The sequence below is a fragment of the Cucumis sativus genome, chromosome 2, assembly GCF_000004075.3.
Source record: "Cucumis sativus cultivar 9930 chromosome 2, Cucumber_9930_V3, whole genome shotgun sequence".
In the NCBI taxonomy this organism is placed as follows: domain Eukaryota; kingdom Viridiplantae; phylum Streptophyta; class Magnoliopsida; order Cucurbitales; family Cucurbitaceae; genus Cucumis; species Cucumis sativus.
This window is the reverse complement of record NC_026656.2, coordinates 10161166-10302668: the sequence shown is the minus strand read 5'-3', so window position 1 is coordinate 10302668 and position 141503 is coordinate 10161166. Positions and strand designations below refer to the sequence as shown.

At 31.9% G+C, this 141503-nt stretch overlaps 15 protein-coding genes and 2 long non-coding RNA genes across 34 annotated transcripts; 9 read left to right on the top strand and 8 right to left on the bottom strand.

The window, feature by feature from the left end:
• The first annotated feature begins 7091 nt into the window (after positions 1–7091).
• LOC101204148 (transcription factor MYB14) lies at positions 7092–9187 on the top strand. Its single transcript, XM_004147097.3, has 3 exons — positions 7092–7522; positions 7754–7883; positions 8248–9187. The coding sequence occupies exons 1-3, from the start codon at positions 7390–7392 to the stop codon at positions 8843–8845; spliced, it is 861 nt and encodes a 286-aa protein (XP_004147145.1). The 5' UTR covers positions 7092–7389; the 3' UTR covers positions 8846–9187.
• Positions 9188–13570: 4383 nt separating this feature from the next.
• Positions 13571–14730, bottom strand: LOC116402082. The gene is made up of 2 exons (XR_004214469.1): positions 13910–14730; positions 13571–13807 (listed from the first exon to the last, which is right to left on the bottom strand). It is a non-coding gene; the product is annotated as an uncharacterized LOC116402082 (long non-coding RNA).
• Positions 14731–15846: 1116 nt separating this feature from the next.
• LOC101204387 (malate dehydrogenase, cytoplasmic) lies at positions 15847–18895 on the bottom strand. The gene is made up of 7 exons (XM_004147098.3): positions 18697–18895; positions 17860–18018; positions 17584–17759; positions 17145–17425; positions 16926–17061; positions 16730–16841; positions 15847–16240 (listed from the first exon to the last, which is right to left on the bottom strand). The coding sequence occupies exons 1-7, from the start codon at positions 18737–18739 to the stop codon at positions 16146–16148; spliced, it is 1002 nt and encodes a 333-aa protein (XP_004147146.1). The 5' UTR covers positions 18740–18895; the 3' UTR covers positions 15847–16145.
• Positions 18896–20526: 1631 nt separating this feature from the next.
• On the bottom strand, positions 20527–25178 carry LOC101204634 (putative E3 ubiquitin-protein ligase XBAT34). The gene is made up of 10 exons (XM_004147099.3): positions 24841–25178; positions 24634–24748; positions 24370–24450; positions 24152–24240; positions 23629–23720; positions 23329–23410; positions 22424–22526; positions 22256–22339; positions 21924–22015; positions 20527–21491 (listed from the first exon to the last, which is right to left on the bottom strand). The coding sequence occupies exons 1-10, from the start codon at positions 24940–24942 to the stop codon at positions 20868–20870; spliced, it is 1464 nt and encodes a 487-aa protein (XP_004147147.1). The 5' UTR covers positions 24943–25178; the 3' UTR covers positions 20527–20867.
• Positions 25179–33415: 8237 nt separating this feature from the next.
• LOC105434731 lies at positions 33416–33760 on the bottom strand. Its single transcript, XM_011651842.1, has one exon. It carries the CDS (start codon positions 33758–33760, stop codon positions 33416–33418), a length of 345 nt encoding a protein of 114 aa, XP_011650144.1.
• Positions 33761–34952: 1192 nt separating this feature from the next.
• Positions 34953–35949, top strand: LOC116402021 (11S globulin subunit beta-like). The gene has a single exon (XM_031880699.1). It carries the CDS (start codon positions 35263–35265, stop codon positions 35929–35931), a length of 669 nt encoding a protein of 222 aa, XP_031736559.1. The 5' UTR covers positions 34953–35262; the 3' UTR covers positions 35932–35949.
• Positions 35950–35961: 12 nt separating this feature from the next.
• Positions 35962–37257, top strand: LOC101212657 (11S globulin subunit beta). The gene is made up of 2 exons (XM_031880700.1): positions 35962–36411; positions 36558–37257. The coding sequence occupies exons 1-2, from the start codon at positions 35983–35985 to the stop codon at positions 36933–36935; spliced, it is 807 nt and encodes a 268-aa protein (XP_031736560.1). The 5' UTR covers positions 35962–35982; the 3' UTR covers positions 36936–37257.
• Positions 37258–45409: 8152 nt separating this feature from the next.
• Positions 45410–50165, top strand: LOC101204871 (probable methyltransferase PMT3). Its single transcript, XM_011650849.2, has 8 exons — positions 45410–45793; positions 46774–47124; positions 47314–47478; positions 47594–47776; positions 47980–48574; positions 48958–49070; positions 49151–49371; positions 49491–50165. The coding sequence occupies exons 2-8, from the start codon at positions 46879–46881 to the stop codon at positions 49810–49812; spliced, it is 1845 nt and encodes a 614-aa protein (XP_011649151.1). The 5' UTR covers positions 45410–45793; positions 46774–46878; the 3' UTR covers positions 49813–50165.
• Positions 50166–58897: 8732 nt separating this feature from the next.
• Positions 58898–66548, top strand: LOC101205120 (serine/threonine-protein kinase tricorner). 2 transcript variants are annotated; one of them, XM_031881026.1, is made up of 14 exons: positions 58898–59133; positions 60257–60635; positions 61350–61524; positions 62196–62279; positions 62358–62599; positions 62712–62931; positions 63158–63237; positions 63317–63401; positions 64049–64180; positions 64279–64392; positions 64490–64537; positions 65146–65230; positions 65813–65869; positions 66035–66548. In XM_031881026.1, the coding sequence occupies exons 2-14, from the start codon at positions 60415–60417 to the stop codon at positions 66145–66147; spliced, it is 1656 nt and encodes a 551-aa protein (XP_031736886.1). In that variant the 5' UTR covers positions 58898–59133; positions 60257–60414; the 3' UTR covers positions 66148–66548. The 2 variants fall into 2 exon arrangements, with proteins under 2 accessions (XP_031736886.1, XP_004147149.1); XM_004147101.3 differs by having other exon boundaries at positions 58899–59128.
• A 7176-nt stretch (positions 66549–73724) lies between these two features.
• On the top strand, positions 73725–79136 carry LOC101205364 (casein kinase 1-like protein 11). Of its 2 annotated transcripts, none has more exons than XM_011650847.2 (14): positions 73725–74636; positions 74790–74830; positions 75123–75192; positions 75301–75449; positions 75526–75621; positions 76143–76213; positions 76372–76433; positions 76525–76588; positions 76679–76763; positions 77086–77212; positions 77397–77470; positions 77603–77663; positions 77987–78120; positions 78232–78446. In XM_011650847.2, exons 1-14 carry the CDS (start codon positions 74561–74563, stop codon positions 78310–78312), a joined length of 1191 nt encoding a protein of 396 aa, XP_011649149.1. In that variant the 5' UTR covers positions 73725–74560; the 3' UTR covers positions 78313–78446. The 2 variants fall into 2 exon arrangements, with proteins under 2 accessions (XP_011649149.1, XP_004147150.1); XM_004147102.3 differs by having other exon boundaries at positions 73726–74636; positions 78260–79136.
• A 1791-nt stretch (positions 79137–80927) lies between these two features.
• Positions 80928–87160, top strand: LOC101205600 (probable serine/threonine protein phosphatase 2A regulatory subunit B''delta). Of its 2 annotated transcripts, none has more exons than XM_031881290.1 (13): positions 80928–81646; positions 81746–81988; positions 82123–82228; positions 82312–82411; positions 82613–82718; positions 82800–82890; positions 83691–83832; positions 84169–84316; positions 84415–84524; positions 84970–85126; positions 85228–85353; positions 85458–85596; positions 86716–87160. In XM_031881290.1, exons 1-12 carry the CDS (start codon positions 81518–81520, stop codon positions 85593–85595), a joined length of 1596 nt encoding a protein of 531 aa, XP_031737150.1. In that variant the 5' UTR covers positions 80928–81517; the 3' UTR covers position 85596; positions 86716–87160. The 2 variants fall into 2 exon arrangements, with proteins under 2 accessions (XP_031737150.1, XP_004147151.1); XM_004147103.3 differs by having other exon boundaries at positions 80930–81573.
• An 11366-nt stretch (positions 87161–98526) lies between these two features.
• On the top strand, positions 98527–107129 carry LOC101205835 (COP1-interacting protein 7). 7 transcript variants are annotated; one of them, XR_968685.2, is made up of 15 exons: positions 98534–98751; positions 98904–98964; positions 99351–99530; positions 100038–100158; positions 100233–100302; positions 100425–100477; positions 100562–100617; positions 101225–101377; positions 101485–101714; positions 102015–103585; positions 103774–104652; positions 105147–105558; positions 106007–106069; positions 106176–106343; positions 106536–107129. XR_968685.2 is itself a non-coding variant. In XM_004147104.3 (14 exons), exons 2-14 carry the CDS (start codon positions 98906–98908, stop codon positions 106238–106240), a joined length of 3912 nt encoding a protein of 1303 aa, XP_004147152.2. In that variant the 5' UTR covers positions 98534–98751; positions 98904–98905; the 3' UTR covers positions 106241–107076. The 7 variants fall into 7 exon arrangements, 5 of the variants coding, with proteins under 5 accessions (XP_011649147.1, XP_031736948.1, XP_004147152.2 ...); XR_968684.2 differs by having other exon boundaries at positions 106526–107129; XM_004147104.3 differs by having other exon boundaries at positions 106176–107076.
• Positions 107130–108072: 943 nt separating this feature from the next.
• On the bottom strand, positions 108073–110909 carry LOC101212891 (putative protein phosphatase 2C-like protein 44). Its single transcript, XM_004147132.3, has 5 exons — positions 110470–110909; positions 110070–110369; positions 109235–109493; positions 109000–109097; positions 108073–108582 (listed from the first exon to the last, which is right to left on the bottom strand). Exons 1-5 carry the CDS (start codon positions 110500–110502, stop codon positions 108445–108447), a joined length of 828 nt encoding a protein of 275 aa, XP_004147180.1. The 5' UTR covers positions 110503–110909; the 3' UTR covers positions 108073–108444.
• A 2253-nt stretch (positions 110910–113162) lies between these two features.
• LOC101206069 (60S ribosomal protein L14-2) lies at positions 113163–114733 on the bottom strand. The gene is made up of 5 exons (XM_004147105.3): positions 114598–114733; positions 114390–114491; positions 113751–113880; positions 113562–113674; positions 113163–113465 (listed from the first exon to the last, which is right to left on the bottom strand). The coding sequence occupies exons 1-5, from the start codon at positions 114598–114600 to the stop codon at positions 113412–113414; spliced, it is 402 nt and encodes a 133-aa protein (XP_004147153.1). The 5' UTR covers positions 114601–114733; the 3' UTR covers positions 113163–113411.
• Positions 114734–115452: 719 nt separating this feature from the next.
• Positions 115453–119186, bottom strand: LOC101206310 (kinesin-like protein KIN-10A). The gene is made up of 6 exons (XM_004147106.3): positions 118364–119186; positions 117778–117933; positions 117586–117693; positions 117402–117512; positions 116013–117278; positions 115453–115914 (listed from the first exon to the last, which is right to left on the bottom strand). The coding sequence occupies exons 1-6, from the start codon at positions 119018–119020 to the stop codon at positions 115681–115683; spliced, it is 2532 nt and encodes an 843-aa protein (XP_004147154.1). The 5' UTR covers positions 119021–119186; the 3' UTR covers positions 115453–115680.
• A 5250-nt stretch (positions 119187–124436) lies between these two features.
• LOC101206548 (peroxisomal membrane protein PMP22) lies at positions 124437–127718 on the top strand. Its single transcript, XM_004147107.3, has 7 exons — positions 124437–124780; positions 124852–124950; positions 125028–125129; positions 125267–125342; positions 126040–126110; positions 126264–126349; positions 127485–127718. Exons 1-7 carry the CDS (start codon positions 124709–124711, stop codon positions 127528–127530), a joined length of 552 nt encoding a protein of 183 aa, XP_004147155.1. The 5' UTR covers positions 124437–124708; the 3' UTR covers positions 127531–127718.
• A 1056-nt stretch (positions 127719–128774) lies between these two features.
• On the bottom strand, positions 128775–132892 carry LOC101206793. 9 transcript variants are annotated; one of them, XR_004214459.1, is made up of 4 exons: positions 132481–132892; positions 132226–132278; positions 132075–132088; positions 128775–129486 (listed from the first exon to the last, which is right to left on the bottom strand). It is a non-coding gene; the product is annotated as a hypothetical protein (long non-coding RNA). The 9 variants fall into 9 exon arrangements; XR_968681.2 differs by having other exon boundaries at positions 132075–132132; positions 132481–132891; XR_968682.2 differs by having other exon boundaries at positions 132075–132132; positions 132471–132867.
• Positions 132893–141503: the final 8611 nt, after the last annotated feature.

Here is a 141503-nt window from a genome sequence, read left to right as displayed (position 1 = left end):
AAAAGAATATAGAGAAAACTACCCTTTTAGTCTCTAGGTTTTGATGAATATGTATGTTTGGTTTCTAAGTTTTGAAAATAGATCTTTTTAGTCCTTAGATTTATAGAATACACATTTGGTCCCCAAATTGTGAGGCTCAGATCAGAAAAAATGAGTTATGTTGAAGAAAAAAGGCGTCGGGATGATCCTTTTAAAATAAAAAGATTGATCATTCTAAAGATAAAATTGAGAACGAAGGAAGGAAGTCGTGTTTTATAGAATGTGATGGAGAAAGAGTTGTTGCAGCGAAGAAGTTTTATCGTAAGAAGAGTTAGGCGATCTGATGAAGGAACACAAAGCGCAGTGAGAAAAGAATTGGACAGTTGTGGTATGTCACAAAAAAGAGAAGGCAAGGAAGAGTTTAGCTTCTCAAGAAGATAAGATTGACATCTCAAGGGAATGTCTAATCTTGAGTTGACCTATGACTTATGTGTCGAGCTTGAATTTGGCTGCATAGTGCAACAAGGCGGTAAGGCGACACGTGTAAAGTTGTAATTCTGTCGGGTAAAGAAAGTAACTAGTTCAGAGGATTAGTATAAATAGAGGTGAAGACCCTAAGAGAAGTACTGTTATTTGGAGGTTTTGTCAAGAGAGTGCAAGAAGTTGAATTGTCGTTGAGGGAGTACTAGGTAGGGAGAAGCGTTCGGGAAAGAAGAGGATTAGACATTTTCATGAGTAACTTTCTTAAACTAAACACTCTTGCGTGAGTAATTTGTAAACTAAATGTTTTCTTAATAGATTCTTTTTTAGTCTGAATTATGTATAATGAGTTTTGTATCTCTCTGTGTTATTATTGTTGTTGTCATTTGAAAAGAGAAAACTACTGCTTTCTAGGTGCTAATTGTGATGAATTTGTGGAAATCATTAACTTTATTCCTATAAAGTGAATAGTGATTATGTGGTGTGCATATAATGTAAGTGGCGTCATGTGGACGATCGGTGCAACAATAAATAAATTAGAAAACTTTTTAGACATTGTGGATGGAATGAACATATCATAGTAATGCAATCGCAAGATATTGGTGAGAGTGAACCGCAGTAGGTTTGATGAGGGGAAGGATTCATGTTCTTGGTGGAAAGGAATAAGCGAAGCTAATGTGAGATTTCTGTGATTATGAAATGAGGTGTTGGAAGATGCGTTTGAGAAATGAAAATGAATTTGTGCTTGACTTGTATTCCTAAAAAGGATTTCTGAAATCTTCACTCACTAAGTATTTGACTTACGTGTTTAAGTTTCTATTTCCCAAGTGATCAAGCATTGAGACCAAGTAAGGAAAGGTAAGACGGGTTATGGGGCGGGATAGGTGACCAAGTTATTTGTCTTCGGATTGCTTAAAGTTATTGTGTTTAGAGAGGGTTGCATGCATCCTAGTTCTGCGTGTGGGATAAAGTCTTGTCTTTGAGATGGGTTACTAGGCGATCAAGAAGAAAAATAAGAAAGGGAGTCTTATATTGCTAAACACCTTGACGAGAAGAGTAGCATCCCAGTGGATGAAGAGAAAGCGGTGAGCCTAAAGTTTTTTTTTTTTTTGTGCCTTGCGAGAAAAGAAATGTAATTGTAAAGGATTGGATCAAGTAATAAAAGTAGGGTTGTTTTTTCTATTTCTTTCTGTTCTATTGTGTTTATGTATCCATGTTGTGCTTATCACTTAGTATAGCTAATAAGTTTAAGTGTTTAAGGCTAGGCAATCAAGCTAAGTTGGTTGTATAAGTGGTTTCCGCTAAGTTGAGTTGTAAAGATATCCCCTTAAGTTCAAAGTTGAAGCTCTGTGTCGGAGATTGGTTTGAGAAGAGTTTTGCTTACTAGGTGTTCGACTCATTATCTTGCAAAGAGGTACAAGTTGGAAGTCTAGGTGACACGCCTCTTTCTGGTTGCATGAAGTGGCTAGCAGGGCGGGGCATGACACGCAAGTTTTCAAAATGTACCTTTTTTAGTCCCTAAGTTCTTAAAAATAGGTTTAAAAGGCCCCTCAAATAACTTTATATTTAATTTTATTTTAAATAATTATATGACATTTTAAATTAGAAGAATAACTTCTAAAAATCATATCCTCTTTAAAATAATGAAGTAAAATTTATAATACAAGAAAATGTAAAAATCGCCATAAAGATATATGTGGTTCAATAACAATGTGTTACTACGTCCATAAACAAAAAGAAGAACAAGTATTATTAGAGAGAATGTTTCAGAATGCAATATGCTGCCATTAGGTTAGCGAGACCTCCCTAGTTGGTTGTTCGTAGCACCACATAACCAATTCAAGACATTTCTACATCCTACATCAAATTTAAGAGAGTTTCTTTTAAGTACAGTAATTATGAAGTGAAGAAGAACTTCCAACTTTTAAGAACGAACGTTATGTCAACATCATTTCACCAAACTCGATCATTTTGGCATAATTATAAATTCTTACCGTAAATCAAATACCATATATGCTCTCTAAAACCCGTTAATATTTAATAATGATGCTTTTGTATTTTTTTTATATAGAAAATGCTTCGTAAATTAAATTAACTAGAAAAAGAAACAATGAGGAACAAGATCACTAACAAACAAGACACCACATGACATGTATAAATTATACTATTGTAGAGTTAAATCACTATATATATATATCTATATAAGAATAATTTAATTATAGATTGTTAGATTCTCGTATGAGTATTAATTTATATCTAAAGCTTATCTTCCACGGCTATACAATACATTATTCATACCCACATTAAAATAAATATTATTTTGAAACAGTACTTTATAATTGTAGATTAAAAATATTTAGAACTCTTCTATTAAATCAAATGTTTCAATCATAAATTATCACGTAATAATAAATTGAAAAATAAAAAAAATGACAAAATTGCAATCCAATTACCCACCACAAATTGTTTTCTAAATAGATTTTCTAAAAAGTTTTCAAATTTAGAGAAAATAAATTAGTTCAAAAAAGTACAATTAAACCGACAATGTTTTTATTTTATGATAAATTATTATAACTGATAAAAAGTTTAAAATTATTTATAAAATGTAATAAAAATATTTATTCTATCGATGAACTAATGCCTACTGTTAATAAATGATAGAAAATTTTGTTAAATCTTTTTAAGTGTATAGATTATATTGAATTGTTGTCAAATAAGTGTAATAAATGATCATTTGAAGAATAATAATTAAAAATATAAAAGTATAAAAATATTTAAAATTAATATAGTAAAACTATAGTCGATAGACTTGTATCGTTGAAAAACTCGTATGCTTTATCGCTGATAAACCAATATTTATAACATGGTTTATCAATGATAGACTTTTATCATAGATAGAATTTGACAAATTTTTTTATATTTATAAATTTTTTAAAATATTACTATATATTTAATTACTTTGAATCTAATTATTAAATTTGCAACTATTTCAATATTGTTTTTATTTATAATGACCCAACTTGTTAAAATACGTTAGCCATCCAAAACAAAACAAAATAAGTACTTAGCTAGCCTCCTTAGAAGAATTAAATCATATACTTTATTCCAAATAACTTTTGTTCAATATTTATTATTTGAATATTGTTTATTGATCTACTTTAATTTTGCTTCATTATTATTTGTCATGTCTTTTTATCAGTCTACTCTTCAGATTTTAAAATACTTATTTTGGTTACTATACTTTTAAAATAATTTTATTTTTTTCTACTTTATTTTACTTTTTAACACGTAACTTGTCACTCGATAAATATGTTGAAATATAACACGCTAATCAGTAACCACTATTCTATCTCTTAGATTGTATGGGCTAATAGCATAGTTTAAAATTCCTTAAAATTATTAGCAATTCATGATTATATCGAGAATGATCTTACAAAAGGTTATTTTCAAAAGTAGAAGGTTCTATGGACGACGGGGAAATATATATTTTCAAGAAATAAAAAAGAACATTTTTCAAAGTAAAAAAAAATATTAAGATTATTTATAAAATAGAGTAAAAATCATCTAACTCTCCAAACTATCTTTTATTTTTTATTTTTCTAACTGTTTGTTATTATCAATTCCACTTAGCAATTAGTATATTCATTTTGTTACATAGTTTTAAAAATCTTTCTATAATTACTGAACCGAACTTTAAAAACTACAAAAACAAACAAGAATATTTGAGTACTCATTTTCTTTTATTAAAAGTTCAATTTAGACTTTAAAATGTATATTAAAAAGATAACGTTTACTTACAAATTTTAACCAACCCAAACGCGAATTTACAAGAAGGAAATTCAAAGTGAAATTTGATTATTTTGACAAAAAAAAAAAACTAAACATAAACATTCATATTGGAGATGTGAAAATAGTTTCATGATTTTTTGTTTTGAAAATGAGAAGGAGTTAGAAATTAATAATGTAAATAAAGAAAAAGTTTGGCATCATAGCAAGGCACCATTACACCAAACAAAAGTTGAACACATTGTAGTACCGAAAAGGACTGATGGTTTATGTTATTTAGTATATAAAAAGTTTGATTAATTGGAATTTTATTATTAACAATGTTAGGTTTTGAGGCAAGTTGTGATGACGTCACATTATTATTAAAAGTTTAAGTTCACATCAAATTTTTAATAAGGTTTAAATATTTGACTAATAACCCAAGATGTGTCCTTATGCAATTAACCCTACCGTTGTCAATTTCAAGAATAGTAATAACAAATAAATAAACAGAGTTAATGAGTTAATAACTAAATAAACCTCACGTGCCATGCACGAAGCAACTTGGAAATGTCCTACTGAAGTAGCAGCCAATTGCCTGGATCCTTCCTAAAACGACGACGTTTCACACATATATATATATATATTTGGTTTTTTTAGGCTGCTTTTATTTACCAGTAAAAGGTCATAGTGGGAAATTGATTATTATTTTTCGGACCAATTCGCTTACTCTCTCGTGGGCTTTTACCAGTCACAATAAAATAAAAAGACAAATATATATTGGAAGTTTTAGCTAAAATTCGAAGTGACTTCATTTAATGTATTATTTATATATTTGTCAAAAAAGATATTATTATTTTTATACGTAACCGCGTATTTTTTCATATGATATATAGTAGAGTCAAATAGTTTCATTTTTAATAAAGATGATAAATTTGATAATGATAAATAATTGTAAGTCTCCTAAATGAACACTCACAAGGGATTAATGATATCCCATTGCTAAAATCTAGTTCTTTTTCTTTTTCTTCTTTTTGTTGTACTATTTCATGGATTTTATAACTCTCTATAGATTGAATTTTTAAGTGTTCATATTGGTTGTTTTGAGTATGAGGAATAAATTTGTGCATTTGGACTTAGAAGAAAAATAAATATGTGTCATATTCACATCATGTTTGATCATTTATTATATACTTAAGTTTTCTTTCTACATGATATGACTAGTGGGGTACGAAAACAATAAGAAAGAGTTTCGAGTTATATCTTCTTTGGTTGATAAACAAGAATTTGTAGCATGGTATGAAAATGAAAGTCGTGTATTTGATATTTTAGAGTGTCTTTGTTTGAACCTTCTTTTTTCGTTTGAAAAATAGAAATTGAGAAGAGTCACACAAATGATTCTATAAGTAAGTTCAATTACATATTCAATAAATTTCTTTATATTTTAATATTTTAAAGTTGGTTGAGTAATGATTTGGTTCTTATTTTCTTATATTGTTCTAAAATAATTAAAAATATTTAGAAAGAAAACCTCTCCGTCTTGTAAATCCATTTACACCAGTGTTATGCAAAAATAGTTTGCGTGAGCTTTTAAAGTTTTAAAATTCTACATATCCATTAGACATGAACATCGAAAGTTTAGTGTTATAGGTGTTTTTTCTTTCCTAAATAGTAGAACCGACGTAACAAAGAAGCCAAATATATTGGACCAAGAAAATGATAATATATAGACAATTAAACATACTAATAGAATGAATTGGAATTAAGAAAAATGGTTAATTGAGTTTTGAGCCAAAGAAGCCCAATCTCGACGAATTATGGTGAGACTAACCCAGCTCCTGATCATTTGATGAAAATGGAATATAGACTATGACCTATTAAGGACTTCACGAAATGATGGTTTGGGTCAAAAGCCTAAACCAACCTCCTCAACCTCGACCTTGGCAAAAGATGAGATCCTGGTCGAGTCTCAAATTTTGACGAATAGGACATGTTAAAGCATGATTTGACTCAATTAGCTCAATAGATAACCTAATATATGACTAGGAAACTCATACAAGGATGTCACATGTCAGGATTCTACTATAAATACATCATTATGACCTCTAAGGAAGTAAATCCATTCTAAGGCTCAAATTTTCTATTGATATATACTTATATGTTTTTCATGTATGATGCTCACCACATTAGTGTGTAAACATCTTATAAGTATAACATTTTTTCTTAAATAACAAATTTATCGTTGCTTTTACGTGAAGGTTAGGTATGTTTTTTGTCGACTAAAATTGTGACATCAATCATTTTTTAGAATTTTATTAGACACCAAAACTTAAATTAGAGAACTTTTAAAATCAATGGGAAGTTCAAAAATTAAACTTGGTAATATAGTTATATATATAAAAAAAGGAAATAGTAGATGAAAAATTCAAACCCATGTAATATATTTATTATTATTATTATCCACTTCTCAACCAATCCTTCATCTTACGTCAAACCTCAAGCCATTAATTAACAACATCCAAAATTCTCCCATCAATTATAATAAGATATTTTTAACTACTCTCCTAAAAGCAGAGAATTAGTAAATAAAAGATAAGAGATTTAAAAAGTAAAATAAAATGAGGAGAATACCAAAGAAACCAAAACCCCACTATTTCTACTTTTTATTAAACTAATAACAATAACAACAAAGAATAAAGAAATCCTTAATTTTGGTGGCTAGGATTGGCCCATTTTCTATATCTAAAACTCTCCTTCCTGGAAATTACCCCAATCCTCCATTTGAACGTAGCTGTTTTTGTCGACTTAGACTATTACTATTATTCTATATATTTATTCAAAGCACAAACTTTTGAATTTATATGAAGATCCAATTTCCTCTATAAATACCAATCTGAATTCATTTTCTTTGAATCTCCTTGAGTCATTCTCAGTTCAGACTCCATTTCAGAGCCTAAAAAGGGAAAGGAAAAACAAAAAGAGAGAGAAATTTTAGTATACTTGAACAAGAACCATAAACAAGAAGAAGAAGAAGAAGAAGAAGAAGAAGAAGAAAAAGAAGAAGAAGAAGAAGAAAAAGAAGAAGAAGAAGAAGAAGAAGAAGAAGAAGAAGATTTTAGTGATTATTAATTATTATTGAATTGAAAATCAATAATAACAATAATAATGGGGAGAGCTCCTTGCTGTGAGAAAATGGGGTTGAAGAAAGGTCCTTGGTCTCCTGAAGAAGACAGAATTTTAACCAATTTTATTCAAAATCATGGCCATAGCAATTGGCGAGCTCTTCCTAAACAAGCTGGTGAGTTTTTCTTATTATTACAACTCATTTGTCATTAAAAAGGTTCCATTTTTATTTGATTTTCTTTTATTTAATTTATTTTTAAATATCTACACAGAAAAACTTAAACCCAGAAAAACCGATTTACTAATTTCATCCAATTTTGGAAAAGAATAAAGTTCGGATTTTTTAAACTTAATTTGCATCTTTTTCTCTTCCTAACCTTTTGCTTTTGTAATTTATCGTGTTTAGGTCTTTTAAGATGTGGAAAAAGCTGCAGACTTCGTTGGACAAATTATTTGAGACCTGATATTAAGAGAGGCAACTTCACCAAAGAAGAAGAAGATGCCATTATTAACCTACACGAATTGCTTGGCAATAGGTAAATCTTTCTCTCGATCTTCATTTTTTTCTTTTAGGTTCTTCTCCTTGCATCGAATGACTTTCAAATCTTCGTACTATAAATTCTCTTATCTATAAAAATTAGGTTAGAAAATAAAATTTACTATAAATCTCATCAACTTTTAGATTTTCAATTATTTTAAATAGTATAACTTCCATAATATAAAGCATACCAACTAAGAAGTACTAAATTCAATTATTCCTCTCCATGTTACGAAAAGGATATATTCTCGACCAAAACAATGTTATTCATTTCTAGCTAGATATTATATGTTTGAATTTTTTTTGTTTTCGTTATGAATAAATTGGGTTTAACTTTTTATTTCCCTTTTTGTTACTATTAGATGGTCAGCAATAGCAGCCAAGTTGCCGGGTCGAACTGACAATGAAATCAAGAATGTTTGGCACACACACTTGAAGAAAAGGCTGGAAAAAAATGTAATTAAAAAAGCAACAGCTGCAAAATTATCTGAAAACAAAAGAAAAAAACAAATAAAACCATCAAATTCTTCTTCATCCATTATTATTGATAGTACAAATCAAACCCAAGTTCCCAATTATTCCTCAACAACAATGTCCCCTTCTTCACAACAATCTTCAAGTTGTGAGATCTCTTCATCACTCACAGATCATACTTACATAACTGAAAATGAGTACTACAGCTACACGGCCGAGGACGCCATGCCGCCAATTGACGAGAGCTTTTGGTCCGAGGTGGTCGATAATTCGATGACGAATTCCAATTCCAATTCAGATTCGAGTTCAAATTCGAATTATGATAGTGAAGAGAAAATGGAGGAATTCCCACCGGTGTCCATGGATATGATGGAAACAGATTCGGATAAGAGATTACACGGTCAATGTGTTGTTGATGATGACATGGAATTTTGGTACAATGTTTTTGTCAAAGCTGGAGAAATTTCTGAATTGCCAGAATTTTGAAGATCTTTGGAACTATTCCCATATCAATGGAAATTCAAATGTTTTCCTCATTTTAGTTGATAAAATCAACGCCTCTAATTATTCAGAGAATAATTCACTAAAGGATGAAGATTATTTGGATATCTGGATTGTGGAGAGAATTATTGAGGGGAAAATTATGAAAAAATCGAAAGAAAAATTGAGAGAAATTTGGAGATTATTGTGTGAATCTGAAAGAGGTAGTCGTAAATGAGTGATGAAGAGAGAAAAAAGAATGAATTTGAGATTTATTTGCGGCTTTGGATTGGAATTTGTATATTCTTTTTCAAGTGAAAGAAATTATAAAAAAACAAAAATTCTTTATATTTTTTCCCCCTTTTCTAATTATACCTTTGGCAAAAATATATGAATTAGATCATGAATCTAATGATGTTTTTTCAATGTTTTTTTTTTTCTCACATATAATTATGTCTAGTTCCTTTTTTTTTTAAATCAAGTTTATATGTATACAGAAATCTATTTTTTGAAAAGTTTCATACTAAACAACCATTAAACTTTAAAATTATTTTAAAGGACATTCAAAATACCTATTTCCTTTATAAGTGGTTATATGAATTTGAAAAGGCTAACACTAATACACATTATATTGTTGGCATCATAATTATTTACAACACCATTTCACAAAATTAGTTCATTTTTACACATCCAACTATCTATGCATGTATTTATGTCCATTATGTTGTAAATGATGCTAGGCATTTGTTTACCTATTACTTTTTGTGCCACTTATCATTCATTGTTTTTTTAAATGAAAAAAATATATATATTCTTTTCCAAGTGGAAAAAAAAAAGAAGAAGAAGAAATTTCTTTGTATTTCTTTTTCTTTTTCTAATTCCACCTTTAGCAAAACTATTTTAATCGGGTCATGAATCTAATGATGACATGCAATAGTTTTTTTCTCCTTTGGTAGATAATGATAACTGATATTATGATTAATTAATAGTATTAATGGTAAAATCGAGACATGTGCACTCATTTCATCTTCATGTTCCTTCGATGGTAAATTATTTCTAATCTTTAGAGAAGAAAGACGAGCTGCAAAAAAACAAAAAAAAAAAAAAAAACACTAATGTGGTGCTTGTCACATAACCTCCCATACTTTAGTCAGTCTCTGGCATAAGAGGTAGAGCAAGTTTACCTTTTCTCTTAGTCTATTTATATTGGAGTTTTAGAAGTTTTCTTCATCCCTTTTAGATTCAAAATCTATTTTCATTTTTTATTTGAAAAACCAAATACTTTTGAATATATTTGGGCCAAGTGTGAGGATGTTCTAGTATTGTACACATCAACCATCATACGAGATTACTAGGCTCGGTCTAAACTTTTAAGGTGTGTTTGGGCCTCATATAATCACTGTCGGCTTGAGTTATAATAACCCTAACACTTGTTTGGGACCCAAGTTATGGAAACTTAGTTTTAAGGTTTCCATAACTCCCGATTTACATCATGACACCCTCACAGTTTCTTCCTTAACCCGTGTAATCCTCTCCATACTCCTTCCCGTAATTCCCTCTCTCCTTCCCTCTCCCTTTGTTTTCGTTCCTCTCTTCTTCCTTCTCCCATGGCTAACCCACTCCGCCAAAGTAACACGACACCAAGATCTCTGCAAGCACCGCCGTGCCCTCTCCCTTCATTTTCGTTCCCCTCTTCTTCCTTCTCCCATGGCTAAGCTGCTTCGTCCAAGGAACATAGCACCAAGATCTCTGAAAGCACCGCCAAGCTCAACCCCACAAAATGGGCTCAAGCAGGGATGTTGGTACGATAGCAGAGGCAAAAAAAGTGGCAGGACTCCTAGGGAGGTTGACGAACAACAGGACAAAATGTGTGGAGGTGTTTGAAGCTGAAATTGATGAACTTTACAGGTAGAGAAATTTTGATGCACAAATAGGGAATCTAACGGCAGGTCAGAGCTGCACTGACGGATGAAGATACTTGCATCGGAGGATTTGAAGGTGAAAGGGAAAAAGTAGTGGATTTGCTATGGAATCAGTGATGAAAGTTGGTTGTATTACAAGTAATGCACTTGCTTTGGTTAATAAATTGGTTGCCTCTCATTTTAAAATTGAACCAAATATGTAAGGAGATTTGGAATTTCTGTTAGAACTTGATGTGAAGATTGGATTTACATGTTATAAGATTGTATAACTTGTAATTGTACTAATTGAAAGAATTAAAATTACATACTATTTTTTAATTGAAAATTAGATTATGATCTCATTCTTTTTCTTTCTTGTGTGTTGAAATAAAATTATGATCATTAATTGGGCTAGCTCTTTTTTTCATATCTTTCCTTGAATTCTGACTACAATGGTGATTGGACAGTTTGTTCTTTGTTGCATAATTCTCGAAGATGTTCCAATGTTGTTTCATGTCCTTCATAAATTGTACAAATATGACAAAGGTTTCATGTCTCTTTTTATGATGCTTTACCCTAGTGGATTTGAGATGATCTCCATGATTTGTTTGTTTGAATGCTTGAAAAAAATTGGAAATTTGAATTTTAGTTTAAGATTTCAATTTGAACCAAACATGATGGATGTAGGTTTTATTTGTTGTAATTAATGGGTACATGTTGTTTTGATTTTTTTTATCTATGCTTTTGAATTCTTTTTCTTAATTTTGCATTTAATAATAATAACGACTTTAGTTAGTTTTTTAAACTAAATAATATGTTTTTATTATTGCATACAATTTATTTTGATATTAAAATAACGGACAACGATTAAAACAAGCTATTACAACATAAAAAGTAATGGAATGGAATATGCAAATGACGGAATGGAATATGCGAATGACTAGTCGAAGACGTCTACAGAGTGGTCGAATTTACAACGTTGTAATTAAGAAAATTAAGGCCAAATGATTTTAAGAAAAGTATGATTATTTAATAAAATAAATTTGTGTATTGAATCTACATTACATATATTAGAAAAAAAATATTGTAACACTACTATCATAACCCTTCCTCCAAACACATTTTATCATAATACTACCCACATAATCCTTCCCCCAAACACATATTATCATCAACATGATAGAACTAAGACATGCACAGCGGAAAAAGAATCGAATTTCTACCCTAATTGCCACCATTAACATGTAACACTAAACTAATCAAATTGAGGTTTTAGGAAATATTACCTTTGAAGCTTTCAAAAATCTTCGGTATCTCCTTACTAATTCAAACCGAGACCACCACTAGTAGTCAACTACTATCCTCTAGACAAAGAACCAGGTTGTGGGACCCAATTTGGTGTAGAAAGTAATGGAGATAAAAGGAGATTGGAAGGTAGAAGTTTTTTCTTTTTCTTGGTTGAGATATTGGAGAATGATAAAAAAGGCAAAAGTTTTCAACCATTTGCATCTAATTAATTTGTCAAATCTCAACACCTAATGTTCCACTAACAATTAGTGGAACTTAGTGAGATAGGTGTCTACATCCCATATAACCACATATCCCACTAAGATTTAGTGGGATTATTCAACAAAATGTTGGATTTTTCCACTTAGTCCAACGGTAAAATGGTCATTAGATATTTAAAGTCAAAAGTCAAACTTTGACTTTTCTAAGTCAAAAGTCAACATTTTGACTTTTTACAAATTTTGACCAATTCCATCAATTCCCAGCTTCTTAGTATGAATCTGCATTCATACTTATAGTATGTAAAACATAAAGCTCTATTTCTAATTAGAATACCGACGACTATATCATTATATTTGTCGGTTTCTCTTTCTTCTCCCAATTCGAACCATTCGACTTATTTCATCACATTGTTCTAAGTTTAATCCATATGAGCTAGTAGAGGAACCTAATGGACCTATAGATCATGGGCTCCAATGATTCAAGATTAACTAGCTAAACACTTTTAGAACGAGTTAATCAACATTCGTTAACTAACGGGTCATTCCACTAAAGTCCCGTAGTTACACTCCTCTCACTATAGATATATTTGTGTCCATTTGATAAAACCATAATTAGTAAGTTAATCCTTCACAGGTTGCTCGTAATCTTGGATGGGTCAATATACCGTTTTACCCCCAAGATTACATCTTGCTCTTTACATCCCACTAATTCACTATTGAACAATTGGTTTAAGGTTCAACCTATAAACCTAATCCCTCTCGGGCCAATGAGAGGATGGGGCCCATTGTTCAAGACTTGGATTCAGTGCTTAAGAGAACAACCTATCTACTAACCCCAAAGCGGGTAGGAGTAAATTCCATCTTGTACCCCAAAGCGGGTACTACAAAGTGGGTCGCATCCATAGTTTCTCTAAATAAGGCGTCACACCATTATTCATATACTATAGACTATTTAGGTTATATACTCGAACTTGATCCACGTTTATGTTTACACATAAAGTTCAAGTTTATTCAAAAATAGCCTTGGAACTTGATTTATTGGATTTAAGATTATAATATTTAATTTCTCAATAACAACTTTATTGAACAAAATATGATTACAAACTACGAGTTTTAGGACAAAAAATTCCAACAACATGTACACATATTTATTTAAAATATTTTGATGTTAAAAATTTGTCGTTATTAAATAATTTTTTGTTTTGAAACATTCTTTTATAGAGTTCTTGTAACGACCCAACTTTTCTAAGTAAGTCGAAATCGTTGATTTCAAACAAATACCAGTTTACACAAAAATCTCAATTTCAATTAATTTCAAAGACTCAAAGAAAGCAAAAATTTATATATGGGTCCTGTTTAAAATAACCAAAACTTCCAAGAAAGGTTAACCAACCATCAATTCGTGAATGCACTTAAACTATAAAATTTTCTAAACAGTTTCAAGTACTAAAACAAAACACGAGAAAGAAAACATTAAGCTGAAGCAAATTAAAATGTCCCCTTTGGCAATCACGCTTCCTTCCTGCCCCTCGTCGGTCTGCCTCCCTTGTTACCTTTGCCTGAAAAATTAAACATAAAGGGGTGAGTATAAACATACTCAGTAAGAGACTCGCTACTGGTCTCGTTAGGGAAAAATAAACTATTAGCTCCCTATGGATTACCCTGCACAGTCACAGTCTTGTGATCCAGTAGAATATACGCAATCAGTCTAACGTCCCGAAGGATGCATAATCAGTCTAGTGTTCTGCAGAAACACATATCAGTCTAGTGCTCCCGAAGGATGCACATATCAGTCTTGTGATCTCGAAGGATGCACATAAAGGTGGTGATCCCATAGGACACCGGCAAGGTAACTACTCAATAGGAAAACTAATAATTTTCTCAGGGCAAACAAGCAAATTGGTCCAAGCCCAAGCCCAACAAGCAAATGGACCCAAGCCCACCTAGCCCACAAATTTTCTCTATAAATAGAGACATTTGTTATTCATTTGAGAGGTCTTTGGTTGAATGAAGAATTGAAGCTCTGAAGTACTGAAGCTCTAAAAAATTGAAGATTCAAACTTCTATAAAGCTCTCAAGACGTACAAGTTCTTATCAACTTCGAGATCATCAACTTCTTAAAGATTGAAGACATGAAAGATCCAATTTTTCTTGAATTCCAGAAGACTGAAGCTCAAATAGACTGGCAACTACAACATCCTAAAGACCGAAGATCAAGAAATTCTAAATTTTTAACTTGTATTCGAGATTTTTAACTTGTATTCGAGAGAAATCATCGAATGAGTAAATACTAGAGATTGTATTCACAATATTCATCAATATAACAAAGTTCAATTTCACGAAATATGTTTCTTCGAAATCTCGTGTGAACAATCACGTATTCATGAATACAAATTTGGAAACAATGTTCAACTTTGTTAAATCTTAACTAAATATGTTATTTTCATGTTGGGAAGATTGCACCAACATCTTCTAAAAATATGACTATAATTTCTACTAGATTTTTGGATTATTGCTATTGAAATCAATTAATTAACAATTTATTTGTATAATTCATAATTGATATTTTTAATAACGATTTGGATTCAAATTTTAGATCATAATCTAAAATAATGACAAAGATAAATTCAACCGTTTCACAATCTTTATATTTTAAACTATTTATGAAAATTTTATTAAATAATACATAATATCAAATATTTATTAATACATAGTTTTGAGATAGAATTTCTTATTATCTAATTTAATATGATTATAAGGAGTAATGATATAGTAAAAAAAGCGAAATTGAGATAAAGAGAGATGAAATCTAGGGTTAATATATAATATTTTTTTATTCGATTTCGATGAATTTACAAGTTCGTGCAATAATAAAATTAAAAAGAAGCAAAAATGAAGAGGATGGATTTTTTATGGAGAGAAATTAGAAGAATGAGAATAATTAAGTTGGTGGTGTATTAGTAGCGGTAGTGAAGAAAGTGGGCATGTGATTTCTAGCGATGATGATGACGACGGTGGCGATTGTTGCGGAAGGCGTATCTATATTCATGATTTTCGAATGTTTCTTCGTAGAGAAAAGAGGAAGAGGAAGTAAATAGGGAACAAGCAAATAAAATCAATCAGGTGAGAATGAGAAGTATTTAAGTTTTTTGGAATAAAATCAAATCAAATCAAATCAAATAATCTTTATGTTTTTTGGAGAAAAAAATTATGTAGAATATGTTATTGTAACTATAGATAAACAATTATATTTTTCAGACTGAGTAGGGACTAAAGAAATTAGTTCATTTATTTATTTTTTAAATTTTTATGTTTGACTATTCTAACAATTTAAGATTATTTTTATGTTTTGTTATTCTAACAATTTAAGATTATTTTTGCTATTTTTCTAGAGTAAAACTAATAATTTGATATTGTTGTTGATAATTTAAACCAATAAGAAACTGTTCCCCATATCAATGACAATGAGAAACAAAACTCCAACAAATAATACATACTGTTTTTATTTCAATTTAAAATTTTAGGTATTACTAAAAAAGATAAATTAACTTTTAAATTTGCAAACAAACAATTTTCGAGAATAAACAAACATATCGCGTAAACAAATTTGAGGAAATTATTGTGGTGAGTTGATAACATACGTGAGAATCCAATCAACAAAGTTTTTCATGTAAAACTCATCACACAGGCAGTTGATGGTTTCATTGCCGGCTGAAGCCGTAAGGGAAAGGAAAAATCCTCAACAAAATAGGAATACATAAAAACACAAAGGAAGCAGAGAAGATGTATTGTCCTGTTTTCACTGCTTCCTATAACCTCTTCTTAACAATGGCATTATTCAATCAAAACTGTAGCCATTCGATTCAACAAAAAGTAAATTAAGAGGCACTTTACTATTTATGAGAGGCACGAGTAAGCCAACGCCTTTTCCTCGGTCAGCTCCTCAGCAGTCAAGTCCAGTTTCTTCCTAGAGAATTCATCAATCGAAAGTCCTGGATCCATAAAGGTAGGTATCACAGAGAAACAGATGAGATCTCGGGAATCGGCATGGAGTATACATTATGTGCATAAAGAAAAATATATAGTGAATCACATGAATATATCCACGCCAATAAAATTTGGCAACATATAAGAATTCCAAAAACTTCCACATAGAGACGATTTTCATCTCCATCTGTTTTCTTTACAATTATCAGATGGAATCTCGGCAGGACGATATCACAAGAATCAGGATGAATGTTATGAGAAAAGCGAATAACATCAAGCCTTATAATTGAGAAAGAGGATTTTCGGGTTTAATGCTTCTACTTGGGTGTTGATGATTTCCAAGGATTTCTTACACTTTAGATTTGAGACCTTTTATTGTAGTTAACTGGTTGGCACCTTTTTTATTTGTGCTGTTTTTTTTTTTTCCAATTTTCATAAGCATGGTTTCCCACATTAATCAATTATCAATCAAACGAAAAAAAGTAAACGAATACCTTGCACAATTGACCATTCACCGTCACGACAGGTAACAGGGAATGAGTAGATCAGTCCAGCTGGTACATTGTATGATCCATCAGAATAAACTCCCATGGAAACCCAGGTGCCCTGGAAGGATATTAAGTTTAAGTGAGCTCCATAATTCAGTATTTCAAAACACGAAATAGAAAAGACTTAAGCAAAATCACCAACCTCAGGAGTTCCAAGCACCCAATCACGGATGTGATCACAAGCTGCACTAGCAGCAGACAATGCACTTGAGAGCTTCCTGGCCTTGATGATTGCAGCACCACGTTGTTGAACGGTGCTAATAAACTCTCCATTCAACCTTCAATGGAGAAACAACATATATTATTATTAAAAATTCTTCTCTTCAAACTTAGAGATAGAGATATACTACAGAAACTCTACCATGCATCATCAGCAACAAGCTCGCGGACAGATTTCTCTTCCCCAGATGATAACTTGACAGTAGCATGGTTGACATCAGGGTACTGTGTTGATGAATGGTTACCCCAAATAATAACATTCTTAACTTCTGATACTTGAACGTTCAATCTCTCTGAAATTTGGCCCAATGCCCTGTTGTGATCCAACCTAGTCAAGCAAGAAATATTTCTCTCCGGGATGGAAGGAGCAAACTCCTTCAAGATCAGTGCATTAGTATTTGCCGGGTTAGCAACAACCAAGACCTGAAAGAGCAAGGATACAAAGAGTCAGTGTCTGATCTTTCGAACATAACGACTCAAAAGAAATAAAAAGCATTACTTTTCGGGATAAAGTCTCTAATATTACATTAGTATGAAAAATTATAAAATGATTTTTATGTAATTAAATTTATGTCAGTTACCTTACAGTTGGCAGCAGCGTGCTTTTCAAGGGCAGAAGCCTGAGCCTTGTAAATTGAGACATTTTTGGACATCACATCTTTTCTTTCCATACCTTCTTTCCTTGGGAATCCACCAACCATGATAGCAATATTGACACCAGTGCAAGCCTCAACCACATCGGTTGTAGCAACAACACCTAAAACATTGTATCAACCATCCACAAATGATAAGGTAATCCCAGAAACCATAGACAGAATTCGTGTTTGATATTAGAAAAGTATTGCTGTGTTATATACCTTTAAGGAGTGGGAAAGCAGCATCCACCAACTCCATCTTTACGCCATTCAAAGACTCAGCAGCAGGTGGGATATCAAGCATGTGCAAGATGACGGGTTGGTTAGGTCCTAGCAATACTCCTCTTGCAATCATGGGCACAAGAGCATATCCGATTTGTCCTGGAAAACCAAGAAGCAAACGCATTATTCATACAAAAATAGTGAGGCTGTCAACAAAATAATCCAATTAACTTTTAGTCACTATAAAGAAACGCCTTCCATCAAAATAAAGTTTGATAAAGGACTATATAACCAAAAAGAAAAAGCTAGTAATTGACTTCTCTAAAAGAACGAACAGTAAACCTAATTTATCAAATTAAAGTATAATAAATAACTGTACAAGCAAGATCACATAAGCTAGAATTTACAAGAACTAATCAACATGCACTGGTGCTACTTGTCAAGTAAAAACACTTCCATAAGCTACGCAGATTCACAGTGCAGATTCACAGTGCAGATCCACATCATTGTCTCAATCTTTGAACACTCACAACTGTAAATCTCACTAAACATAACTAAGAAAACATCCAAGAAGCTATAATTCCGGAGCATAAACTTAAGAAATGAACTACAAACAACAGATCTGATCGTAAACTCAAACTAAACACCAAAAACTAGATGTACTCAGCAACAGTAACAGATCTCGAGCGGAGGAACACAAAAAAAAAAAAAAAAAAAAAAAAAGGAAACAAAACAAGAACGGAAGCAATTGAAAGTCAAACAACGATCTCAGATCAAGTTTTAGCACATGAATAGAACCGAAAAGGAAAGAAATGGAATGTTTTATAGTAGAGTTACCTGCAGCTCCAGTGACAAGGACTCGAACTGGTTCTTGAGCCATGGCTGAGGAAGATCAAGAGAAAGATGAAGAATCGGAAGAGAAAATATGAAAGAGAGTCAATAGAAAAGTGGAGAGAAGATTGAGGGAGATGAAGCGATATTTAATAGCGTGAAGAAACAACGGACACACTGAAACCTAAGGGGCGGATTTTTCTGGTCACCAATCAAACGACGCCGTCACTGCGACGGAGGTGGACTTCACGAACGTTAGTTAACGGCTTTAGAGAAAACGGTCTCTTAGAAACATTAGGCTATAATAAAATTTTGTTTTTTCTTTCTATTTAATTGAAAAAGAATATCATTTTGATTTTTTTTATTGTACTTTGTTATTTGTTTAATTTGATAGTATATAGGGAAATAGTAAGAAAATGATAAAATAAGTAAAATATTTACCCATTATGACAAGATCAATAGTAATGATCTAAGGACTCATATCTTAAAAGAATTTGGTAGAAAGTCTAATAATTACTAAATTTAAAAATATCAATAATTATATTTTAACATTTAAATGCAGTAGGTCTAAAACTTAACAAATCATAATAGATGAACTAAAACCGTATTTACCTAACTAATTCTTCAAAAGGGTTAATAAACTTACAGCATATTTGACATGTTTATGAACTTTTATATTTTACCTCCAATAAATAGATGCACCAATTGATATATTAGTTATAAATTGAACTTTATATCTAATAGAAACATATTAATCAATTTTTAATGATTTAGTAGACTTTTTTGTTGAAATTTAAATTTTAATTAACTTTGAGTTATGAAAGTTGAGAGGCGAAATAAAAAATAGACTATTAGACATAAATGACAAAGCTTGAGTTTTAAATGTTTCTTCTTTCGTAAGTCCTTATTATTTAATCTTTGAAAATGCTTTATATATTAAATTAGATAGTACAGATAACAAGTCCAACTACTATTTATATATACGAAAAACAAAGAAGTTCGAGGTTGAAATAGCTCCCCTCGAAATAATATTTTTCCAATATATATATATATGTTACTTAAATTCCTAAGTCAATAATAATAATAATAATAAATAAATGCATATCATATTCATATTGTGATTGTTTTGCTTTTCTATATTCAAATAATAAAGACAGGTGTGAAGCATATTCCGTTCCAGATGAGGCAACGAGAAAGGAACAGTGAAGGGCGAAGTGTGTAGAGGAGGGGTAAGAAACTACACGTCGTATCGGTGGGGTCACTAAGTTAGATGTCGTATTGAGGACCAATTGGGCACAGGATTATCACGAATCACGAAATTGTCAAACGTCACTTTATGTATTTTTATTTTTCAAAAAGAGAAAAGAAAATTTTGTGGCTGAGGGTTTACTAATGTGTCTATGTGCCAGGAAAACAGATGTTGCAATGCCTTCCAACGTTACTGTTCTTTTTTTTCTTTTGTTAAACTTTACCATATACAACCTATTTTATTTGCACAAATAATACAAAGTTTTTAAATCTGTAGAAGTCCTTATTCACCTCTAATGGTTGACCAGTTTAATAAATTTTATTATATCAAACACTTCACAATTCCTTTTCACTCTTTGTCCAGGAAGACAAGAAGCATTCCTTCTTTAATGATAATTAGTCAACTTTTTCATCTCACATGTTCAGAGAAAAACATTTCCCTAAAATGATGTTACCAGAATTTAAATTTAGGACCTTCTACTTGATGGTACTGATTCCATTTCAATTTCCACCCACATGTCCTCAAAAATAAAACTTTCCTCACTTATTTGAGAAAAAATGATGCTACACAAGTTTAAACATAACATCTTCACCATATTAAAGCACACCTTTAAAAACTAGATGTAAACAACGAATGAACAAACTCGTAATCTGAAATAAACAAATTCATACACAAAATATATTTATACACACATACGCCTAGAGCCTAATTTATGAGTATAATACTCATTTTACTACCGTTTTTTTCTTTTTCTTAGCAGAAGTTGTAACTGTAAAACAATCTGCTTCTTTCCATCCAAATAATTTACATCTGTGACTTCAAAAGTTTATATGATGTAAGTATCATAGGTAAAGATATGTAACGCAAACTATATTGGACCAAGTTCAACGATACTTCATCTGATTGTGCTAATTGATTTGTAGGCTCATCATACCACATACAACTTTATGACTTGATTGATCTTGGTGCGACAAACTGGGCATCCCCAATTCTTGGTTTTGATCTCATTTAGACAAGACATACATCCAGCCATATGGCCGCAGGGAACACAGGCTCCTTCTACTGGAGAATCCAAACATATGACACACGTCGAGTTGCCGTTACTTTGTTTCCCTTCATTCCCAACTGATGAAGATGGTATGACGTTTGCAGAGTCAGAATCAACCAACGGGTAGTCAACTGTGCCTGTGCTAGCCTCAAAAGTATTGGCTACCACAGGTGGAGCTGTGGGAACTGCATTTGGAGGATGCATGATCTGGATGACAGGGACAGGATCATTTGGTGTTTCTGCACAAGCATCGTGGCTTGCTTCGTGCACTGTCCATTTGCTAGAACTTGTTTTAGGAGGAGCAGGTTGAGGTAATGCGCCGCTACTGGAGGCACCTGCTTCAGAACTCGATGAATGAGGATTATGATGAAGCTGTCCTCTTTCCTGCATAGCTGACTGAATAGAGGCATTTATGGCCATCATGAGCTCCGGATCTTCAGCACCGGGAGATATCGTCGCAATGTTGATTGGGCTCTTGTAATCATGCGAAGCTGTAGATTGCACCTGAAATTTCAAAACAGCACTTGATATTATCATCAGCCCCACAAAAGCAACATTCATTTATCTTTAATGGGAATGCAGGCATAGCCAAAAAAATACTTCGAAGACAGGAAAACGTAAGAAATGCAGTTTTTCCCTCCACGGATAAGCATGTATCGTCAAAGACTACAGCATGAAATACCGAGACCTCATTGAAATGATGTTAGAAAACTATTCTCGATTTAAGAAAATACTCGATTATAATATATAAAAAAAAAAAAACCCTTTGGATAATGGATTTGTTAAAGTTTGCCTCCAGTTAAGTTTTCTCAAGATTAGCTTGAAAGTTTAAACCACAACAATATAGATATTCCAAAACTGATAGCCTGAGAACAATATGTGTTAATAAATATGTTTCTGTCACTTTCAAGAAATAAGAAAGAAAAGGCACGGTACCTTTGGCTGAGGAATCCCTTTGCAAGCATCACAAAACCATTGAAGTTGTTGTCTGTCGTGCTCATTAGCAGGTGCGAGTCTAAGGCGTCCAGCTGCAGAAACCACAGAAATTAAACAAAATTACTTACTACATCTCAACTATAATAGCAACAAAATTGATTCCACCTGCTGAATAATTTGTAGGATGAAAAACAGTGGGCATATAAAACATTTGATATTTGAAACATCAAACTCGCAAAATTATAATTTATGTTTTTATAGAATTTTCAAACATGGAGTGTGAATGATTTACTTTTAAATAGAAGTGTATGAGCATTTATCTTCATACGTACTCTTTGATTTTCGAAATCGACATCTGGCTTCCCAGGAGGTGTGGCAACTCCGTCTTCGCCTCCTCCCTCCTCTTGGGGTTAGGTCTGAGAGCAAGAAGCCAAGGTCAATAAATAAAATGGAAGAAGTCAACAACTGTGAAATGGTGTTTTCTAGTAATTAGAAATTACTTGGAGTGTTGTCGACAATGACAACAGACGGATCAGATTCCTGTAACCTATGTTCCTCTAAATATGATTTCCACAATGGAATAACTAGACGAGGCTGGGCATCCTGTCCATTCAATAAAAAAGTCTACACATGAGCAAGATATATAGAATCCCCTAATACTTTTTAGAAAGAGAAACGAATCCCCATTAATATTTTAGAAGATAAACAAATCCCCCAGTATAACTAGTACAATGTATAGATAAAACAGCAGTATCTCATTCACAATAAAATACATTGGTCAGAGCATGATGCTAAGGAAGCTATTGTGTTAGAGCAGGATGCCAAAGAAGCTATCAAATTTGTTTGTTTAGCAGATGACAGATTTGCAGAACAATCCCCAGGAACCAACATTTTTTATTTTATTCCAAATCTCAACAAAGAATATGTTGCATTCACATTTTCAAAACAAATTGAGGCTGACCTATACAGTCCAAGAAAGAAATTCCTTTACGCCCCTATATATGCCATAGTTGATTCAGTTATTAAATAATTATCAATTTGATTCAACCATCAAAAGCAAAACGAGTACATAAAATAAAGCATTTTTGCAGGAAAGCAGAGACTGGTGAAACCTTTCGCAATGATTAGACATAACTAGAAGTTCATGAATCCTTTAAAGGCATAAAATAGAAAAAATGCATATAAGTCATATAAGTTATAAAGATCGCACATAAGCTACTCCTCTCCCTCTCTCTATTTTTTTTCCCTTTATTTCTGTGGTGGGGTTGAGGGTGGGGGTGTATGATCTTCACAGAAATCATATATTCATTTTCTAGAGACGGGATAATGAAATATAACTTGGATCACAACTATCACAATACAGTCAAAGGAAGGAAATGGAAGACTGACATATTATAACCAGTACCTGTAAGCTAGCATATACGGCAAGCTCCAACTTGGTAGGCTTCATAGGATTTCGAGAACCACAAGGTAAAACAACTATCCAGCTGCAGAAATTTTCATGGTTAATGTACAAGCAATATCATATACAAAGTACTGATAAAACAATCCATGGCTTTACAGAAAAACAGGACAAATATCAAAAGATAGTGGAAGAGATTAGCTGGTGCCTTTAACGACTAGCATATAATGCAGGGTATCAATATTATTTGAAAGAGGGGGGAAAAGATAAACATGACCATAATCACATTGAAAAGATACTCACACTTTCCGTGAAAGGAAATGAGGAGCTAGTACTTCAAGAAACTCCGGCCCATAAAATTCCCGCATCCAACCAGAGAAGAGACTAATATGATTCTACAAAACATCATAAAAGACATCCTTTTGAGAACAGAAATAGTATCGAAATGAAGTTGCCAGTTGTATAGTTTAGAGACTGCTTCAACACAATGAAGAAGTATTTTCATTTTTCTTTTGAATTCAACGACATGGTAGGTGACAAGCTCCGAACCTCTGACCTCTTGGTCAAGGGCAAATTTGTAAATCAATTAAGTTATGCTCAACCCGATATATTAAGATGACATTTATGTGTTAAAATGTACATAAACCAATAAGTTTATTTAAGCCTCCAAGCCTAATGATAATTTAACATGTACTAGAATAGAAAATTTCACCCATCTAATGTCATTTTTCTCTCCAATTGATATTAAGAATTTACATGTTGAAACAAATTAATATTTGAGCCTAAATGCAGGGAGCATTGATAGTATATAAGCATATTCTCTAACCTCAATGGCACGAACAACATTCTTGTGCCCTGCTGCTCTGGCAACTTCCAATGCAGTTTGGCAAGCATCATTAATTATCGAAGTATTTGCTGGTAATTTGAACAACAATAAGCATTCTTTATAGCAAAAATAGATGTTAAATCACAACAAACATAAACAATTATCAGATACTGGACGTAGACCAAGTTATTGTATTAAAAATGATAAAGAAAACAAACCTCTGTAAGAAAGAAGTAATTTAACAGTATTTTCCAACCCTCTTTTAGCTGCATGATGCAACGGCGTTCCACCATTACGGCCTAATAGAACATAAAGCCAGATTCAAATCAAAACACATGCGCTAACAAACACTAAAGTACAAAAACAAACTGATCTAAAATAACAAATTCTGATATCCATTAAAATATAATATTCATATCCAATAAATCAATTAATTGACCAAATCTACACATTCATTGAAACCCTAAAAGTTCAAACCAAACCTGGTGCAAACGCATTGACATTGGCGCCAAGTTCTAGTAACGTTTTGGCCACGTTATAAGGCTCTGGTTTCGTACAGGAAACAATCAATGGAGTCTTCCCTTCCCTATCAACCCACTGAAGCAAATAACCAACAACAGATTCACGAAAACAAGATCATCAATGAGGAAACTAGTAAAATAAAGAAAAGAATTTCGAATTCCAATCACCTCAAGGCCGGCTCCTTCTGCTGCAAGGGCTTTAATCCCTTCAACATCGCCGTTGCTAGCCCGTTGATACACAAGCTCATCTTTGGATGGTTGCTGCCCCATACAAGATCCAGACACAAAAAAAGAAAACTAAGAGAAGAACAAAGAATTGAAAGAAATGAGAAGTTTTGCAATCTCTGAGGTAGAATATTGAGCGATTTTAGAATGTGGCAAAAATGATCGTTCTAAAAATAAAACCAAAATATTGATGAAGCAAAAGAAAAGGGAGCGGGGGGGTTGAACTATAAATAAACAAAGAAAAGGTGTTCCGCTTTTTGGGTTTATAAGAAATTGAAGGGCGTAATTATGAATCCACGGAAGAGTTGACAGTTGAGAACTTGAGAGTTGAGAGAGTAGGTTTTGGAAAATAAATAAATAAATTGTAGGGGGTGGGTAGAAATAGAAATGGGGGAGTTGTGTAATTTCAGAGAATATAGAGGCTACCTTCGAATTTCCTAGGAAATATCTTATCAATCCTTTTCTTCCGTTTAATTTTGCATTTAAAGATGTAATTTAATGTAACGCTATGTTCGGTGTCTCACATTGTGGACGCGTTTAACTCTAAACGTCGTCGTCTTTATGTTCTTCTCGGAAAGTCATGCAAAATTATACAATAATAATAAATTTTAAAATAATTATAAACATGAATTTTATAATATAAATGGACATCAATCACAATTTAGACTAAAAACAAAAAGGAAAATGAAAGAAAAAATTCAACATCTAATGTAACAAAATTCTTAAAAGAAATGTACTTATATATAAACCGCGTGTTTATTTAAAAAGTCGAGCAACAACTATTTAATTATGTAGCGTTACATATAAGAGATAAAGATACATTGAAAAACTATGTATTTTTATTATTAATTTTAAGATGTGCCTTTTTCAATTCTAATTTCTTCCCAGACTCTATTTTTTTCTTCTTTTTCTCGACTTTTAAATTCATGTATGATCGTACTTATTGTTTAAAATAACAAAATCATTCCAAAAATTTACCAATATTGTAAAATATCAATCTATTAACAGCCTTTTAATATCACCCTAAATTTTATTGTATTGGTAAATATTTTGATTTTATTTAAAATTAAATTTCAGTTTTAAGTCATTCATGATCCTATTTTTTTCTTTTAGCTAACAAATAAAATGTTGGAGATGAAACTATGTATGTTTTTGGATTACATTTTTAAATGTTTAATTTAAAAATTAAAGTTTTTGAAAGCTACTCAAAATAATTTTTTTAAAAAAATTAGTTTAAACAAAAATAAATTTCTTAAAAAATATTTTTTTGCTTAGATTAATTCAAACAAACCTTTTATCCAAAATTTTCAATTTACCCAAAGATTAAAGATGCAAAACAGAACCACCTCCCATTATAATACATCTTCCATGGATATTCAAAAATAAATAAATAGTGTATTTTCATTCATTATAAAGAAGACAAAATTACCAAGAATAGATAACAACTATTTCAAAAATATTCATACACTACATTTAATCATTTGAATTTTTTTCCACCTCCCATTCTCAATGGGAAAATTTAGACAAATGAAACAAAATCAAAAGTCTCAACTTTTGAATTTAAAAATATATGAAGAAAAAAAGTCAAATTTTAAAATATTTTTTAAGACAAATTTCAATTATTATTATTATTATTATTTTACAAAACTCAAAATATTGTTTTAAAAAGTATAGTGGTTTGAGTATTCCTCAAGCTAAGGCATAGGATGCACTAAGAATGGCCCATTTGAATTCAAATTAATAATTTGAAAGCAAATAAAATAATTCATTAATCAATTTTGTGAGTTCGTCGCTTTGAATTAATCCGCATACACCAATCTCACAACAAACACGTTTCTACCCTAATTAAACATTGTTTGATGCTGTAAGCTTTTATTTTAAAACATTGAGTAATTTAGCCAAACGAATAACGAATATTTACAAAATACACTCAAATTTCATATTCTATCGAAGATAAATGTCGATAGACTTATCAATTTTTATCAATATTGATAGAAATCTATCGATATTTATTATTGACATAATATAAAATTTTGCTAATCTTTGTAAATATGTTCAAAGGGTTTGTCATGTTTAAATTTTATTTTGATTCCTAAACTTTGTATCTTGTTCTATTTTAATTTATAAATTTTTAAAAACGTCTTATTAGTCTTCATCTTTTTTTGGAAAACTTACTTTGCTCTGTATCCTAATGATCTGGTTAACTTTTTAACATATGACTGCTCCAGATTCAATATATTACTTAAATCAATAAATTACCAAGAAATCTTGTTAATTTATTTTATAAATTTTGTATGCCAACACAAAATCCTAATCGAAACATTTATCAAATAAAATCAAAACCTAGTTTGATTCTTTTTTTTTTTCTCCAAAACTCAAATCTCTCACATCCATTCTCCAACTCCTCCATTCTTCTATTTTTTTTTTTTTTTCAAATTGAAATCTTGAAGTAAATCATAAAAACATTTAGTAGAATAAAAAAACTATAAATTAGATATTGTGTTACCATTCATGACTATTAGAAAGGCCACTAAATATAAATGACTTTCTCATCTTTATTAACGAAGTGTAAAAAGGTATTTATACACACATGAGAAAGAATAATTAGTTACAAGAGAAGTTAACCGCTAACAAACTAATTAACAAATTGTCGCTGTTTAATACTCCCCTCAAGATGGAACAAAAATATCTTGTACACTCATCTTGTTTATTAATGAAAAAAGAATATTTGCTTGAAGAGGCTTGGTAAAAATATCTGCAAGCTGATTAGAAGACCATACTGGCAGGAGCTTTATAGAACCATCCACTATTCTATCCCGAACAAAATGGCAGTCCAACTCGATGTGTTTGGTTCGCTCATGAAACATGAGATTATTTGCAATGTAGATGGCAGCTTGATTATCACAAAACATGAGAGTTGGATATGTAATTTTAATCTGTAGCTCATTAAGAAGTCTTCGAAGCCATATAACTTCACAATAGTGACAGCTAAGGCTCGATATTTAGCTTCCGTAGATGATCTTGCGATAGTCTATTACTTTTTAGACTTCTATGAAACAAGAGAATTTCCAATAAAGACACATAAACTGGTTACTAAGTGTCTTGTATCTGGGCAGGAACCCCAATCTACATCAGCAAAAGCGCTAATAGAGAAGACTTTCACTTATGGTAACATGATGTCTTTTCCAGGATATCCTTTTGTTGGGATTGATGCTCTAAATCTTGTGGGAGAGGGAGTTATTCTAAGGGAGATATTATATTATATTATATTATTATAATACTATATAATTTTAAAAATATTATATTATATTATATTATAATTTAAATTTATATTATAAGAGAGTTATTCTACGTAATGGGAAAGGGAGGAAATTATTTTGATAACTTCCCTCTCCATCTCTCTTCACATCTTTTGGTTAAGATATAGAAGGGAGGTGATATACAATTTCACTAACTCTCTCTGCAAATATTTTTTCCTTTTAAACAAAACACAGAAGCCCCACAAACTCTCTGTGTTTTTCTTTTTATCTTGAGGATAACAAGGAAGATTATATTCTATGGTGTTCTGCTCGTAGTGTTCCTTGGGAGGTTCGAGACTTCTTGGGAGGTTCTGCAAAGGTTGGTTTTCTTTTCTTCTTATCCTTCATAGGAGCATGTTTAGATGTTTTCTCTGTGTTTCAAGTTGAATTTCTTTTGCACTGCGTTCACACGCTTTCGCTATGGGAATTCCATTCATTCACCTTTGAGATATCTTACCAAATAATTGACTGCATTCATGTGACTTAAGGTTGGTTTGGCCATAAATTGGCTCAATTTATGAACTACAAAGGTTATATCCGGTCGAGATATAGTTAGATATAGCAGCCTTCCAATGAGTCGTCTGTATGGAGTGGCATCATGAAGAATGTCTTCATCATATATACTTAATTTGGCGGTGGGATCCATCGGTATAGAAGTTGGTTTTGCACCAAGAAGCCATGTATCTTCAATGAGCTAAAGGGTGTAATGTCTCTGCGAGATGAAGAGTCCAGATGAGTTTCTCGCAAATTTAAGGCCAAGAAAGAATCTTAAAGGACCCAAATCTTTGAGCATGAATTCTTATTAAGATCTCTTTTTAATTCTTGTATGTGAAGCACATTTGCATCGGTGATGATAATGTCATCAACATAAACAAGGAGGGCTATAAAAGAGTCATCTTTGTCTTTGATGAATAAATAATAGTCGGCTTTAGACTGTTGAAAACCAAGAGAGATTAAAAAGGTGGAGAACTTTGTAAACCATTGCCTTGAGGCCTGTTTTAATCCATAGATGGATTTGTGTAGTTTACATATAAGTTTCTCCCCTTGAATCTCATGTTGCGGTTTATAGCCTAATGGCAAGTCCATATAAATTTCTTCAAATAAGTCTCCATGTAAGAAGGAGTTATTAAGATCAAGCTGAACTAATGACCATTCTTTTGAGATAGCTATGGTTAACAAAGTTTTAACAGTGACCATCTTGGCATTTGGTGAGAAGATTTCAAAAAAATCAAGACATTCTTGTTGAGTATATCCTTTTGCCACTAAACGGGCTTTGTTATCTCTCGATAGAACCATCAACCGTGTGTTTAATCTTATATAACCAACGACAACCAACTAAATTTTTGCCTTTAGGCAGAGGAACAATACTCCACGTTCGATTCGTCTCCATAACTTCTAGCTCTGTTTCCATGGTTTTGCGCCATTCTTGAGATAAAATTGCTTTATGATAAAAGGAAGGTTCTTTTTGGATAGAAGTTTGGAGGATGGGATGTGTGTATGAAGGAGACAAGGCTTGATAAGTCAAGTATTGGTTTATGGGATATCCGGTGGATTTTTGGGTAGGTGGGCGATGTGTGGTGAGAAGGCTACAATGATATGCTTGTAGGTTGTTGACTTTTTTTGGCTTTAATCTCAAACTAATTAATTAATATTTTGATGATAACAAATCTGATTTTTTTATTGACAATTTTATTATTTTGAATTGTCCATAACGTAGAGCTTAGTACAATGATTCTAACGCCTCTTAAATCACCCAAATCGAAGTTCAAACGAAGAAAATATTGCTCAAAGAAGCTTCGGAAAAATACCCGAGATTGTGACGTGGTGACCAACTATTCAATTTGAACCAAGTAGAGAAAGCCATTTGGAGCAATGGAGGAGTAACAAATGTGGCTTTTGGTTTTGTTTTATTGACTTTTATAAAGAAAATGAATTTAAAAAGAAAATGACCTTAATATTATAATTTATCTTTGTGTCTAACGGCTAGTTTTTTTTTAAAGATGGTGAAAAGACATATTATTATGTTATTATTTGTGTTGTGTCTAACGACTAATTGAGTTTAAATCTCAACCATTCATTTTTCTTTTACTTACATCCAATGACCAAAAATGATTTTGAATTTATCTTTCCCCTCTTTTTATATACTTCATTTTCTCCAAGTTTTCAAGAAAATTATCAAAAACTTTACAATCCTCACAAAGTGAAAAAGTCAATATTGTTATTTTCTCTAAAGCTTCCAATCTTTCTTTTTATCTTATTCTTGAGAGAATTCTTATTGTATTGTGAAGATTAAATTTGTGAGCTTCAAATTGTATACTCACTCTTTTAGAGAGTTTTCTTTTGTGTGATTTAAAACTTCAACATATTGTAGCGATTGGATCCTAACCCGTGAAAAGGATCGGGTTTGCTCTTGAAACCGAACAAAGAGCAAGAATCGGTTCGGCTCAAATTCGTGGAAAGAGTCAAAAGAAGATCTTCAATCAAAATCCCAAGAAGTGCTTGAGAAAGTGGATGTAGGTTGAGTTTAATCGAACCACTATAAAATTACGGTGTTTTCTTCTCTAACTCTTTTCTAATTATTTTTGCATTTAATTTTAGTTACATATTTTTGTTGGTTAAGTTTGATTGCATACTCTCATTTATATCTTTTTATCAATAGTGTTATTTAACAAATTTTACAAAGATTCTTTATTTAATTTAAAAATTATCTAATTAGTTGAATTTACTTTTTATTTGTTAAAAAGTTTAATTAAACCATATTCACCTCTCCCCCCTAGGGTTGCCATACCGATCCAACATAGGTAGGAAGGTGGCTTGGTTATACGAGTAGATCTTCTAATGATGACTTCTTCACTATCATCAGGAATAGTGTCAGGTTGATTATCTTGAGGTGTGGTAAATTCACGGTTGACTGTCATATTATCAGTATCCATCGGCTGTTGACTTTGAGAATCATTAGATTCAAAATTATTGCTCCTGGTATTTTCATCTCTTATAGAACTGGTTTGTATGTTCGAGGTAGGACTCAAGGTAGCATGAGAATGGGAGTTACATTCATGGAAAGATTTGGATATGGAAAAACCAGGTAAAGGATCAACTGGTATTTGGGTTTTGGAAATGTTATGGAAAGGAAAGATGATTTCATGGAATACAACGTCTCTTGAGATAAAGACTCTTTTGTGCTCAATATCATATAATTTGTAGGCTTTCATGCGTTGTGGATAGCCAATAAAGACATGAGATAGCTCGGGGTTGAAACTTATATTGATTATGCGATAATGAAGACACATAACATAAGCAGCCAAATACTTTCAACAATTTATAATTAGGACCGGAGTTGTTTAGCTTTTGAAATGGAGATTTCCATTTCAATAGTTAAGAAGGAGTCCTGTTGATCAGATATACATCAATGAGGATGCAATCTCCCAAAAATTTAGAGGAGCTTGAGACTGAAAGTAGAGAGCACGAGCTGCATTCAAGATGTGCTGATGTTTCCTTTCAACAACAGAGTTCTGCTGCGAGCATTGAACACAAGAATACTGATGTATCACTCCTTTTTGTTCAAAGAAGGTAATGAGCTTGATTTCAGACGCATTATCGGATCTCACTTTCTTGATTGTTTTTCCATATTGAGTCTCTGTAAGTTTAAAAAACTGTGGTATGACAGATATAACATCGAATTTGTGTCTAAGCATGAACACCCAAGTGAAATGAGTGGCATCATCAACAATGGTAAGAAAGAAAGAGTATCCATAATATGTTTCTGTTGGAAAAGGTCTCCAAATATCTATGTGAATTAGATTAAAGGCATTTGAAGATAGAGTGTTAGAAGTAAAAGAAAGTTTCATTTGTTTAGCCAAATGACATATGGTACAATGAGACAAATTACTTGCAATAGAAGACTTTGAAAACAAAAAATTATGTAAAGAATTTAAAGACTCGGCAGAGGGATGACCCATTCGTTAGTGCCATATGGCTGCTTTATTTTTAGAGACAGTGCAGACAAATGAAAGAAGGGTTGGTTGACCAAGGATGTATAGTCCTTGGAAAAGTTTAGCTCTGCCAATCTTTTTTGAAGTATACTTGTCATGAATTATGCAAGTGTCAATAAAGAACTGAATAGAGAATGAAAACCCCTTTGTGATTGCACTTACAAAAAGTAAGTTGAAGGAGAATTCAGGCATATAGAGAACATCTTTCAAAACAAGTGTATCAGATAACTTTACAGTGCCAATGTTTTTTACTTTGATAAGTGTTTTTATTTGGCAAGCTAATAGATGCAGAGTATGGTTGAATATCAGTGAGAAACTCTTGAGAACAACATATATGGGTGGAAGCTCTGGAATCAACAACCCAGTATGAATTAGAGAGAGTACTTGTTATGTGATTGGCGAAACTATTTATGAAGTTGTAAATTGAGATTAAAGCTGGTTTAAGAGGGCTTGGCATTGCAATAAGGCTTCTGTTGGGTTTGAGATGTTGTTATTCAGGTTGGTAGAGGAATCATGAGTTTGAGTGAAAACTGAATTTGTGCTGTTGTTGGGAGAGGAGCCTGAATTATTAATGTTGATTCTCTGTTGCTATCTTGTTTTATATTCAGGGGAATATCCATGTATTTTGTAACATTTATCAACAATATGTCCTAGAATGTAACATTTATCAACAATGTGTCCTAGAATATTACAATGAGTACAAATCGGTTTGTCCTTGCGCTGCTTATTTGTAGAGGTGTTTCTGGAATTATTTGCAGAGACAGCAAGAGCAATGGCTGAAGAATTGACAACAGTAGGGGAAATAGAAGCAATGGCTCTTTATTGTTCTTCTTGAAGAAGAAGGAAAAAGGCACGGGATATGGAAGGGGTAGGTTCCATGAGAAGTAGTTGTGTTCGAGTATGAGCATATATAAGACTCATTGAGTCCCATAAGAAAAACCATAAGATACGATATGTTTGAAGGAAATCGGCTACTTCTTGAATTCCTCCACATCGACAATTTCCACAGGTGCAAGCAGATCGATATGAGTTTAATTCATCAGTTAGAGTTTTAAACTTGGTAAAATACATGCTTACTGATTCTTGATTTTGAGACAGAGTTGTGAGCGATCTTTTCATGTGGAAGATGCGAGGAGCAATCTTCCGTTGGAATCGCTCCTTGAGGTCAAGCCAAATGCTCCTTGTTGAATCTACAAAAAGGATGTTGGCTTAGATAGTCTTGGATACTTAATTCAAGATCCAAGAAATGACAATGTTGTTGTTTCTGATCCAAGAAGGAAGGGAATCATCGTTTGGCCGGGAAAGAGAACCATCACTAAAGCCAAGCTTGTTTTTTATGAATAAACCGATTATCATTCCGCGGCTCCAAGAAACATAATTCTCCTCTGTTAATGGCTCAGTGACTAATATCAAACTGGAGTTATCGTTGTGGTGTATGCAAAAGGGATTAAAGTATCCTTGATTCGGATCAACGGGATTTTGAGGGCCATCGGAAGTGGGAGGAGGATTTTCTTGGGTCTGTGATGTGGTGGAGGAATTCAGATTGATGGTTTGGGAGGTTTGTTCGGCCATGGTAAAATCAGGTGAGAAGAGGTCGTGGGCGAGGATGGGAAGGAAGAAGAAAGTCTGAGGCGGGAAAATTTTTAAAGAAACATTATTCTAATGATACCATATTAGAAAGGCCACCAAATATAAATGACTTTCTCATCTTTATTAATGAACTGCCACGTATTTATATACACGATAAAGAATAATTAGTTACAAGAGAAGTTAACACCTAACAAGCTAACTAACAAATTGTAACTATTTAATAATAACGAACTAAAACAATAAAATAAGTACAAATCATTTATAAAATAATAAACCGTACGAAATTACAAATAAATTTTTTAAAATAAATTTTTAACCCAAAAAATATAATAAAGTAAAGAATTGGGGGAGAAAAAATAAAATATTTTAAAATCCTACATCATTTTACTAATTTAAAATTTTAGATTTCAAACCGTGACTATAAAAAATTTATTAAAATTATATAGAAAGTTTTAAAAATAGCAAATTTTTTTTAAAAAATTACGATAATAAAATTCATGTCACATACATTTTCAAAGTATCAAAGCAGATTACCATTTGATTATTGTTATATTTGTCAAATTTGCAATATACAAAAAAAAGAGGTGTTGTGAACTCTTTTTCTAAATTTTGTTGACATGCAATGCAATTTCCCAAATTATATAAAAATTATCAATTACCCATAGCAAAACATAAGATTTCCACACCTCTAACATGAAATTAATTTTTGAAAAGAAAAAACTAACAGAACATAAATATATTGCCATAAAAACAACTATGAGTTTTCAAGTCTCAACAAATACGATATACAAAAAAAAAAAAAACTAAACTAAACTAAAATTATTGTATTGGATGAAATTAGGCCAACAATTTGAATATGATGAATAATACTACATATAAACTATAAACTATTGGTGGCTGAGTCTAAGTTGGACGAAGACAATATACTAAAAAATTAAAAATAGCTTAATACTAAACCTATTCAAAGGGGAAAAAAGTTTAACAAAGGTAAGTAATAAGCTCAATGTGTTAAAACACCATATCTTCTTTAGATGGAAACCTACTGTTACTGTGTAATTAAAATAATTCAACCATTCAAAACAAAGAAAAAAAGCCTACAAGTTGATTAATTGGTTGCCATAGGAAACATTAATAATTTACAGTTACATTATTATATATAGGCTAATTTGTTCCCAAAAAAATAATCATTGTTTTACATATAATTATCTTAATTAAACGGAAACGTAATTTGAAGAGCATGAGAAAACAAAAACAAATTTCCAAAATAACCAATTTAGAAAATACAAAAAAATGAGGTGGATCTTCTTGCTCCACAACAACGCTCAGAAACGCCATGGCAACTGGTGCGTCTCTTCATCAATCCCTCCACCACGTATTCTCTTACCATCGCCGCCCTCCACTTGTGTCACCACCTATAAATTCTCCGCCACCTTCCTCATCACTCTAACCAACCCAACCACCCTTCTCTTCTCTTCTCCCTCACCATGCCTCACTATTCTCCTCTTGCTTTCTTATGTTTTGCAGTTTTCATCCATGGCTGCCTCTCCCAGACCGACCAATTTCCCTGGAGTTGGGGCTTCCAAGGCAGTGAAGCTAGGCAACAGCACCGTTTCCACTCTCCCAAACCCTGCCATCTCGAGAATCTCAGAGCTCAAGACCCCGTTCGCCGGATTGAGGCGGAGGGTGGTTTCACTGAATTATGGGAGCCCAACAGTGAGGAGCTCCAGTGTGCCGGAGTAAATATGGTCCGCCATACAATCCGACCCAGAGGTCTGCTTTTACCTGGATTCACTAATGCTCCTAAACTTGTTTTCGTCGTCCAAGGTACTGGTATTCGAGGTGTTGCAATGCCTGGCTGTCCTGAGACTTACCAAACCGATTTACGAAGATCACAATCGTCTGGAAACTTCAGAGACCAGCACCAGAAGATCCGCCAGTTCAGAGAGGGAGATCTCCTCGTCGTCCCTGCCGGAGTTTCTCACTGGATGTATAATCGTGGACAGTCTGATCTCATCTTGATTGTGTTCGTTGATACACGCAATGTCGCCAATCAAATTGATCCATTCGCCAGAGTAAGTTGGGGTAAAAAAAAAAAAAGAACAACAACAACAGAGTGTAACTATTTAATTACTGATTTGAACAAGAACCTCTAAGATTATTGGGTGTGTTTGTTACAGAAATTTTACCTCGCCGGAAGACCAGAGATGATGCGAAGAGGGGAATGGGAAGGAAGAAGCTATAGAGGATCTTCTGGAGAGAAATCAGGCAATGTGTTCAGTGGATTTGCAGATGAATTTTTAGAAGAAGCTTTCCAAGTAGATAGTGGATTGGTTAGGAAATTGAAGGGAGAAGACGACGAGAGGGATAGAATCGTGCTTGCCGAAGAAGATTTCGATGTGCTTATGCCGGAGAGAGACGATCAAGAAAGATCAAGAGGAAGATACGTGGAATCAGAAACAGAAAATGGCTTCGAAGAAACCGTATGCACACTCCGATTGAAGCATAGCATTGGCCGATCTGAACACGCCGATGTGTTCAACACACGTGGCGGTCGCATCTCCACCGCCAACTTCAATAACCTCCCCTTCCTCCGCCAAGTCCGCCTCAGCGCCGAACGAGGAGTCCTCTACAACGTAAGTGAAGACTCCAAAATATTTTTGCTCAATTTGAAAACCCTAACAAAAACAGTAACTGAATGATCATATCGCCACTTTCAGAAATCCTAACAAGCCAAAAAATCTTATAACACCTCTAATTTTCTTCAAATTTTCCATTGCAGAAAGCGATATCTGCACCGCACTACACAGTGAACGCTCATACATTGGCGTACGCTACGAGAGGTAGCGCAAGAGTGCAAGTGGTGGACAACTACGGTCAGTCGGTGTTTGACGGGGAGGTCCGGGAAGGACAGGTAGTGATGATTCCTCAGAACTTCGTGGTGATGACAAAAGCAGGCGATAGAGGATTCGAGTGGATTGCATTCAAGACAAACGACAACGCAATCACGAACTTGCTGGCGGGAAGAGTTTCGCAGATGAGATTGCTTCCGTTGGGAGTTGTGTCGAACATGTACAAAATTTCAAGGGAGGAGGCGCAGCGGCTGAAGTACGGGCAACCGGAGATGAGGATTTTCAGTCCAGGAAGGACGCAGAGATGAAGAAGGGAATGGGGCAATGAAATTGAGGGGATTAAAGAGCAAGCTTTCAGGTGATGGCACCGACGAAACAGCTTGTTATCGGCCGGGAAGAAATGGAGAAATCTCTCAGAAAGACACTAAAGTTTTAATAATAATAATAATATTTTCGCTTCTCCAAATTAAAAAAATAATAATAAAAAAATCAAAGTCCGAATAAAAAAAAATGATGTTTCCCTTTCCCGGGCTTTTTTCAGTACAACTATTTAACACGAACAAAAAATAATAATTGAAAAAATAAAAAATCGCTAAAATCATATAATGGAATTGAAGAGAAAAAATAAACATAAACTCCAAAATAAAGAAAAACAAACACAGCATAGTTGTCAAAATAAATAAAATAAATTAATTGATTAATTGTAGGAGTGTGAATTTTAATTAGTTTTTAAATACATCACATTATAACTAAAAAATTTCGACTACAAATTAATAAACATTTAAATTAAAAAAATTAATCTAAAAGAAAAAAAGGGTAAGTATGAGGATGTGTGAAGATTTGTGTACTTCAAACCTAATGTATTCAAGTTGAATGAGTTGGGTAAAATATACAATAATAAAAATATCATAAAAAATGAAATGTTCATATTCATGATCTCAATCATTCAAAAATGATCTTCTAGTTAAATTCATTTCACAAACATTTTCTAGCATGAGTAGGATGAATATAATTGTTAAAATCTCTTGGTGTGCAGTGAAAATCCTTGATAATTTTTTTATCTTTGTCTATCAATCATACAATATAGAATTGGCTAGAAGAAATTGCATAGATGAAGGACAAAAAAATGTCCTTTATCTATCCTTCTTTAAATGAAAAGATGATTTTTTTTAGAGAAATTGAGTTGTGCAAAAGAAACAAAGAGAATAAGTTCTAGACAAATGTAGCAAAGATGGCTCTTTTTACGATAACAAAAATGATATTATAAAAGTATTAAAGTTCCAATTTTTTGTAACGGGATGTAATTATAATTAAAAGTGAAATCATAAATTTTAGAGTGGTTTTCTTTTAGAAATAAATAGATAAGAACATTTTATATTCTACGTGCCTTCTTCACATGTGATTACGTTTAACGATAATTAATAATTAGAAATCATTTTCAAAACTCAAAATCTATTATTTGTGATTATTATTCTCATTGTTTTGTGAAATTTAGTGGTTGTGTATTTTATTTGCTTTGATGTTTCTAAATTTTGAAAATGCATATTTTTAAAATTTGTAAATTTTATAATATTTGTTTAACATTTTTTTTTGTTAATTAATTACAATCTTTATTGTACATCTTAGTTTTCGAAGACAATATTGTTTAATGTATTTTGTCGATTAATTACAATCTTTTACTAGTATATCCTTTTACAATTTGTATATAGTATATCCTTTAGTAATAGTTTTGAAAGACAATAGTAGAATTATTTATAACAAACAAGTTTTTGTTACGATTTTACAACGAGTAAAAGCTTTTTTGAATGGTAGATAATTGAATCTTCCTAGAATTTCGATTATCGTGTTGTTGAAGTATATGTTTCATTTTTTTATTTGTTTCAACAATTTGTAGAATGTATTAAAGTTAGACTTTTCTCGTCTTTAAATCATTCCATGTCTCATTTGAATGTTTATTGGGATGACTGCAACAATTCAAATATTTGGTTGGATATTCAGAGGTCTCATATGTTATGTTGTAAGCATTCTCGAAAACAACCCAAGTATACTTAATCACAAATACAATGTACTTTCTTTTTTGAAAAAATTACAATTGGTCAGCATATAGAAATACATTGTAATTTAAGTAACATGTACTCCAGTCAAATTTTAACTATAACTTATTTCTTATTTCATTGTTTACAGAAATCGCCATACACTTACGTAAGTTCTACTATGTTTCAAATTTTATAGACTTGTACAATAAGGGAACACGTCACTCTTTCCACCACACGTTAAACGTCCAGCTGGGTAGCCATACAATGTTAGAGAAAAAAAGCTACATTGTTCATTGCAACATATGTGATGAAAGAGGGGCACAATAGCAACATTTTGTTCCCAAGGTTTCTTTTCCTTCCTTAAAAGAGTTTAATTTCCTTGTTAAGATTGTTTGATTTATTTTTTAAATATTAATATTATTAATGTGGTTCATATATATTATATCATATTTTAATTTCCTTTGGAGCCTATTATTTTATTAGGTCAGTTAGGTAAAAAGATAATGTCATAATTAAATATGATGGATGGTGTCTATAAATAGAACATTACGGATTAATTCTCTTACTCGCTTTATTAATGACTTTATTAAGTAGCTTATTTTTTCCACCAAGAAAAAAAATCAAGATATAAAGGAAGACAAGTGAGAGAAACACAATTCCTTAAGAAGATTATTCATAGATCAATGTATGTTGTTCTTATCTAATTTTAATTTGTAAAATCTACTAGTTCAAAAATCTTAATTGTTATATATAACGTTATGGTTTTAGTGTATAATCATGAAATTAATAATTTCACAAAAATATCACATCTCTCATTTCTCCTTTTGATTAAGGTATATATATATATAGAAAATATGTTGCTACTCGAACTTGAAGCAATTTATAAATAGAGATGTGGACAGAGTGATTGTTTGAATGCTTTTCTACTTTTTTGTGTTACATCAATGAGCTTAGATGTTTAATAATAACTTTACTGCTTTGTTGTCTTTTTCCCTTTTCAAATTTGTTGCAAAATACACACAAAATTCATACAAATCTGAAAGAAGATCCTTGCAAATTAGAGATTAAGCTTTAGATAAGTCTTATAACAAAAAAACATTAATACTCTTCTTTACGTAAATTTAAAATTTTTATTTAAAAAGCTACTTAATAAATAAAATTAATATTACGCAAATCAAATGTTTTAGTTGAATATCTAAAAATCTACTGTTTTTCTTTAATAGGGAAGATGACCTCTTTCAAAGAAGGAAAAAGAAAATAAAAACCTTCCCTTCAAAATGAAGGTAGACTTTTAAAAAAAATAGGAGAAGAAGAGCAGTAGACAGCCTTATATCCAAGGCTTCTAAAGGAGGAAAATCATATGAAACAAACACGGATCGAAATATTTATAGATATCAAGAAAAATATTTATATAAAACAAATACGGTAATCTAAAGTCGGATGTCTATAATTTTGTATATCTATAATTTCAAGCATTTAAAATTGTGGTATCTATATTCCCAAAAAACAAACGACCTTTTAAAGTTAGATAGTTAAGGATGAAACAACAACCATTTTTTTAATTATTAGAAAATTCAATGGTAATGTAAGTGTAAATGATGATACATTTTTTTTATTAGAAAATAGAAACTAAAAGATATATTAAAATAAAATCGGAGGGATTCTCAAAAATAGAAAAATATTGAAATTATTTACAAAATATAATAAAATTCATTAAATTTTTTATACCAATTCAAATGTTTTGCTATTTTTGTAACTAATTTCATTTTCTTTTATTATTCACGACAATTTTTCTTAAATTTAAGTAAAAAAAAGTACATTTAATTTTCAATTAAAAAAGAAAAATGAATAAGTATTAGATTTTCTTTTTAATAGAGAAAAAATTGGTTGGATCAAATATTACCATTTGTAAAAATTAAACTTATGATGATTAATGAAAACGCAATAACATGAGTTTAGCTTAACTAACATCTATATGTTTTTGATGAAAAGAGATCTTAAGTTCAAATTCTCCCACTACTTCCAAGTTGTACTTAATAAGATCGTTTAAAAAAAAAAAAATCCAACACAATCAACAAAAACTACTACATTTCACCAATAATTTAAAAACGACAATATTTTAATAAATATTTTTTAGAATTCCTATTAATTTACATAAATGTAACAGAATAAAAAATATTTATGACTCATGTAACAAAAAATTAAAGCCCACGAAGTCACCATTATTTTTTTTTCATAAATTCCAAATTTGCCCTTTGTTGGTTTTGAATATTGCGGGACCATTTTTCACTTCACTTTTTTTCTTCCCTTGCCATTTATTCTTCTCATCTTTTTCATATTATTACTTCTCTTTTTTCATATTATCATTTCTTCTAGTTCGCGATTTCTTCATTTTCTCTTCCATAATTTCTTCCTTCTTCTTTAGCTCTTTTTTTTTTTTTTCTTCTTGGTACAATATCTAAACTATCAATTGTCTACCCTAGATAGACAAAGATAAAGATAGATAACTATTACTAATAGATCGTTTAGATTTAGTATAACATCGTTTATACTAAGTACAAAATCGTTTAGATTTGGTACAATATCGTTTAAACTGGGTACACGGGTACGAGATCATTTGCACTCGGTACAAGCGTAGAAGATTGTGAAGCAAAATCGTTTAAATTGGGTATACGAGTACAATATCATCTAAACTCAGTACAAGAGTAGAAGATTATGAAGCAAGATTATTTTGATTTGGTACAATATTGTTTAGACTGGATACAAAAGTACAACATTGTGTACCAACGTCGTTTAGATTTGGTACAATATCATTTAAATTGAGTGTATGATCGCTTAGACTTGGTAAAATGGTGCAATATTGTTTAGCTAGACTGGGTACAAAATCGTATTTTCACGTGTGTGTGACTGATTAATCTTTAGTATTTTTGTTCTTTTACGTTGCGGATTTTTTCTTTTTTCAAAATTATTCTATACTGTGTAAATAATTTTGTGTTTTATTCTATATTTTTAAAAAAATAAATCCTTTTAAGAAGTTACACTTTAAAATTTAGTTTATATTTAATTCAAATTTCGAAAGACTATATCTTTTAATTTATGTTTTTACTTGGGTCATAGTTTTCAAGATTGTACACTTCTACCATCCAATTTTTACCAATGTTCTCTTTAAGCTGTTTGGTTTCCATTAATCAATTTAAAACACATAAGTAATTTTTGTTAAATTATTTCATTATGTATTTTTGACACATAATTAGTTCTATTAAACTATATAAAATAATGTAATCATTTTCTGTCACTATGCTTTATTTTTTCCATTAAGTTTTTTTTTCTAACAAACCTTTGCAATCAAATTTATTTTATATCGCGTAGATATCTATAAACAGTACATTATTTAGTATAGAATAGTTCATCTAAGTTTTCGAATTTAATAAAATACACATCATTACATGATAGATAAATAACCGTACATATATGTGTGTGATTTTTTTGTAATACATACCTCAATTGAATTCAATTGTTATCTTTACTTTTTTTTCACAAATTTAATTACTACTTTTTAAATAGTTCTTATCTTACAGGTCTAGGACTGAAAGTTTCACTTTTCTTTTTATTTTTTTTTGAAAGGATTAGGAAAGTTGAGAAGTAGTGCATGATTGTTAGTGTTTATAAAGTAAGTTTTAAATGAAAAAAAATTGAATGGGGGAGGTTGAATAAAGTCAAAATCAATAATTGAATTAAAGGTGTGGAATCTATTAATGGTAAAGTCATGTATGACAACAGCTGTGGCATGTGAATTTGAGAGTTTAGATCCATTCTAAATTTATTGCCTCATAACTAAATTCCCATCATCAACACTTTCTATTTTACCCCTTCCTTTATTTTTCCTTCCAATTCTGCTTTTAAACATTATCTTTGTTATTCTTATTTGTTTCAAATAAAATAACTTTATAAATCCTACTAATGGAGTTGAATTACTCCTTTAATCCTTAAATTACAAATTTAATGTTTGTAGTTTCCAAAAGTTCAAATTTAATCCATATAAGTTCCATTTCGTTTTTGTGATTTAATAAAACTTCATAAGTAATTTTTATGATTCCATCAAATTCTCATTACATAATTTCTGCTTTATGAATTATTTATGAGAGGTTTCTAGAAACCAAATTTATAATTCAACCTTATTTTACTATAATTATTTTTTTAATTCAATATTGCACGTATAGTTGGGAAGACTTCCTAACCCATTGGTTATATTAGTTTTGAGTTGCAACAAATGTTTATCTAATATGGTATGCAATATATAAACTAAATAAGTATTTGATTAAAAATATCATACTCAATAATGCTAAACCCAAAAGAAACACATGTTTTGAGATGTAACGTTTATAGCTTTGGATGATACATAAATGAATCGAAAATCACATTTGAATAAAATAGATATTGAGGATGTAAAATCATAATTAATAAAGTTTAAAACAATTGAATCCGTATTCTAAATTTTAGAACTTGTAGTAGTATTTGAAATTTAAAATATATATATATATATATATATTTTGCAAAGGTTTTGTATTAAGTGCTGGAGTGAGGATTTGAACCCGATGACCTCTAATCCACAAAAACAGAGAAATACCAGTTGAAAAAATTATTTTAAATAACAAAACATTTAAATAATATTATTTGTCAAATATATATATATAGGTAGTTTTTATTTTGTTACATGTTATCATAAAAGTTTGGTTGAAAAATGGAATTATACCCCCAAGATTTATAGTCTAATTTTGCTTTTTAAAATCACATTTTAAAGAAAAAGAAAAAGAATAATAATAAAGAAAAGAGGGAATAAAAGAAATCCACTCATTAAGGATGCAGGCATTTCCCAATCCACAATCTAACAAATTTGGTAACGCAATTATTAAAAGGAGAAATGCGAGAATATTTAATAATACACTCAATACTTAATTTACAAGTTAAATTAATCCAAATATTTGTAAAATATTATAGTTTATGGATATAAATACTAAATAGATCAAAAAGATAGATTAATCTATCATTATCATTCTCACCTTTTGTTTGTTATTTTATCTTTAGATATTTTTAGAAGTTTGGTTATAAGTAGTATTTGAAGGAAAAGTGAAGTTATAGAAAGAAAGACAATAAATAGCCCTTATAATCAAATAAAAAAGTTTATGAAATTAATTGTTTTTTTCATCGTCTTTCTTTTTTTTTTCTTCTACAATTTTTCTTTTATTTTTTTCAAACCAAATATATATAAAAGATCTATTTTTTTAATCTTTTTTCAAACTTGTTTCAGATATAAAAGATAGTGAAAAAAAATAGTCGAATATTAAATAAACAAATTTAAACGAACTTATGTCAGTTAACTTTTTTTTCATTTTTTCATTCTTTTATTTTTTAAATTGTTTAATATTGGGTATATTTTTAGAAAATCCATTTTTAAAATGTAGTTTCAATATATATATATATAAGTACTTTTAAAATGGTAAAATGAGATGTATAGTCAAAGTAACTAATCTATGCAGTGAAAGTGTGTATACTCAAAGCTTATCATTATTATCATTAACTTGAGGTCAGATGTATTTAAGTTACATTAAAAAAAGATTGAGAAAAAAAATATATTTAAATATCAAATTTAGCCAAAACTTTTTTTTCCCTTTAAAAAACTAAACCACATAACAAACTTTTCCAAAACATCTAATAATGAGGATATCACAAAAATGATTTTCAAAGAAACTCATTCAAACCTTACACCATTAGATTAATGGAAGATAGTAAAATAGCTAGGATTACAAGTCTAGTTTTTGTAATTTAGAAAAATTTGAGATTTATGGAGTTGTTTTGGAGTGAAAATTATGTCCGACTATTCGTGACGTATTCAAAAATTATACGTAGAACTATTAACAAAAAAAATTAATTATAGTAGAAGAGATTTTTCGAGGCCCTAGGATTTTAAAGGAGCCCTACAACCACCACGTGCGTCCGACCCCTTAATAGATCCGTCCATGCCAACTATAATAACTGCATATTGCATATTGTTACAGTAAATATTATTTAAAAAAAAACACTGTAAACACTATTTCAAAACCAACCATATTTACCTTTTGCTACTGTTTTTCGTACTTGATCAAACATAATTTTTTTTGCCACCGCCTTTACTATTTGCGTCTCAAATTGACAAACACGTACCATTATAATCCAAATTAAAGTAATCAAACACAAACTATTATAAACTTACGATAATGATATTAGACTATAATAGCTTACTTCTTATTCTAAACGTATCATTTCTCCTTACTAGAGTGTGTTTGGAATATTTAAATGTTTTAATCTAAAAAAATAGGTGATTTTGAAAAAGAATGTAGAGTGTTATATTAAGATTTTCTCAAATCAATTCAAATAAATGAGATAGGAAGTTTAATAAAACAAAAGATAGAGAAATTTTTTGGTAGCATAAATTTACAAATTAACTAAAATAAAGGTGAGTTTAAGTTTAAGAAATTAGTGTTTTAAAAAATATAGCAAATCCACAAAAAAAAATGTCTAGTCACTGGTAATACATGATTTTTAAAAATAAATATTTTATATTTGGTGTAGAGTATTAAACCAAATAAAAAAGAAAATTGCATAACAAATTGAAAAAAAAGTAAAAGAAAAATTAACCTTTTAAGAAAAGGATGATGAGAATGTGACAATTGAAGGAAGGGATAGAAGTGAAGTTATTTAGTAGAGAAGATGAATATTTAAATTCTACTATACTTTCACAAGCAAAAATACAAATAAATTAAATAAAACCCTCATCCATGTCGACGTAATAGAGTGTATAAAAACATCACTCTCTTTTCTCTCTCTTTCTCCATGGCTATGGCAAAGGGCAGAGCAGCGAGTACTTAAGACCAGGTCCTTCCCAAAATTAGCATAATTTCTCCATCAAACCAAACCCCTCTTAGATCTGGTTTCTCTTTCTGTCTTTCCCTCCTTTCCCCTTTCTCCTTCTCCTTCTCCTTCTCCTTCTTCCTCATCCCTCACATTTCCCCTTTTTCTTCTTCATTCACTCACTCCTACAACTCTTCCCGTCTCCTCTTCACTCCCCGCACTCATTTTCCGATCCCGTGCCAGTAAGATTTCCCTTGCTCTTTACTTGTTTTTCTCATTTGGGTCTTTTTTTTTTTTCTTTTTTTTCTTTTTGCTTTTTGGATCTTAATTGTGTTGGTTTCTGGATCTTGTTTGTTAATTCGTTAATTTTCATTTTGATTTGGTGATTTGTTGGATTGGTGTTTTGTTGGATTGGAATTTGTGTACAAGGTGTTGATTAGCTTGTTATTGAACGGGGGTTTTTTCCATTTTTACTATTGGGTGGGATTTTACTTTTGGGATTTGTCAGATCTGGGGATTTGGTTTTATCCACCGACACACATTGCTTTCGTCTCTTGGGCTGTTTTCTTTTTGTGTTTTGATGTTGATTTGATGTCGACACGATCTTTAGAGTCTATTATTCTATTAGGGTGAATCTTGCTTATGCGTGTCGGTTCATCCATTCTTCAGTTGGTTGGGTTGTCAATGTACTGGATGGAGTTTCGTTGGATGCAGAAAAGGATTTTATGTGTTTTCTTTTCCGGTGCTTTTCAGACGTTGAATTCAAAGAATTATTTTTTCTTTAACTTACTCATGTTATGGGGTTTGAGATTGAGAATTTCAGATTTCTTGACTCTTCTCTGTTTTCTGTTAAGGGTTATTGGTCACTCATTGCTAGTTTAAGTAATTAATCTATACTGACATTTGAACAAGAGGGTTCTTTAAGAATAGAAATTACGATGCTCGGATGGTGACATAAAGGATTGTAAATCAAGTAATAAATATATACCAGCATTCTTTAATTGAGTGCACTTGGCAATTCAGATTTAGGATTGTCCCTATGATTATGGCCATAAGTGATTGGAAGTGTGAATTCACTCACTTCAAGTAGAATTTGTTACATTTGTGTAATTCAGCTCTTTTTTCCTGTGGTGAAACTTTATGCTTTCCTAACCCTTTACAGGTTGGGCCTTATGTTGTACAATATACTATACCTGATTCTTGCTATCGTTTTCTACTGTAGCTTCAGGAGGGGAGGTTATCTAGTTTCCATTTAAGTGGTACATTCAACATTGTTCCCACACTTGGGTCAAAGTATATAGCTGAGGAAAACTTAAAAGGTTTATATATGACGAGGGGAAGATCTGATGGGTCACAGAAGAAGCGCTTAATCGCCACCATATGTGTTGTGGCAATATTTCTTGGGTTTCTGTATGCATATTATGGATCCATTTTTGGCAACCAAGACTCGGCTCTGCAGCATGGGAGCAAGTCCTTGAGCCATTATTTGATGCGGAATGAAGACTCTGAAGAATCTTCAACGACAACCGAGCAGGAAGACGCAGACGATGATGTCATACCAAAAAGTTACCCGGTAAGTTACTGTCTTTACTTGAATGGTGTTCTCATCAAAACACTACTCTCTTTCTCTATAGAAAGAGAACAAATCATCCATTGGAGTTCATTGCTTTATATTTTTAATTTGTTTCTTTAACTTCTAATATTTTTAGTCTTAAAGTAAAAGATACAGCCCCCTCATGTAGTTTCTATTCTCATTTCAAAGGTTTGTGACGACCGGCATTCGGAATTAATTCCCTGCTTGGACAGACATCTCATTTACCAAATGAGATTGAAACTGGACCTTTCTTTAATGGAACATTATGAAAGACACTGCCCACCACCCGAGAGGCGGTTCAATTGCCTGATTCCTCCTCCAGCAGGATACAAGGTAGCAATTCGGTAACACTGAGCATCACCTGAAGGTTTTACTGATTAGTAATTACTAACCACATTATCTGAGCATACGGTTTCTAACTTTACATATTAATAATGTGTTACTGTAGGTCCCAATTAAGTGGCCTAAGAGCAGAGATGAAGTGTGGAAAGCAAACATTCCCCATACTCATCTTGCTCATGAGAAATCTGATCAGAACTGGATGGTTGTCAAAGGTGAAAAAATTGTGTTCCCTGGAGGAGGTACTCATTTTCACTATGGAGCTGATAAGTACATTGCTTCAATTGCAAATGTAAGATTTCTGAACACTTCTTTATAACGTACAAGAGTTTGCTTTTTAGACAACATTTTACGCAAAATATATCAAATTACTCTAATTTACTGATGTTTAATCTTAACCATTTCTGGTTTTGGCTCAAGCATAGATCTGTATTTCTGTGTCAAATTTTATTATGTGCAATTGATTAGCTGATAATGTTAGCCATCATCTTTCAGATGCTCAACTTTTCAAATGATAATCTAAACAATGAAGGAAGACTGCGTACTGTTCTTGATGTTGGTTGTGGTGTCGCAAGTTTTGGAGGCTATCTTCTCTCTTCTAATATTATAGCAATGTCCTTAGCACCAAATGATGTTCATCAAAATCAAATTCAGTTTGCCTTGGAAAGAGGAATTCCTGCATACCTTGGTGTTTTAGGAACTAAGAGGCTCCCTTACCCAAGCAGGTCTTTTGAACTTGCACACTGTTCTCGATGTCGTATCGATTGGCTTCAAAGAGACGGAATTCTTCTTCTTGAGCTAGATAGATTGCTTAGACCTGGTGGTTATTTTGCTTATTCATCTCCTGAAGCTTATGCACAGGATGAGGAGGATCTGAGAATTTGGAGAGAAATGAGTGACCTTGTGGGTCGTATGTGTTGGCGAATTGCTGCCAAGAGAAACCAGACTGTTATTTGGCAAAAACCCCTAACAAATGATTGTTATCTGCAAAGAGAACCTGGTACCCGCCCTCCACTTTGCCGATCTGATGATGATCCCGATGCTGTTTGGGGTGTGCAGATGGAAGCTTGTATCTCTCCTTACTCTGACCGTAAGTCCCTTATCGAATGGCTTGATTTAGACTTTTTTTTTTCTTACTACTATTATTTGCCGACATAAGTACTTCCTTTTCAACTTGCCAACTATTCATAGCCATGTGTTGCTGCCTATTCAATGGAAACTATTTAAATTGGTGGATTTAAAGCTACGGATAGAGCATATGGCTTTCCGGGTTAATAAATACCGTATTTGGGTTTTAATTTTGTTTATTTTTTTCTTCTTGTGTATTTAGCCTATTACCCTTAAACTGAACTGGAGTTGATTTTTCCTGAGTTTTTATGAACCATGTAATCATGAGAGTTTCTGTTGTGTGGTATTGGCGTGTGTTGAGATAAATATGCTTGCTCAATGATTACACTGGATTTGTTGTTGCAGGTGATCATAAAGCCAAAGGCAGTGGATTAGCTCCTTGGCCAGCTCGGTTGACTTCACCTCCTCCACGACTTCAAGATTTTGGCTATTCAAATGAAATGTTTGAAAAAGACACGGTAATTTTTATGACCAGGATGAATTTGGCTAATTCAAATCTGGATGCAGAAGTTTCTAAACTTATATTGTCTTGTTGCAGGAAATGTGGCGGCGTAGAGTTGAAAGTTACTGGAATCTACTGAGTCCAAAGATCGAAACGGATACTATCAGGAACGTGATGGACATGAAGGCTAATATGGGATCATTTGGAGCTGCTCTGAAGGACAAGGATGTGTGGGTGATGAATGTTGTTCCAGAAGATGGACCTAACACACTGAAATTGATATATGATCGGGGCCTCATAGGCACTACTAATAACTGGTATGCAGCTAAAATTTGCACTTGCGCAACCTTATCTCTAAAATGTAGTGGAATGCAATTCTATTTTTATCTTAAATATAGGATAGGCGCATTGATACTTGATACATGATTTTTTACAGGTGCGAAGCCTTCTCGACATACCCTCGTACATACGATCTGCTTCACGCATGGACTGTCTTTTCCGACATCGAGAAGAAAGAATGCAGTTCTGAGGACCTGTTGCTCGAGATGGATCGCATGCTCAGACCCACAGGTTTCATCATTATCAGGGACAAACAATCTGTCATAGATTTGATAAAGAAGTATCTACCTGCATTGCACTGGGAAGCAGTCGCTACCGCGGATGCCAGCTCGGATTCAGAATTGGACAGCGACGAAGCCATATTCATAGTTCAGAAGAAACTGTGGCTGACAAGTGAGAGTGTCAGGGATTCAGAATAAGACCAAAAAGAGCTGTCTTCTTCATAAGTCCCTGTTGCTGTTAAATTTTCCAATGCCCATCGCCGCCCAGAGGGATCAGATCAGCAAGAACGTCCCGAGCAGCAGCGATGCCAGTAAAAAAAGGTTCCTTCTGTTCATTAGGGAGATATTTTCAAATTTCTATTTATTTACCTCAGTGTAATGCTTTTGATTTGATAGTATCTATAGACGATGGATATTCTTCAACAATTTTTTTTCCCTCTTTTGTTGTCTCTGTCTTTTACTTAAAGTTATTTGATTATTGATTCAAGAATGGAAGATTTGGGCTGAAAGGTCATAGGAATATATAATTTTGCTTCGTTGTTGACTCTCCATTTTGGATCTGGCCTTCAAATATCTTCCAATTCATAGCTGTTTAGACATGTAAAATGTTGAAAAGTGAGCAAAAATGGGGTCTTAAAGTCTAAAGCTACCAATAAATTTGGCGTTGAAGAATGAATGAAAGAAAGGTGACCGACGTGGTTTTATTATTAGAAGATGGGTGTAGGCTGTTTATAGCTTAATATCTGACAATTTCTTTTGTCAGGCTGTCACATCATATCCTGGGACAAAACGCGTATGAACATCATTATTATGCTATGCATATGGCTCTGAATATTTTCAAATTCACTTCATTCCTATTCTTAATTCTTATTCTTATTCTATTGCTGTTTTGTTATTTTATTTCACGATTTTTGTACTGTTACCCATTGGAAAATCTGTAGCTTTGCGATAGTATTTTAAATTCTTTTCATTACCTACCTTCATTTTCCCATACTCTACTTTTAATTTTGTGTTTAACCCATCTATGAGTGTTTATGGATTAAGTGAGTTCTTACTTCCAAATATTCATTGTTTATTGTTTTTAACTTTGGTTAATGGCCTGTTTTGATGTCCGAAGTGACATTTTTGGTTCTTGCATAATTATAATTATGTTAGTCGACCAACAACTTAATTTTTGGGAAGCCAACGCCTATCCAGTTTTGTGGAAAGTAAAATAAAAGTCTAAGCAGGAACATATTTTTTAAACATGTAGGGCAAGATTCCAATAAATAGTCTTTGAGTGAATTTCGAATTGGTATTGAAGAATTGAACTTTGACTTTTGAAAGAATATTAGAGTTGGCATTTCTTAATATTTCAATTGAAATAGAAGGAAATGCACATCAATGAGATTGTTAAAATAATCTTCCATTCTTACATGTTTTCTTTTGAGGTAAAAATCAGATCATCATACAGTGAGTTAAAATAAATCTATAATAATTAAACAGAGTATTGAAGCAACAAAACTAACAAACAAGTAGAGGTAAGAGATACAAATCTCAAATCTCTTGATCGAGAAGCTATATATTTTAACTAGTTGAGTGAAGTTCAAACTAACTACTTATTCACTTTGAAGTAATTGAAAAGAGTAAAATCTCTATTGAACATCAAAATTAGGTAGATTTTATGAGAAGAACTAAACACACGGGTAGGATTTAGAAACTTTTTAAAGATAAGTTTGATGGAGCATTGCCTTCAACAATCTTTTTAGATTCATTAATTTGGTTGTTGCTTAGGCAGATGGCAATGGAGATAATGGTCCCTCAAAGATGCCCCAAAGGAAAAGGAACCTCACCATTTACTCAATAACAACCTCCACACTTTTTTTTTTCCCTCTCTTATCATGTCACCTTCTTTCTTATAATGCAAGTTTTGTTTTGTTTTTGTTTTCTTCTTTTCATAAATATGTTTTTGCCTTTTTCTTATTTTCATTTTATTTTATTTTTAGAATGGTTTAATTGTAAGATTTGCTAAAATATCGTAGCATTCAAGAATTGATGAAGAAGTCCTTGTGTCTTATAATTGTGTGATTCTCATTTTCTTTGGCTTGTTACTTAAGGAAAGAGAAAAAATATCTAAAGTGAATGTAGGGGAACGGGCAAAAAGGTTGCTAAATCAATGGCTATTATGTCGAATCTTTTTCAAAAGGTATTGACTCAATTGTAGAGTAGGAGAATCGAACCTCTAGCTTCGAGGTTTATAGTACAAACACCAGTTAATTAAATTATGCTCATTTTGACGTATGAGTTTTATTTTGGTTAAAAATTATTAAAAAAAATATATGTTTTTGGTTATATATTTTGGGAATAGTTTCATTTGGTGCCTATGTTTCAAAATGTTATACTTTTAGTATTTTTTTTTTAGTTTGATTTCAATTTAGTCTCCGTTTCAAAATGTTACTGTCTTACTTTTGAGATTTGAGTTTTGTGTCAATTTAGTTACTAAGTATCGAGATTTATAATTTTGATTTTTTTTTATTACAAAATACTCACTTCCATCTAATTAATTAGTTTTAAAAATTAAAGGAATGGTAATAAATTAAGTTTCACTGTTCTTCATCATTCTTATCTAGATGGTGCGTGGTCTCTTGATTTGTTTAATGTGTGGGATACTCAACATAACTTTTAAATGATTTTTATTCTTGGACCAAATGCTCTTTTGCCTTTCATTGGTTTCGTATCATATTAGATAACATGAGATTTTATCTAAGATTATTAACACCTCGGGACTAAAAAACTTATGTTATTTTTCTTCTTTAAGTTGATATAAATTTTGTTGGAATTTTGCAAAATATTAAAGAGTAGTCATCTCATTATTTGAAAGATTCAAGAGAGTGATGAGCTCTAAATACACCGATCCAAATTTTAAGCATTTTAAACTTAAGCTATGGAATGATATAATGTGTTGAGAGAGTGTCACATGGTCGGACTTTGTTGTTCACTATTTACTGGTTTTCTAAAAGTAAAGCAAGTTTGTCGTTCTTTGTGAGTTTAGTAATTCTTTTTAACGTCTTTTTAAATACAACGAGCATAGAATTTGAATTCAAGACCTATTAGTTTTCATGTACATACATGTGTCAGTTGAGTTAAACTATTGAACAATATGAGTATGGTAAAATTTGATGTGGATAAATCTGATGAATTGATTAACTTTGACTTGTGGCAAGTGCAAGTGAAGAGATGTGTTAGAATAATTTGGATTATACAAGCACATGTTAAACGAGTATGGTTTGCAATGCAATTCTGGAGTGATTATAGCTGAGGTTAAAAAACGCATCATTGTTGGTAATCTGGGAACATGAAAGACACGGTTGGTTCGTCAAAAAGCTCTAAATCAGATATTGATGTTGTCTTTAAGAAGAGATAGGTATCATCCTTATGTTATGTTGCTTTACCATGATAGAAGATGTGATATTAGCATTCCACAAGTTTGCATGTGGGGCAGTGATTTTGGAGGTTATATAAGTTGTGCGGTGGAAGTTATGTTGATGGTTGAAGAACTTTCGAGTGAGTCAAATAGGGAGAAGCTTGAGCCATAAATTTTAGCAATGTTCGTCTCCATGTGACGTAAAAGAAAATCTTGAAAGGTGGTATTCTAAATATTCTACTCTTTATGGTGAAGTGAGTCAAAATTCTATGAGTTGAGAATTAGAATTATGGTTGGCGACAGAAAACAATAGTTGTAACAAAAGTCATGGATCCTAAAATATTTTGTCAATAAGAAAGTTAATGATTTTTTTTTTGCAAATAACAGAAGAGTAGTCGTCATACATTTTAAAAGTTCAAGAAAGTAGTGAGCTTCAGGCAAGAGTATGTGTCTTTTTTGTTTCAAATCATGCATGTTGATATCCAAGTGGTACCTATATGTTTAGAAGGGACGAGAAGATAGACAAATATGGATATGTTGTTATATTCACACGCACGCTCCATCGCCCATTTGTTCAGTTGGACGAGGCGTAGTGAGGTAAGAAAATAGCAATATTATATTAAAATCATTGAGGCGATGAGACTTGTAATGCGTTGAGATTTTGTACGCGATGCGTTAAGACTCTGAGGCATTACACTTTGACATGACCATTAAAGTGTTAAGTTTTGACTTGACAATTGATGTATTATAGATCTCGAGTGTTAATGCTAATATGACTTATGAGGTGTTACCAAACTCACCACTATATAGAGTTCTCCACTCCTCTCATTTCAATAATATGAAAATACTTCTCTTACAAATTTCTCTCAAAACCTCTCTCTATTTTTGTTTTCCGAGCAAAATCAATTAGTGTGTGTTGGTTTTATCGGTCGGTTCTGGTGCAGCTTTGATTAAGTTTTCTGTCTATTTTATCCTAGAGCTGCGAATAGAGTGTGTGTGACAATATTAGACTATTTTCACTCCGAGTAGAGCTCCGAAATGTCTTAAAGATGCAAAATGTCTTAAAGAGAGCACAATCAGGGACTCAACCTTCATCTAAATGGTCTTTTGTTTTGTAGTTAGGTGTTCAATTCAGGCTACCACAATATAAGTAATCACCAACCAAGCGACTACAATTTAGGCGTTCTGTCTAGGTGTCCTCCATCCAGATGTCCGCCAATCTTAGCATTTAGTCGGGTGTTCACACCAACAACCAAGTTCCAAGCATCATTTGATCTAAGCATCCAAACTTTAGGAGTGGTCATCAGCCGATCGAAATCAATTTTTTTACCAAACCGACTATGATTGGTTTAGTAAATGTTCAAACCTACCTCGACCGTTGATGAATAAATGTCGATCGATCCGTCGGTTAAACTTTATGAAATGTTTTTTGAAAACTTTTTATTTGAAACTTTTTCAAACCAACATCGACTAGCTCCTCTCATTCTTTGAACGACAGGCTCCTCTCATTCTTTAATCGACCGACTTCGATTTGATTGGTCAGCTTGATTTTTTGGTTTATTTTGCTCAGCCCTATCGAACTTCCAAACGTCTAATTGTTACTTCTAGCACCTATATAACTGTAATCTCATGTGCAAGTTCCAACACAATGAAACAAAAATATTAATAATATATATCCACATATTTTAATAAATGTCATATAATTTTCTAAACTTTTGTTGACACATGATGGCGAAATTGTTTTGGTTTCATAAATTAATGTTAGAAATATCTACGCCCATTTGAAAGTCATACTTTGAATCTAAGAAAAAAAGTCATACTTTGAATGTAAGAAAATTTTCATAAATATAACGAGTCGACAAAATATTTATGATTTGTGTAACAAAATGAAAAAGTCTATGAAACTGACTATTTTTTATAAAAAAAATTTAGGTTTACTCTTTCTTATCATCATCTCTCTTATCTTTTCTTCATTGGTGCGGTTTTTTTCTTTTCCTCCATTGCAATTTTTTTATATTTCCATCATCATTTTTTCTTCTTCTCCAAAATTTTTCTCTTTTCATCGTCTTTTCTCTTCTTTTGCATTTTCTAAAAAATATTTTCGTTTGTCCATCCTTTCCATATTCTTTCTTATGCAAATTTTCTTTTCTTTTCATCATTTTTTTCTCTCTTTCTAGCATTTTTTTAAAAAAAAATCCAAATTTTTATTCGGTTGTTTTTTTTTTATCGTCTTTTTCTCTCATTCTGCAATTTTTTTTAAAAAAATTCAAACGATTATTTGGTTGTTTAAGATCGTGTACGAAATATAAAAGATCGTGAAAATAAATCGTTGGAATATTGGATTGACAAATGTAAACAATCGTGTACCAAAAATAGTCAAATCTAAACGATGGTTTTCCAAATCTAAACGATCGTTTCCCAAATATAAATGATCCTGTACCAAATCTAAACGAACGTGTACCAATTTTTTTTGAAAAAAAAATCGTTGAGATTTGACTATCCAAATTTAAACACCAAATAATCTTGTGAAAAATCTAAATAGCAAAGAATCTTGAAAAAAATCGTCAAGATTTGGCTACCCAAATTTAAATGATTAAATCTAAACGATAATGTCACAAATCTAAACAATCATGTACAAATGATCGTGAAAAAAATAGTTTAGGTTTAGATACGATCAAATCTAAACAATCGTGTAGAAAAGAATAACCAAATCTAAACTATCGTTTCCCACATATATTACGCGCTTGTTTTCCAAACATATTATGTGCTTTGTTACGAGTTTGTAAGATTACGAAGCATTTTTTATATTTTCCATTATGAGCGTGTATGATTTTTTCATTTTTGAAATGGTTCTATGTTGTGTAAATATTTTGCCGTTTTGTTATATTTTTTAAAATATTCATTAAAAATACTATACATATCAATCAAAATTTGTTCTCTGTTGTCAATTTAACATCAATAAAAATATCATTAAAAAAAAAATGTAATAGTTCACAGTTTCATTTTAGTTAATTTTCATAAATAAAACAAAATATCAAAATATTTACGGCATATTTAACAAAAAGTAAAAGCACATGAATCTGGTAAAATATTTTCATAAATTTCAAATTTGCTTTTCGCGTGTTGTGTACGATTCGTCACTTCTCTTTCCCTTTCTTCTTTGCTATTTATTTATTTATTCTTACAGATTTCTTCAACTCTCTTCCAGATTTTCTTTATTATATTTTTATTCATCTTCTTTTTCTTTCTTTCTTCATCTTCTATTTCTTTCTTCCAACTCCCTTTTCAGAATATCAATATCATCCAACTCTTTTTCCTGAATATCAATATCATTCAAATATCACTTTGATGCGATATAAACAATTGCTTACTTAGTCTACACAATCATTTAGATTTAAAGCCATTTTTCAATCATTTAAAAAGAACTATACAATCGTGTGGATATGATCTAAACAATCACTTACATAGTCAACACGATCGTTTAGCATGGTCAACACGATCCTTTAGATTTGAAGTCATTTTTCCATTGTTGAAAAAGAACTACACAAGCGTGTGAATATGATTTAAACGATCATTTACTATAGTTAATACGATCATTTTGCGTGGTCAAACGATTGTTTAGACTTGAAGTATTTTTCCCATTATTAAAAAAACTACATGATCGTGTTGATACTATTTACACGATTATTTCTCAAATATATTAGGTGTTTGATGCCAACCAAACATTTTTATATTTTCTATTGTGGACCTGTGAGCTTTTTTTTCGTTTTTAAAATTGTTCTATAGAAGGTAAATTATATTTTTGAAAAGACTCTCGTATATAACTTGATATTGATTTAAGTATATTATAATATTAAACCCCTCCAAAAGTTTATTTTTCTAAAGTTAAAAGACTAACTTTATATCTCGTTTAATTGAAATTGTTATTAATTTTATATGTGATATCTTTTACACACAAAAAATAAGTACAATATTTTTTTATTTGGCTAAAATAAACATATACTATTCGAAACTTAGATTCTCTACAGTACATATTTTTATCACAAAAATAACCGAAAAGGTGAAAAAGAAAACTAAAAATTAATTTAATCAAAACTGGTAATCTATTATATAATTCTTAATTTGGTATTTAATTTTTAAAATTTAACGTAGAAAATTTTATTAATTATCATACAAAATATTTCAATTTTCATAAATAAAAAATTGATGTATCATTATTATTATGATTATTATTATTTTTTGGGTCCTCTCCTACATGTGGGGATTAAAATTGAAAATTAAATTAAGTATTATAGTATAAGAAAAAATTAAGTAAGTAAGATTAGATTAATTAATAGAGGTAAGTGGAGGTGACGGCGGAGAGAGGCGGTAGTTGAATCGACAGCACGGCCGCTGCATCTCCGGCGGACGTCATGGCTTTGAATATGCTTTGCATTATCCAACTGTCCCATCTTATTATATCCTTCATTTTATTTCTTTTTCTTTTATTCTCTCCTAAAGTCAAAATATATCATTATTTTTTTACTTCATATATATTTTTAAATTATAATTTATTAAGTGTAATTGTTCTTTATTTGGAAAATTGTTTGAATTTTAATTCACATTTAAAAATTAAGTTTCCTTGTTTTAATATTGAGTTAACAAATAGACAATTTAGGTTATAAATTGATTGTTAAAATATTAATTATAAAATACACAACAATGTATTAGTTATAAAGCAACATATTTTTAACATAAAAAACAATATGTGTGATTTAATGCTTATGAAAATTAAGGATAGGAACGATGATTGTGTAATGGACCATAAATTATTAGACATTATTAGAAAGATTTGCAATAACAAATAAATTAGTACAGATTGTTTCCAAATATTTCGTCTCCTTTTTTGCAATTTTCACTTAAGTAATTAGCAAATTAAACTTTTTTAAATTTTATTTCACAATTTAGATCTCAATTAATTTCAATTTTACGCATAATAAAAGTTCAAAATTGAAAAGTCATATTTTTTAAAATCGTAAAAATTAAGAGACTAATATTTGTAATTCTAAAAACATAGGAACTAAATAAAACACAAATTCCAAATTTTAAGTTTTCGTTTGAAAACAATTTTATTTAATTTTCTTGTTTATTTCATCTGTCAAAGTTTTCACGTAAAAAAGGTATCATAAATAGTAAAAAAAACCACCAAACATATATAAAAAAAAATCGAAATAAACTCTAATTTAATGATTTTAGTATAGTTTGTAAATAGTTTAAATTTTCTTTGCTATATCGATAAATGCCTCATGAAAATTTGAATTATTAATCGATTTTTTTAAAAGTAAGTTTTTTATTTTTTATTATTATTTAAAACGTGACCTCGAATTTTAAAACAAAATGAATGTTTAAGAAAATTTAAAACGAAGGTAAGGTGTGAGGTTTAGAGAATTGTCTAGTCTCCTCGCAAGTCCACGAAACTCCATACTTAATATAAAGTGAACTTTCAATAATTTATGGACTAAACATTAGTTTAATTTTTTTAAAAAATTGATAGTTATAAATATTTATAAGATTTAGAGTATTAATTAAATATTAGTGATAATAGACGGCAAAAATTACAATAAAGTTTTGTTGGTATATTTTGTAAAGTATATATATATAAATATATAATTTGTTTGGAATTGGATTAAGGGGGGATAATTGAAGAAAATAAAGAAGGTAATTAATTAAATGAGAGAGAAGTTGAGATTTGGATGAGTGGGAAATGTAATGCCAAACAGCAAAATGAAAGTGAAGCACCCAAGTCTACGCGTTTACAAAAGCACTTATTCACTCTTTCTTCCTTTTTTTTTCTTTTTTCTTTTTTCTTTTTTCTTTTTATATTTATATTTTTCAAACACCCAACCAAAGTAAAAAAAAAAAAAAAAAAACTAAACTAAAAGAAGAAAGAAAGAAAAGGAGAAGAAAAAAAATGGGGCATCCGAATCATGAAGACAGAGTGTTCCTCTTCTTCACTGCTTCTTCTTCTTCTTCCTCTTCTTCTTCTTCAACCGAAACCTACGTCCCTACATTTCCTCTATCTCTTCTCTAGGGTTTCTCATTGCTTTGCTCCTCTTTCTTCTCACACAGCTTGTACGGTACTCTCTTTTTCTTTTTTTTTTTGCTTTCTGCTTTTCTTTTTCGTCTCTAATTCTCCTTCAATCTCTGATTTCCTTTCTTTCTTTTCACTTATATACTTGTTTGCTTCATTATCCGATCTATGGGTTTGGATGTGTCTTCTGCGGGTCTCGCTTTTTTTTTTTTCTTTTAATTTGAGCTGATTGATCTGGTTTGGTTTTTTTTTTTTAATTTATTTTTGTCAAATTTTGTGGAGAATGTGGATTGAAATGCTTTATTACACGATGGTTTTTTTTTTTCCTTTTTGCTTCTTTGTGGATGTTCTCTTGTTTGGTGGTTGGTGGTTTATGTATTCTGTTTCTTCGATATTTTTGTTAATCGGAATTTGCGGGAGGATTTGGTGGTTACTTTTTTTTTTCCTGGTTATAAAGTAGAGGGTGTGGTTTTTGGAGGGTAGTTTGACTCGGTCGTTACGAAATTTGAAATTTCGATAAAATGAATGTTTGTGCGTCGTGTTTTTTTTTAGAATTGGAAAGACTAAAATGAACAAATATAATTGTGACAACTAATCAATAATAATCTGACAAGTGATAGCCAGAAGAACGCACCAAGGAACTCTCTTTTAACAAATTTGGATGAATTTTAGTAAACTGGGTGTTCTGGATTGGCCATCTGACCGGTCAGAAATTTGGTGCAGTGTATAGTCGCTCAAGTATCATTTTTGTTGCTGGTCGCTTCTATGTCCGGAAATACTTTTACAGCATTGAAATTTTGTTCACTAACTTTTAAGGGAGGTTTTTGTTTTACTTATACTCCGAGTTTCTGACACAAACCGGAGCTCGGTTGATATATGAGATCACTTCTTTCTGAATCTGAAGTTTTCTGGCTGAAGGAAGTGTGTCTGTTTGTAACGTCAAGTTGTTGGAAACTGCTTACCAGAAAACTTGGAGGCTTTGACAAGTTTATTAATTTATCAATGCCTTCACTATTACAGACTCATGGAAACAATGGTTTATGTTTTATTAACTAAAAAGACATTGTATCATTTTATTATTTTTATTTCAACGCTATGTTAATTTAAATTATTTTCTTTTGAATATTATTTATCCACTCTCTCATTGTTAGTTATTTTTCTTCATGCAGGAAATCACATTATCTAACATACTAGAGACTTGCTGCTCTGTATATGCATATTTGCTGTAACACTACGTACTGGGTGAACTATGTCATGTATAATTGTTGAATTAAAATGAACATTGGGAAGTGTGGTTTAGAACTTAGCATATTAATTGTATGATATAATGGAAGCTACTAGGCGTTGGTTTAATAAGTTTAGATCCAAAGACAAGCCAAAGCCCTCAACAAATAAGGAGAGTACAGGCAATGCAAGAGATCCTTCACGAGCACCAACTAGTGAAGATGTACCCTCAAATGTCACCAAGCAGAAGGTTGCAGCTGCCAAGCAGTATATAGAAAATCATTACAAGAAACAGATGAAGAGCTTGGAAGAAAGGAGGGAGAGGTTGGTTCATTTTTTATAGTTTTTTTCATAGTTTTGTGGGCAGATAAATTTGACTATGTGTCCCCTTCATTGTTTAATTTTCCATGTACCTTTGTACTTGTCAGTTTGCGTTTCCTCTCCCTCTCCTTATGGGCCACTGGTCAGGCTCTTTTCACTGCCATGTTTTTATGCATTTAACTTATATTTGGGAAGGCATCTATTATGTTACACACTTTCTTTTTTTAATAAAATTAACCGTTAGGTGTAAGAATGTATATCTAATTTTGAGTTACTAATATTTCCTCTGTAATTCAAATATATACTGGTCTACAACGTGTCTTTTATTTTATTCTTTAACGTATTCATCCTTTGTGAATGTTTTTAAATATTCTGGTCAATAAGAAAAAAACACTATGCTAACAGAGAAATATTTGTGGGCTTGGCTTATTTTTTTTATAGTACTATCTACTCCTTAGTCCTTTGTCTGCTGCTTTTTCATCTTCATGTAAAACACTATGTGACAGATGCTAAAAATGCTCCACTTAGGCACTTGTTGTTTTTGCTCGATCTTGTTCTATAGATGTTTTTTATTCCATTTGCACTTGCATTGTTAGGCAATGTAGTCCTTCCCCAGAAACTCATTGAAGTCCTTGTCACTTTGGCTGTTTGATTTACCTTCTATGTACTTCTTAATTTTTGTACCTCAGAATAAAATTTTCGTCTCTTTCTTTGCAGGCGTCATGTACTAGAAAAGAAGTTGGCTGATGCTGAGGTCTCTCAAGAAGAGCAAAGCAACCTGCTGAAGCATCTGGAGAAGAAGGAAACAGAGTACATGCGTCTTCAAAGGCATAAAATGGGTGCTGATGATTTTGAGCCACTAACAATGATAGGGAGGGGTGCTTTTGGAGAGGTATGAATACTTTCTTTAACATTAAAGTTTATCATTTCTTACTTGATTGTATGGCTGGTGTGGCTACTGCTGCTACTGCTAGTGGTTGTCAATTGGAAAGAAGCTCTCAGATGAATTGGTTAGCACGTACCTGTGTGCAGAGGTGAATGATTGGCCTCTTAAGTATTTGGGCAGAGGGGAATAAGGTTAAAAGGGAAGCATGAGTGTAAGAATCAAAGTGACTAGACAATTTACACTAAGAGATAGCATAGCAAATATTGAGGTCAAAGATCCCTTCAAAAGGGATTTTTTTTTTTTTGCCTTTTCTTCTTCCAAAGGATCCAAAAGAAGGCCCAATATATGGGCTTCCACAACAAGGCTTTCAGCCCTCGAAAAGGGTGACCCACATGAATAGTGTTGAGGAGGTCCTTTATCCATAGGAAGAACACGAAGAGTGTACTACCGAAAACTTCTGGGTAATGGGATGATACTGTTATTGTCTACCTTTTCTCTTCATTGGGGTTGGACTCCAAATCCTTTCAACCTTTTGCATCTCTTTATTGATGGTTTTGTTTTTAATGAATGGGCTGACTAGATATTTTAGTTTTTGATGTCAGATGCCCACAGTCTATGATAGTTTATTTACCTATTGTTCATTCTATAAATACATTTCCCTTTTGGTTGAGATACAGGTTAGAGTTTGTCGGGAGAAAGCAACTGGTCATGTATATGCCATGAAGAAGCTTAAAAAATCAGAGATGCTTCGAAGAGGCCAGGTATGTTTAGATTAGCTTTATAAACATCATTTGTGGCCTTAGTCACTATTTTATTTAATGCGTATTATTTAACTATAGGTTGAACACGTGAAAGCTGAAAGGAACCTATTGGCGGAGGTTGACAGTAATTGTATTGTAAAGCTTTACTGCTCTTTCCAAGATGAGGAGTATTTATATCTTATCATGGAATACTTACCTGGTGGAGATATGATGACTTTGCTGATGAGAAAAGATACTCTAACTGAAGATGAGGCTCGATTTTATGTTGGCGAAACAGTCTTAGCTATCGAGTCAATCCATAAACATAACTATATTCATAGGTTGGTATATGTTGCTTGATTTATTCTGTAACTGACTAATTTCGTTGTGTTGTTATTGGGAGGCACATATTTGGTTATTGGGAATGACACTTAGTCCCTTTGGGTTTTGCAGAGATATCAAGCCGGATAACTTACTTCTTGACAAGGATGGCCATATGAAATTATCGGATTTTGGATTATGTAAACCATTAGATTGTAGCAACCTCCAAGAAAAGGATTTTTCCCAGGGAAGTAACCTCAGTGGTGCCCTTCAAAGTGACGGGCGTCCTGTGGCATCAAAACGCACCCAACAGGAACAACTACAGCATTGGCAAAAAAATAGGCGGTATCTTGTAAGTAGTTCAATATGATGTATGGTAGATCCGTACTTTACATTAGTCACTAATAAAGTGGTGAACTGATGAACCAAAAGTTTTCCTTTTTGATTCTGATTCTTCTAGGGGTTTCTCTCTCTATAATGAAGTTCTCATTTTAAACCTTTTACAACTATATCTATCTGCAAAAATTTTGTTACTTCCCTGAATTTTGTATCTGACATCAAGGTGGTTTGTGTCGTAGGCTTATTCTACGGTTGGAACTCCTGATTATATTGCCCCAGAAGTTCTGCTGAAGAAAGGATATGGAATGGAATGTGATTGGTCAGCATCTTTTTGCTCTATTCAGTTTGTTTTTATACTTCAAGGGAACCTTTTAATCATTTTGCTAAAACTACTTCAGGTGGTCACTTGGTGCCATCATGTATGAAATGCTTGTGGGATTTCCACCGTTTTACTCAGATGAGCCAATGTCTACTTGTCGGAAGGTAATGTGGAACTAGATTCAGTTTATACGACGATCCTTAATTTCTTAACATGAATGGAAGCTAATCTTATGGAGTACATGCACATCACATGTATGTTGGTTTATGTTTACTGGATGAGAGTGGATTTGGTGGATGAATAAAAAAGAAACCCAACCCAAATAAATACAAGTAGAAATTGAAATATAACATCTAATGTTAATGAATACTGAATTACCTTAGAATCAGATTGAAATGAGAAACTTAATTTTGATGTTACTTTCTAAGTCTAGTTAGGCTGTGAAGCAAAATGTTAAACTAAAAATTGAAATGCACATGAAGAATAGATAAATCTATGAAGAATAGATAAATCTACCTTCGTTTAGGATAATGTTATTCTGGACTGACGAGTGTAACCACTATTATGGATAGGATGGATAGGATTCATGTCATGATTATTTTCAACTTGAAGCACCCTTCATTGTCTTTCCTTTTATTCAATACCTGGAGTCTGGAAAACTTATGATGGTCTGGGTCTTGTAAGGACAAGGTGTAATTTTTGATAAATCATCTCTAGTTTGTGGAGCTTAGTTGAATATTTAGGTATTGTCTTGCGATTTGATGTTATTTTCTCATTCGTGAATAATTTTTTTCTTTAACCTATGGTGCAGATAGTTAATTGGAGAACTCATTTGAAATTTCCAGAGGAAGCAAAACTCTCTCCAGAAGCCAAGGATCTAATTAGTAAACTCTTATGCAACGTTGAACAAAGGCTTGGGACCAAGGGTGCAGATGAAATAAAGGTGTTGTGTGGTGTGTTCTGTTCTGAATTTTGATCATTATTAACTTCCTAAAATAGAGTGACAATTAATTATTGATTGATTTGGCTTATTATTTCTAGGCGCACCCATGGTTCAAGGGCATTGAGTGGGATAAGTTGTATCAAATGAAAGCTGCATTCATTCCTGAGGTCAATGATGAGTTGGATACTCAAAATTTTGAGAAGTTTGAAGAGGTATGCGAGTTATTTATTTTCTGCATCTACACCAGAACTACTTCTGCTGCCCTTGTGCTAACGTGTTCTGTTTATCTAATTATTGATATCGTGATAGACTGAAAACGCACTTCAAACTTCATCAAAATCAGGTCCATGGAGAAAGGTTAGTTTGTCAGATTTCTGATCATGTATCATTTCTTTTCTAAGAACCATTGGTATTGGGTTTCAATTTTATTTTACAGTGACAAAAGTTTACTGTGGCCATTCTCTACCTTGCATCTAAAGTTCCCAATATGCTGGATGATTGGCTCTTTTTTCTATTGTGACTCAAATCCACTTTGGGTAGTTAGCTGAAGATACTTGATAAGATTTCTGTATTTTTCTTCAACTTTTATCACTGGTTTGATTTGAAGTTGGAAAAGCGGCTTTATTTTAATGCCTTAATGTGTACTAGTCCGCAACTTTTGTAATTGAGAGACAAACAAGGTCAACTGGTCGGAGCCTTAATGTTTCAACTGTTGACTCTGTGTTTAAAAATGGTTGATTTATTTCTTGAATTTTTAGTATGATTCTTGCCATTTGGGAAACAGTTGTTAGGGTTATACAAACATTTGGGATGTCAATGGTGTTGGATCGTTGGATGTTTGGCCAATGTTTTATATGATGTAGTTCTTTATTTAATACAGACAGACAATGAACCTGTAGTTTAGGACATTGCTAATCAACATCAATATGCTACTTATTTGCTGATCTTTTTGTTGTTTGATGCAGATGTTGTCATCGAAGGATATCAATTTTGTAGGTTATACGTACAAAAACTTTGAGATCATTGATGATAATCAATTGCCCGGAATCGGTATCTCTCTGCACACCTCCTTACAATATTATTCTTTTTTCTTGTAGTTGGTATAAATTTATTACATGCTTGAAGAACAGATATTTCTTTTCTTTTTTACCTCCCTCTCACTACGCATAAACTGAAGAACAGTATATTTATCTTCATTACTTGGCAGTAATGCAAATTGAGGCAATGTAGGTTTTTGTATTGTTTGGCTTGGTTACTCATCGCAACTTTTGTATTTTCTGGGAAAAAATGCTATTGATTAGTCGAGTCATGCATGTTGATAGATGGCTGATGGCTTTAATCTTCATTTTCTGCGCTCGTGTTTATCCATATTCCTTTGTTCTCTCTCTAATATATGACAGAATAAATTCAACTTTTAGTTGAATGATATAATGTTTAAGGAGAAGATAGATGTTTGGTTCATGCATAACCAAATGTGAAAACTTGGACGAAAATGTGTAGCACAAAATGTCTTTTGTTAATACGCAAAAGATACTAGCCCTTCTCTTGTTGGAAATATTGTCTTTTACGACATCCATTTCCGAGCCTGTTTTTAACAATCTTACATGACTTATCTGCGGCTTTTATTGACAGCCGAATTGAAGAAGAAGAGCGCAAAATCTAAAAGACCTTCCATCAAATCACTCTTTGGTAATTTTCAATCCCTTAAGAGACCTTCAATTTCATTCCATTATTTGTTCCTGAACTTGCTTTATATGCACATTGTGTAGCTTCTTAAGCATCTTTTGAGTTGGTCAGATGCTTGCTTCGTTAAATGTCCTTTTTTTAAGTTGTCACTTTGGTCTCCAACCACAGATAACGAATCAGCAATGGCTAATCAACCCGTTCAAGGAAGCTTTCTGAAACTCTTGCCTCCCCAGCTAGAAGTCCCCGAGAAACCAATGAACACAAATGAGAAGCATTCATGATACTTTTTGGTGGTGAGTACTACCCTTTTGTTTAACTGCTAGTTTGGATATTTGGGTGAATTTTGGAGTGGAAGAAGGGGTTTATTAGAGGGCAAAGGCCTAATTAAAGACAAATCAAACATTGGCTCTTTGGATCATCTGTTTCCTAATATTGGTCTCTGTAAAATATTTCCATGGAGGTATAGAGTTGTTCCTTTCCAAACTCAAAAACTTGGTGACTTCTTATTCTTTTCCTTTCCTCTTATTTATTTTCCAACCCCTCTTTGTTGCAAGTTGCAATGTTTCCTTTGTTCAATTCCTAGCATTACTGCGTTCTTGTAATTAACTTACTCTGTTGTTGATAGTTTTGTATCATTTTACATATCATGGAAATTTTAGATTCATATTAACACATTCTAATCTTTTTTGTCTTCTTCTTCCTCTTCTCTCTCTCTCAACTCTCAACTCTCAACTCTCTACTCAATTCTTTTTAATTATCCCAATATTAATTTCTTTCTCCTTCATTCAATTTGAACTAACGTTTTAATCTCATGTCAAACAAATAAGTCCCAAGGACGAAAACTAGACACTAATGGAAACAAGCTTAGAAACAAACAATCACGCAAGACTTAGCCATTAGCATATTTCCCCCCAAATTCTAAAAGAAGAGGCAACGATACAAATTTGATTAACAGAAAAAGGAAAGAAAGTACATTAATATCAGTGTGAGATCAATTTTATTTTGCAATATCACCCCCACCATTTTTCTTAAATCAATTAGAAACTATAAAGATATGGGAATTTTTTTTCTTTCCTAAACCCTCTTTTCTATTTCCTTTCCACATTGTTCCATTAAAGGTTAGTCTCTTTTGGGAATAGAGATTTAGGATTGATTATCTTGAGAGTTCATGAATTTGTTGTTGAGTCTTACGCTTTTTTTTTTTTTATTGAATTCTATGCTGAATCTTTAATGGTTTTGTTGCTGACTTCCTTTAATTTAGAATCTTTAATTTAGAATTCCTTTTCTTGCATTTGAATCAGATCCCACCCTTTATAGTTCTTAACATTTTACACAAATTAACTTTAACGAGGTTGCTTTGGTTCGATCCCGAACTTATCGCTGACTACGTTTTTGTTAAAAATATATTTTATTTAGTGGAAATTTTTGCAAGCGACTATAAATTATCTCAAACCCGACAGGTTCATATATAAAAAGAAAAATAAGTTTTAAAGGTAGCTAAAATTTGTGTTATTAGATAAAGTATTTTAAAACCTATTTTAGCATCCAGTGCCCACTTCCGACGAAAATCATCTTCGGTGACCACCTTCACGACCAATTTTAGGCTTTGACAACAAATTTGTGACCAATTTCAAAATCGTTTTTCTGCGAACCAATTTCTTCCTCCAACAACCATCTACAACTACAAAATTTGTCTAAGATCGCCTTTGATAATCAACTTCGACAACCACCTCCAACTTCGTGCTTCACCATCTACCTCTTACATAAACTTCAATGAAAATCATCCTAGATAATCAACTTCAATGACCAACCACCCTTAACAATCAATACCAACATTCATCTTATGCAATCAAGAACGACAAAGATGACCTCTAATGGTCACATCTAGCAGCCAACTCCAATGATCGTCTTTGACAACTAACTTCAATCACTGACTTTGTTGTTCATATCCAATGACTAACCTTATCAATAACATACTATAAAAAGAAAAAAAATGTGGCTTGCAAAAGTGCTTTAAATACAAAATTGAAATAGACCTATTTATCAAAAACATCCAAAAAAAATTGATTGTTTACTCGACACAATCAAGAAAGATGTATTATACCTGCTTACTTTGTATGACTAAGCAACATAACCATTTTAATAAACTTTCTTTTGTATGCATGAAATTAACTTTTTGTTGGCCACGATTATATATACATATACCCTATTATACTTTTCTTTGGTTAAATTCATGTATCAAATGTGCAGAGAATTTGTAAAATATGCATATAGTTAAATGGTGAAAAGAAAACAAACAAAAATAATAAATAGCAAAAAAAGTTTCCATAAAATGGAGATTTAAAAAAAAAAATCATTTTCCACGAGAATGAGTGAAAATAGAGGAATGTTGTTTGATGATCTTCTAAATTTGAAGGAATTGAAAGTGTAATTATTGAAGAAATGTGACTAACATAACAAGTGAGATTGGTTGAATGAAAATTTTGAATAAGCAAATATTTATTATTATTTTATTTTAAACATGTATTTCCACATTGTTCAACGTGGAAGTTCCATTTAAAAATTCATACATTGACTCATGAGTTTGGACCCAAGAATACTTGGGTTTTGGAAGGGGAGAGAAGATAGGTAAAAGTTTGGTTAGGCAAGGAGAGAAATTAAAATCATAATATAATACTTTTGCTATAAATTTATTATTACAAACCGTAACGTTGATCGTTGAACTGTTGCCTTGATCGTCATAAAAACAAATAACCGTTGGACGGTTTTTTCTTTGGTCATTAATTTTGTGAGAGTTGGTGTCTCTCTCTTCATCTACTATATATATGTGCGTGTGCGTGTGCCCGCGCCCCATTTTCTTTCTCATTTGAACACAACAAACAAATTCTTCTTCTCAAGTTCTCTCTTGGCCAAAATTCTCTTTGTATTTAATTTTTTTGCATATCCAGCATATAAAAGTGTTTATTGAGTGTTGAGATTCGAGTGTACTTCTAAGTGCAGTTCATACCAACAAAATTTAGAGGTTGTTTTATCTTGGAAAAGACCGGGGCATGTGAAATTCTGTTTGCACATTTGAGCAGAGTCGTGAAACGTCTTAAAGAGAGTAAGATTTGCGACTCAGTCTTCTTTTCTTAACTTGTTTTTTTTCTTTTTTTTGCAATAGACGAGTTGTTCAGTTTAGGCAATATACCAAACTACTAGGCGATTTGATCGCACGTTGTGAAAAACTAAAAAAGAAAAAGAAGAGAAAAATGCCTTCATATTTTATTGAAACAAAGATACGTAGAATTATTGAATAAAAGGAATTAAAAACAGAAATAATAATAATTAAAAAAATGGGTGAAGTACTTATGAACTAAACTTTACATCCCAAACACAAATATTAACTCTAACATAACATATAAACTCGAGATATATATTTGATTACGTTGATATGTGGTATTAATTCTCAAACTTAGCTTTAGATAAAACTTGTTTAGTTTTGTTTGTAATTTGGGTATTAATGTTCGTTTAGAATATGGTTTTGTTGGAGAAAGAAAAAGAAAGAACGCAAACATAATCATTTTGTTGGAAATAATTACTAAAATACCAAATTCATCCAACCCTTTTATTTACTTAACTTACCTTATCAATTTTGCTTTTCTCGATAAAGTGGTTCATCCATAGCTGCAAAACGATAAAACAAACTATAATAATTCACAAACCATTATAACCCACAAACTATAATAACGATAGATTATAATAACTCACTTTACGCTCCAAACGTCTTCTACTAGTTTGAATTCAATGTAAAAAAATATTCCTTCTTTTGACAAACAAGAAAAATATTTTTTTTAAAAAAATAGAAATAAAGGACCTATTCTTCCTAGAAAAAATATACTAAAAGCATTAAATTTATTACATTTGATTTTTCTATAAAATAAAAGTATTTTATAATTTTTATTTTCGATCTTTTGAAAAAAATACAATTAAAAGTATATAATTAAAATAAACTTGAGTATTTTTAAAATTTAAGATGTTATTAGGGAAAGGGCAGTTAATTGAAAAAACAAAATGTGGCGTGGTGCTTAATTTTTCGAAGAAGTGATAAATTGCTAACAAAATGTCAAATCTTCCCATTCCACACTAATTGAATACATCTACATTTTGTTAAAAATATATGTTCTATGCACAAATTATTTTTGTTGAAAAACAGTGTAATTGCTTTTGGCTCAAACCTTAGAAATTAAGAAAGTTGCTCTGAATGAAATATATTTGTAGGTTACAAAAATTGTGGGGCTAAAAAGCCTTTCTATTTAGTCACTCTACATTAATAACTATAAATTTTCTTAATAAGAAATAAGCTTAAAAATCGATATCATTAGCAAAAAAAATGTTCAATTCTATTTTGGAAAGAGTTTTGTGATTCAAATCTCTACATTTGAATTAAAAAAACGGATACCATTAACATTTAATTTTTGGTCTTTAACTTATTTGTTTCTACCTAATTTGAAAAAGGATACACATACATAATTTAATGTAATAGAGAAAATTTGAACCTCTCCTTTCCAATCCACAATTTTCAACTCTTAATAACAATGCAATAATTAAAAGTAATGATATATTATCAAAGTACTTAAGACTATAATTATTCAACTTTCATTCTTTTTTAATTTAAAAAATTATATTCATGATTGTGAATCATTAATCTGTGAAATCAAATCCCATACACCTAAAATAAAATGGAGAAGAGACCCTCTCTCTCTCTTTCTCTTTAAAATATTTGGAGATGTTAACTATTTTATTTTATAAAAGGAATTATAGTGTGGAACTTTTAATTTTTGGATTTTAAAAAATTAGTTTTAAATAATAATCTTTGCATTAACAAATTAGAAACGATAAATAAGAATATTATATTATTCTAATTACCAAAAGGCCATTTATTTTTTGAAAGAAGCTTTTATTTTAATTTTGATTAAACCTTTTGACTTTACTTAGAGAGGAAAGTTATGCAAATACCACACTAAATTTAACAAAAAAAAAAATCTAAAATGAGAAATAATAATAATAGAATTTAAAGATAATATAATAAAAAAAAACAATAATATTATTTAGAAGAAAATATGGGGTTGGATCGGGTCGGGTCGGGTTAAATAAGAAGGGGTACTGGGAGGTGGTTATGGATTGTTGGAGTATTAGAGGTACAAACTGTTGTCGAATGGACGCTTGGGGTGTCGGGTGGGGGAGAACGACATGTAGTCCCCAGGCAGGAAAAAAGGTCTCCACTACAGATGAGATGGAGCGGTCACAATCAGTACCACGAAAGCCAATAATCAGATGGCACATGGCGTTGCCGGCGGTCCACTTATCATATCCCATTTTATTTCCTAAATATTTTCTTCTTCTTCTTCTTCTTTTTTTTCTTTTTAATTTTAGGTGAATTTCTGATGCCCCACCTTTTCCATCTTATAATATTTTATTAATCAATATTTAATTGTTTTACTTTTGTCCTTTGATCAACTTTTAAATTAGTTACGAAAGAAGAAAAAAAACTTTTTGTTCAAATAAATTAATTATTGATGTTAGATGTGAAACTCATGCATTTAAATTAAAACACATACTAACATACTAACATAGGTGTGTGATATTGATAAGTTTGATGATGATCATAATATGTTTTGTGTCGAGTTCAATCTTCTTTTCATACGTTAATCAAAATAAAATTTTGAAAAAGTTATGAACAAAAGTACGATTAAAAAATTACGAACAAATGTTAAAATATTTAAATTTGGTATTACATTTTATAACATAATATAAAAATTATATATTTCACATCCGATTTGTAAAGATTTGATTTAAATTTTATTTGGTAATTACGAAATTAAAAAGAAAAACACCATATTAATCCTAAAGTTTAGAAAGTAACCTAAGATTTAAGGTTTAAGGATAAAAAAAAAAAAAGAATCAAATACAAATTAAACTAAACTTTTTAAACAAAATGAATGAAAGAATTCAATATTATTTAAAATTATTTTCTAAAGTTCAAAACGTCAAAGTGTTACCTCCAAATTTGGAGGACTAAACTAAACACATAATAATCACAACCTCATGGATTAATGAGGAAGAGACAAAATCTTTTCATGGCTATTTCTCCATCATTCTTACGTAGGGATATGTTTATTTGAAATTAGAAAGCATAAATAAAGTTGATTAAATTGCCTACTCTTTTAAGAAAAAAAAAAAAAAAAGGCTTTAACTAATTGAGATGTACATTACAAATCTTTTAGCTATTGGTTTTCCTATAACCACATAACCACTTCTACATCCTACCTATTTTGAAATATAATATGCTTACTATAGATTTTTTTAATTTCCTCATATTTTGTTATAATTTCCATTTTCAACTATTATTAATTAATATATCACTCATCAAAAACAATACTATAGTATAAAGTTTTATTGGTATCGTTCGAGATATATTTTTTTTAATAAAAGATACAAGAAATTACGTCATTAACTTTTGAAATGATAGTTTTAATAGATGTTTGATAGATATTTGTCGACTACAAAACTTTGTATTTTTCTGGTCCTATACCTAACATTATTAATGATCCTATTCACATGCCTATGAATTTACATGTTTTTCTTTGTTCAGCCTAAGATTGGAGGGGTGAAACATACATTTATATATCAACGTTACATAAATATATGAATGTAAATGACAATGGATGCTTTATTAATATACTTATATTTATCTCTCTATATATACGAACAATAGCTAAAGTGAGTTTAACTTAGGATAATAGGTATGATCTTTCATCTATAGAAGTTGGAAGTTCAACCTTTGTCAGCAATTTTTATACTCTGTATATGAGTAATAAAAGTAAATACCATAAATAGACACGCATTTCGAATCGAACCCAATTTGTTTGTTTTTTCTTTAATAAAATATTAATATATATAGTAAAAGAGAGGTAATTACGAATACAAGGATTAGGCCTAAATTACGAGTAGATATAAATTTGGAGATATATTAAGATCTAGATCCAACTATCGACTATTAATTATGATAGACTATATCACTGATAAATATTTCATATTGGTAATTATATATCATTTTGCAATTACCATAATACAATATGTTATTGTTTCTTATATATCGAAAATATATTATTTCAACATATTTTGTCCTCTCTCACATGCTTTATAGGAAAATTCTTTAGAAATCTACAACATAAGATTGCTCCAAACTAAATACACTTAACCATAAAATCCAATAAAAATAAATAAATAAATAAATAAAGATGCACCTTATTGGAATAGACAGTATCTTTCCATTCTCGTTTACCTGCTACAATTTGGAAACTTGGTAGTGTGACCGAAGTCCAAACAAGAGTAGGAAAAGTAAGTGTAGCCTAACAAACTAGGACACGTGTTAAGCATCGTTCTATACTTGCAAAAAATACTTTATATAAATTTTTTTAGAAAAACACAAAAGTAGTAATGTGTCAAAATACTAAATTACCTCCACCTTGTAAGGTATCATCAATTGACATTGTAGTTAGATTCATTGTTATGTTAGAACTTGTAGTTTCAACATGAGCATAGTAATTAACATATATATTCATTTTCTTTCTAAGAAAATCCAAATATATCATTGAAAATTTAATTAATTGGATAATTGTTGGGTTTGGCCATCATTATTATTATTATTTAAAAATGATATAATTTTGGAGAGGTTTGGTGTTTGGGTAAACTGAAAAAGGGAAAATAAATAAATAAATAAAATGTTTTTTAATAAATGAATTAGTAAAAGAAAAGAAAAGAAAAGAATAAATTTATATGATATTATCTATCATCCAGCTTTCTTTTGCTCATCAAATATCATTCAGGTACTTTCTCAATTCTCATCTAATTTTTCTTCCTTTTTTCTCTGCTCCACTTTCCCTCCTTTTCCTCTCTTCAATCTCATCTCTCAAAATTCCTTTTCTTTCTACCTTTCATGTCCCTTCCACCATATTCAATCTTCTTCAATCCCCATGAATCTTTTCTAAATTTTTTTGACCTCTATTTTACTTCATTTTTTTTTTCTTTTTTTCTTTTTCTTTTTTCTATTCTTTGCTGCGATTACCGCAAAGTATCAGATTCTTTTCACCTTCAAACTTCGTCGTCTCCTCCATAATTTCCCCCCCTCTACTGATCTTTTCACTCTGACAATTCCGATTTGAAGATCCGTTTCTTATTCCTGTAGTGGGTTTTTTTCTTTTTTCTTTTTTTTAATTAAAGTTTTATTTTTTTGGAGGTGGGGTTGTGGGGAGTAGTACATTATCTCTCTCTTCCCAAACGACAGAAGAGCTTTTTGCTCGTTTGGGGTTTGGGTTTTCTGCTCTCTTGCTAATTTCTATTTGTTAGATTCTTCACTCTGTATCATATTTTGGGGTTCTAAGTGTGATTTGAAGTATTTTCGGTGGTTTGGAGTTGGATTTTTGAGCTTTGATTTTTTTTTCCTCGAAGCTTGAAAGTTTGATTGGAAGTTGGTGGATCTGAGATGGTGCTTGGAGATTGAAATCGTTACAAGGATATTGGGATTGAGGATTGGTAGTTGAACTGTTACTGTAGGGTTAGTATTGGTAGTTCGCTGGTTTTGGTGGATTGTGTTAGCTGAGGTAATAAAAAGGTGAACTGGGATTGCTTTAATTCTATTCAAGCTCAATCATGGAGCATGTAATTGGTGGGAAGTTTAAGTTGGGCCGGAAGATTGGAAGCGGATCCTTTGGTGAACTGTATTTGGGTATGCAATTCAGTTGTACTTGTACTACTTGTATAGTGCTTTTTCTAAAAAAAATTCAATGTCTCTATTATGTTTTTGTCAATTGCCTATTTATATGTTTTGAAAAGCAGATTACTGTGAAGTTAATATTGTTATTGGTCTGGTTTGTCTTAGGTACTAATGTGCAAACTGAGGAGGAAGTGGCTGTTAAGCTAGTAAGTAAAGGATCTTCCTCTTCCTTCCTATATTTAGTACATAACTTTAGTATGTTCATCAACTATTCTAGTTTGTAATCGGAAAATAGGAAGGCCTGTAACTTAGGTTGTTTGCTTGCTCCAAAGGGGCTATCTTCTTTTTATCTCTTAATCTTACGTTGAAGTTTATGGGTGGATAATAATGAGAAATACATTTTTTTATCTATATTCTTTATTAAAATCTCTAGTCTATTGAATCTAGCGGCAAAGTCTTAACTTTCAATAATCAAATAGCGATTTCTTTTCATTCCAGGAATCTGTGAAAACCAAGCATCCTCAGCTTCACTACGAATCTAAACTGTATATGCTTCTTCAAGGAGGAAGTGCGTTTATCTCCTACCACTTCCATATTGAGTCCGATTTTAATTCTATTATTGTTATTTTAGTTTGCAATCCTTGTGTTTTGCTTATGTGTCCTTCATTTTGTGAAGCTGGTATTCCTCATCTCAAATGGTTTGGAGTTGAGGGTGAGTATAATGTTATGGTTATTGACCTCCTTGGACCGAGCCTTGAAGATCTGTTCAACTACTGTAATCGGAAACTATCTTTGAAAACAGTATTAATGCTTGCTGATCAGTTAGTAAGTATGCGTACTTTTTGAAAGAATGCTCAGTTTAATATGATCATTAGCTGATTCTCTTTATTTGCCTCCTTAGATAAACAGAGTTGAGTACATGCACTCACGGGGGTTCCTTCACCGTGACATAAAGCCTGACAACTTTCTAATGGGGTTGGGGCGGAAGGCTAACCAGGTATTTAATATATGTATCCCCACTTTGAATAAACATTTTACTACCTTTTTTCTTTCATGCTTTTTGTTGGCAACTTTTCTTAATATTGATAATTGTCAAAAGGTAAGCAATAATCTAATTACAACAGAAAATCAGGGCTAGGAGGCTTCTTCCCTTATTTTAGCCAATAATTTAATTGCCATTTTTGGTTGTGGAAGTGATGTTTCCTATCTACTAACTTTCCCTACTTGCCAACAATTGAGATGGGTAGTGTAAGAAGTTTATTGAGATTTAATTTCTCTTTGATTGATAAAGCCTGATAGAAGACAACTTAGCACCAACTCTTGCAGGTTGGGATGCAAGAATGAAAGTTTGTTATATCTTTACATTTTAAATTATGAATATTATCTATCACAAAGAAATTTTTTCCTGTTGTGTTTTGGCGTGTGAATATTGTTATTTGTGTGCAATGAAAGTTTGTTTGTATCAACTCATGCACGGTGACGCTTTTCTAAGCAGCCTATTGGCTCATTATTGAACAGGTCTATATTATCGATTATGGTCTTGGAAAAAAGTATCGGGATCTTCAAACACACAAGCATATACCATACAGGTATTGGAAAACTAGCATATAATAGCAGTTGTTCTGGTGTGTGTGTGTGTGTGTTTATCTGAGCATGCTATCATCATTCAACTTTAACTTTTCCTTCCCAAGAAAAACAATTAACTTTTGTAAAAACTTCCTTGAATGAATCTATCTTTTGCTTGCAGAGAAAATAAGAATCTAACAGGAACAGCTCGCTATGCTAGCATTAATACTCACCTTGGAGTTGGTAATTAAACCATTGACTCTTGGTTTGGGTCCATCCACAGTGAAAATCAATTCTTTGAAACCGTTCCAATCTATATTTTGTTTGATTGCAGAGCAAAGCAGAAGAGATGATCTCGAATCTCTTGGTTATGTGCTTATGTATTTTCTCAGGGGAAGGTTTGTTGCTTCTCTTGTGTCCTCTAAATTCTTGTTTTGTTTTTAATCCACTTCAAAATTTAATTTGGTTTTCTCAATTTGTTGTTTCAGTCTTCCTTGGCAGGGTTTGAGAGCAGGGACCAAAAAGCAAAAATATGATAAGATTAGTGAAAAGAAAATGCTCACTCCAATTGAGGTATTTCTACATCTTTTTTCTTAAATTGGTGAAGAGAAATAGAATCAACTACCATCTTTGACCAGTAATGTGCAAACTTTTGGCTGTCTGTTCAAGATTTGGTGGCCACTTAATTAGGGCTAACTGCTATAAGCTTCTAAAATTGAATGTTGTGACAAACATTTTTGCATTGATGCTCAATTTCTCATCTGCTATTTGTTCAGTATTTTTTTGTTGAAGAAAATTAGTTGATGCATTAACAATAATTGTAAATTTTTAGTTCTGAAAAGGTATAAATATATTTTAAACTTGACACACGGAGAGGGCTATTGTGTTCTTTTAGGTCCTCTGCAAATCTTATCCAACAGAATTCACATCTTACTTCCACTATTGCCGAGCCCTAAGATTTGAAGACAAACCAGATTATTCCTATCTGAAGAGGCTTTTCCGCGATCTTTTCATTAGAGAAGGTTAGTCTTGTCCTAATAGCTACTCGAACTATTTGCAGTTACAGGCTGCAGTCAAAAACCTTGTTCATTTGGATGTAACTACTGATAGCTTATGTTGTAGCATTCTTCTCCATTTTCAACGAAAGTTTGCATGAACTGTATTAAAAGCGGCGACAAAGGACATGACACTTGCAATTTTTTACAGGTTACCAATTTGACTATGTATTTGACTGGACTATATTGAAATATCCACAGATTGGCTCCAGTTCTAGGACACGAGTATGTACCTAAAATCCTTCCGATGTTGTCAAGGAAAATGAGAGATATAAAGGGAATATTTATTTACCTTGATAGTCTCTCTTATGTTTATGTTCTTATTATTGTTTCTTTTCATGATTTTGTCATCAACAGCCAACTGGGAAAGCAGCTATAACCCCTGGACCATCTGCAGAAAGAGTGGAGAGGCCTTTAGGTATGACTCTTATCCCTGCTAGTTATAGAAGTTCTCGTATTAAAGCTCGCAAATGCTCATTGTTCTACCAATGGCATCGGCCATCAATGTAGAGTTCTAAGATGGTAAAAGTTGTGTTCTATTTCAACTGCTAGAAGAGACATCTGATCGTGTTGTAGTTTGTTATTTTTTAAAACTTCAATTGTTTCCCGCATTTGGGTTGCTAATGCTTAACTTTGTCGTTATGTTCCCATAATTTGTTGATTTTTCCTAAATTTCTACCGACTTGAAATGAAAATGTTCTTACTTGTCTAAACAATTTTCTCTTTCAATATATCATTTAGTGGGACAAGATCTGCGAGACAAATTTTCTGGTCCAGTGGAGGCTTTTGCTAGAAGGAATGGCACTGGCATTGGTCTACACAGTGATCATTCTAGACATAGATCTTCTGATGACGTGCCTTCTTCCAAGGATGTGGTGAGTTTTATAGTCCACAATAAGATTGTATACTAGAATTGTTGTTATATCCAGTTAGAGTTATTTGGGAACAGTTTCTACTGACTAGTGCTTAAATGTTTCCATTTATAGTTTTTCTCTTCCTCCTCCAATGTTGCAGCAACCGGATGCAGAACGAGCACGGAGTTCTTCTCGGCAAGGGAGTGCTTCTAAGAGACCTATATTGTCGAGCAGTCGGCCTAGCTCCTCTGGGGAGCCAAGCGAACTCCGCTCAAGCCGGCTTTTTTCAAGCAGCAGCCGTCTGTCTGGTTCTACACAAAGAATTCAACCTGGGGTTGAGTCAAAATCATCCTTTCTCCGTTCTTCTGCTACAAAAGGCAGCCGTGATGATGCACTTCGAAGCTTTGAACTATTAACAATCGGCACTGGAAAGAAGAAATAAGAACTGATTGATCGTTGGGGGTGAGCTGTGTTTTTCTCTGTAGTTACTGTTGGAATTCATCATTATGATGATGTTTTTAAGCATCTGTATGGTGTCTCTTCATGTTCATCATCGTACTCCATCCCAGGTATGGAAGTTAAACTCTCCCCTGCCCCTGCCCCTGCCCCCGCCCCCGCCCTGCCCCACTTGGGTATGTATATGTGCCTCTCATCAGAGGTTCATATGATTAATTATAAACCTTTTTTCAGACTCGTCAAAGAGAGAAATTAACAAAGCTCTCGGGAAATTGTTAATACACTTGAGGCTGCTGTAACTAATAAATACTTTTCTCATATTCATTCTTTCATGGCAAAAGGCTTTGACACCAACCGGAAAAAGTCTTAATTGCCTCTGTGGCCATAATTCTGCTAGATGAAGCAAGGGATAGAGATGACTCCTGCCAGACCTTTTGGATGAATAGGAAGAGAAGTCAGCTTTATTGTTTTTATCGTCTCTGTTGCTATTTTTTCTTTCTTTATAGAGATCTGATTTTACAATTACTCAAACTTTCCCTTTTAAATCATGTCTGCAATGGAAAAGATGATGTTTACCTTTATGGATGATAGCTATAAGAAATTGAAGAACAGGGAAGATTATGATGGGTTAAATTATAGAGTCACACATATATATATAAAAAAGATTGATTAAATTATAGGATTAGTTCTGAACATAAAGATTTGTCTATCGAGTCTTATTCAAGTGTTATACGTGTATGTAAACTTTTAATTGTGTTTAATAGATTGTCGAACTTTGTAATATGTTGAATTGTGGTTAAACTAGGTACAATTTCTCACCTTGTGACATATTCTTATAAGGTATTGTAATAATAGCACAACTGAGAGAGGAATGATTTGAAAACAGTAATCAACACATTTTAAAACAGCATTTGCATAGAGAATAATCTTGTCAAAGCCAGAAATTATCCGAAACATTGATGTGGAGGTTAGAAAAGAGACTAAGAAGCTCTTGCCTTCGAAAAAAATTAGCGTGTATAGCAAGACACACTTCGCAATCCAATCACATCTAAAGGTAACATACAAAATATTCTCGTTTTATACAAACTTATCTATGTCATCTCAGATATGTCTAGCACTAACGCAAGCCAACCCAAAATTCGTATTTGATCAAGTTAATAATTTGTTGACCATCCTTTATTAAGAAAACCATTCAGTGAACGACTTCGCTGAGTAGAAAACAAGGAACATCAAACCCTACTAGCTTGTTGACATTCAAATAGAGTATGTCTTGTGGATGCACTCGAAGCACCACGTACAAGGCACCATGAATCAAAGATGACATGTCGATGATCTAAGTTTAAACTCGTCAGAACGTAGTTGTGGAAAATGCTTAACCTTGATGAGAATTTTTTAACGCCAAACTTTTTCCATTAATCAATCCACCAATTCAAGCTTGATGAAGCCCCAATAGAACCTCGCTCAAAGGTCAAACAACAATCACTATTAATTGTGTACATACTTTTATTACCAAAATGCCAAATCCATTGATAGCTCCCCGTAGAGAGTGGAATACAATAGCTCGCTATTTGGGTAGATGTGGTTTTTTAGGCATCCAATTTTCTTGGATTTCCTCCTTCCCTGATTGGTTTAATGCATATTGACGTCATGACGTATCTAATTTTCTTACTTTATCGGGGTGTGATAATTAATTTTTTGTGATTGATTGATCTTTTCATTGAGAGTAGACGTTACCATTCCCATTTAACAACTTCCAAATTAAGAAACCATTGTCAAACAAATTTTTATTTTTTAAAATTGTAATCATGTTTTAGAAAAATTTCTTACGTGATCGATACAATATATAACATAACGTATATACGATTCAAATTTGATAAAGATAACTGAAAGAAAAACAACATTGAAAATAGCTTCTTCTTTTTTCTAATGAATTTGGGCAATTTGACCTCATTTTTCTTGTCAAACATTTTTAAAAAATCGGTAACCTGACGTTAACGACTGTACCAATTAAAATGATAAACTTTGTTTACGGATTAAATTATTAAACTTTCTTTATGTAAATCAATTTAATTATTTGAGATTTGGTGTTTTAAATGGTTAGTTAATAATTTTGTATCTTATCGATATTAGTTTTCTTGTGTTTTTAACATGCAAATATTGTAGAGTGAAGTAAAGTTGGCTTGTACAACTACCTACCGAAGATGATATAAAAAGAAAATGGTAAGTATTATGATTTTGAATGAAATAAAACGTAAATAGTTATAATTAGAGAGCGTGGATTGATGTGCTAATAAATTAAAAAAAAAAAAAAAAAAAGGTTTAGGGCTACAAATTCATTTTTTAAAAGAATTATTGGGCGTAGCCAAAGGTGAAGCCGACACTAATACTGCTTTCCGTCGAGCCATTCAACGGTTTCCGTTTCCACTTCCATAAAACGACGACAACTTTTATGCGTACCATTTCCCAACTTTCTTCTACCCTTTCACTCCCATCGGACTCGGCTAAGCTTCCCTTCCGGCGAAGCTCTTTTAATACTTTCAGATTCAGACAACACACACTCCATTCAACTCCAGCTTTCTCTCTACTTCACATGCAGCTCCCTCACTGTCCTTCCTCGGCGATTCTTCCTGTTTCGGACCTTCTCAGTCAGCGGAATACGGTGCTGATTTGCTTCTAGAGCTGTTGATTACCTCTTGCTGTTGCTGTTGCTGTTGCATCCTTTACTTTTTGAGATCTTGCTTAAAGTGTTTCGCAGTGGAGTGAGAGTTGAGTGTGGAGTGTGGAGTTCATGAAGATTGGGGATTAGGTTTTCTGTTTGTGGTGATTTGAATTCGCGTTTTGTATGAGAGGTGGATAGAGTTGGTGATGGATATGGAGGTTGAAGGTGACTTGGAGTTCCTACTGGACATAGAGATGTTGCAGCTCCCCGAGGTGTCTTCCTTTGCTATGAAATCCAATCCTTATGTCGTTGAGGCGTTGTTCTCGCAGTGGCTTTCGCTGCCCGAGACTGGCCGACTGGTACTTCTTCGATTCATTTTTTTGTTTAGAAACTCTATCGTACTTCCGAAGTCTCTTTTGTAGCTTCATACAAGTAAGCGAATGAGAAATTTTCGTTTTGTGTAATACTTTGTACTGTGAACTTCCGTCTGATTTTTCCAGACCATTTCCCCAATTGTTGTTTTGAACTTAGGTGAATTCTTTGGTTGCTGATGCGAAGTCCGGTGCTTCTTTTAATGTTGGCGGCAACTCTACTGGAATCAACGGTGTTTCTAATCATTCTTTACCTTCTATGTTTCCCGGTGGCAGTACTCCTCCACTTTCACCTCGCAGTGCATCCAGTTCCCCACGTATGGTGAAACAGAGGTTTGGCCCTTCTTCGTTAAGTTCTCCACTTAAGTTGGTCAAGGAGCCAGCAAGAGAGGCTATACCACAGGTATTGAGCAAACTGTTGATTGTTAGCTAATTATTAATTCAAGTATGCAGGATTTGTATACTTGACTGCCCAACATTGTATTAGAGTTGTTACAAGTTGACATAGCCTCATGAGACATTGTAATATATTTGCAGTTCTACTTTACAAGTGGTCGTCCAGCTCCGAATGAATTGACGGAAGATTTTCTGTCTAAAGCGAATCAGTTTTTTCTTTCTCGCTCGGATGGAGTGCAAATAAAGGGTGAAGTTGAGCTGTAATGCGTTGATGCTCTTTTCTTTCTATGTTTCTTAAGGATATATTTCAATTTCCTTATTTCAATGCAGAATTTAAATTAGTCACAAAGGAGATTTGCAAGTTACCTTCATATCTCTCCACTGCTCTTTTTAGGAAGATTGATGTTAACTGCAACGGAAAAGTATCAAGGTATGCATTTAACCTCCCCACTGCATTTCTTAGGATTTTGGTGAATAATAATTGCTTGATCTTTTGCATGTGGGCAACATGAGACTCTCAATTAAATCCTGATGAATGAATGGGTTTTTTTTTTTTTTTTTTTTTTTTTTTTTTTTTTTTTTTTTTGTAGATTTTTGTTGGAATGTAATGACTTTGTTGCTTATTTTGTAGAGAACAGTTCATCAATTATTGGATTATGAGCAATATGTTAACCATGGATTTAGCATCCCAAGTATTTGCTATTCTCAAGGAACCAGAGCGCAATTACCTTGTTCAGGTATAGTTTTCAATCAAATCAAAAGTGGCATATCTATGCTTTGCATTCAAACATTGATGAGAATTTGTATCTTCAATTCAGGATGATTTCAAACCTGCTTTACAAGAACTTTTGGCAACTCACCCAGGGCTGGAGTTTTTGCAAAGTACACCAGAGTTCCAGGAAAGATACGGTGAGAAGATTGCCTGCTACACTACTTTTCCAGATGTGGAATCAGGAACTGATTTTGTAGATATATTGTTTCTATATTATTTAGATGACCTTGATCTCACAGTTGCTTATACTAATATAATTTGGTTGCAATTTCCACGTGCCAATACATTCTTCTGAAGGGCTTTGACTTTGACTAAAATTTATACCTACTGTAGTTTTAACAACAATATCTTCAACCCAAATAAACATGATAAATGTCAACTGTTTTGTTTAAAAGTTCTTAAATTAATAAAGATTAGTCCACTCTATTTTCTAAGGTTATTTATGTTCTCAACCTCATATATTTTTCCTTCCATGATTTATTTAGGCTTCATTTGATAACCATTTGGTTTTCTGATGTTAAGCTTATAAACAGTACTTCCAACTATAGATTTTTTTTGTTTTTTGTTTTGTTATCTACTTTTTAGAGACACTTAAAATCCAAGCCAAGTTTTGAAAACTTAAGAAAGTGGTTTTCAGACTTTTTTTTTTAAAAAAAAAATTGGAATTTGGCTAAGAATTCAAATGACTTCTTAAAGAAATGATATCCATCACGAAGAAATCGTCGGAACTTAAAGTAGTCTCAATTTTAAAAAACCTAAATGGTTAACAAACGGGGTTTTAATTGTTTAATTGCTTGATGTACTAAATTTTAAACCACTTATTTGTCCTCTTTCTGTAAATGGTTAACAATTTACTTGCTAGTCTAATGTTCATATGATCTAATATTTTGCAATGTGAAACTGATTTCATGTGTACTTTCTCTTACAAATGGAGCAGCTGAAACAGTCATATACAGGATATTTTACTATATTAACAGAACCAGTAACGGTCGTATTACCCTCAGGGAGTTGAAGCGTGGGAACTTAATTGCTGCAATGCAGCATGTGGACAAGGAAGAAGATATCAACAAAGTTCTGAAGTATGTTGATATGTTGACCATACTCAGCTTTCTTGTAGGAAATCAGAATGTTAGCTATGGGGCAGTTATCTTGATACGTTTGACACTAATCACATAGTTATATTCTCCAAGGAAACTTAAACATGATAACAGACTTTCTTTATTTCTCTATTGTTTTGTGGGGGAGAATAAAATTACGTTTCAGTCTTTTGATGAAAAAATGTTTTTATTTCTTTTGGACTTTAATCTTTCTGAAAATTAAGGTCTACCTGATTTTTTCTCTATATAGTTAAAAATATGTGCTTTTTTGTTTAGATTTTAGATCTTGCTCTAAACCATTGTTCTTGTGTGGCTCAGGTACTTCTCATATGAACACTTCTACGTGATATATTGCAAGTTTTGGGAGCTTGACAATGATCATGATTTTTTTATCGAGAAAGAGAATGTAATCAAATATGGTAACCATGCTCTAACCTATCGGATTGTCGATAGAATCTTTTCTCAGGTTTGAAGTTTTCCCCTATTCTCATCTATTGATTGGTTTTTCTTTAGGTTTATTCTTGGGTCAACAAGTTTTTTATTTGCTGAATTTTTTCCTCTCAGATTCCAAGAAGATTTACTTGTAACGTTGAAGGGAGGATGGGATATGAAGACTTTGTTTACTTCATTTTGGCTGAAGAGGATAAATCATCCGAACCGAGTCTTGAGTACTGGTATTTTTACTCTTTTTGTGTCTGCAGGTCTTATGTAAACTTTCCTGTAGTTCAATTTTAAGTTATTTGACGTTTGAACAAGGAAATGACAGTTTGAACATAAATCAATTTTGCAAAAAATTTTCTTTAAAAAATGTCCACTCCCTGAACTGCAAGAAAGTACGGAAAGAAGTAGGATTCCAGATCCAAATCATTTAATCTACTGCAAAATCAAATGTGAAGAGTTCTCTAATAATTGTTGTGGAATTTTAGTTGTGACCTCTTGTCAATGATACTAATCTAAATTCTTTTGTTATTTTTCTCCTTTCCTAGCCAAAACTAATTGGATATCCTTTCTTGATTGTAATTATGATGTAGTGGAGACAATATCTTTGTCTTGTTTGGAGGGGAGGACAAATATAATCCATATTAGGATGTTCCTTGATCTTTAGATTGTTTTTTTTAGGTTCAAATGCATTGATCTAGACGGGAATGGAGTGCTTACAAGGAATGAAATGCAGTATTTTTTTGAAGAGCAGTTGCACCGAATGGAGTGTATGGCTCAGGAACCAGTGCTTTTTGAGGACATATTGTGTCAGATTTTTGATATGATTGGACCAGAGGTCAATTCCTTGACCTAGTTATTGCCACTCCCTTTTTATTTTCGTAGCTTATTTCAGGCAAGAAAATGATTTTTTTTATTGATGTATTGTTTCATATATAGAATGAGGAATGCATTACATTACGAGATATAAAAAACTGTAAACTTGCCGGACATGTTTTCAACATCCTTTTCAATCTCAACAAGTTTGTTGCCTTTGAAAGTCGCGATCCATTCCTAATCCGTCAGGTAAAATGAAGTTTTTGCCTCAGTTTTGTGGAAAATGGATTTAGACTTCCAACTATGTTCTTCGTTTAAGTTCTGAAGATAAAATTAATATTCTATTTTGTTAGGAACACGAGGATCCAACTTTGACTGAATGGGATCGATTTGCACATAGGGAATATATTCGTCTTTCCATGGAAGAAGAAGCTGAAGATGCTTCAAATGCAAGTGATGTCTGGGATGAGTCACTTGAGGCTCCTTTTTGAGGTATGGGTAATCTCTATCTCTTCCTTCTTTTTTCTTCATTTTCTAGTTTCTGTAATTTGCGTGTGATGAGTATGCTTCCAATTGAAAGTTGTCTGGGTTGATGGATGGTTAAACAAACCTCCTTCTCAATTTATCTTTTAATTTTTATGAGAAATAAATTTCATTGATGATGAAATTTACAAAAGAAAGGCATTTAGCTTAAACCAAAGGAGTTAAAAGTGAAGATAAACTGTAGTAGATGTAGAAAGATATACATTTGCACCATGTGATAGCAATATACTGTAGGTGACACGGTAAAAAAACCTAACAAAAGTGAGGTTGTTCCATACCCAAACAAAGGCAAATAAATTTAAGAGACCAGATACTAGATATTACTCCTTATAAGGGAACTATTGAGTTTTCCTGTGAACATTTTTGTAATTATTACATCTTAGAGACCAACCACCTAAGGCTCCATTCCAACAAAATGAATCTAACTTGTGCTATTACTAATCCTAACAGAAAAGGGTGGAGCACACGAGAAGGAGTTGCCCACATTATTATCATTAATTTTACCATTCTTTTTTCATTGGAACCACTGCCCACATGTATAAATTCACCTTTCTTTAAAATTTCCTTAGTTCTAGCGACTAGAAGTAGCGCAAGCACATCTATTAAGCTGCTCCTACCCAATCCCATATTCACCAAAAAGCTTCCTTTCAATATAAAACCTCCAAAACCATTTTAGCAATAGCAGAGGTATTTCCATTCCTGAAGTCTCCAATGGCTACGCCACCTAGCTGAATGGAGTGAGAAGCAGCTTTCCAATTGATTAAATGAGCTTTCCTTTTCATACGATAACTCTTTGAAAGAATAAACCCAAAGAATTTATCGATTTACTTTGCCATTTTCATTGAAATGTTGAACATTGTAGGGTGAGTAGAGATAGTAATTCCTTTTCTTAATTCTAGCTATATAGCCCTTCCCATCATGGTTGATCAATATGCCTTATAATACCAAGGGAAAGACCAAGTAAGATACCCCCTTGGGCCACTTGCGAGGATCACATGAGCCGATGAGAGTTTATTGTTTTGTTTATGGCATGTATTAGCTCCTCATTTAGTGTGATTTTAAATGCAGGATGTAAACACAGAAACGGTACTCGGTGGATCACGATATTGGACATTGAGACGAGAGATATGCTTAATGAAACTTCAGTTTGGCTGCACAAGAAATGTACATTGCATGAAGTTCCCCTGCAGGATAGGTAAGCCTGGCCATATGAGACTTCCAAATCAATGGTTGGATTTCCATGATATCCTTTTGCCATTTCCTCTGCTCGATTTTTTTTTTAATTTGCAGCAACACAACATATCTTTCGCTGCCTTCGTTTGTTCATGTTATTGTAGTTAACATTACAGATCGAGAACTTGATGTCGTTTTGTTAGATTCATTGCCAAAATAGCACACCTGAAAATTACATGTGGATCGCAATCGTCAAACCCAAAATCAATTGTATAGAATTGACACTACTTCGTGTTTTCTTTTTCTTTCTAGCTCTAAGTCTGTTAAATGCTTCAAAAAATTTCTTTTGAAACTTGCACTCTCTTAGAAAAAAATGGTTGGATATTGCATGAATGCCTAGGAAGTCTACCCATCTTTTTTTCAAATGCATAAGGTTTTGTTTTCATATGCGAAAGACGTTATGTTAATGAAAGTTCTTAATTGTAATTAGCTACAACTTTAGCATAACTCAACAAATTAAAATATATGCAAGTGACTTGGGTGTTTGAGGTAGGTACGAATCCCTTCACCTCCATAAATATATATACTTTTTTTCTTGTTTCATATTTAGTTTTTGCTCCATGTTCCAACAATTTTTTCTCTTGAAAATGTTTCTGAAATGTTTATTTTTATAAAAGAAAAAAAATGTCCCTAAACTTTGTTGTTTATATAAGAAATTACTCCAAAATTTTCAAATATGGACCTTAAACTTTCATAGAGATAGAGTGTTAGACCAATACTTGTGCTATTAGTTTTAGATCGAAATTGTTCATATTTTGTAAACAAAATATACTCTTAAACTATTAAAATAATCTATAATAAGGTTTATAGAAAGGTTTTAAACTACTTGTTGATCCAATCTTATGTAAATTTTTTTAACGTCGAAAATAAAATTCAAAATTTAAAGTTAAAGTATTAAAACAATAGTTAGTCAAGTAAAAGGCATGTATTTGAGTATTAACACTGCAGACCCCTTTATGAACAATACAAGGTAATTATAAATATAATAGAAAATAAATTACATTAAATTGATAAATATCTATCTAAGTTTATCCTAAATTAAAAGTAAACTTTTATCATATCTATAAATAATAACTTATATATTTGAAACGTTGTTGCATTTTATCATTTTAAAAAATACATTGAAACTGCATACTTCAATAGTTCAGACTATATATCTCAAACAAAAGTAAAAAGTTTCAATTTCCCTCTAGACTTCAACATTGTGAGGTGAAATTTCATTGCATAAGTTTTGAAAGAGAAAGGGTAAGCAGATGGGAGCAATAAGATACTTTGAAATTATTCTCATCTTACTAATTTGAGTACTAAATTAATAACTACAAAGTTCATTGAAGAAATTGGTATGTTTTATCACTTTGAACATTAGAGATTCAAATCACCATATCTCACACTTATGGATTAAAAACCAAAAAAAAAAAAAATGTTGTGTATTCTACTCTTTAGAAGATTCAACTTTGATTACATTATATGTCAGAATTTTATTTTTAATTCTATCCTTATTTTGCCCAAATTGATGAACTTTTTTCCTTCATATTAGATTTAACGAAACTCCATTGCAAAACTAAAAACTAGATAAGCAATGTTAATATATATATAAAATTATGAAGAAGATGGTATTTACAAGTATAGTTATGATCTTTTGAAACGTGTATAATAAATGAATGGGTGATACACTCTATTTAAGAGTTTTTTAATTTTAGTTCGGCTATATTGAGATCAGTAAATTGGACTATATAAATACTAAAACGATGCAATGAAGACATGATTCCTTCTATAATTAAGAAAATATTACCTTAATATTTTACGACTCAGGTAATAAAATAAAAAAAGTCAATGATATTTTTATAAATATATTTTAGATCTTTCCGTGAATAATGCGAATTTCTTTCTTCTTCTTCATTTCTTATCATTTTCTTTTTTATTGGTACATGATCAACTGATATTGGTACATGATCTAAATGATCGTGTACTAATATTTAAACGATCAGTTGTCTATCCTGGATAGAATAGATCGTTTATATTTAGTACTAAGATTGTTTAGGCCGAGTATAAAATCGCTTAGAATAGGTACAAAAAAGAAAGATTGAATTGTAGTTTTAAATGTTGATGTGTTTAGACAACAAAAGATAAAATCAAGAGTGGAATGACACTCAAATTGTTCCATAAATGAAAAACCAATCCTTAATTTTCATTTAGGAAACTGTAATTAGAAAATTATAGGATTATTAATTATGAGTATTCATACATTTCATCCATAATGATATAATTAATATAAAGCTTCTAAAAAGAAAATTAATTGCAACACACAGCATTACATTAGGTTGTATAAATGCAATTATAGAATTTAATGAAATTTAGAGAACACATTTATGGAATCTTCTTAATGACTTTAATTAAATTTGTTGCTTTTATCAATTCTAGAAGCAAATTAATATATTACCAAAACAACTAATTCAAAATGTGGGGGAAAATCTAAAGAAAAATTGTTAAAATTTATAACTTCTTAGTTGTAATCATTTTCTTTATTAAGTAGACAGCTCTCTTTCCAAATTTGGACATTTTTATTATTCTAAACCTAAATTCTCTCATTTAATCCTTCAAATCAACATATTACTTTCTTTATTTCAGACTTAGAAACTCCAAACATAAACATAATGATTAAGAAATAATTAAATGCTACAAATTTACAAATTTTGTTTGTTTTATGTAATTGCTAAATCTATATTACGCGTTTGTTTTTGTTTAATAATTATATATGGAGAATTGAATCATCAATATTTTGAAATAATAATTAATGTCTTATCTATTGAACTATACTCATATTCGTTAATTCTACTATTGCTATCAAAATATAGGTTTCTAATAAACTATTTTTCTTCTTTGTTAGTGAAGTAATTTTACCATTTCACGTTTGTTATGTTTTGCTTTCATATACATACATACACACATATATACATATATATACATACACAAATACAAAAGATTTAAAATATTGTTATTGATTGTCAGTGATGAATTTAGTGTAGGTTCAAGGGCACGAGTCCCTCCCAACTTTGTGCTTATATATTATTAGTTAGTCCATTAGTAATTTTGCTTTCTAACTTCTTTTAAATCCAATTTATATATATTTAAAGGTGTTTGTTGATAAAATTTCTGAATTTGTCACTAATGATTTAATAAAAGTTAGTAAATAGGTATAAAAAGGAAAGTTATATAAATCTATATTCAGAAAACCTCGAATGATGTAAGTTTTAAAATGAAGCTAAACACATAAATTATTCACATTCTAATACATAGTTCATTTTCTTTGAAGCAACCTAAACATTTTTAGATTTATAGTGTTGTTTTGAACGTTAGTAGTATTTTTCTCATAAAATCTTCAAATGAATGGTTAGTAAGGATACTTAATTAAGATTTTTTTGGCCCCAATAAATGTGAGAGCGAGAGATTGGATATGTAATTAGGTAATGGAGATCTTATCTAATTAACTATTGTTTTGGACATCCAATAAATTTATATCAATCTAATTGAAAATGGTATAAGTGTAGGAGCCCTACTCATAACTAATCATTCATGCAAATACGTATCTGTTGATATTTTTTGCCTCATTTTTCATTAGGTCTCTATCAAATCTTGTATTGGTTTCAACAAAATAACATTAAATTTATTTTTAGTATTAATATATGCAGAACTCAACCTTTCTAAATAGGTCATGTCATGTTTATTACTGTTGACATAAATTTATTTTAAGTGTTTAACACTTACCAATTTTTTTATACCTATCTCTTAACCTCTTCAAATATGTCATATAAAAGAACACAAACGAGTCAAATATAGCCAAATTTCATTGTAATCAATACAAGATTTGAGCATAATTCAAATATATATATAAATTGGGGTAGGAGATTTTGATTTTAAAAATATAGAACAAAAAAAGAAGAAGAAGAAGAATTATTATGATTTAATGATACAGATAATATTGATAAAGGAGCAAAGTTGTGTTTCCTTATTGTAAAAAGAAAAGTTTGTGTCCCGAATTGCTAACTAATTTTGACAATAACATAACTAAGCATTAATTGGTCAAAAACTTAGTTAATTGACACTTCACATAATTAATTTCAAACAATAAAATAAAGTCTCTATCGTTCATAAATATAATCAACTATTCTCTATTTCATTTTTCATTTTCCCTTTACCTATAAATTCCCTCTCTTTTCCTCTCTTTTTCAATCATCCCTTTCCTCCTCCTCCTCCCCCTCCCCCATGGCTGATTTCGCCCGACCAACCCCCGCCGATCTCCACCATCTCCGTCCACTTCCAATTCCCGGCAGTCCTCTCGTCGCCTGCCGAATCTGCGACGCTGTCTTTTCCAGTAGCCAGGCCCTAATTAACCACATCGGAGCTCACGTCTCCGACGAAGGCGCCACCTCCAGACGACCAGTACAGGATCAACAACGACGGTTTCCGGCAGGTCCGGCGTTCTTAACGGCGCCAAGAGCGACGGCGGTGTTTCTGCCAAACAGATATTCATCCCCTAATGGGATTGGGTTTGAGGGGGCGGAATCGGTTTGGGGAAATCAAATCTCTCCATTCGGAAGAAGTGTGTTTAGAGAGGGAGTGGCGGCGCCGTATCCTCCCCCGGGCTTGATGGGTCAGTACTTCACGAATTTGATTGCGATGGAGGAGGGAGGAGGGGGTGATTGTACGAAGCCTTACATAAATCAATTGGAGAAATGTTTGCCGAAAGTGGGGAACGGAGGTGAAGAAGACGACTGCCGTCAACTGTATTTAAGCAAAATAGACCTCACCTTGAAGCTGTAAAATGTACCCACACAAAGAATAACCTTTTTTATTCTTTTAAAATATATATAATATATATATATATATATGTTATATTACTTTTACCTTTTCTTTTTCTTTTTGATAGTATTTTATTTCTAATTAACTTTTTTTTCATTATTTGATTTAATTTTGATTAATTTGGAATCAATTACAATATGGATACAGCTTGTTTTCAATTTACTTCATCACATAAATGTTTGTATCACCCTTCTCCTTTAAGATTATATTTTATTGAAAAAAAAAAAAGTTCTACTCCATTTTGAATTCATACGCTATGGCCAGTCTCAAACATACATAAACGTAACTCAATTTGCATAATACTTTGGTACATTCCAAATAACACCTATTCTACTTTTATCAATCGCAACAAAAATTAAAATATTATATAAGGAAATAAGAAAATTTTGTTATATGTTAAAAAAGGAAATGTGTTTGTGAAAAGAATTTGTTTTTTTAAAGTTCATTTAAGTTTTCAAAACTTAAAACACTATGGAGATAAAAAAAAAACATGTAGGGTTTATAGGTTCAATGATTATTTAAATTACAACCTTCTAATTAACGGCTTCTTTGGATTTGTTTTTTTATACGATCATTTTTATATAAATTTTTTTATTTTTTTATTTTAAATTCATAATTATATCTGTTTAGATTTAAATTCTCAGTTGTACTTTACTTGGATATATTTAATAATTTAGAAAAATTTGGGATTTAAATTGATAAATGTACGAAGTTAGAGTTTAAATGAGTTTAAATTAGTATAACTATTCGTTTATGGTTTAAATTGATACAAACGGTGTAAATTGATATTTGTTCAAATTATTTTGATAAAAACAATTTTTTTTTTGTAAAATGATTCATTTTCAAAATTAAACCTTCCAAACCAAACTAAATCAAAATCTTATAAAAAATTTATTTTAAATTTTAATTTTTTCTCTAATTATTTTTTAAAAAAGAATGGTTGCAAATAACAAAACTACTAAATATAAGTATAAATATACCCAAATTTCATATCATATTATCTTACCAACATCTATTAACATAATAATAGTTTATTAACATTTATAAGTTATATTATGAACAAAAATGTTGCTATAATATATATATATATATATATATATATAATTTTGTAATTATAAATTGTGAATTTGAATTTTCTCTTTCTACATTTGCGATGTTAGATCCTCTTAATTTTAAATAGCAAATCCCCAAAGAATATAATAGGAATTGCAAAAACAATTTTTCTTTATGTTTAGTTGGTAATGGTATTAAAGAGTATTTTTTGTAGGGCTACAAAGAGTATAATTTATGGTTCTATTATACCAATCTTAATAAGCAGTTTTAGTTTAAATACTATTTTGTGCCTATATTTATAATTTCTCTTGTTACCATCTTTATTGCATTTTTAAATGTTTGTTTTAGTTTCTACAATTATAATTTTAATTTTTAGTTTATACAAGTAGGTGATTCAAACCATTCATAGTCACCAATTGAACTAAACTTATTTCATTAATTTTTTGGTCCATTTTAAATCAAGAATATAAAAATATTTATAAAATATAATAAAAAATTTAAATTATATCATAAATACTAATAAACTTTAATTGATATCCATTAGTAATAGATATTAATGAAAATGTTGTTATTATGTTATATATACATATAGTAAATATGTTAGGATTATTTTTGAGGTGACAAAGGCATTTGGGTTGTTCAAAAGTGAAAGTACGACGCTCTGATTCATGGGCCATGGCGACAGCACAATAACCCATCGTCTCTCTCACCAAAACCTAATATTCTTTTCATCTTCCGAACACCAAAGTTGCAAGAATCAAAGAAAAATATTAAAACATTTCTTCCTCTGCAGTGACGAAGTACTTTAGGAACAGCCACCCCTAAATCTCATTTATTGCAAGTGGGTCTCTACTCTCTCTCTCTCTCTCCCACATTTAAATTTAAATGTGCTAATTTTCACGTCCGTAACCTGTTCGACGTAATGCATCTAATAAACATTTCCATTTTTTTTTGTGAAATCTGTGGGGCTGCTTAAGCGTCCGTAACCTGTTTGATATAATGCCTCTGAGAAAAAAGAAAAAAATAAATAAATTCTCATGTCATTTCTTGTTTGGTTAAAAATTGTAGTGAGTACTTGGGGTAGGTGTTGCTGAAGTTTCGTAGCTTGTTTGATGTCGTATCTGTGAGATATATGTCCAATTTGTTTTATAAAAGGACTTGTGGGGTTGTTTTGTTGGTGACGGTCATACTATGTTTGATGTTGATGGATTTGTAATTAGGATAACTTATTCAACGAAGCACTTGCATCCTACGGTCCATGTCCATTTAAAAATCCATTCAAGATACTTTTATTGTTTCTTTTTCATATAGTTGTAAAATTATCTCCTATGTATGAAAGTTTCAACGATTATCTATCCTTTGTATAACTTTTTCTTTTGTTTTTTTATGCTTCTACATAATGGCTGTCTCCTAACAACAATTATTGGAGGTAAAAACTTATATATCTTCTAATAACCATTAAATATAGATAAATTTTAATTAATGAAATAACTCTTTAAATGAAATTTAAAATGACTACAGGGTGAAATTTTACCTATTAAAAAATTGTTTAGAATATAATATTTTAAAACACGGTAAATGTTTGGGCTGAGGAGAATGAAAAATAATAAAAGGAATAAGAAGACGATGGAGAAGTTATATTAACAACCTTAGTTCCTTTTTGTGGCATTAATGGTCATCAAAAGCTGGTGAAAATTGGGTGTTGTTATGGGAGACAAAGGGGGGGAGGATGGGCCAAGGCCAATGCATCCCCTATAAAACTACCATTCAATTGTCCTTGTACACACAATTATTTTTTACATTATTGTTTATTCAAGTTATATCTAATAATTTACCTTGATTATTTGATGTTGTATTGTACTATATATATATATATATATAGCTATTGAATCATTTCTCTAGATTCTTTAATTTCTATACTTCTATTTCATTAAACCCCAAATATCTTGTATGATTTAATTTCATGGAATTGATTTCGATTCACGGGTCGTCCAAATTACTACTTTTTATTTTGTTTCATTGATGGTAAAAAATTACCCAGATTTGTCCTTTTAGATAGAAATATTGTTAGAAAAAATGAGGAGTGAAAGACTAAGGTCGAACCTCATAAAACATTTAATGGAGCATGCTTCATGTATGCTTGACCAAAAAATCACCTTACAGATATGGCTAAGAGAAGGTAACAAAATTGTTAGTTGAAATATTTCCTCGACGTTCTCAACCTCCTCCTAGAACCAAAATGGACTTAGGGAATGATGTTCAACCTCAACCTAGCCAAAGTTGACTCGAGCCAAATATGAAATAGGATGTCTTATTAGATTTGTTATAAGCTTTCCTAAAATTTAGGAATTTTATTGTATATTTTGTTCCTCTGCATATCATAAATAGACAATTAATAATATACTTAAAAGAGTATGTGTAGCAAGCACCACATCATGTATGTTCAAGTTTTTCTCTTTTAAATACTCGTTTTCTTTTTCTCTTGAAAAAAACATTTTTTTATATCTATGAGTGTTAGATACATACATTTCGACTAATCTCATGTGACAACCTGTCTGATCCTACAATATTTAGATGTCAAATAAACTCTTAGAAAATTAATTTCTAAGTAGGTGGTCACTAGTCACCATGGATTAAAACTCATGACTTCTTAGTGAGTTAACATGTGTATAATGTGTTTACTCTTTTCAAACTTTGATACGAACAATTATTAACATATGTATTATTTCTATTAATAATAATTATTAACAAAAGTTTCGTTGTCTCTGACCATAGTCTCTTCTTTAGAAGTTAAGTCTACAAACACATTTTTTACATCTAAACCTGTTGTTTTAATATTTACTTTTTACTCATAATTAAAAAAAAAGTATAAATTTGAAAAATAAAAATAAAAATAAAAAGTAGTTTTTGTTTTTAAATTTTGATTGACTTATCTGTGATAAAAAAAAAAAGGAAAGTGGATAGTAAAATAAAAACAAGGGAAATTTAATTAACCACAATGGTAGATTATAAAATTAAAGGGAAGATATGTTATAATTTATAAAAGATATATATTGTTAAACATTTGTGTATGTGTATTAATTAGGAATGGAGTTGTAGGATTAGTGAAGAAGATAATGTTTGTTAAATGGATGAAAGTGGTTAAGAGTCTAATGAGTGGGGGAGCATTAATTGATATTAAAAGAATACTAAAACGAAGGAAAAGAGTATGTAGGTTTTTGTAAGTATATAGAGAGAAAGAGCGAAACCGAAAACCGAAAACCAAAAAGAGACAAACTATGTAACCCAAACATAAGGGAAATGCCAGCCCATCACCACACAAATGGCTAAACACATACCTAAACTTTACTCTTCACACTCAATTAATAATCATAATAAAACTTCTTTTCAATTTCTTTTTTACCATTACAAAAATACTTCAAACACTTACTAAAATTTTGATAATTTATATATACAATGCTCCCTCTACCATTTTTTTTTATATATATATATATTATTTTGTTATATTTTAAAATAGTTCAAAACACTTAAATTTTTTTTTGACAAATTATCTTAGAAAGCATATAAAACAAAACTATTAAAAACAATTTTTTTTAAAATTGGAGGGTTTGTAAATATAGCAATTTTATTTTATAATAATAAGATTTATGTCACTTTATTTTCCAAATGGTAAAAATGGTAAAATTAAAAGTGAATCTTATGATATATATCTCATTCCTTATTGTATTTGTAATATAAAAAATATAGGTGCTCTCAACTATTTTTTTATAAAAATAAAATTGTTCTGATGTAATTTTTTAAAACAAAATTATTACACTGAAGTATAATAAATTTGGTGAAATGTTATATTTTTTACTATTTTTTTAATCCATAAAATCTAAAAAGATTTAGTAAATATTCAAAATTTTAACTTTTGTCTAGAATATGCACGTTATTGTATTTGACATAAAAGAGAAAAAAAAATACTTTTACATTATTGTATTTGACATAAGACAGAAAAAAAAAAACCTTTTCTAGAAAAATACTTTTGAAGTCGACTGTTTTACATAAACATTGAAAGCTAAATTATTTTTTAAACCCAATTTTAAAAAGTGAACCATTAATTCTTTTTTCTTTTTTCTTTTTTCATTTCTAGTTTTTAATAAATAATTTATTTTTATAATAAGTGATAGTTGACAAAATTGACTCAAATAAATATTAATATCCACTCACCCCCTCTCAACCACTTATTTCTTTGAAAAAGAAAATAAAGATTAGATTAGCATATTATTGTTCTATACTTTACTCTGCATCTTATTTTTAATTCTATACTTATTAAAGATATATATATATATTATATATGCTGAATTCCAACATTCACTAATTAATACAAAAATCAAAATAAAAACAAGTCACAAACTACGACAATCAAACACATATTTTGATTTTTAAGTAATATATTGTTGTAATTTGATAATATAATAATCAATAATTTGTTTTTATTCTTCAACACTGATATATTTAATTATTTTGTCTTTTTTCTAATTAACTTGGGGTTTTGTTACATAGTGATGTTTGATGATTGATGATGACATTGGCCCCCTTTTCTTTTTTTGGGTCTATTCACCAACATGTTGAAAAGCTATTTCAATAAAGTGAGGAGACATGATTTTGCTGATTAAACTTTAAATCTTTTCAGTTTTGTTAAATTTATTCTAATAGTTAAGCATTTTGTTAACTAAATTTTTCATAAGTGGAAGGCTACGTACAAAGATATCAGTTTACAATCTTTTTTTTTTAGTAAAAAAATAAAAGCTATCGTGTCCAAATACTAATAGTATAGTATAAAGTTGGTCCATCAAATTAATCCATAAAAATATCTTTCGTTTTTTTAATAATAGTTTAATTTACTGCTTATAAATATTATATTGATATTGATTAGTAAAGTTAAAAGTGTGTATTTGTTTTAAATTTCTATTTTCATGGCCACCCCCCCCCCCCCCCCCCCCCCCCCCCCCCCCCCCCCCCCCCCCCCCCCCCCCCAGAATATAATTTAATTTATAACCTTCCTTTTTAGTTCATTTTAAAATTTAATAGGAAATATCTTTATATCCCTCTATTTTGGATTTAATTTCATTTTAGTTATTAAAATTTAAAATTGGATGCTTTCAAATATCAATTTATGGCTAAAATAACATATAACTAATTTTACACCAAATATATCAAACATATGATAGATAACCTTTGTACTTTTAAACACAAAAAGAATATTTATGCCAAACTTTAAATTTCAAAGGAGATATATGAATGATATCATATTTGAATGAGAATAATCACGAAACAAATATGATTAAAAAACTTAAAAAAATTTAAAATTACCGTTTACGTAAACAACGGATACATTTTCTTTGATAACTTAGAGCAAAACATGCTAAAAAGGACAAATTGAATGGATTGAATTATATATGTATATATTTATTTAAAAAGTAATGATAGACATTAATAAGGACAATTTAAAAAATGAAAGATATGGACATTATTTTGGAGATCCGTTAAAAAAAAGGAAGGAAGAAAAGAAAAAAGAAAACGCGGGGGCGGGTGACATTTTCTGGCTTCCTATGTGTCGCTTTCTGGCAGCGTTTCCTCCATGCCCTTGTTTTTCAACTTTATTCTCTTTTGCTATTATACCCTTCCACTTTTCCCTTTTTTTCACTTTCATCCCATTCCCCCCAACCAAAAACCTTTCACTCTCTTTCCTCTCTCTTCCTCTTGGATTCTCTCTCTCTCTCTCTCCCTGCCTGCTCTTTCTTCTTCTTCCTGCACCTCTCTCTCTCTCTCTCTCTCTCTCTCATGGCTGCTGCCATTAAAGTTCTTCTTTACAGCTAAAATGCCCTTTCCCCCTTAGGTTTCTTCTTCAACTTTTTACTTTCACTTCCCACCTCTTCCTTTCTTTCCACAATCCTGCTTCTCACTCTTTCGGTATTTTCTGTTTTTCTCCCTCGCAGATTTCTTTTTCTTTCTCATTTCCTTCTTTTTCTTCTTCTGATCTCACTTTCAAGGCTAATTCCTTGCTTTTTTGTGTCTTACTTGCTTCGTTTTTTCCTACTAATTCCTTTTTTTTGTTGTTGCAGCAATGAAGTCTTCCACTGTGCTTGATTCGGCTACTTTTCAGCTCACACCTACTCGAACCAGGTTTATGTTCTTCGCTTATTATTTGTGTTATTTACTATTTTTTTGAAGAATTAGATTAGATGATCTACTGTGCCGCCTTCGGTTTTAGAAGCTAATTCATTGTTTTAGTATTTTAGCGTTCTTTGTTCTTGTTGCATAATCTCCTTTTCGTTTTATTTTGTTTGATTTTATTAGCATTCTCAACTGCTACCGTGCTTTTCTTCTAGTTTTTATTTTTAATTTTTTTTAGCATTGTTTTTAAAGTTAAGGATTTATTTGTTAAGATTGTAGCATTTTTACTTATGCCTTCCTTCTGCAGAAACCAAAAATTGAGTCATTGAACTTATTAGTTCATTTTCATAGTGATTGATAGTTGATTATCTCTTTTTCTCTCTTGCACAAATCAGGTGTGATTTGATTATATCTGCAAATGGAAAGTCTGAGAAGATAGCTTCGGGTTTATTGAATCCTTTTCTTGCTCATTTGAAGATTGCACAAGAACAGATGGCCAGAGGTGGTTATTCCATCACTCTCGAGCCAGACCCTCGCAGTGGTAGTACATGGTTCACAAAGGGTACCATGGAGAGGTTGTATTGATATTATGAACTTAACTCTCTCCCATTCATAAATATACATCAATATTACAATCTCAACAAGTTTATGTTTCTATTCATAGTATTAATTGCCTCTAGAATCAACATAAATGTCCCCATATTAAGTGCCTAACGAGTAACGACCATTAAAAAAATTAGCCTGTTATTGCCGTGCCAACTTATGGCATATAGGCAAATGAAGCAATCGTATAATTCCAGAGGGTTCCATTTCTACCAAGTTCCCAGATTTTTCCCTAGCACACAATAAAATTGATAGAAGGTCTATAATAATTTCCAGAATAAGTATGCGTGAAAGTGAAGTGGTAGGGACTTGTATAACTGAAGTAGAAAATGTAAATTTTGTTTAATAGATTGAAGGGAAGTTTAAATTTTTGCCTAAATTGTCAAATGTTCAGCCACCTGTTACTTACATTTATATTGTGTCTTTTTGAGCAATTCTTGTTTGTACATAGTCATATTCTGATAGGTGGCCACTTTTAGGTTTGTTCGATTTGTATGCACCCCTCAAATCTTGGAACGTGTGTACACTATTGAATCAGAGATCTTACAGATTGAGGAGGCAATTGTGATTCAAGGAAACAATGATACGAGGCCAAATGTTGTAAGTATATTCTAGCCTAATGCTCATCATGTTTACTTGAAAGGTCCATCTTTCAATTCAGTTTCATATAACAGGTGGATGACAAGCAAGGAAAGCCTACAAAGTCTCCCGAAAGCACCACCGAAGGTTCTAAAATCAATGGAGGTTGGTGGAATATTGCCATTCTTTTTCTTAACATAGTCCTTAAACTAAGTTGATATTTATATACCTTAGATACTGCAATTTTTAACAACTAAATTGATTCATGTGGATGTGGTCTTTAACAGCAAGCAAGTCTCTTCTGGATGGTAACGAGGAGAAAGCAATTGTTTTGTACAAGGTAAGTGGTACTCAAATTATGCTCTTGAACAAACAAAACTTCCCTTTATTTTAATCTGACTTTGCTTTGTTTTAAATTTGGCAGCCAGATGCAAACTCACTGGAGCCCAATGGACACATGGTGTCAGAGGAGAACTCAAAGTACGTTACATCTCTAGTGATTGCAAATACTCACTTAGAATCTTGAATACTAACATGCATATGTAGGGCTGTTGCAAGTCTTGCCTAGTTTTAATGACAATAGCTAACATCACATAATCTAAAATGGCAACTTTAACATTCTAATATTTATTTGATTCCGTCTTTCAGACAATTTAAACTTTTTTCCTGATTGCAATTAGAGAATTACATCTTATGTTTCAAAGCTGTTAATTTTTTTCCCGCTAATCCCTTACACAGAAAGGACGGTCAGAAATGGGAAATTCTTCTCAAGTTTTTGCCTTCTTTGCACTTCTTCACTTCCACATCACAGATCCAAACGGTGCTCTCACAATTTTATTTAATCAAATTTTTGTGTAGAGTTGAATCTCTTTTCATCACTTTTTGCTCTTTCCATGACAAACAAATAATAAAATTGTTAATAAATAAGTAAATTGAAGTATGTCTGGTGTTTTCCTCCTTTAGTTTAGGGCAACTATGCATCAAAGGTTTTTTTCTGTTGTTTTTTAAAGATTTTTTTTGTGAAGATAATATACAGTGAAGTTTAATGACTTTAATGTGTATTTTTATTTTCATTTAATCCCATTAGAGCTCAACTTCTTAAAGTACTTGAGACACGCAAAACTATGCTGCAAAAGGAGCAAGGAATGGCTTTTGCTCGAGCTGTTGCTGCTGGTTTTGACATTGATCGGATGCCACCATTGATATCGTTTGCAAACAGCTTTGGAGCCTCTCGGTTGATGTATGTAGAGACTGATATTTCTTGATTTATAAGAAAGTGTTGTGTTGATGACCATCATTTTTCTTGCAGTTGACTCATAATTTGAATAATTTGCTGCAAAAAAACAGGGATGCATGCTTAAAATTCAAAGAACTATGGAAAAGAAAGCATGAAAGTGGCCAATGGCTTGAAATTGAAGCAGCAGAAGCGCTGTCCAGCCGGCCAGACTTTTCCCCTTCTGTGAATACGTCAGGCATTATACTTACAAGTTTGACTGACAAACAGACAGAATCTAGAGAAACATGGTCTGAATCTCCAAACGAACCATCTTCAACAAATAAGGGGAATGCAATTACAGGTATGACAGGGTAACATTAGAAACCTGATGAATTTTGGTTTAAAAAAGTATTTTAAATCTATGCTTCCATGTCTTTGTTGTAGACTTAGAATGTCATGCTACATCATTATATTTGTGCGAGGGTAACTAAGTGTAACTAATAAATGAAGTTGAATTTACAATCTTCTGGTTTTGTATCAAATTTCTACAATCAGAAACGCTGCATATATTACATGTCTGACTTACACAGTGCTGCTTTTTTTTTAAAAAAAAACTCTTTTCAATTTTGAGTTAAAGGAGATTTTCCATTGATTTTCTCAGATGGTAATGCACCTATGATGTACCAGTCACCGCCAGGCCACCAAGAGTATCTTCAAGGACAGTATCCTCATCATATGTACCCTCCCTGGCCCATCAATTCTCCTCCAGGTGCATTACCTGTCTTTCAAGGATACCCCATGCAAGGAATGCCTTACTATCAGAACTATGCAGGCGGCAGCCCTTACTTTCATCCACATTATCCAGTAACGGAGGATCCTCGTTTGGGTGATGGTAGAAGAATGGGAGGCAAAAGGCACTCCATGGATGGTGGAGATAACTCAACTGAACCAGAAACCTGGGAGACAAATGCTTCAAAGGCAAGAGTACCTGATGATGCTGAATCAGAGGAAGAGGCGTCAGAAGATCAGAGAAAATCTGGTTACTCAGGTAAAAAGAAATCAGGTGTGGTTGTCATCCGCAACATCAACTACATTGCTTCGAAGCGGCACAACTCATCAGGCAGTGAAACAGATTCACCTTCCGAGAGTGGTAGTGGGGAAGATAGAGATTTGCAGGCTATTAGTCCAGAAATTAAACACAAGAAATCCACTAGATCATCAAGAAGCAAAGGAAAACATCTAAATTTTGGAGATCAATCAAATACTCCAGCGAAAACTGTTTCACCAGAAGCAGATGGACATTGGCAGGCATTCCAAAGCCTTTTACTTCGAGATGCTGATGCAGAAAAACATCATGCTGATCAAAGCCTGTTTACTATGGAGCGTGAGACCAAGCAGAAAAGGCGACAAAATAAAGTTGGTGATGATCCACTAATTGCTCAGGGATCAAACAGAGATGAAATCCAAGAAAATGGTGCTACAGACATTGATAGAATTGGTGGTAGAATCAACCGTGTGTCAAGGGCATCAAATGATGAATTATTAACTTCTCGAAGAGATGGTATATCTGGGGATGGTCATTTGAATGTGCAGGCTAGAGAACTAGATGGAGGAAGAAATGGCTACAGGAGGCCTGGTAGTGATGATTTTATGGTTTATGGTCAAAAGGGTCAAACTCTCTCTAACGCCCACTCAGATCCATTAGCTGTAAGCGGCTTGGATATTAGAAAAACAAGCTATGATAAAAAAAATTCAAATAATTTGGATGGTGATTCTTACATAGTTCCATTAAGATCGATGTCAATGGATGCAGTTGGAAAGGATGGTAGAACTGCTGTTGACATGGATTCTGAGTTTCCATCTTCAAATCATAAGGCAGAAAATTTGTCCAATAGAATTGCTACCTACGAGCCAGATGTACTGAATCTGATGCCAAAACGTGAAACAGAAAATGAACCTGCTGGTTATGATCCTGCTTTAGAATATGAAATGCAGGTTAATGCTGGACGCATGCCAGCAGTGGCTAAGAAGAAGGAAGTGGTAACTGATGTTAAAAAAGGAGTTAAAAGGTTGGACAATGATCGTAAGCCAAAAATCACTCCAGATAGGAAAGCTGGGGGGCCAATAAGGAAGGGAAAACCTTCTAAGTTGAGTCCTCTAGATGAAGCACGAGCACGTGCTGAAAAGCTAAGAACTTATAAAGCTGATCTCCAGAAATTGAAGAAGGAGAAGGTATCACGTTAGAAGTGCTTTACTTTACAATCACATTTAAATGGAACCATAAATCTACAGTAGTTCAGTCTGGTTTTTATGCTGCATGTATATTATTTTTCTTGCTAGTCACATCTCAAAGTGGCAGATGTTTTTTTCCCGGCTAGTTTGTTCAGGATATATAACTTATTCTAAAATTTTCCATCCAGGAGGAGGAAGCAATAAAAAGAATAGAAGCTTTGAAGCTAGAGAGGCAGAAGAGAATTGCAGCAAGGGGTAACAATAGCAACTCCGCTCAGTCGTCATTGCCCTCTCAGCAAACTAGAAAGCTCCTGCCAACAAAAATGTCACCCAACTCTCAGAAAGGATCAAAATTTAGTGATTCAGATCCAGGACCATCATCTCCTCTGCAAAGGTTCCCCATCAGAACGCCTTCAATTGGTTCCAACGATTCCAACAAAACTACAAAACCCAGCAGATTGAACGGTGGAAATCACTCAGCTGGAAACCGGTTAATTCAATCTGTACCTTCATTAACTAAACTAAAGAAAGAGAACAGTGATGCCACAAATGACAAAAAAGTATCCATGGCTCGTATCAGAAGATTATCAGAGCCAAAAATGAGTATCAGCAATCATTCTTCTTCTACCAAGACACGAAGCACTGAGCCAGCTATAAAGGCAAAAGTAACTAATGAGACTGAGAGCAAAAAGAAGATATCTGCTATAATGAATTTGGATAAGAGCAAGGCTGCAACTCTTCCGGAACTTAAAATTAGGACGACCAAGGGACCTGGTGCTACAATTGGCAACTCAATAGCACAAGAAACAATGCAGAGTGTGAATCATCCATCAGTTTCTGAGGGTGCTTGTGCTTCCATGGAAAGGATTACTGCCAAAGTCACACATCATAATGAACTGGATGACAACTCTGTTGTTGAAAAGACCGTTGTAATGCTTGAATGTGAGAAGCCCTCCATCCCTACAGTTCCTGCTTCTAAAGACAATCTTAATCCCCAAATTAAAGTGTCCGGTGTCAATAGGGAACCCATCAAGCACCAACCACAGAGTCAGTTGAGTTCTCATGAGGTATGATTGACTTTTAGCTACCTCAGATGTGGAAAGTTTTATCAGAGAACAGTGTGATGCTTAGAGGGCAAGTTGAGCCCTTAAAGTATAATATTTGTTAGCTAAAATTGACATTGATTGTAGGCTGAATGCAGCAAATTGCAGTTGCACTTGTCTCTCACTCTTTTCATACAAGTAGTTCAAAGTAATATTATAGTAATTGGAATTAGAGATAATTTATTATTTTTCCATGATTATTCCTATTATCAGATGACAACACCTGGCGATATTCCATTGTGCATTAATTGGTCTATGGTCTTTGTTTCTCAATCCTTAATTTCTACATCTTTTATCAACTTAAAAAGTATCTTTAATTTCTTTTTCTTTGACTCAACAGATTTCATTATCCTGCCCTCCTGAAAGGTTGGGTCTTTGTTTGTTCGTTCATTCTCTTTATTTGGGACAGTGATTTTAGGTGTCCTCGACAGTCTTACATACAAATCTCCGGTGTTCAGGTGACAGCGGATGGTGCATCAGATCAGGACGTACAAAAATTTTCATCTCCCAGTACAACTGAAAAATCATATAAAGCTCCACACGTTCGTGTTTCTTCTTTTGAAGATCCTTGCACACGCGTTTCAGAGTACGGAAAGGCAATCCCATCAGATTTGGAGAGTGCAGCAAAAGTCTCTGGAACGACAAAAGCTTATGTTCCTGATTATGGAGACGCACAATTGGAAAAGATTCCTGAAGCACTGGAGAAGTCTGAGGTAAAAAAATCATCAAAAGGACTTAGACTGCTACTGAAGTTTGGAAGGAAGAATCAAAGCCCAACCACAGACGAGCATAATGATGAATCAGATAATATCAGCGGAAATGATTCTGAAGCCAATGATGTTGGGACTAATACCACTTCTCACAATGAAGGTAAAATACCAATAGATGACATTTTTGTTGCTTGATACATGTTGTGCAGATGACTGAATTGCCTATAATTCTAGTAACAATCAGATTTTTTAATCAGATTTTTTCTTTCCTCAACATGAATCTGAGAGGATGATGCTACAGAAGTGACTCTAATATCAAAATAAGCACTCAATATATATGATGTTAACTGTTGTGTCTACTGAATGATTAACATTTCATGTTTAACTGAAACTCATTTAGCGGAGTCATATGTACATTTCATATTAGAATGAAATATGGAGATGTGAATCGCTTTAATCACCTGTATCTCAGGGTTTCTAGTTCTACTATTATGCTGGATGATGCAAATTTCATGTTTGACAAAGTTATTTCCATGTGTATGTTTCTGTTGATCTTGCTTGGTGAGCTTACTTTATATATCTTTGAACCCTTTGTTTGCTGCCGTCAGTTCCTACACTGAAAAATCTGATATCTCAAGACGAAACCCCCACCGCTAGCAAAACTCAAAAGTGTAAGCATTTCTAAAGATTTGATATGTTTCTATTTTCCCCTATCGTGTTCATCTTGTAAGATCATTGGGATCTCAAATTGAAGATTATTTTTTTGCTCTTATTCAGCCTCTCGCGCATTTTCCCTGCTATCACCTTTCCGAAGTAAGAACAGTGAAAAGAGAAATGCTTAATGTGGGTTTTGTGGTTCCATTAAATACGTGAAGTTGAGGAACATCAAGTTCAAGCTTGTCATTTGGCAGCGCAAGTGTGCTTGGGTTACGAAGGATACAACGGGTTTGTTATTTATTCTTTCATTACTGTGGCTTATAAAATATCTTCAGTAACGTTATCTGAAACGTGGTCCTTGTATATTTTACATGTTTTTCCAGTAATGAACTTCCATGTAGTAATATCCATTATGGCTTATTAAATGAAAGCCAGTTTCAAATTAGGCAAAATTTTGATCTACTGTTCAGCTGGTTGCAGCCTCCACAAACTGAAAAAAAGGCCGTGTGTCATACTACTCAAGGAATTGAGGAACATCACTTGGAAAATATCAAATACCTTGGTAATGTTTCCTTTATTGTCTAAATGATTGTAAGAGGAGAGACTGGAGAGTGGAGACCATGTTATTCTCGAATGTGCTCACTCAATCACCGAACAGGGACGGGCATCAAGTCTGAAACAGGTACTTATGTTATGAATTTGATAATCAGTCATCAATTCATCATTATGGATTCTGCAGCCTTACTTACAGTTGCTAGCTTTTCAATGACCCTTGATGGAGGAACTGGGTGGATCTGTTCCACCCATTATCCTCATTCCTGCCCTAAATTATATCCTCTTAAAGTGGATTCAATACATGAGAATATCCATTCTAAAGTAGATTTTATAGAATAACTTTATTTTAGCTCTCATATCCACGTCTTTGTCATTTTAGAAAGGAGATGATCATTTATGTTACTGATATGATACGAAACTTACCCTAACAATAAGCTAACAATGAGCTTAAACTTTTTTTGGTTAATCTGTGATTTAATATGGTACTAGAGCAAGTGGTTAAAGAGATGTTATGTTTAAGTCCTTCCAATGTTATTTCCTCTTCGATTAATATTGATTTTCACATGTTGGGTTTTCTTATTTTTTGTCAATTTAAGAATTTACATCCCTCTAAATCATTTCATTTCATTCACAACAGAAGAGAAGAAAATGCCAACATCTCTCCCATTAGAGTATAAAACTATCATGTAATGAAAATAGGTCTCTACCTAAAGTTTGTTAAAAGTTCAAGTCTCCTGCCTTACATATTGTAACTAAAAAGAATCGACCCTTCTTGGATGGCAAGATAAATGCGACACATATAACTGTGTCGTTGGCAACTAATTCTCCTAAATGCCTATTCTATCGTCCTAATAGGGATAACTTTATTTTCACTTAACTCCTTTTTGCCCTTTGACTTTATTTTTATTATTGTTACGTTGAATGATAGAAAAATTCAAACCTCAAACCAACCTTGAAGCTGAGTATAGTGTACGACTTGACTTATTATTTTTTTCCGTCAAGTTTGAGTTCAAAATAATATTTGTGCACACAAATTTGTCACTTCACACAAAGTGACTATTTTTATTGCACGATTATTGTTTTGTTTAGAGTGACTAACGTCGTTGGCATAAAGATCTTATCATGCTCGTCTTCTTCCTCTCTCTCCCATTCTGTGGATGAGATTATGTTAAACGTCTATCCAACAGGTGAGATCTCCTTTTCTAAAGGAAGTTCCACAAAGTTGACTTAGGGAACATCATATCCAAGTACACAGAATGAAATATCACAATAAATGCTAGTCCTTTACTTTATTTTTTATATCTGTTATTGTCTGAACAACTTATGCCTACCTTTTCATCCTGTGACAAAAAAATAAAAAGTCACAGGATATTAAATCTAAGTGGTCACCATTGATCTATGTGATAATTGTAATATAATATCTTGTAGTTCAACAATACAAGGGTAAAAAAAAAGAAAAGCCTTCATAAATAGTTATAGATTTCATATTTGCCTTTATAAATATACTAGTTGATTTGACATTAACAAAAGATAGACTCCTGTGGCTTTGTGGAGTCGTGAGGGTAGAATAGATAGATATCTGGGCAGTCTAAAGTATATGTCTGGACAGCCTCAGAATAAAAGTGTATATATATTATAAAGAAAATATAAGAAATAAGGTGTCCAAAATTTGTATGTTTATGGTTTTTGGAGGAGAGAGTTTATGAAGGGAATGGAATGTATTTAGAGTAAAAACTATATATGGCTGGCTCATTATGTACACCAAAGCATTTATAACCCAAATTGTGAAAGAGAAAATAAATAAGAAAAGGAGGATTTGGAAATATAAAAAAGTTTAGTCAAAACGAATAACCAAACACGAAATACTACTTTTACTCATTCTAGTGAATGCTTCCTTCGCCAAACACTCCGCTGCTTCCTGTGGGTCTTCCATGTGTCTTATCAAATTCACTGCCTCTTGATTCTTCATCACCTGATTTCCTCCCCCCCAAAAAAAATAATAAATCAATAACACTGTCAATTTTCAAATTTATATATATTATATAGGAAGATGAACAGAACTATTTACTATTGATATTTACATAAATGTTATAACATTTTTGCAATTTTATATGTTTTTTTGTCGATTTTTTTTTACCAAAGAATTTGATTTAAATTCTCTCTCCATTAACAATAGTTAGGAATAATAACCATTTAATTGATTTATTTGATTAACAAAAAAAAAAAAAGGTTCATAGTTGAAGCAAGCTAGTTTTTTGAAAATGAACATGCATTGGAGTAAATTTGAAGATATTATGTTACTTTTAAAATCTGGTCTTAATTACATTTATTAGGAATCAGGATGTTTCAAAGCGGAAGATTTAAAAGTTCTTGGAAGTTCATATCTTACCTCCCATATGCCATGGCTTCCCAATATCACAAATTCAGTTTCCGAGTTCACTCTTTTCGTTGCAAGCACAAGTTCAGAGCTTTTCCGAGGCTTCATTCCTACAAAGAAGCCACAATAAATATTATTCACTTAAAATCCCCCCAAGTTAAATCATCTTTGAGATTTGGTGCTATTTTAATCTCTTTTGAGAGTTTTCGAACCTAATGTGAAATATATAGTAGGAAAGAGAGGTTACCGAGCATTAATCTACGAGACCAACGTTGAGAGGTTGGATCTTGATCACAACTTATTTGATGAGCAAGACCATCTTCACATACAATGGTTCTATAGTCACCCATTGTAGCAATCACCAATTTATCTCCATCAATGACCAATGCTGAAGATGATCCCATTTTCCATGCCTGATCTTTTCCTTCCTTTGCTTCTCTCACCTTTGTTCTTGCATTCAAATGTGCTTTTTTCATTGCCTCTCTTCCTTTCCCTTTTACTTGTGACTGCATATTTGTTAAACACATACTCTCCTCTTTAGAACATAATGATTTGAATTAGTAACCTCTTTACTTACCAGCCAAACAACAAAACTGATTGTGTGTATTATATTTATATCTTTGAAAACTTTGTTTGAGGAGCCATAAATTAAAAGTCCTCCTCTCTTTATTATTTGTAAATTAATGTAATATGTTCTAAGCATTTTCATTTGTGATGCAAACGAGAAAAGAGGAACTTTAATGATTTCAACCCACCACTAGAATTAGATATTTTAAGGATTTGATCGATGCTCAAATGTCTAAAGTCGATCTAGTATTCAATATATGATGACCACTTAGTTGAAATTTTAATAATGTTTTGACAATTTTGTTGGCAACCAAACATAATAGAATAAGAAGTTTTTGCCACACCATTGATTATATTTATATAAGCATATATTTTTTATGATGATGTGATGTATGAGAATGAGATTGAAGATTTGAAATCCAAAAACCTACCTCTCTAATTTTTTATAAATATTAAGAACATTTCTAAACACAAAAAGGAAAAAGAAAAAAAAAAGGGAAGAGAAATTAAATTACCTCATGAAAGTTCTTATCAAAGAAATGGGTTTGCATGAACTTGATGACTTGATCACCAATTTGAGGATTAAAAACCCCAAAAAACCACAACTCAATCCCTTCCATCTGTTCTCTCTGCACAACAACAGAGTCATAGTCCGATTCTTTTCCCCAAACATTCGAATACGATTGATCCACCACCACATGATACCCATGGTTCACCGGCGCCATCCACGACGCCTTACTCACCGCCGCCGGTGCCGCCGTCCCCCGTCGTTTCTTCCTTGTATTCCTCGCCAGAAACCTTCCCAATCTAAGACCCTTCAAAATATTTCCACCGTATCCCCCATTAATGCACTCATTATGGCAAGGAAATACAATGAAACAGTAACACTAGATTAAGAAAAAAAGAGGAGTTTACCTTGAGTTTGAGACGAAGATCTTTGAGACCCATTTTGAGAAATTTGAAGAAATGAGATATCCCTTGATGAACAGAACAAAAATCCTTTCACATGGGTGTGTGGAATTTCCCAAGATTTTTCGTGGGATATATCAGTCAGTCAATTAAGGGGAAGAGGTTTGGATATTTCTTGAGGGGAAATTGTTGTAATTAGTGGGGGAGTGTTTTTGAAGTGGTTATGAAGTTTAATCGAAAAAAGGGGAATTTCTACAAACAAATAGTACTCATTTTGTTTCTATTTATTAGACTCCAAATTTGGGATGAATGAATTGGCAAAGATAAATTTAAATTATATTTAAAGAAAAGCCCCAAAATTTAGTGTAAAGTAACGGTTTGTTTGAGCTTTTTTTGTATATATATATATTCAGTTCAGGCAGGTCAAGAAGATGGGAGTTCAAAAAAAAAAAAAAAAAAAAAAAGATAATTTTTTCTCCTAAAAATTTGCTAATTTGAAACTGATATTAATGGAATTAAGCCATCATTAAGTTGTTTTTATTGATAATATTAAAGGTGTAAACAGGTAGATTCTTTTTTGTCTAAATGATTATAATAAAATAACGTCTTAATTTAGGAAATAAGGAACTGATTTTTAAAAAACCAAGGCAGATTAAGGTTATTGGAAGGTAGTTTTTAAATATATATTTCAAATGTTTTCAAAATTGAATTTAGAAACATATGTGTGCACTCTGTCTTAATAATAATAATAAATATGAACTTTCTTTAAAGAGAGAAATTAATCAAATGTCATCATGAAGTCAAGTGGATTAATCAACATTCAAAGTGGACTAAGAGAAGTTTTTTTTTTTAATTTTTCTCTTAGTTTGTTTGTTTTCCACTTCAAACGGCAATTGGAAATTAATTGGTAAGAAGAAATAAGAACAAAATGTTAAAACTCTTTCTAGGATTTGCCACTGAAATTCTTCCATCAAATTTGTCAATTATGAATATAATGACTAAATTTTGATTATAGTATCAAAGATATAGATCAAATTAAGTATATAATCACCTCTTTACATTTCTTATCTACCTTCGACCAAAACAACAAACCAAATTCTAAAAACTAAAATAGAATATAGTGTGGTAATAAATTGAGAAGTGGGGTTGTATTTTGAAAACCAACAATCACAAAGATTGCCATTTGGAGATTATGCAATTCATAAAATTATTGAAATATAAAATTTTAGTAAAAAAGAAACATAATTATAATAATAGTTGAAATTTGAAAGAAGAAAAAGTCAATACACATAATTCTCAAAATTTTAATGAACTTCACAAAAGAAGTATGGGTGCAAATGGCAGTTTCATAGTCAGAAACAGAGGGTTGAAAAATCATGATTTTAATAGAGATGATGGAGCTGAACACTTTTTACAAAAAAAAAAACATATATAATATTGTTTATATATCGATTATATATTTATTTTTATTTTTAATACAAAATCTCACCTCAAATTTCTAATTAAAATTGTAGGTCAAATTTGTCAACAAAATGAAGAACTTGTCCTCTTCAAGTATCACACAAAGCTCTTGACCATGACTGTAGAAGATTTCATTTGTAGAAGATTTAGATATATATGATAGAGTGGTATAGACTTACTAGTTTGAAGTACATGTGGAAGGGACAAGTTTGGACAATCACTGTAGACATTGATAATATCTATAACAAAAGTAATTATGGTTACTCTTCTATATCATCTATATTATCTCCAATTTTTGGAGCATTCCTTGTGAAAGTGATTTTAAAAAAAAGAGCATCTATATTATCTAGATTCTTGGATGCATTCTCATTTGAGTGGACTATTGTTTAATCCAAGAAATCCACCTATTAGTAGGATTGAGGTTGATGTTGAAACTCAGAATGATATACTTCCAACAACATTAGAAACTTCACTGTGACTTGAGACAATGTTGTCACCACAAAATAAATTATGCTGACATTGGAGTGGTACTAAGTTACTTGAATAAACTAGCTTCTAAGATTTTCCATTATGATCGTTATCTTTTTCAAGATCACAAAATGCACAAGTCTTACCAATTTCAATGATAAATACCATGTCACAAAGCCATGGCTATAAGATGAATTTTCAATTTACGAATTTGAAATAAAAAAGAACCAAACTTTGTTTTGAGAAGTTAAAAGGACTACTAAACTTCGTTCATTTGATCATTTGATCATTTGAGCAGACAACAAAACCTTATTTTGCTTGCAAAAATATCTGGAAATCCTCAAACGAGCGTTTGCAGATCTTCTCAATTGACTATTATTTGTGCATTACTTGTGCTATCTTTAAAAATTGAAGTGTTTATAGAAACCACTTATACAATCTTAATTAATTAGTTGAAAAACATTACTCTTCTAACTAAAATGTTAGATAATTAAGATTACTACCAAAATCTCAAACTCAACTGCCCTATCCAATGAATAAATGAATAAAGACATCCATTTGTAACCAAAATTAAGATTTTTATATGAGACTACATCTTCATTTTCTTCTATAATTAGAAACTACCTTCAAACGATATTTCAGAAAATATTCTAATCAGTCTTTTCATCAATCTTGTACCGACGTATTCCACACCTCATCTAAGTAAGCAAGTATAGCTCATCTAACACAACACCTTTCTTCTGGTACTTTCTCAAACAAATAAAAACCAATACCCGCAATCAATTGAATTAAAACAACAAGGACCTTTTTTTTACCTAGAGGGTGATAGAGTTGTAACAATATAGAAATCCAAATAAGAAATTGGCGTAATAAGATTAAAATGGAAGAAGTTGAAACACAATGACTTAATGCAATAATACTACTACAAAAAAGTTTGAACTATAAATCAACGACCTATAGAAGTTAAAAGAAAGTCGAAAGAGCAAAAGGAGAAAATCCTTTCGAAAAATGAACCTCCTCTAAGCCTCGGCCTTCTTCAACTTTGCAAGCTCTTGCCTAACCAATCCAGCCCTCTGCATAGATAAAAACACATAAATTCAAATGATGCTAACAAACAAATGCATCAACAAAAAAATTAGGTGCATCATTATTAGTTAATCAATACAAACCTTAATCTTCGCCAACATAAGCTTGAACCTATCGAAGTCATTGAGTGAGGCTCTTCTCTTCTTAACGATCAATTTTCTGCCCCAAGAGCTATTCTCCCATTTCTTCTGAACATCTGATCATTCAACAGCAAAAAGAATAAGCTTAAGCAAAGACCATACGAGTAAGAAATTGTAAGTAAAAATCCATACCCCCAGCTTTCATGGCTTCGATCAGTTCCTTCTTCTTCGGGACCCTCTTAATATCAATTTTGATATCGGTCAAGGAGAGTCTCTTAAAGTTCATTTGAGAACGCTCCATATCAGGGGCATCGACCAAAGCCTGACCAGACATAAAATCAAGCTAGTCATGCAAATGATTTAACAAAAGAATTCATTGAAAAGCAAGTCATGGTAATCACTATCGTTTCACAAATTTTCAAAATCACTTAAAAGTTATAAATCAACTCGGGTGGAATAAGGTAACAAAACCCCCCCAAGTTGAAAATCCACCAACTTGAGAATGCTTAATTATGACTACCGCCATTATCAAAACTTTCCAACTGAAACAAAGTAGTACACAAATCCATCCCTTCTTAAGTTCTAAAGCAAAAACAGCCCAGATGACTTAAAACCGAAATAAAGCAAGTTCATTATCTAGCAGTTTCAGCACCGAACCCTTAGAAACGAATGCAATGTAAAAAATTCCGCAGAAGATACGAATTCTACTGTTATTCCATTTAGCTATTTTCAAATAACAAAGAACATAAAAAAAATTTCATCACCCTTGCCTAACTAAAACCATTGGATAACAAGTAGAAAAACAGAATGAATAAGAACGAGTATGCTTACCCGATTCTGGTCAATTACATCGACGATTACAACAAGCTTCCCGTAATCCTCACCGTAGTTGATGAGGGCAATCCTTCCAATCTCAACATACCGCTTGAAAGGCTGAAGAAACACAGCAAAAGAACAAAATGAACAAATTGAAGCAGTGAAATACAAAGTAAAGGTAAAAAGAGTAGGAGAACGTAGCGATGCAGAGAAAGAATCTCACCATTTTTGGTGGCTAAGGGTTAGCAACTGTGAAAAGCAGCGGCGCCGATGGAGGGGAGAAGAGAAGAACTTGTCCTACTGCTTTTTATAATAACTTCTGTCTAGGGCTCGGAATTTATTTGGGCTCAATTTCTGAAGCCCAAACGTTTGGGCCTTCTAAGGAAATAAAGCTTTATTGTGGGCCTTCGTCGGCCCATATTTTGCATAATTATCTTTAAATATTCGAGAAAATGCTTCGCCATTTATTTGATGAAAGAAATATTTTTGGCCCTATTTCAAAAGGTAACCTTTTTAATTGGTTATCTTTTCACATTACGGTATGTAACTCTCTCTCTTTCTCTCTCAAGATTAAATTTCCAATTAAAATTATACGAGCTACCATGAACCAAATATTTACAACAAAATATCATTGTCTATTTTACAGTTTGTTGTATCTATCAATATTATGATAAACAACTTATCTTGGATTTTATTTCTTGTATTTTTTCAAATGAAATTAAACTTTACTTGAAAAAAAAATTAATTTTACAAATCCTAAAATAAATTTTGTATGAAAAGTTTTTCACTTCGTATCAAACAAGTATTTTACAAAAAATAAAATTATTGTTTTATCGTTTTTACAGTTCCATAATTACGAGGATTGTGTTCTTAAAAACACTTATAGGATGAAATTTATGTCAATAATTATTGTTATATGTCTCTCCTTTTGTATAGTAGATCTGATAAAATCAATGTTTATAATCACTTTTGGTTCGTGTTTAGCATCAATTGAAGCTTGGATTTTATTTCTGATGGTATGAAGCTTGGATTTTAATAAAGTGTATGGGGGAGGTCAATAAATATAAGCCAAAGTATGTGAAACTGAATTTGTATGCATTTGTATTAGAAGAACCAATAATGGGAAGGAAGAGTTAAGTTTCATATTTAACAAAATAATATATAACAGAATTACATCGAAGAATTCAGGAATCTATTAACAACTTCATAGTTCAACGCAAGAGTATATTCATCTCTCTATATACTCAAGCCACAACCATAATGCACCAACAAAACTCCTAAACATTAACATAAACCTCCTCCCCCCTCAGTGTCTTCTTACTGTGATGAACGGCGTAGCGCTGAGCCTCGGTGATAGCCCATCACTTTGCTGCGATACCATGTTCGGCGTGCCCGGTAGCTTGTTCTCCTTTGAGCCCAATGGAAGAATTGGACTCATTGGTATAACACTTGGGCTGTTTAATCCTCCCTTTACTTGTACCAGCTTCACAGGCTGCTGCATTGTCTCTTCATTTTCTGTCAATACAGCTCCATTCTGGTTCTGAAATGTAAACCAAAAAACAGCCATAATGATTGATATTGTTGTTATATATTACGATACCAAAGAAAAATGTTATCTTGCAGCAGCTATTATATTACCGTCAGGTCTGAAAGGATCTGAGTGTAATGATCTGATGTAGCCTTTTGAACTTCTCCAATTGTCTTCAATGGAGATGATGGGTGCTGATTTTCAGCATCATCAGATCTCTTCTTCTCAGGTAGTATTGGGGCAATTTGTTGAGAAAGCTCTCTATGGTTTCCACAAAGAGTAAATATATTTTGAATTCTCAACTTTCTGGAGAATGCGGTGTCCTTGGAGCTTTCGTTGTCGTTTAACAGTCCGATGCCGATCTCTGATCTCTCCTTGATAAAATCTTCTTTGTTCTGACTCCGGATCACAACGTTTGGTGTTAGTTGTTGTTCTGTGAGTCCTTCGACTGTACACACTACTCTCTTTTCTTCTATAACTTCCTTCTCCTCTTCCTCTTCTGCTTCTTCTTCCTCGAATACAGTACTTAGGCATACTCTATCCCCATCCCCAAACCGTGATGAAAATACATCATGATCAACTTTCTCGTTCACTTTGTCTAGTAGACTTTGGATACCGTTGTTGGTAGTTGGTTGATAATCCACACCGCCGATGAGTTTTACTTCACGAATTGGTTCTTGATCATCCATGTCCAAGTCCATGGACTTCACCATCCCTGCATCTGCACTAGCATATACTCCTAAGAGTCTTTTAGCTAGCCTGCAGCCATCCATGTCCCTTGATTTGTTTACATCAATGCTTGTAGCATCCCTTGAATTCAATAGCTCGGATTCGATCTCTTCCAACCGACGCCTCAACATTTCGACTTCTTGTTGCTGCTGCAGTATCTTTTCTTCCATCCTTCTCCTTTCCAATTCAACAAATTCATTGGCCATTTTCTGGCACTCCTCCAGCTTCCTTTCCAACTCAAGTTTCAGAAGTTGCGTTCTCTCATTCACCTTCAAATTGATCTCTTCCTCACTCACGTTTGATCCTTTCGAACCCGCTTTCTCGAGCTTGACTCTCAATGCTGATACCTCTTCTTCTTTCTTCATGAGTTCTCTATGCGCCTCATTTCGCTCTTTCTCTCTAAGTTTGTTCTCCTTCTGTAACTTGAAGATGAAATCGTCCATGGCCGCAATTCTGGAACCCAGAATAACAGCAGAAGCAGAATCATCAGCACCACATTTATCCTTTGTTGGTGTATGAGGACCACGGACAATGCATTTGGCTTTAGCACCGTATTCGAGAGTAGAGATTGTCTTGTGTAATTCTTTTGGATCAGGGCTAGCACACAGAATCATCAGAATTTTGGATTTATCATCTTCAAAAGAATCCTGGACAGAAGGATTGGGAAATCAAATCAAATCAATCTTACACAATCACAGTCTAAGCAAAACTAAAAAGAAAAACTCTAAGCACAAACTTCCACTGAAGGGAAGAAGAAGAAAGTAAGTTACCTGCAGAAGCATGGTCAATTTACTGTCTCTGAAAGGCACATGAGAATCACCATTGGCAATTGATTCAACCACTCTTTTCAATGCGATATTACCTTGATTAATCTTTGCCGTCTGTCATTTGAATCAATATTTAGTTATTAAAAAAGCACATGAAGTGGGGGGGACTCTTAAAAACAAATTTCACCTGCATTTTTGCCTCAAATCCAACTTGTCCAGCTTGCTCTATATTTTCAGAACCAGCCATATCCACGAGCATCAGGCGTCCACCGACAGTCGGCACGTCAAGGATTATCTATGAATCATCCCAAAACATAACAAAAATGATGAAATATTCATATGTGAATAAAGAAGATTGTTCAAACCCTCAAAGCCATACCATGCAATGGCTTCTAGAACTTCTCTCATTGCAGAGTGTACTTTTAACTATCCTTCTTTTCTCCACTTTCTGAATCTCTTTGGAAATTTTTCCTGCTTCATTTCCAGATAGATAAGTGGCATTTTTTGCCTTCTTCCCCATCACTTCAAGCTTCACCTGCAACAACATAATGTTCTCAAACTTCCAATCCCTTAAGAACACAGTCCAAGCAACCAAAACCAGATCCCATTTTCTCCATTTCAGCATGAAAAGTAATAGTTCAAACAATTAAAACATCTTACACTCTACTTTCAAGCATCCAAGTTAGTTCTTATACTTCAAAAAGCAACTTTTTAAAATAGTCCCAACAGATAGTGTGAAGTTAATTTCCACAAAAGAAAAGCCTTCCCTAGAGCTAAAAACTTACACAGAGTGACCTTTCTTGAATGAAATGTGACAAAAGAATGAAGATGAACTCCTTTCAACAGTTCCCAAAACTATAGAACTAAACGTAAGCATAAAATTACAAAGACTAGAACAAAAGAGCAAAACATTATTTCAAACTAATTCAAGAAACAAAGTATTTTGGGAATTTTGATAATATTACCTTAGAGGCACTTCCCTTAGGCCAACCAAGCCCTAGTCCTCCACCAGAATTACTCGAAAGAAGATCATATATTTCTTCATTATAAATCTCCAGAACCGTAACTTGTACAAACATCCCAACATTCAGCCGCTCGCCACCATCGACTCCGGCAGTAGCGGCAGCTTCACTTTCTCCGTCGCCTAAAATGTCCTTCAGCGACTTATACACAATACCCGGCTGCTTCGAACAGCCAAACATCGTGTGACTCTTGCCGGCACCGGTGGGTCCATACATCATAATCGTACATTTCTCACCCAACTTAACACCATGAATCCTGGCTTCCACGAACTTCTTGTAAAACGAGTCAAGATCTTCCTCTTCCGACAGCGAAATCCCATCGAGACTGAAATCCCTGTACCCGAAATCAGCCCGAACCCGAACGTTCTGTCCATCGGGATTTATCTGCAGAATGGAAACCGGTTTATCTTTCCGGTCGGGATAGTCTCGGATCCGGCCGATTACTTCAACGGGATGCTCGGACTGGGAGTCCTTAATGGCGGAATTGGGAAAAGGGGATGAATGTGATCTAGGGGTGTTGAAATTGAGGCGCTTCGCTTGAGGAGTTCTCAGTTGGGTCATGTGACCTTGATTTGATTTAGAAGACGGAGTTGGAGCCATTACAGTGACGAATCCAGAAGAAAAATGAACTGGGAAGAACTTAAATCTTGAATTGATTTATCAAGATTGATGGAGTTCTCAATGGAGGGAGTTCAAGAAAGCTAAGTTAGGAAGAAGAAGAAGAAGAAGAGCCGTTGAAATGAGAGAAAAGAAGAAATGGCAAAATGGAAAGGCGTAATGATAGTTTTGAAGTTCAAACAAAAAATATAGCCGTTACGACTTCTTCTTAACGTACACAAACCCAATCAACAGCACATCACGCACATCCTCTTTTATGGACTAATTTATTCCTTTTTTTCTTTCGTTTTCTTATCAATGTGTATTTTTAAAAAGGAACTATTTTAAATAGCTTCAATTTGTGTTTCTTTTAGACATTTATTTGCTATATAATACTTTTTTTTAGGAATTTAATTCGTGTATAGTTGATGAGTGCTTACCAAATTAATCTTTGGACTTTCAATAATTATGTTTAATGGATTTTTAAAAAGTTTGAAAATTAATTAATCTATTGGCTATCAATTTGAAAATTAATTAGGATCATAATTTTTTTATTTTATGGTATGTCTAATAGGTTTCTTTTTTGTTTGGAAGACTTGAAAACTTTTAAAAATTGAAAATTAATATATTAATAAATTTGAATGGTGTATCCAATGGGATCCTACCTTCTCAATTTAATGTCCAAGAAACTTGTGATTTTTAGAAGAAAAAAGAGATAGAAATTGGAATGGTTGAATAATAAATTTTAAATCAATCACAAATTGTCGTTATCATATACTAAACAATGAAGTTACAAATAATTGAGTTCATTACAAATAATTGAATTTGAAACTAATTAAAATTTAACATATTTTCTAATAATACTGTGTTTTCGTTCATTGAATTGAATAAATTAATTTGGTCTAATTAAATATTATTATTTAGAGATAGTTGCAAATTTAACAATTATATTCAAAATAATTGAGTATATAGCAACATTTTAAAAAATTTACAAATATAACAAAATTTGTCAAATTCTATTAAGTATAGAAGTCTATCACCCATAAACCATGTTATAAATATTAGTCTATCACTAATAGACCATACAAATCTATCAACGAGATTTTTGTTATATTTGCAACTTTTTTTTTATATATCCTTAATTATTATTCATAAAGTTGTCATCAATTACAATTACTCTATTATTTAGGCTAAAGTCTAATTGAACCCATATAAGGTAAATGTAGCCCAAATACTAAATAAGACTCTAAAAGTCTAGGTAATTATAATTGGTGGCAATTTTAAGAATAATAATTAAGTATATAGCAACATTTAAAAAAAAATTGCAAATACAGCAAAATCTATCGGGTGATAGACTCTTATTGTCTATCAATAGACCAATATTTGTAACATGGTCTATCAGTGATAGACTTCTATCATTGATACACTTTGATAGATTTTGCTATATTTGCACATTTTTTAAATATTGCTATGTCCTTAATTATTTTGAATCTAATTGTTATATTTGCAACTATCTTTCAAATCTAATTAGCTTGGTCCAGTGGTCAGATGCATGGACCAACCAAACCTAGGTTTACAAAGCTCACTAGAGATCTCGTTCTCTTCGTTTGAGGGAATTTAGTAAAATTTACTAATAGACATTAGAAAGAATTCTCCCAACAACAAGAAGACCTCGTAACTCTTGAAGACTAAATCACTCCAAGAACATCAAACACGCTGCTTCCATACATCAAAAGTACAGATTCAACCGAGAAAAAATAAAAGTATAAAGTACTAGAGATCGAACTGCATTGCATCAAATCAACACAAATACCATCTCAACTCCACAAAAACACATTTCTCCAATTTGAAATAGTAAATGGAGAGGGAGTTGTGGAGGGTATATGAGGAAAAAAAATAAGTTTTTGAATTTTTTTTATAAATGTGGCTAAGTTTTCGTATTGGCATAAAAGATTTATATAATAAATGAGCAAGATTTCTTGATTATTTATCAATTTAAAAGGTCTGGTGAATGTAGAGCCTAATTAGAGATGTTCAATTTTCCCACGAGGATGGGTCCAGTGGGGACCCCGATTAGGTGGGGAATGGGGAGGGAGTGGAAAAAAGTCCCATGTGTGCTAAACAGAGACGAGAACGAGGAATGCATTCCCTGAGCTGTTTCGTGTCTCCTCTCCGATTATACTTTATTTATTTAGTAATGTTGAATATGAAATCTTGAGACCAATCACAAACTGTCACATCATTTATGGTGAAAAGTGCAAATAATTGAATTTGAAACTAATTAAAAATTGATATGTATCCCAAATTCAAATTGAAAACATAAATTGATTAATTTTGATAATGCCACGTTTTTATCATAACCGTTGAATCAAATTAATTATTTTGGTTCAATTTAATATTATTTACTTAGATTACGTAAGAGAAAATATGACCCAAATCTACATGGTTGAGCCCATGGGCCTGGTCCATGAACCAACGAGATTTAAGCCCATAAAGCCCACTAGAGAACCCTATAAATAGATGAGTTCTTCTTAATGTACATTTTTTACTCCAGAGTGTTTAAAGAGAATTCTTTGAAGAACTAGAAGACTCTAACTCACTCCAAACATACAATCTTTTTTTATTCACTCCAAATATGTCAAAACATCGAATACTGAAGGGAGAATCAGAGTATCAAATTAAACATCGAATCAAATGGAACAAAGTAAGATTACGATATTATTACTATATAAATAATATATTTAATTTCATGTTTGATTGTTTATTGGCCCATGAGTTTGTTTAAATTTAATATTTAAATTTAGATTATATATATATATATATGAATAGTTTGATTTATATTTATTTCTTTATACTAAAAAGTTGATTAGTTTGTTAGGCCTAAATTTGAGTAATTGATCTTTAAATTCAAATTGTGATATAAAACGGACCCTTATAAACAAACTAATTATTTAATTAGAAATTTCTAACATTAATAATTTAATTTAATTGAGTACCTATTTATTTTTTAATTTAAAAAAAAGGGGAAATAGCATAGAACTAAATTGGAAGAGTCCACAGACATGGGTATGGGTCCTACCAATTCAATATGAAACTTCGTCTCTTCCTTCATCCTTTTTAGAGTCCAAAAAGAAAAAACTATCTCAACTCCTTTTCACTTAAGTTTCTAAACCTTTCATTCGCACCTTCTCATAACCCAACCAGAAATTGTTCAACATTTCCCTTTGCACTTTCTTCCTCAATTCCTACTGCACACATCATCAATAAACAACCAACCCAACATTTTACAAAAATTTTATGTATAATAACCTATAAATACTTTATTACATTCTTATCTTTCTCTATTCAAATAAACTTTATGTTTCCTTTCTCTCCAACTAATTTCTTAGGGTGGGTATGGAGGAGGGTTATCATAACCCTTCCTCAATTCCCTTCTAATTAATCTATTTAAATTTAAATACTATTTAATCTAATTTTTTCATCATTTATAATTTTTATACTTACAAATTTTGTTCCTTTTAATATTTTTCTTTAAAAAACAAATTTTAACTTCTTCTTTTACTCTTGAACTAGATAATTTATTATGATTACACCAATGGATCTGTTTTTTTTTTTTCTTTTTTCTCTTGCATTACGAAAACTAGAACGATTTAGTAAATTAAATATACGAAATTTGTGTATTGGATTTAGAATATAATTTTTTTAAAAAAATTAATAATTTAATCACACCTAATGATTAGGTAAAAAAAAATGTTAAAAATGAATGTCGTATTTAAAAAAATTACTGCCTTTTAGAAAAACTATGACGATTTGGTAAACTAAATATATAAAATTTGTGTATTGGAGTTAAAATATAAATTTATTAAAAATAATAATAATTTTTGCTCTTGCATGGTGTTCCATGTAATTGATTTTGGTTTATAACTCACTTCCTATAAACTATTTTCTTCATCGTATATCGTTTCGTTTGAATGAAATTATGGTGCCAATATTTGGTTTAAATTAATTGTTAAATATAACCGACATGAACTTAGCTCAACTGGCACCTATATATTTGGGTTCAAATCTTCACTCCAGCATTTAATACAATTCCTTTGCAAAAAAAGAAAAAAAATATAATTTATTCGAACTTAACGACCCAAACGGATTTTTAAATAATAATAATAATAAATAATTTTTATAATCATTCTCATTTAATTTTTTCTCTAAACAAATATTATCACAACAATGCTTATTATAATCCTCACTCCAAACGCATATTATCATAACACTACCAATAACAAACATTCTCCTAAACATATAAATTTTATAATACTGGAGGATTATCATATTTCTTTTCTCCTATAACTCTTTTCATTTCCAAAATGGATCCTTATAATAAACGTCTAAGGATCAAAGCATGAAGGATCCTTAGGCGTTCAAACCAATTTCTTGTTAACTAAGAGAACAAGAGAAGCGAAAAAGGATGATGTGTATTATACAGTTAGAGCTATATTTCAATACAAAAAAATTATTTTAAATTTTCCTACTCTACTATTGATTTTCAATTTTACTTAACTTTATTATGGGGTTAAATTTAAATATAACAATTAATCTTACTCCCTACATGTGAATATTACATGTTTTTTTTAATATAATGTTTTTAGATTTGAGATGAAATTTGGAAGTTCAAATTTAATTCAACATAAAACTTAGATCCTATCACATATTTTGATTCAGATTTGGAATAAAATTCTAAATTTCACTCTGAAATTGATTGAATCAAATTAAAAACTCATCAAACTTATGAAATCAAATGGACCAACAAAAATATATTTGACAGTTTTTTATCATTGATTTTTGGAGTGGAGTTATTGGAAATCTTTTAAAATTTATTAAATGAGATATTTGTAGATATAAATGTATAACCTAAAAACGAGAAGAAAAAAAAATTAAAGTATTGTAAATATAATTATATATTATTAATATAGATATCCAATAATTCTTATTCAATTTTTTGTGTGTAATAAATGAAAATGTTGGAAAGAGATAGAGTACACCTAATAATTGTACAAAACTAAATTTTCACGTAAAAGAATTGACACGTGATGAAATGCTTTATAATTTTATCAGTACATCAACTACATTTTTTATTTTCATCAGAATCAAAATTATTTATTTTCAACTAAACAAAGTTTAAAGTTATTAATTAATAATAATTTTACACGAAAATAAATAAATAAATAAATGAGAATCTTTTTGAAAATATTTATAAACCTAGACAGATAGACTATTATATTTAATGTATGGGTGTTTATCATAGATGGTACTAATATATTTTAATTTGAAAAAGTAGTAAGTAAAATTAGCTATTTTTGATATTTTTAAAAAATTTATTTATTATATTTAAAAATAATGCTAAATAAAAGAAAAGGGAAAATTTTGGAAATTTCAGTCTCAAAAATATTTTTGAGGAATAATTTGATTTGGTTTTGGCGAATGCGTTCCGTCTCGGTCTGCCGGCGTCCGATGATCAACCCCAAAATCCCTTTCAACGATCAAAGTCAAACATCCCCTTTTTCTATTTAAATCTCGTTAATTCTTATGCTTATTCTTCAAGCCCTCATCTCCAATTTTAACTTTCTTCCCTTTTATTCTTTCGATCTGTGAAAGCCACATCTCAAGTTTCTTCTCTCTTCACAAATCTCCATTATGTCCTCTATAGTCACTGAAGCTTGGCAAGGATATCTCCTGCAACTTCAGAAGAATCCTCTTAGAACTAAGGTCAGTTTCATCATTACTCTCAATCAGTTTGATTAAACTTGTTTTAAGGGTCTGTTTAACTTTGTTTTCAGGCTATTACTGCTGGGGTTTTAGCTGGGATTAGTGACTCTGTGGCTCAGAAGATTTCTGGGATCAAGAAACTTCAGTTTAGACGATTGCTTCTTTTGATGGTACTTTTTATTTTGTTGTTTTTATTTTGCTGTGATCGAAACAGAGGATAGTGTTTTAGATGGGTTTTGGTTTGTAGCTCTATGGCTTTGCTTATGCTGGACCGTTTGGGCATTTTTTGCACAAATTGATGGATAGAATTTTCAAGGGAAAGAAAGGAAATACAACTGTTGCAAAGAAGGTTCATATCTCCTTTTCTACTTTGGAGTTTTTTTGTACTAACTCTTTAATCGTTCTTTGCAATCTTGTTAGGTGTTTTTTTTTTTTTTTTTTTTTTGTAGTTGTATTGATGGATGGATGTGTTATATATTTTGTTAGGTGTTATTGGAACAAGTGACTAGCTCTCCTTGGAATAATTTATTTTTCATGATGTATTATGGATTGGTAGTAGAAGGTAATCGAATTTGCAATTACTCCCTGTCTTTTTTTTTTGTCAACTTCAACTTCGAATGTTGATTATCTCTTACTATTTCTCAAAAGTGTACTGGTTTTCTGTGTTTTCTTTACCATAGTTTTCATCTTTGTCGAGGAATCATACGAGTTCCTAGTCAAAATTTGAAAAACAAAAGCTTTTAGGCCACTTTTGATAACCATTGTTTTTTGGTTTTTTTGTACGTTTCTAAATTTCTTGGTTTGTTATTACTTTTTTTTTAAAATTAAGGTTTTAAAAAACAAAGCCAAATAAAATAAGTTTTTAAAAAACTTGTTTTTTTGTTTTAAAATATGACTAAGAATTCAATTTAAGAAAGATGGAAATCATTATATGAAATTGGGAGGAAACAAACTTAATTTTTAGAACCCAAAAACTAAAGACAACACTGTAACCAAAAGAGGCGTAGTTTCCAAAAACAGAAAACAAAAGAGAATAGAAGTCTAATATATCTTTAAGAAATATGAACACCATAACCATACTAAAGAATAGCAAGTAAATAAGTATTAACTTCAAAAACAGAAAATTATTATTATTAAACGTATTCTGAAAGTAGTTGTTTTATTTGAGCAAAATTAATAGTGTTCATGCATGTTATGTTGACTAAAACGGTGACAATTTTGTTGAATGAACACATTGACCCAAAAATTTATAATTTCAGGAAGACCATGGAGTTTAGTCAAGGCTAAAGTTCGAAAGGACTACCCAACTATTCAGTTGACTGCTTGGCGGGTATATACTCTTTTATAAGTCTAATTTCCTTTAAACAACTTTGTAAACTTGGCTTTTTCCTGTTTTATTTAGTTTTGTATTGCTGTTATACATGAAGAAAGCCCCTAGTAAATTAGATAATAACAATAAAATGGTTATGCTTATGATTTGCAGTTCTGGCCTATAGTTGGTTGGGTGAATTACCAATACATGCCTATCCAATTTCGAGTGATATTTCACAGCTTTGTTGCTTCATGCTGGTGAGACCATTCATCTTTTCTTCTTTTAATTTACAGGAAAAAAAGGAGTCAATGTTCTTGAATTTTAGGGGATAGAAATATATTGTCATGTGCAATATAAGTCTTCTTGTATAGAAGTGAGATCTGTTGCCTATAAAGAAAGTGATCAAAGGTGAAAAGGAAAAATATTGACAGAATATTTACCTATAATGATATAAATATTCTTAAATAATAGAAATTCCTTTCCTTAGTATCACATGATAGGTTACTTGTATTATGTCCTTTCACCAGAATCAGAGAAGAAAACTGGTGTGCTGACATTGTTTTGTACTAACTTTCAACTACTTGGACAGTCTTGTCAATTCTATGATCTTCTGTAATTTTGAAGTTTGTGATAGGAATGGTATTAGAGGGATATTAAGGGATTATTGATAAATAGTTAAAGTAGTTTGTTAGGGAAGTTTGTCTCACGATTCTACTTCCTGCAAGTATAAAATCCCAACAAGAATACAAATATCCAAGAAATTCACAAGGCAAACACCCGTATGATCGAATATTTACTTCAAGGACAATCCACTGATACAAAATCATGATAATAACTAGAACACGTAAAGATAGATGAACAAACTCTTCTACGGTCTAAAGGGCTCATAATCCTCTCCTAATAGCCAAACACTCTTCTAAATTCTTCACACCTATAGCCATACTCTCTCCTACTATTTATAACTAAAAAACCTAACAAAGTTAATATCTATTTACTAGAATGCTCCTTACTACTAATCATACTAATTATCCAAATATATTCCTGACTAGGAGTCTTACAGTTTGGTTCAGTGGGTAGGGAAGAAATGGGTAAGCAATATTTATGTGAGTGAAATAGAGCTTAAGATTCATTTCAAGATTGGAAAAGTCCACATATCTCGAATACTTGGGTTTATCTTGTATTTCTGTTATCTTTTATAATTCAATATATTTGGTTCCGATCAGTTTGTCATTGTTTCAAAATAAAATACTCCTGTTTTCTAAAAAGAAAATTGCAGTACCAATTTGAGGTTGGATCTTTAGTGGTATTTAAGAAACAATAGACAAAAAGATTTTGATATTATGTTGCTGTTACCAAATTTGAGGCAAAGTATTGTGTTTCTTGTGGTTTCAGGGGAATCTTTCTGAATCTGAAAGCAAGATCAGTGAAGGCAGCATAAATTGGTTTAAGTTAAAGCCTTTTCTTTACTTTGGTAACTGTAGAATAGAATCCATTAGCTTTTGATTTAAGTTAAGCTGTAACTGCTCATGTTCTGTTTCGATTGTCACACAAATGAATAATAATACAAGGGTAGGTACAGAATAAACTAAATTAATCCACAAATCAAGTGTGTCTAAATTTTGTTTATTTATTTATCTCTATTCCTTTTTCATCCTACCTACCCTCCCACTTCCCTCCTTAGTCCTTGGTTGGGGTTGGAGCACTTCCACATGGGATGTTTTGTGATGATATTATATAGTTAGGTCTGAAATTCAAACACGTTTTTAATTACCAAAAAAACTAGTTTAATTTAGTACTCAATTCTCTACTTGATTTCTAAATTATATATATATAAAAAAGCATGCGTCAGAGAGTAGAGACAAAAGTGATTTTTGGTCATTTTAGAATTATTTTCAAAACATTTTGATAATATTCTGATTTAATTTAATTTAATTCATACGTATAGAGAGCATTTTGTTTTTAATGAGTTTCGTGTCCTAGGGTGATTTTTGCAAATAATAGAATCAAATCTCTAAATTAACTTTTCATCTTAACATTCTCAATAGTGATTTTTACAGATCTTTAAGTTTAACGAAACAAAAATAAAATACATAAATAAATTTACATATATGGTAGCAACAAAAGTTTTTTGCATCAAAATGTTGCCTCATCTTATCATTTATAAATAGTTTTGAGTGTTAAAAGTTGCACTTTTATCTATTTCAAAAGGGAAAGTGACATTTTCTGAATGTTCCTCTTAATATCTCCACTACTTTTCTCCTTCATTTAGTGGACTGCACAGCCTGAGGAATGAAAAAGAAAAAGATTTATTGGATCATAATACAACAAAACGTCCTAACAAATAACATTGAAAAGGCTAAAAGTGAAACCCTTTGTTTCTTAGAGTAGAGTATGTTCTTGGAGATTATCACTTCATATTAATTCTTCCACCGATTAAGGAAAACATATGAGGATCTCAATCCAACAAACCATTCACAATGAACATGAGAAGAAGGATCATTCATTAACTTACACATTTATAAACACATTCATAAACCGTATAAAACTTCAACATCATGCATACTTCAATCATCGTGGCTTTCACTTCGATTGCTAAAATAAATGTCTGTACAACAATTAAAAGCTTAAGCATACATCCATTTTGGACCTGTATTTCGAAAATCAAAGTAACTAAAAAAAGAATGAAAGAAAACAAGACCAAAAAGGGTAAGGTATAATCATTTACATGAAAAGGGAAACTGTACAATTACAAAACTAACAAAGAGAACCAATTATCCATTTCTGAACTTAGTCCTATACATTGATCAGTAACAGATATCACTCTACGCTGATATTGAAATTCAATAGAACAAATGGAAGATAATCTCTCGAAAACAAACTTGGTGAGAGAGAGAAGTCATCTATACTCCATTTCTCTTGTGGTTTTGAGATACGGAAGATTTCAACGTAAACTCCAAAGTAAAATATACATCAATCAAAGGACACCACGTTGACAGTTACATTTTAATCCACCAAGCGAGCTGGCCCGGGTTCACAATTCCAGGCAAATGGGCTCCATCCATCTTCAAGATCCTTGCCACCTCAGCATAGCTATGATTTACTTTTTTTATGCTCGCCGCAGCGGCTTCCAGCTTCGTCCTCTTACACTCAGTTGACTGCGAGTTAGCCATTCCAACAGCTTCATTTAGAGCCGGTTCGTACTTCTCCCCAAACAAAGTGCCGTTGCAGAGAAACTCATGAGCAAGATAGCCTGCTAGAAGTCGATTTGCTGAAATTGAATCGGCTTCTGCAACTTTCGGCTTCACAAGCGGCTCAACCTCCTTTCGCTTCCTTGGTGAACCCCCAGGAGGCGACATGGTGATGATGGTTTAATAGTCGGTATTTCTCAATCCAACTAATGAAACAAAAAGTGGAAAACGTAACAATTAGAAGCTTTTACAACTAACACATTTCAATAGAAGTAACATAGTACAAACAAGTTCGAAGTCAAACTATCAAGTCCAAACGAAGCATCATTTGATGTCTTGCACCAAAACGCCAAACTTCACTTCATAACTAACACTTAATCCTTCAAGTGAAAGCATTTTGGAAAAAGAAAAATGAATACAAAAATACTCAATAAGCAATTAGTTTTGAAATTCATTTTCTTTCAAAACTTTCGTACACAAGAATACAAACCACGTAAAGCTTTCAGCGTAGTTTCCAAATCAAAACCTTACGATCAAATAAGCTTTCCAAAACTAACTAAAGGTTTGGAGTTTTTGGACCTAAAACTTTCAAACAGTCCTTCAGTAAATCCAAAACGCTCAAATGAACTTTCAATACCTTTAATAAATAAACTTTCATATCCTTAACAAGATTAAATCTTTCAATATTTTCCAATACAAAGCTACCATATGGTCAATACTTTCACTCAAGCATAACTTTCAGTCTTATGTATTTTCGTTTTAACAGTGGGAAAGATGAATAGTTGTAGTAATCCAACATATGTTATTACCGTTGAACATCTAATTCATTCATACAATCAGAGATGTTGATTAGCAATCAACCAAAACAACAGTCAATTACTCAAGTGTAAAGGCAATGTGAGCACAACACACATGAATCTTCAATCTTCTTTCCAAACAATGTTGGGGTATTTTCAGATTGAGTTAAGCCTGTGTTTTGTAATTGTTTTGTCCTTTTTCTAGATATGTTTTAGTTCAGGAAGTAATTATTTAAGTTGATCTTTTTAGTCTTTTGCTGCTGGTTGTTTTAATCAAGCATGTGTAGCCGGTTGCTTCAACCTCTACACTTGGGCTTGTTATTCTTCTCTTCATTCACTCGATCAAGAAAGACTTTGTCCCAAGCATTCTCCAAGAACACTTTTCATTAATTGGTAATTGGAGCGTCCTGTGAAGTGGTGGAAAGAAGAAATGCCAACAAAAGAAATGATCCCCCACCTCATGACAGGGATGCATCTTCTTCTTCAAAATGAGTAACCAAATGTTAACTACTGTTGAAGTCACCTTAGGATAAATGAATGACACCATATGGGAGTGCAACAAGCAAATGCACTTCTTACTTAGGAAATAGGAAAATTATCAAATAACCAATTTTGAGTCCAAAAACAAGACCATGCTCATTAAGAAGCCAATAAATTGGGGAACCTTGTTGGAAAGTTAAAGTAGACAACAAAACCCTCATAGAACTTTCCAAGAAATCAAGAACTGGTAAGCATTCCTCCAAGAGGCTTGAGTCAACATCAAGAACCAGAAAGAAGCATTTCCAGGGGCCCAACAAAGAAATTTTTTCATGAAAATCAACTGCAGAATCAATTTCCTGTCCATGTTCAACTTCAGTATGGATATTTTGCATGATTTTCCTAGTCTTAATTTGGGAAATGACTCTAATTCTTCTAGAGATGACGGTTACCCCCCTCCTTTACAAGATCAACCACCAAGATACCATGAATTCCAGTCTCCATTTCAAGATCCATATCAAAAACCTCACAGCCATCACCAATATTTTGGTGGTCAAAGATGGAGGAATAAATCTGACAAGATAAATCTTCCAACTTATTCTGGAAGAATATAAGTAAACAAAAAACCAAGGAACTAAGTTAGTTTCTTTCTTGACTGGATAAAAAGTGTAGAAAGTTTCATTGACTATATCTGAACACCAAAGATCAAAATGGTAAAGTTGGTATCACTCAAATTTAAAAGTGGTTCGTCAGCTTGATGGCGTCAACCCCAATCGAATCATTAATGAAATGGCAAAAGACCAATCTAAAGATGGCTTAAAATGCTATGCCTTACAAAGAAAAGATTCTTACCAATTAATCATGACTGTTTGTTGTACAACCAGTGCAAACATTGTAAACAAAGATTATACAGAAGAATTCTAGTGTTTGAGTGCAAGAAATTCTACTTTTGGTTACAATAAAATAAGCATACAATCCTAAAACAAAACTAGCATACAATCCTAAAACAAAACTAGCATACAATCCTAAAACAAAACTAGCATACAATCCTAAAACAAAACTAGCATACAATCCTAAAACAAAACTAGCATATCCAAATAGTCCCCCTTGAATCATTTAGAAGCATATGAAACAAAACATTGTAGTTTCAAATAGCATTTTCAACAGAAGAATTTCTCAATTCAAACCATTCATACCTTTCAAAAGTTTTCAGAAGTAACCAAAGGTCCAAAACAAAAACAGAAACACTTTCAATTCAAAATCAGTAAAACCACTTCCAACTATCATTCAAAAGAGTCAACACTTCCATCTGACATAATCAACTGAAAATATATAATACACTTTTGGCCAATCCTCAAATCACATAAAACACGCCTTCTAATAGGAAAACATTTAAAACATCCAAAAGAATTTCAAACAGTTTCAAATAATACAAAACAGACTTCCAAACATATTTTCAAACATTCATCAAACCCCAACAGACAAATTCATATTCTGGAAGGGATGTGGAAGCTAGTTACCTCAATTGACTATCCTACAATTCTCCATCATAAATCCACTTGGACAAATATCAACGTCCTCGAAGTTTAAAGAATCCATAAAAAATTTAGAAATTAGAACTCATTTTGAAGACCTTAATTGAAATTTGAGAGTGTTTAAAAGAATACTTACCCCCAAAATCAACAACCATAGACCTGAGTCGATCAGTCCGAGCTAGTCCAAAACTACAAACAGCAAGCCTTCACAGGTTAAAAACTAATCACACACACTTTAATCTATCCTAGAACAGTTCAAAGCATTTAGTCCAAAACTTCAAAATTCACCCAAACATAACAACTAAAGGGCTCAAACGGCTCACCATATCATTCAAACACTTAACTCCAACTCTAAATGGAAAAGAGAACAAGAATACTTACTGACTCTTACCAAAAAAGGCTCTGAACCTTGCTGGACGGCATTCAAGAGCATTCAAAATTGCAGATCCGATGCTTAGACGTTATGGGTAGACTGATTTAAGATCAATGGGAGTGTGGGTAACAGTCGAAAGCATACCCCTCAAGCCAAAAACGCTGGCAAGACAGAACTAGTCGTCGAAATGATGCTGAAAAAGCCTAGGCGAAGCCTCGCAATGCAAGTCAGATTCGTGGATGAGCATAGAGCAACCTCAACGACAGAGCTTTCGGTTGGCTTGGGTGTGGGCACCGGCCGTCGCTACCTGTTGCTATTGAAGAGGCCGGAGAAGAAGGATGAGGGGCCAGCGGTTAGGGCTCTTTTTCTTCTCTCTTTTTTTTTCCTTTGCCTGTTTATGAATTCATAAATATGTTATTTTTAAACCATTTCAAAATTTAAATATTAAATGACATTTTTTTAAATAGTAAAATAAATTAAAATAAAATTCTAAATTCTAGACTCTTTGGGTGGCTATTAATCCCTACTATTCATAGAATTTAAAAATTTTGGTATACGTTGCTAAATATTTTATAAAATTTGTTATTTTTGACAATTTTTCATATTAAAATAAATCAGCCACGTGGGAGCAATATACAATTGTGTAAATTTTGATACACGATCTCGGGTATACCATGCCCTGGAATGGAAGAATTCTGCCTTTAATTTTTGATGCAGTAATTTTGATACCAAATTGATGTAGCCTAAGTAACCTCAAGGAGAAATCCTCCAAGAACCAAGATTGTGTATCTTTTATTAGAATGAATAATATGCTTCATATAAGAGGAGAAGACTCCTATTTATAGAGTTCTATTACAATTGGAGTAAAAAGGGAATTGACCTAGAATATTACCTAATTATCCAATTAACCCTTAGCCTTCTTACATCAAATTCATTTGATGTTGGACATACAATGCCCTAGGATGACCCAAGGTGAAAGATAGAAGCGTAGATCTACACGATCATATATTTCCTTTTAAATGATGACCTTCAAATTTAAACGGTCGTGATACACAATCTCAAATCTTAGTTGCATCGAGATGCCACATGGTGAAAGAATTCTCCCTTTAGTTATTGGATGTGGACCTTAGTGGCACTAGAGATGTCCATTTAATCAGTCCCGAAAGGGACAAAAAATCTCTGAATACACGAAGAATAGGGGAGGGAGTGAGGAAAGCTTTTTCTTCGTTGGCAACACAGGATCAGGGACTAATCTTATGCTAAGATCCGATTAAATCACTTCTGGGTTTTCTAATTTTGCTATTTTTTCATTCATTTTTTTCTAATTTTTCATTCGTTTTCCATTTCAAGTTTCTACTGGGTTGCAATATTTTTTTTTTTAAAAAAAAAAACAGAGGATCTTCCTACACATAAAATGTAGTGTCGGGAGATCATCTTCCGACTTCAATCCCGACGCAAATTTATGCATTGAAAAATCCTTTACTGACACATTTTCATATAGCCCTACTCACAATTTCTTCTAGTGACTCCTACAACATGCTTTACTCCTGGTTCTTTTCTTGATTATGCAATATATGATGTGCTTATTATGGCCATGCACATACCTTCACTATCATGTCATATATGCTTCATCAGGTTTGTTAAAACAAACTACTCAAAATAAGCTATGAAGATCACTTCATCATTATCCATTAAGTCCATAACGGAACCACCCACATGAAAGGCTATGGATCATTCAAAAGGTTTTAGTATCATCCATCAAATCCATCTAAAGACTACCAACCAAAAAGAAAAATTATGGACCATCAAGTTCATCGCAATAGACTATCCAAACAAAGGGTTATGGATCACTATAGATCTTCAACCCCATGTTCATTGAGGAGTCTAGAACTATTTTCCTATTTAGTCCTTTGATTAAATGATCAACCAAGTTCTTCTCAACTCCAAGACCTAACATATTATAAGGAAATGACTCTTTCCCTTAAGAATTATTTCACAACTCCAATTTTAAGACATATATGCCTCATTTTGCAATTATAAACACTATTATTGGCAATACCTATTACCTATGATGCCCCTCACAATGATACATCTACCAATAGGCTTTTAATCCATGTAACATCTAGTCTTGCCAATTCTAAAGCAATAAATTCAAATTCCATAGTGGATCTAGCTATGCAAGTCTGTTTTGCAGACTTCCACGATATTGCTCCACCTTTGAGTAAAAATATATAACCACTAGTAGAGTTGGTTTTATCATTTTCGGTAACCTAGTTTCCATTATAATAATAATCTTCTAATACAACATAAAATTTGTTGAAATGCAAACAATAGTTTATTCTGCCTTTAAGATATCTCAATAGACAACGAAGAGCATTCTAGTGTTTCTTATCAGGATTATGTGTGTATCTACTTAATCTACTTACAACATATGTGATATCAGGTCTAGTGTAGTTCATTAAATACATTATGTTATCATGATCTTTACATATTCAGACTGAGACATTCTCACACCCTCTCTCAGATCACCTACTTTAAACCCGAGAGATGGCATGAAGTTAATCAGTATCGTACCTTTCTTAAATGACACCAACTGACCCATATACTTGAACCCTTAAACGGAACAAAAAATGGAACTTAAACACATGAATTTAAAACATAAATGGGTAAAACAAACCTTTCTTATTAAAGAAACTTTATATAAGTTTTATACAGACATATTAACTTTATTTACATAAAAATATAACTCAAACCAACCTAAGTCTGATAGCGTAAAAGACTAGCTAAACATAGGTTCAAAACAACAAAGACACATACAATATTAGAAAAAAAAAATTCTTCCACATATAGATAGCAACGATTCAGACTCGGAGAAAAGTGAAAAAACATTTTGAAGAGTGTGAGCTAAACAAGCCTAGTGAGGGATAGATTTTCTAAATAACTTTTCATAAAACTTTTAGAAACAATATTTCATAAACCTTAAAACAACAAACAGTAAACAATAACATGAAAGCTTAAACTTCATAAACTTTTATAAATTAGTAACTTAAAATCTTGTTTTTCCTGCTCGAATCTTACGTATTTACTCCTGCAAGGTGGTAGAGGTTACTCAATACCAACTTGAAATCAGAGATGGACATCTCCAACCCCTGTTCCTGCGAGATGGGCATTCCTAGCTCGATCATGGAGATAAGTGTCCTTACCTCAAATTCTTGCGTCCCTTACCCTATCTCGTTAAGGGCTGTTTAAGACATCTTAGATCTAAGAAAACATTTATAGAATCGTAAGCTTTAAATTCCTTTAAGCATCTTTTTTGCAGTAAGCAATCTTTAAATATACTAATGCCTTGATAAATTCATTTCTTATATAAGCCGTAAACATTTTTCAGTAACCAAACATGCTTAAGGGTACAAGCATGTAATTGAATGTGCAGAGCAATTATGCGATACAATTTAAATGATGCATTGTGCGAGTTGCATGTTTATGTGATATGAGCTATTGTAAATGGTTTGAAAAGAAATGTTTTCCATTTGACTTATAAATGTTTGTTAGTAAAATTTGGATTGTATTGATTATCTAACACGTTGAGATGAATTGAGTTGGACTCGATATTTTATTATTGAAATGCATAACTATTTATACTACATGATTTGGCGAAATGAGTTACAATGTGCTATAACAAAAATTGACCTATTAAAAATGTTGGTCAAGGACTCCACTCACTAGACACTTTTGTCTAATATTTCAAATGTTTTGTTTTATCCCTCTAGGTAGTGAAGGACAACTAGAGTTTGACTTGCCGTCGTAATCGTCTGTCATGCCATAAATGAGTTGCATCATCTTGGTAGTGGTCACTGTCAACTCATATAGCATGTAGAAGTTAGGTGAGGAGAGTCAAATTATTGTTTTGAGATTATATATGTTTTTCGTTGTAATAACTTTATGTAATTGTATTAAATGCACTCGTTTATTCATTATCAATGAAGTATTTATGTTTTCAATTGAGTTCTCATTTCGCGTTAAGCTTGTTAATGTGCTTTTTGCTTATCTAGGCATTTTGCATGCTATCTTGCAGAGAGATTCATGTAGAATGTGTAGACGATCACGTTTTCACTTGGTCACATATACTGACTTTTAGAGCGTAACAGGGCGTGACATCAAAGCACTTTAACCAATGGATAGTATAGAATAGAAAGCTCTGCTTTCTATTTGGGGCTTGAGACATGTTTTTATTTTTCCATTGATAGGTTCCCATATGGATGTAGTATTTTCCGTTAAGCCATTGACAAATGTTCCTTATTTTATTTTTCTAAGTTATTCATAAAAGGAAAATATAAATTTGAACGTTGCTTACAAAGAATTTAGTTTAATTAAAAGTTTCTCCCAGATACGTAGAAGGTGGCATGAGCTCTATCTCAATTAAGGGTGTGAACGGGTTGGGATGGGAGACATTCTTAACACAACCCATATTTTTAGGTTGGTTGGATTGGCAACCTGAATAAATTTCTCAACCCAACCAAACCTAACTCGTAAAATACGAGTTGGAATTGAGTTTTCAGGTTGTATTATTATTATTTCTTTCAATCTTAATGTTTGTAAAGTTTAAGGAAGATGTTATTATACTAACAGATTTTTGCATCATACAATAATCTCCATCATTTACCCTACAACCTTCTACACGATCGTTTAACTTTTTATACGATCATTCAACCTGGACATGATCGTTTACCCTCTTACACGATCATTTAGCTTTCTATACGTTCGTTTATCCTTTTATGCGATCGTTTAGCTTTCTATATGATTGTTTACATTCTTACACGATCGTTTAGCTTTCTACCTTCAAAGGGTTATTTACTACACGATCAACTAACTTTTCATATGATCGTTTAACTTCCTACACAATCATTTAACAAAATACTCATTCAAAATCTAATGAAAGCATACTGATAATTAATATATATATTATTAATTGAGGTTGTGTTGGGTTGGGTTGAACCAAAATTTTCAACCCCAACTCGAAAAAAACTAAAAATTTCAACCCAACTCAACTCACATTTTAAATTGACTCAACCCAATCCACATAATATGGGTTAAGTAGTTCGGGTTGTCGGGTTATTTGGATTGTACTTACATCCATAGTATCAGTGGCTATTGTGCAGCAAGAGATACACGCGCTCATATTAGTACAATTTGCTTCTTTGTTTCTATTTTGAGATAAAATTATAAGAAAGAGTTCATTGAAGAAGGTTAAAATTAAAAAGTATACAAAAGGAGATAAAATTATATGAAAGAGTACATTGAAGAATATTAAAAATAAAAAGTATACAAAAGAAAATTGAATTGATTAAGGCAGTGGTAACCTCCCTAAAGCTTGTAGCTTCAATACATAAATCTCCACTTACACTTAACTGAACCAATAAAAAAAAGTATACACAAAGGGATCTAATATTACTACAATATTTTACTTTTTTTACCTCAACAAAACTTCTCACTAATGATGAGCTATACAGATCCTAGATAGGAAAAATGTGGATTATTAGCAGAAAATGAATATGGTTGTTAGTGGGGGTATATTAGTAAATAGTTAGTAAGCTGGTTAGGTCATTTTGTTATAAATAGTAGGAGAGGTTGGAAAGAGATACGAAAAACTTTGTAGAGAGATTTCCTTGTAAGAGAACCTTGGGAGAGTCTAGCCCTCTTGAAAGGCTAGGGTTACTTGTAACTTGTTCTTTTAATCTTCTAAGTATATATTCCATATTTGAATGATCTTTTAAGTGTTCTTGAGTTCATCCTTTGTTCATAAGATAATCCTTGTTAGGAGGGATCCTAACATGGACACACTACTCATTTGTATTTCAAACACACTCCAAAAAGAAGATTAAACAACTTACCAATATAGTTTACAACAATACCATTTTTAGAAAAGTTACAAAGGGCTATTAAGTTAGCAAGTGAAGAAGGCTCTTTGAAATTCAATTGGATCCAAAAACAAAACCCATGAAATTGACCTTTAAAGTTTTAATCATGGTCTCTTTTGGTGTTTTTGTTGTCTCCATAGACATTGTTTTTCTTGTTTCTTTGGAAGGTGGGGGCTTGAAGTTTAACACTGTTGGGCTTTTTCTTAACTTAAAGTCCCTTGTTGTTCTTCAATTTCACTTGACCCATGCTTCATTCTCGTCTCTTTTGTTTAGAGATTAACGTTCTTGGCCCTTAATTTTGGTGTTTTGTTTGGGTTATCTTTTTGGAAACATTTCAAACTTACAAAAACGAGAGATGTGAGCTATAATAATATCGTTTAGAAAAATAAGTATAATATAAAATTGTAAAATTACAAACAATTTTTTTTGGGATAGTTGCAAATTTAGCAATTAAATTCAAATTAATTAAGTATATAGCACAATTTTAGAAAATTTGCAAATATAACAAAATTTGTCAAATTCTATCAATGATATAAGTCTATCACTGATAGATCATGTTGCAAATATTGGTCTATCACTGATATACCATATGAAGTCTATCGCGATACAAGTCTATCAGTGATAGTTTTGCTATATTTGCAATTTTTTTAAAATTTTGTTATATCGTTAATTATTATTGCTAAAATAGTCATCCATTGCAATTTTTTATTTTTCTTTCAATAATTGGAAAAGAGAGAGGAAAAAGAGTAGGCTTTCAAGTTTGAGTGGGGGTGTAGAACATTGGGCTTCAAATGATCCAACTACGCCCACCCACAAAAATTGGATCCAAAAACCAACTTTTTCTTGTTTTTTTTTTTTTTAATTTTCATAAATATAATAGAACACCGGAATATTTCATTTAACAAAATCAAAAAGTCCATGAACCCATCTATTTTTAAACTCTTCCTTTTCATCTTCTTTCTTCTCGCGATTTTTCTTTTTCTTTCCATCGTCTTTCTTCTCTACAATTATTTTAATATTATTTTTTTGAAATCTTGATCCTTGTTTTCAATCAATTATAAATTTTTGTTTCCAGTTATTTGGTTCAAGATCTAGTACCAAATATAAAAAATCTTGAAAAAATTATTGGGATATTGGTAAATTTGGGTAGCCAAATCTAAACGATTGTGTAGTCAAATTTAAATGATCGTTAATTAAAACGATGTAAACGATCGTGTACCAAATAATCTTGAAAAAAAATAGTTCAGATTTGGGTACCACCAATCTTGAAAAAAATCGTATCAAATCTAAATGATCGTGTAACAAAATTTAAACGATCATGTAGATCGTTTAGATTATCGAGTAACAAAGAATTTTGAAAAAAAAAATGTTTATGTTTGGGTAGCCAAATCTAAATGATAATGATCATGTACGAAATATATTTCATGCAAGTGGCCAATTAATCGCGTGTTGGCATGGCATTTCTGGTATTTTCTATTGTGAGCTTGTCAGTTTTTTTTCGTTTTCGACATTGTTTTATAAACTGTAAATATTTTATCGGTTTGTTATATTTTTGAAAAAAAATCTTTTTTATTTTTCATTTTAAGAACTATTTTAAATGATAAAATAATTGAAAATATTTTTACAGATAACAAAATATCACTGTTCACACGAGGTTTCAATAGAAATTTGATTTGTGGAGTTGAACTTGAGTTGATGTTGTGTTTTGTTGATTTGATGTGATGCGGTTCAATCTCTAGAATTTGATCCTCTGATTCTCTCTCAATTGGATGTTTACGCTTAATTTGAGGAAGCGAAACACGTGATGTTCTTCAAATTGGTTGAATGCCTACACATGATATTCTTGTAGTTGGAGAACTTCTACGCTTAATTAATTTGGAGAAGTGGAGCACGTGATGTTCTTCAAGTTGGTTGAATGTTTACGCTTGATTTGAGGAAGCGAATCATGTAATGTTCTCGAAGTTAGAGGCTTAGAAGAAAGCTTGTATCTTCAAATAAACTTCAATATTCGAGGGAAGTTGAAGTCTTGGAAGAAAGTTTCTATCTTCAAAGGAGCTTCAATCTTCGAGAATGGTCGACTTCGAAGTTAGGGAGTTTTCTAGTTCTTCGGAAAATTCTCAACCCCTACAAATAAGAGAACTCCTCTATTTATAAAGTTTTCTGATGGAATTTATGGACTTGAGTCTGGTTGGTCCATTGATCATATCAATAGGCTCAACCTCATGAATTTGGGTTATATTTAGTATTTGGGCTCAATTAAACTTATTTTTTGACTGAATTGAACTTAGTCCAAGTAAATGATATTTAATTGAATTAAAATAAGGGTTTTTAACTCATATAGTCTACATTGTTATATGATATTACATAAAAGATCCAAATTACTAATAAATTTCATAAAAGTCCTAAATGGACTAGTATATTACATAAATGTAGGCTCAAATTACTTTAATACCCATTTCTATTATTTAATTGATTTATAACAAATATCTAAATGGAAAATATCGTGGGATATAGTTTTGGAAAGAAGTGGGACCCAAATTAATTTAATACCAATTTCTATTATTTAATTTAATTAATTTATAACAAATATCTAAATGGAAAAAAATGGTGGGATACTGTTTTGAAAATAAGTGGGGCCAAAATAATTTAATACAAATTTCTATTATTTAATTAATTTATAACAAATATCTAAATGGAAAAAAATAATGAGATACGGTTTTGGAAAGAAGTTGAAAACTTTTCATGCTTTCCTTCCACGAAAATGGTTGTCTACTCCTTCCAACGTTGATTACGATTTTTACTTCGAAATTTTAGAGAGTCCGGAGGTGAAGAAGAAGACAGTCGACGACCGACAAAACTTCTCGAACATAATCTAGTTAAAAACTTTGAGGTTAGTATTGTATATATTCAACACATATGAAACATTAGGTATATTTTAGATATTCAATTAAATAGCCAATCAAATGAAAATGTAGTTTTGAATGTGATACATTGTAGGGATTACTTCATACAAATATACTTCCAAAACTCAAACCATCTACATCCATGCTTTCAACCGAATGATCAAGTAATAGAAATCAAATACACCATCAACACCACGAAATGAAACACGGTTTTCCATAA

Coding starts and splice junctions, on each gene's coding strand:
- LOC101204148 (XM_004147097.3), top strand. CDS start 7,390: ATGGGGAGAGCTCCTTGCTGTGAGAAAATGGGGTTGAAGAAAGGTCCT. Junction 7,523..7,753: donor AGCTCTTCCTAAACAAGCTG/GTGAGTTTTTCT, acceptor TATCGTGTTTAG/GTCTTTTAAGATGTGGAAAA. Junction 7,884..8,247: donor CACGAATTGCTTGGCAATAG/GTAAATCTTTCT, acceptor TGTTACTATTAG/ATGGTCAGCAATAGCAGCCA.
- LOC101204387 (XM_004147098.3), bottom strand. CDS start 18,739: ATGGCTCAAGAACCAGTTCGAGTCCTTGTCACTGGAGCTGCAG. Junction 16,842..16,925: donor GGGTGCTTGGAACTCCTGAG/GTTGGTGATTTT, acceptor ATATCCTTCCAG/GGCACCTGGGTTTCCATGGG. Junction 16,241..16,729: donor TGAATGGTCAATTGTGCAAG/GTATTCGTTTAC, acceptor TTATGGATCCAG/GACTTTCGATTGATGAATTC.
- LOC101204634 (XM_004147099.3), bottom strand. CDS start 24,942: ATGGGGCAGCAACCATCCAAAGATGAGCTTGTGTATCAACGGGCTAGC. Junction 22,527..23,328: donor CCGTATATGCTAGCTTACAG/GTACTGGTTATA, acceptor TTGAATGGACAG/GATGCCCAGCCTCGTCTAGT. Junction 22,016..22,255: donor TCGATTTCGAAAATCAAAGA/GTACGTATGAAG, acceptor TGGTTTCTGCAG/CTGGACGCCTTAGACTCGCA.
- LOC105434731 (XM_011651842.1), bottom strand. CDS start 33,760: ATGGCCGAACAAACCTCCCAAACCATCAATCTGAATTCCTCCACCACA.
- LOC116402021 (XM_031880699.1), top strand. CDS start 35,263: ATGCCTCACTATTCTCCTCTTGCTTTCTTATGTTTTGCAGTTTTCATC.
- LOC101212657 (XM_031880700.1), top strand. CDS start 35,983: ATGATGCGAAGAGGGGAATGGGAAGGAAGAAGCTATAGAGGATCTTCT. Junction 36,412..36,557: donor AACGAGGAGTCCTCTACAAC/GTAAGTGAAGAC, acceptor TTTCCATTGCAG/AAAGCGATATCTGCACCGCA.
- LOC101204871 (XM_011650849.2), top strand. CDS start 46,879: ATGACGAGGGGAAGATCTGATGGGTCACAGAAGAAGCGCTTAATCGCC. Junction 47,479..47,593: donor CTCCTCCAGCAGGATACAAG/GTAGCAATTCGG, acceptor GTGTTACTGTAG/GTCCCAATTAAGTGGCCTAA. Junction 47,777..47,979: donor ACATTGCTTCAATTGCAAAT/GTAAGATTTCTG, acceptor ATCATCTTTCAG/ATGCTCAACTTTTCAAATGA.
- LOC101205120 (XM_031881026.1), top strand. CDS start 60,415: ATGGAAGCTACTAGGCGTTGGTTTAATAAGTTTAGATCCAAAGACAAG. Junction 62,600..62,711: donor AAACATAACTATATTCATAG/GTTGGTATATGT, acceptor TGGGTTTTGCAG/AGATATCAAGCCGGATAACT. Junction 62,932..63,157: donor AAAAAAATAGGCGGTATCTT/GTAAGTAGTTCA, acceptor TTTGTGTCGTAG/GCTTATTCTACGGTTGGAAC.
- LOC101205364 (XM_004147102.3), top strand. CDS start 74,561: ATGGAGCATGTAATTGGTGGGAAGTTTAAGTTGGGCCGGAAGATTGGA. Junction 76,589..76,678: donor ATGTATTTTCTCAGGGGAAG/GTTTGTTGCTTC, acceptor TTGTTGTTTCAG/TCTTCCTTGGCAGGGTTTGA. Junction 77,664..77,986: donor AAGAGTGGAGAGGCCTTTAG/GTATGACTCTTA, acceptor TATATCATTTAG/TGGGACAAGATCTGCGAGAC.
- LOC101205600 (XM_004147103.3), top strand. CDS start 81,421: ATGGATATGGAGGTTGAAGGTGACTTGGAGTTCCTACTGGACATAGAG. Junction 81,989..82,122: donor CAAGAGAGGCTATACCACAG/GTATTGAGCAAA, acceptor ATATATTTGCAG/TTCTACTTTACAAGTGGTCG. Junction 85,127..85,227: donor TTGATATGATTGGACCAGAG/GTCAATTCCTTG, acceptor TTTCATATATAG/AATGAGGAATGCATTACATT.
- LOC101205835 (XM_004147104.3), top strand. CDS start 98,906: ATGAAGTCTTCCACTGTGCTTGATTCGGCTACTTTTCAGCTCACACCT. Junction 99,531..100,037: donor ACAAAGGGTACCATGGAGAG/GTTGTATTGATA, acceptor GGCCACTTTTAG/GTTTGTTCGATTTGTATGCA. Junction 105,559..106,006: donor TACCACTTCTCACAATGAAG/GTAAAATACCAA, acceptor TGCTGCCGTCAG/TTCCTACACTGAAAAATCTG.
- LOC101212891 (XM_004147132.3), bottom strand. CDS start 110,502: ATGGGTCTCAAAGATCTTCGTCTCAAACTCAAG. Junction 110,370..110,469: donor ATCTTCGTCTCAAACTCAAG/GTAAACTCCTCT, acceptor AATATTTTGAAG/GGTCTTAGATTGGGAAGGTT. Junction 109,494..110,069: donor TTGATAAGAACTTTCATGAG/GTAATTTAATTT, acceptor ACAAATATGCAG/TCACAAGTAAAAGGGAAAGG.
- LOC101206069 (XM_004147105.3), bottom strand. Junction 113,881..114,389: donor ATGTAATTGACCAGAATCGG/GTAAGCATACTC, acceptor ATGTCTGGTCAG/GCTTTGGTCGATGCCCCTGA. Junction 113,466..113,561: donor TTATGTTGGCGAAGATTAAG/GTTTGTATTGAT, acceptor TTATCTATGCAG/AGGGCTGGATTGGTTAGGCA.
- LOC101206310 (XM_004147106.3), bottom strand. CDS start 119,020: ATGGCTCCAACTCCGTCTTCTAAATCAAATCAAGGTCACATGACCCAA. Junction 117,934..118,363: donor CTAAGGGAAGTGCCTCTAAG/GTAATATTATCA, acceptor ATGTTGTTGCAG/GTGAAGCTTGAAGTGATGGG. Junction 115,915..116,012: donor AGATCCTTTCAGACCTGACG/GTAATATAATAG, acceptor TTTACATTTCAG/AACCAGAATGGAGCTGTATT.
- LOC101206548 (XM_004147107.3), top strand. CDS start 124,709: ATGTCCTCTATAGTCACTGAAGCTTGGCAAGGATATCTCCTGCAACTT. Junction 124,951..125,027: donor GACGATTGCTTCTTTTGATG/GTACTTTTTATT, acceptor TTTGGTTTGTAG/CTCTATGGCTTTGCTTATGC. Junction 125,130..125,266: donor ATACAACTGTTGCAAAGAAG/GTTCATATCTCC, acceptor ATATTTTGTTAG/GTGTTATTGGAACAAGTGAC.